The sequence below is a fragment of the Rattus norvegicus genome, chromosome 9 (genome assembly GCF_036323735.1).
Source record: "Rattus norvegicus strain BN/NHsdMcwi chromosome 9, GRCr8, whole genome shotgun sequence".
NCBI classification, from domain to species: Eukaryota; Metazoa; Chordata; class Mammalia; order Rodentia; family Muridae; genus Rattus; species Rattus norvegicus.
The window spans coordinates 91,550,745-91,694,923 of NC_086027.1; the positions used below are offsets into that span (position 1 = coordinate 91,550,745).

Below are 144,179 nucleotides of genomic sequence, written 5' to 3' on the forward strand. Positions count from 1 at the left end.
GAAAACCCTTTGGGACAGGAACTGCATCTGGTGACTCCTTCCATTCCCCGACACGGCATCGGACTTTGTACACTGAGTCCCGCAGATAACACGTTAAATGAATGACCCATTAGACATCACGTCTCCGCCCGCTATTTGCTCTGCCCCCTGAGTGCGTCCATCTGGAGTGTGAGATAATCCTGTTAAGCTGCCCCTGCGGCCCCATCAGCAGCCCCAGGTGAGGAATGGCAAAGGCCAGTTCCAGATCAACCCCCTAAGCTGATGTCGCAATCTCCCCTCAGCAAACACGCGTCAGCATTTCTGCTTCCGCATCTCTCTCTCCCCGCATCTGCAGAATACAGAGTCCTTAAGAGAACGGCTGCTTATGGAAATGGAGGACTGTTGCTAAAGGCACAGCGTGGTCTTTCTTTTCGTGGTCTTTCTTTCCTCTCTCTTCTGTTGTAAAACCCACCAACGAGTGCTTTCACAACTAGAAATGAAGGAGAGAAAAAACAAAAGGATTACATCACCTAGTCCTGCCCTCTTTTGTAGGGATCACTGCCAGACAGATAAATGACACTATCTCGAACCTTAAAGCAATGGCTGGAAGTGATTCTCAAGGAGGAGAAGGACCCAAATCAGAGTCCTTTACAGCGTTTGCTAAGAATGAAGCCACAGGGGTGAGTTTTAGAGAGGTATCTTCTTTGCATGGATTGTCAAAAGTAAACATATGTTATACCTACAAGCTTGACAACTTACAACTTCACGACTAACCTAACAACACCACTGCGATTCCCAGTGGCGCCCACACCCGCCCCAGAATTGCCGATGGACGTGAACTTCCTAGATTTTCAAAATTCACTTTACATCTCCGTCACAGCCTCCCTCCCTTCTCTCTTTCCAGTGCCACCCTTACAAATCCCTCCTCCACTGCCCTCCCTCCCTCAGAGAAGAGAAATCCCCCCTTGGGTACCACCTCACCTTGGGACATCTAGTCAGAGGATGTATTAGGCACAACCTCTGAGGTTCAACCAGGCAGTCTAGGTAGGGGAAGGAGATTGAATGGAAGGGAACAGAGAAGGCCCCTGCTCCACTTGTTAGGAGACCCACTTGAAGTCCAAGCTGCACATTTGCTACAAAAGCCTAGGGGGTCTAGGTCCAGCTCATGCATGCTTCCTGATTGGTGACCCAGGCTCTGTGGGCTCCCCCACTCCACCCCAGGCCCAGGTTAGTTGACTCTGTGTGTCCTTGACACCTCCAGCTTGCTCAGTTCTATCCCCCACTCTTCCACAAGGCTCCCTGGGATCCACTTGATGTTTGGCTGTGGGTCTCTGCATCGCCCTCCATCTGTTGCTATATTGTTAAAGAAGAAAAATTACATTTAAAAAACCCTGTTTGACCTGTTAATTTATATAAATCCATTCCTCAATTAAAATAATTCTTTTAGCTGAATATTTTCTTTCACGGAATGAGTTAATATTCAAAGGCCTGGCTTTGTGTCTCTCCTCCTTCTCTTTCTGAAGAGTGAACCTAGACAAGATAGTGTCATAGTTGTCTGTAAAACTCTTTGCTCACTGCTTCTTCAGTGGCACCCGAGAGTCATATAAAGGGTATTTTATTGTCAAAGGTGGGCTGCCATTTCTTGAGTCTCACATGGTGTTAGGAGAGAGGCAGAGGGGTGGGAAGGGGGGTGGGGGAGGTCTGTTGAACAGCAGATGGGAGAAGAGTTGCCTGTCTGTATCTGTATTCTGTTTCTACCAATGTAAAGTTTACAATGCCATGTAAATGCCAATTCTCTTTATTATATGGGACTCAAGCATCCAAAAAGTTCATTCATTTCAAACCAGTCCTTGGTGTTTAATATGAGGGGCAGGGTAGAGAAAGCTAAGCAAGAAACACTGACTAGTGAGTTGAACCATGCTTCCTTTGTGCATCTGGAAAAGTAGCTCTTCCTCTGTGTGTTCTGTTCCTTCATCCTCAAATTGACACTGTTGTCACTATCTTGCAAAAACAAAGGAACCAGTCTTGGTGGCACATGCCTATGAGTCCTAGCACGTGAGAAGCTGAGGTGAGAGGATGGTAAGGTTGAGCATTGAACTCAGTATCTGTCCAATCTGGTTATTCAGTAAATGGTACCTTACTGATAAACTGTGGATAGCATTCTGGGATATCAACTACCAAAAACCAGTACATCAATTAGAAAAGTCTGAAGATGGAGCTGGAGATGTAGCACGTGTGACGTAGAACTGGTCTGGCATGCATGAAGCCTGAGGTTTGGTCACAGCACCACAAAAAACCAGACATGGTAGTGCATACCTATTCTCCCAGGACCCGGGCAGTAGAAGCAGGAGGATCAGAAGCTCAAAGCCAGTCTCTGTTACACAGTGACTCTGAAGCCAGCCTGGAAAATATAAGACCCTGTCTTTTAAAAAGATTACCACTGGACTGGAGAGAAGGCTCAGCCATTAAAAGCACTCACTGCTCTTCCAGAGGTCCTGAGTTCAATTCCCAGCAACCACATGGTGGCTCACAACCTCTTCTGGGGGGTCTGAAGACAGTGACAGTGTACTCACATACATGAAATAAATAAAGAAGTTTTTTTTTTAAATCACCACTGGAGAAGCACCATAGAAGACTTAAAATTTGGCGAGAGCCAAATAAATACATTTCGACGTCGAAGCAGTAATAGCTAATATGTTTCATGTCATTTATTTTCTTACTTTTGAATTTTATTTGTTTATTTACGTGTAGGGGTCAGAGGACAACTTATGGGGTAGGTTCTCTCGTGCCTCTCTATGGTTCCCTTGGATCAAACTCAGGTCATCTGGCTTTGGCATCTCTAACCACTAAGCTACCTCAGCAGTCCATGCTCCATTCATTTAACTTTCAGGTGAGTTTAGTATTGTGACTCTATGCTTCTATATACTTTTTTTAAAGATTTATTTATTTTATTTATGTGAGTACACTGTAGTTGGTCTTCATACACTTCAGAAGAAAGCATCCTGTTACAGATGGTTGTGAGCCACCCTGTGGTTGCTGGAAATTGAACTCAGGACCTCTGGAAGAGCAGTCAGTGCTCTTAACCACTGAGCCATCTCTCCAGCCCTCTATATACTTCTAAAACAAGAAGACGGAGGCATACAGTTGACACAACCAACCGAAAGCCCTAATGGATTAGTTCTAACTCAGCCTAAGTGCATAGCCACCACTTAGAATAGGGCAGTTAGGACAAGGTGGATCTGAATGGAGAAGAAGCACTGTGGGACCAGAGAGGATGCTTTAAACCTCCTATTTCCTTTCTTGAGAGGTCGTGGCTTAAAGGGGATGAGGCAGAGTTCAGAGGAAGCCCCACATGATGAAAAAGGTTTGGAGTCAAAGGGCAAGTGGGACAGAATTCTCACAGTCACAGGCCACAGAGAAGCTGCAGAGCCTGGCTTGCTGTCTGGATCCATTAATAATAGTTGTGGACTTCGACGGCAGTGAGGAGTGCTCTGGGTTTTATGAAACCACACCAGCCCTTCAAAGGTGGTCGGAATTTCTCGCCTTGTCTTGAGGCTGTCTAAAACGCCAACGATATCCCCTTCTTTGTCAGCAAAATGCTGCCGCTGCTGCTTCTCTTTAGGCAGAAAAAGCCTCTCTTCTGGTGGGGCCTCTCCTTGGGTCCCTGGCAATTACAGGCATTTCTTAAAAGGTTAGACTCAAGATATTTTTCGGAGTTGAGCAGCAAAAAATGTCATTGTGCGTGCTTAATGAATCATGTCAGAGTCAAGACTGTGAAAAACAACCTTGCAAAGGGTGTTAAAGAAAATAATAAACATTCGTTTAAAATCCCCACAACACCAACGCCACCCAAAAGGCATGTTTTCCTGGCAGGGGCTATAGCTCAGCGAGACAACTCTTGTCTAGGATGCCAGAGCCTCTGTTTATTTTGCCCAAAACAGAGGTGAAAAACAGAGCACATTTTCCTTTAGAAACTCAAAGTATGTTTGTAACGCTATTTTGCGTGTATCCCAAGAGGTCGGCTCTCCGCTTTCAGAGTGCTACGGACACAATTTTAACTGTCCTCAAGCGCCAGGGCTCTGCTTCACGCAATCATGATACCTTCTTGTCCCAGCATTAACAGCAAGACGCAAAGCCGCAGCCCCTCTGCAGTTGGATTTGGCGGTGGTTACTGATTGATAATGAGTTTCACTTAGTGTGACCCCTGCTCCGCTGGCCGAACAGTCTAGACAGCAAGTCTCACTGCTAAGCCCAGCAGGGCCCTGGTGGGGACAGTCCTGGGACAGGGAGCTCCGTGTGAGCCTCCCTGAATGCTGAGGGCTACTGCTAGTGTAAAGTTCGTTTGTATAACAGTGTACATATTTCACATTCCTCTGAGGAATAGTCTCCCAGTTAACGTTAATAACTCCTTGAGAATTAGAAACAGCGAGGGTGTGGCTATGACTCCACAAAATGGTAAACGCCGGGACCTTCAGGACAGCCCTTAAGGCAATGGGGAAGAGCTCTACATACATGAGTTTGAAAATATATAATTTTTCAGCTATGCAAAAATGTAAGGATGCAATATGAGTTATGAGGGGCTTCACGAATCTAAAGGAAGAAAGGCAGCTGCATTAATGAGCCAGCTTGTCAGAAAGATACAAAGGCAGGCAGATTTCTGGGTTCGAGGCCAGCCTGGGACACAGCAAGGTTAGGCCCAGGTGTGGTAGAAATGGTAATTTCAGGATGGTGTCCCACCAGGTAGTTTAGCATTTTTGTGTAACAGAGGCAGGCAGATCTCTGAATTAAAAGAATGTTAAAAGTGTTAATGTTAAATGCAATGTTAAAAAGAAAAGGTTAGAGTTAGGGTTTCTTAAGAATCAAAGGGCTTGGTGGGGGGAGGGGGTGTCACTGGATGCTGGTTCATAGGATAATCAAAGGAAACTTGCAAGAAATAACTGGATTGATACGGAAATCGAAAAAGAAACTGGGCTTTTGGTCTGCATGAGATGAATTAGCTGAAAGTAATAGTAATTCTTCTTTATCGTTTTTTCTCCAGCAGGAGCTGAGCTCTCTGGAGATCTCTGGAGAGCAAAAGCAGCTCTTGAAGAATTTTTTCCTTAACATTATTTTTGACTTAATCAGAAGAACCAATGATTTTTTTTTATAGTGGCCTTTTCTGACTTTAGCTATCCAGATAGCTTATAGAATTACTAGCAGAGGGGTTGGGGATTTAGCTCAGTGGTAGAGCGCTTGCCTAGGAAACGCAAGGCCCTGGGTTCGATCCCCAGTTCCGGAAAAAAAAAAAAAGAATTACTAGCAGACAGAGCTGTCGCAACCAGAGAGTTAGAATAGCAAGAAAAATCTGTCTAGAGCAGAGCAGAACACACACGGAGAGCGAGAGATGTGTGCATGTGAGAGAGAGGGGGCGGAGGGAAATCGAGTAGTTTGGAAAGCCATCTCAGCAGAACCTAGGCTGCCAGCTTGGACCCACAATTTGACTTTGAGTTGTTTGTTTTAGCAGCTCCTAGACACCCCCTCTCTCAGAACTCCTCTCCATCTCTCCATGCCAAGGTTGGTCCTTGGCATCTATCTCACTGTGGCTTTTGGCTCCCAATCACATGACCTCACCTCTGCCTGCAAAAGTGTGCTTTCAGTCATTGAAAGACAGTTAGTATAAGTTATTCAATCATCTAGCTCCTTGCTCTCTTTTCTCCCCTCCCTCACCCATTAATCCGATTCTCATTCCCAATTAGCCCCCTTCTACTTTTTCTCTATGCCTATTTATTTAGTGACCCAGTGGATTTCATTAGGGTTGTTTACAAGGTGTGGGCAGGAGTTCGTTTATAGGAGCGTGTACAACTATCTTTCTCCTTCATCAACAGTTATGTGAACATAAATTCTCAGGGACTGGTGGGACTCCATCAAGCACTTGAATTTTGTATATTTATTTCTGTTTTCTATACTTGTCATCCAATAAAGAGAAACCTGACGTTTCATCAGAGTCCTCCCTCTGCACAACTGTCCTTTCATTAAACGAAGCAAAACGGGGAGTTGAAGAGATGGTTCTCACTGAGAGCACTCAGACCTGGTTCAGTTCCTAGCATCCACATCAGGTGGCTCTCGCAATTGTCTGTAACTCCAGTTCTAGGGGATGCGATGCCTTCTGGTCTTCCTCAGTATCTAACCACACATGGTGCACATACACTTACATAAACACACACATACATAGAAATAAAAATAATAACATCTTTTAAAAAATCCAATATTACAGTTTTATAAAAGAATTACCATACAACTTCCTGCTTATATTTTGTCAGTTTTATTCCTATCAAAATAGAAGGAGGAGGAGGAGGAGGAGGAGGAGGAAGAGGAGGAGGAAGAGGGGAGGAGGAGGAGGAGAACAAGAAGAGCAAGAAGAAGAAGAAGCATGATGACATCTGTGTGTTACATTTGTGTAGGCTGGTCTTATTGTGGGACTCCTAATAGTGGAGCAGGGCCTGACTCTGACTCTGTTGCCTGCTTTTGGGGCCCTTTTCCTCATACTGAGTTGTCTTGGTATGAGCCTTAATTCTTGATATTCTTACTGCAACTTGATATGCCATGTCTGGTTGTTATCCGTAGGAGGTCTGGCCATTTCCGAAGAGAAACAGAAGGAATGGATGGGGGTAGGGCAGAAGGGAGGTAGGGGGAGGGACTGGGAGGAAAGGAGGGAGGGGGAAACTGCTATTAGTATGTAAAAAAGGGGGACATGAAAAAATTCCGGGATGAACTTGGAGGGACCCTCCCCAAGACCCCATCCCTATGTGAGGTACCACTGACATTTTGATGGCTGCTTGGGAAGGGAGTCACTCTTTGGGAGTGTGGCCACTTGTGGTAGGTTGCTCATGCCTTGGTGGATGGCCACATAGGCTGCATCTGGGGAGCACTGTTTGGACTCAAAGGTTATTAGTAACAAAGTGAAAAGACAACATGAAGCCGAGAAGCAGAAGGGATGGGGCACTGGGGTGAATCGGAGTCAGATATAAAGTTTAAAAAATAATAATAATTTTTCAGGTGATTCCTTCTAAGAAGACTCCAGCAAGAATAAGTAGACACCTGAACATGTGGTCCACATTTGCAGATGATAAAGGCAATTGAATGGTTGTATTTCTTCTTATGGTTTAGAATATATCATAGTGAGAAAGGCGGGGGATGGGGGAGCACTCTCCAGAGACAAAGGGAGGAGGGATGGGGTGAAGAGCTCTTGGGGGGGGGGGACAACATTTGGAATGTAAATAACAAGTAAACAGGATGCATCATGTATGAGCTGTGATATTTTCATTTGCATTTCTGTATTTCAGAATACATATATAATAAGTGCAATTGCTATAAAATTTAAATGGGGGAAAGTTTGAGGAAGATCATGAATGGAACAAAGAGAACATTATGTAAAAAGCCAGGTAAACAACATCAAGTTGTTGCTAGAGAGTAATGACATCTACTGCGTGCTCAGGCTTCTGTTTTTCCACTGTGTTCTAACCCCTTTGGAGGTGACGCTCTGACAGCTAGTCATCATTCAATGCAGTACTAACGGCTTAATGTCCCAGCATTATCACATAGAAGCAGCCCCTCTAAGTGCCTAGCCCTGTTTAAGGCACTTAGAATACATTAGAGAAAAAGCAGAAAAGACTCCTCCTGCCTTCTTAGAGTTTACAGTCTCATGGGGCATGGTTAAGACCTCAAACATAATATACAAGAACCATATAGTTATCTAGGAAGTTCTTACATAAAAAGCTGGGTCTGTGGCGTGGGGAGGTAAGAGAAGCCAGACAGCCATTTTAAATAAGGGTCAACTGTAGACAGCCCTGGAGCAAAAATTGAGTTGGGGAGAAGTTATCCAGGCCAGCATCTAGCTAAAGGGAGAGCCAATAGCTAGAAGAAACCAGGGCAGGGGTCTGGTGAGGGGTTGTTGTTGTGGTGGTGGTGGTGGTGTTTTTTTGTTAAAGTGTATGACTCTCTAGTGTGCATGTGTGTCTGTGTCCCATATGCATGTTTGGTGATCACAGATGCCAGAAGATGGCACTGGATTTTCTGGAACAGGAGCTACAGATGGTTGTGAGCAGCCCTCTGGGTGTTGGGAATCAAACCTGAGTTCTCTGGAAGAGCAGTCAGGTCTCTGAACCACTGAGTCATCTCTCCAGGCCCTCCTTAATGCTGTGTAGGAAGAGGCCACAGATACTGAGCACAGGTTAGACATGAGACTTTCCTGAGTGATGTGACAGAATCCTACTTCCATGTTTCAATGGACCCTTCCTGTGCTGGTGTAGGAGGGACAGTGGCAGGGGTCATTGTGGAAAGTAGGGAAACCAAGCTACTTTCTGAAGTCACATCAGAAAACGTTGATGATCCTCCTTGATTTATTCTGCTTTAAACCAAGCTTAAGAGCCCGAGGCTTGGCTTAGTTGCTGCAAGTGTTCAGCAAGCCCGAGGTCCTGAATTCTATCCCTAGCACCATACAAGTCATCCATGATGCTTTTACCTGGAGTCATAGCACTCTGGAGGTAGACGGGGAAGATCAGAAATTCAAGATCATCCAGTGTTAACAAAGAAAGTTTGAGGTTGCCGGGCAGTGGTGGCGCAATCCTTTAAGGTCAGCACTTGGGAGGCATTGGCAGGAAGATCTCTGGGATCTAGGCCTGGTCTACATAGTGAGTTTCAGTGCAGCCAGGGCTACATACAGAAATCCTGTCTTGGAAGAAAAAAAACCCCAAACAAACGAACAAACAAAGAGAAAAAGGGGAAGAAAGAAGTTTGAGGTTAGCCTGGGATACATGAGACACTGTCTTAACAACAAACAATAAACAAACAAACAAACAAACAAACAAACAAATGAACCCTACAGAACTAGGAGAGAGATGACTCACTGGGTACAAGCTGTTGCCTAGAAAACCCTGATGTGGGGCTGGGGATTTAGCTCAGTGGTAGAGCGCTTACCTAGGAAGAGCAAGGCCCTGGGTTCGGTCCCCAGCTCCGAAAAAAAGAACCAAAAAAAAAAAAAAAAAAAAAAAAGAAAACCCTGATGTGATACCCAAGTAAAGGTGGACTCCATAAAGGTATCCTCCTGCCTCCACAGGGCGGCATGCACAAACTTCTTCCCTAAGAATTAAGAACAAAGGAATTATAGGACAAAAAAGTAACCCGACCTCTGACTCATGTTCCCTTGCCTGGAAACACACACACACACACACACACACACACACACACAGAGAAAGCAAGCTGCAGCACGCTTTTTCACTTTGGGAGCTTGAGGGACCTGGATAACCTAGCTGTGTTCCATTAGGAGGGGATCAGCGGTATCTCGGAAGGCAAACCGTGTCAGCGATCACTGAGGCAAACACAAGGCTGGACTGCTGAGCGACACAAAGAATAGAATCAGGAATGTCAGCCAGCAGGATCTGCACATCCTATAATCAATGTTACAGATACATAAAACATAAAGAATACTTGGCAGTTAAAGGAAACAGGCAGAATGATGTACCTTGCTCTGTCGTCTTCTTAAAACAATTCCTTTTGACACAGGGTGTGCGAGTCTGCTTTCTGTTGCCGTAATGAATACAATCATCAAAAACGTGGAAGGAAAGGGTTTTTTGGCTTAGGTTGTGAGTTGTAGTCTAGAAGGGGAAGCCAAGGCAGGAACCTAGAAGCAGAAACTGAAGCAGAGGCCATGAAGGAACACGACTTGTGACTTACGGCCCCTTTCCGCTTGGTAACTCCGCTACCTTTCTTATACAGGACCACCTACCCAAGATGGCACCGACCACAGTGGACCAGGGCATTTGATAACTATCAGCAAACAAAAGAATGTCCCACAGATGTGCTCACTGGCCAAACCTCAGTTCAGGTGCCCTTCCCCCATGCAATCCCCCAGTTAAGGTTTCTTCTTCCTAGGTGTGTCAAGTTGACAACCAAAATTAGTCTTGACACAGGCTCTCACTATGTAAGTTGGACTGACCTGAACTTGCTAGGTAGACCAGTCTGGCCCAAGACTCATAGAGATCTATGTGCTTCTACCTCCCAAGAGCTGGGCTTTAAGGTATGCACCACCATATGCCGATCTAATTTTTGCCTCTAAACCAGTGGTTCTCAACTTTTCTAATGCTGTGACCCTTGAATACAGTTCCTTATGTTGTGGGGTCACCCCAACAACAAAATTATTTCGTTGCTACTTTACAACTGTAATTTTGCTATTGCAATGAATCGTAATGCAAATATCTGATATGCAAAACATCTGATATGTGGCCCTTTGTGAGAGTTGTGACCCACAGGCTGAGAACTGCTGCTCTAAATGGTTTTGATAACTATCAGAGTTTGCCAAAAGTCAGATTTGAAGAATACAGGAGAGAAGGAGGAGGAGGAGGAGGAGGAGGAGGAGGAGAGAGAGAGAGAGAGAGAGAGAGAGAGAGAGAGAGAGAAGAGAGGAAAGAGGAGAGAGAGAGAGGTAGTTACAGAAATGAAGAGTATGAGCATTTACTGGTATGTAAGAGGGGCTCCGAAAAACTAAGACAGAAGGTCTAAGACCTATAATAAGACCAAATCTGAAACTTCGGAAGAGCAGTTGTCCTCGCCTTTGTCAGACTAAGTACCACTTCAATAACGGTGTTCCACGTGGCCACAGATGTCAGAGCACAGCTATTCAAAGAAATCCTAGGAGAGATTGCTGCCCTAGAAAGAGTAGGCCTCACCTGCACCACGGAAAGCCAGCAGAAGTTTAAATAGAACTACAGAGATCCAGTCATGTGAGGAGAGTCAAGGTCGGAGGATCCTTTAGGCAACCAAGGGCAAGGCTCCCAGACACCTGTATCATCTGCAGCAATCTGCGAGTTAGGAATGGCACAGGGGTGAACAGAGATGATTTACAGGCCATGGAGGCAGGACAGGTGAGCCCAGGCAGCATACTTAACATTCCTCTTGGCTTTGTACCTCTCTGCATTAGAAAACCACAAAATGAGGTACTGCTTCAATTTTTAAAAGGGCAGAATAGAACAAGATATAACCCCACTCCAGAGATATGCAGGTTGCTATTTAAGTTTTCCCAGCTTGGTCAAGAGTGCAGGTACATCATGCTACAGGAACCCTCAGCAGAGTCCTTACTGTGGCAAGAGTGGGGACGGTGGACTGACTTCCTCCTTATCCTAATCATAGGTGAAGTCATTGAATTGTTTTAGCAACTTCATATGGTGAGATCTCCACACTCACTTTTCAGGTAAGGAAACCGAGGCACGGAAAAGTCCTAAACAAAACACTGAAGGTCCAAAGTGAGACATTTAAGGCTGCAACTGAGTCTACACTAAACTCCCTCATTGCTGTCCTGTCTGCAGAAGGACAGGAACACGAAGGAGATTCGGGGCCAGTTCAGGATGGACACCATTACTCCACTTTCCCCCTCTAATTAAACATTAACAATGGACATGCTGTGGTTAGCAGCGTGGGGGGCATTTCATCTGACAAGAGGACTGAAGTGAATCTCATCAGATATTTACTCCGAACAAATAAAAACTTGTATGGACCGAGTAAAACAGAGCCCTCAATGCAGGCCACTGACTGACTTTCAGGCCACCTAGACTGACTGCAGTGATTCTAGCCAATCCAAGTGTAGTTCTCAAGGATTAGCACGAGAGGATTCTCACTTATAGAAGCTTCTGGAATTCAAAGCTGAACTGCAGCTGTGTGATGTGCGATGGCCTTGAGGTGACACACACTAAATGGAGGAGGAGTTAGGTACCTTTCAAACCCAAGGAACGCAGGTAGTGATGGTCACCCAGGTACAGGTGCTGCACTGTGTATTTTCTCACCTAAGCTATCACTTTCTGGATCATTGGTAGCCTTGCGGCTGGGATACTGAGTCATCCTTCACTGTATAATTATTGACAGTAAAAATGGCTGCAGGAATGATCCTGTACACTTGCTCTAGGATCTCCTTATTTCCGTACCTGTTTCACTCTAATCTCTAAGCACAGTACCAATGACAGACCTGAATGGGAGCAATTATCAGAGTGGATGTGCAGAGCATTTTCCCCTCCTGGGGACTGAGAGCGTGCATGCGTGTGTGCGTGCGTGCGCATGCGTGTGTGTGCGCGTGCGTGCACGCACTCGTCTCTCTCTCTCTCTCTCTCTCTCTCTCTCTCTCTCTCTCTGTGTGTGTGTGTGTGTGTGTGTGTGTGTGTGTGTGTGTGTGTGTGTGTATTCCAGGTGATTTCCCTGATTTAAATAACTTTTCAAGGGAAGAGCTTTCTGGCTAGCAGTTGAGGGTTGCAGAGGGGGCAGCAGCATTCTCCCAGAGGCAGGCTTCAGGTCAAATCAACCTGTTAAGTCTTGTCCCAGATTGACCTGGGAAGAGGGACGCTTTCTTACCTTTGGATCTTTGCCACCATCCTGTTCCTGGTCTGACACGGAACAGGGTTGGATTCCCAAGAAAGAGGCAGACTGCAGAATTATTTTTCTCGTGGCCCTATCAAAGTACCTGGCAAAAGCAGCTTTAAGGGAGGGTTGATTTTAGCTGTTGTTTGAAAGTATGGCCCACCACAGTGTAGGTGGTAGGCTGCCGGACACAGTGAGTTACCTTGTATCCATAATTAGGAAGCAAAGAGAGAGACACGCTTGGGTTCAGATCACTTGTCTCTTTTTGCTCTGTCTGGGATCTCAGCCCACAGAATGGTGCTGCTGCCCATGTTTGGGTGGATATTACCACACCAATTATCACGATTTAGAAAATACCTCATAGGCACGCCCCGAGGCTTGTCCCTAAGGCGATTTTAGATCCTGCTAGATGGAATATCTGGTTAAATCATGGTCTTCAAAGAAGAACCAACTTCCCTTCCTTCTAACTGGAGTTCCACCACAGCTTTGCAGCTATAAGAACAGGGTCATGTCATCTGTAGTCTTAGTTCTTATGTGTAAAGTGGTCATAACAACACAATCTACCTGCAAAGGCTGCTGTAAGGACTTAGTCCTTACAGACAAGGGGAGAGTCTAGCGTTTATTTGGGGGCATGGGAAGGAGGATTGAGAAGCACGTAGAGGCAGAAAAAGAGGAGAGAGAGAGAGAGAGAGAGAGAGAGAGAGAGAGAGAGAAAGAGAGGAAGAAGAGGAAGAGGAGGAAGAGGAGGAGGAGGAAGAAGAGGAGGAGGAAGAGGAGGAGGAGAGGAGAGGAGAGGAGAGGAGAGGAGAGGAGAGGAGAGGAGAGGAGAGGAGAGGAGAGGAGAGGAGGAGACCGGCCAGAACACATGGAGAGAGACAGGGGAGGGGAAAGGGGAGAGAGGGAGAAAGGGGTCAGAGAAAGAAGAGAGTTGGAGTCAGAGAGAGAGAAGAGAAGAGAGATAGAACAGTCCTGAATATAGAAAGCTAGGCCTACCTGGCTGTTGCTAGGTAACTGTTGGGCAGAGCATAGAAGGAATGCCAACAGCTGGGGCAGCAACAGCCACCAGAGCCCTCTTGGGGCTCTCGAATTTATGCCCTCTCAAGAGTCCCCAGAATTCCAAACATAAACTATCTGCAGTTGGCAGAAATTACATTCTCCTAGAGCACGAGACAAATCATAGTTAGTGGCTGTAACTGTAAATCTGAAGCGGCACCATATCTCACACCTGGGATTGAAACAAAAACATAACCACAGTGTTGGGGATTTAGCTCAGCGGTAGAGGGCTTGCCTAGCGAGCGCAAGGCCCTGGGTTCGGTCCCCAGCTCCGAAAAAAAGAAAAAAGAAAGAAAAAAAAAACATAACCACATAACATAACTGGGTTTTTAAGAAACCAAAAATATACAATGAGTGTTTTAGAAAGCTACTTTTACAACACCTCTATTATTGCTTCTCGGTCACGTGCAAAGTACCTTAATCTGGGACAGCAATTGCTTCTCACCAAGCTTGGACAAGATGAGTTTGAGCCCTGCGTTGCACATAGTAGAAAGAGAGAAGTCATTCCTGATCTCCACCTGGTTTCATAGCGCACTTATGCGCATGCACAAGCACGTGCATGCACACACACAGACACACACACACACAGACACACACGTATACATAACCTGTAATAATAACATATCACTCTACATGCTCCCTTCAAATGGAGGAGAAACAGAAAGGGTCCATTTGCCTTTTTTCTGTGGGGCCAGAAAGCCCTGTGGGGGTTTCCTTCTGATCACTAGAGCAGGTTTTTTGCCCACAGGGGCCTCTTTCTTTCCCCTGAACCAGAAGGGAAGCTCCCCTTTCTCTTTTCAGTCACGGGCAAGAACAACGTTCCATTGACAGTGTGAATGGAGCGTTTCTTACCCCAGACTCTTCCTGTTGCAGAGGCAGGGGCTTTTTCTCTTTCCCTTGGCTGCCAAAGATTGTGATTCAAGTTCTGTACTGGCCAACAGGGCAGCCTGGGAGTCTTGATTCTGGCACAGACTGACAGAGGAGGAAGGCGGCTTGGTGCAGCGTCTCCAGGCTGGGTCATGTTGTATGTCATTTCTCAGATATGTGAGTCTGAGGCTCGTCCCTCTTTCACCTACTCAGGACCATGTGAGCAACCTGTAGAATCTGCTCCTTTCACTGTGCACTCCATCACCCTGCTTCCTCTGGCCTCTGAGTCATCTGGCCTATTATAGTATAGATGAGACACAAACCCTCCTAGATGAGACACTGTGTCTGGTGCCCTGTCTGGCAGAGAGCCTCTGCTCAGTCCATAGATGCTGACAGAAGCCTGGAAGCTACGGCTGGTTTCCCTTGAAGGTTTAGGAACTGCTTTTCGGGTAAGTGAATGATGAAGGCCGAGGAGATTGCTTTGGGTTTCTGGAATGACCTTAGATGGGCTCCATTAACCAATGGGAGTACTTTGTATGGCCCAGCAAAGCCAGAAACATAAGGGTTATAATCAGGTCCGGGAACTCTCTGAGCACAGTCAATTCAGCTGGAGAGGGAAAGTTTTAAATGGGTACAGAAAAGAGAATTCAAGTAGAAGCAACAAAGCAGGTCTTCACGAGCAGGGACGGCCAGCTCTTAGTGTTCAGGCTTTGCAGGGAGACAGACACCCGTGACGGGGAGACAGCAGCCAGGTGACCACCTGTCAGCTTTGGTGGTGAGGAACTCATATCTTTTGGGTGTCTGGTTTTGACACTCTGGGTGCTGTCTGCCCGATACTCAGAAAGCACCCTATTTCCAGGAAGTGCATACCGACTGCTGGTTCTGAGGAATCTCTACCCTGCCCGCCTTCCTAGCTCACTGCTTTTCGAAAATTGAAAAAGTAAGCCAGGAAGCAATGTTAAAAAAATTAGCAAACCACAGCTGAAAGAAGGTACTATCGGAAGACGAGGAAGGGAAAATATCATGTGGATTTTTCTTCTATGTGATCACCCACCATGTGAAACCTGTGGGGGCCTGGAGGCATTTGTAGGGCCAACATTAACTTTTCCTTTGCACGATTTAAATGGGCAATAAAAATTAGTATTGACTCCTTGGCCAGAAGCTGAAAGGTCATACCACGAACATTCATGACGGAAGAATGTTCATCAAAAGGGAAAACACACAACCCTGGTCTCCCTATGCTCTAAATTCTTCTTGCCGTCAGTTAACCCCTCCCTTTCTGGAGAGTTAGTCCCAGAGGAGCCTGGGATGGAGGAAACAACTGAAGACGACTAGGAATGGAGACAGAAGCACTCCATCATCCAGCCCAAATGGATTGCTTGGGAAAAGATTTGGAGGCCTTTATGAGATTCCAGGCTATACATTTTGGGGCCAGGCAAGACAATTAGGTCTTGGGAAGAAGGTAGGTAACCACAGAGAGAACTCATGCTTCTTTTAACTTCTTTACGGTTCTAAAAAAAAAAAAAATAAGAGGCAAAACAATCATCACAATAGAGATATCTTCCAAAGGGAGTTAAACTGTTCTGGTGTGACTCCTGACAGGCTCGTGCTTTCGAATACTTTGTGCTCAGGAGGTAGCATATTTATTGATTGGCTTACTTTTTTGTGTATTGGTGTATTGGTTACTTTTCTGTTTCTGTGATGAAACACCATACCCAAGGCAACAGAGCGAAGACAGGGTTTATTTGGGCTTACGGTTCCGAGGGGTAAGAGTCTATGGTGGCAGTGAGACAGGGCAGCAAGCCGCAGGCATAGAGGCAGAAGCAGGATGCTGGGAGTTCACAACCCTCACTGCAAGCAAGAAGCAGAGAAAGCCAACAGGAAGTGTGGTGAGTCTATGAACTCGAAAACTCCACCCCTAGTCACACATTTCCTCCAGTAAGGCTCCACCTCCCAAAATTCCCACCAACTCCCAAATAGCTGTCATTCAAACCAACACACTATGGTGGAATCTAGGACTTTGAGTGCGTTAGGCAAGTACAAACACTCTTATCATTTTCCTGGCCACTAAAACGGACAAGGAAACAAACAGCAACAAAACCAAAACAAGACTCTGAGATCAGTTCTCACTGAGTTGCCAACGTAGGCTTTGAACTTGCCATCCTCCTGTCTCTGCTTGCTGAGTGGTTGGGACTACAAGCCTGGCAGGATCATGTTAACCATCTCTGTACCATTCCAGATTCAGCAGAGGTCCTCTAGAAACAAGCACCCATGGCCTTATGTTGAAGGCTCTGGAGTCCTTTCATGGGGTGGCCGTGGGATGTGGTGGGTGGGAGTTGGTCTCTAGTGGGTAAGCATCTGAATATCTGACTCTGTTGTCAGCCCGCTGTCCTTTGCTTGCTGATTTGGGCCATGTGAGCAAGCCTCTACTACATACTCCTGGTCCCATGAGTGCAGCCCTGCCTTCCTTGCCATGGTACTTTGAAATGTCCCCACAGCCATGAGCCTTACAAAATAAACCCTTCTCCCTTTGAGTCATTTCTGTCCACGATATATATGGTCACAGCAATGCAAAACTCAGTAACATAAAACTTAGACCTTTCACACACCAGAAAGCAAAATAAGGCAACCCCACTCACTATTCACTACCTAAATCCAAGCTACTAAGAAATAGGAGCTCAGAATACATTGCAGTAGCAAGGAGGCCAAGGGAACAGGCTCCTGTCTGGCAATGGATCTCTGTGACTCCGTGGAACCAGATAGTGTCAGAAGTCTGACACATGGTCCTTCATGAAGGGGAAGCACTCTCCGTTCCACTCAAAAGCTCCCAGGACTGAAACCTCCACCAGACAAGCCGGGAGGTTTGCAATTGCTTATCCTGCTTCTGCCTCTGGGCCTGGCCTACAGCGTGGAGGGTGGGGCCCCTGTGGATGAGCTGGCATCTGGCATCTGACTCCATGGGGCCTCTCAAACACTAGGGTTTGTTCAGGACATTTTCTCTGACTCACCCCTGGTGATAAGACAGGCAAGGACCTTGAAGCAATCTAGTCAACATTCAAGGAGGTTTTAGGCTGTTTTTTTTTTCTTTTAATCAAACCATTAGGGGGTTTGATTTCAGAATTTGCAAGTTCCTTAATAAAACCACTATAGTTTTGGCAGAACTGTCCCCATTCTGGGAGCCCAAACAGCAAACAGAATGCTGAGCCCTGCTGCCTCAGACCAAGGACAGCTTCCCTATTTGACTGTCTGTTGCTGTATTTTATTTATTCACTCAACTAATATTTACTGAGCCCTTTCTAAGTGCCAAAGCCATGTTAGGTGCTGGAGCAATAATGCGGTTCTGGGCCCTGGTACCCGGTTCTGCCTAAATAAAGCCTGTAGAGGAGTGTGTGTGTGTGTGTGTGTGTGTGTGTGTGTGTGTGTGTGTGTGTGTGTAGTGGGAAGTGTCTCAAAAACAAAACAAGATCTGAGCTGGGCATGATGGATGTGATGAGAGAAGCCACTTTCAGTTTAAAACCATGCTATGTGGAAAGGCCATCGGGAGGAGAGTGTGCATATAAAGGTAGAAGTAGGGATGGGGAGCCATAGTAGAGACTTAAGGTGGCACCCAAAGCAGGTGGGGGCTGTGCCAGGGAGGCGTAATTTGGTAGACAAGGAGCCTCTTTGGGCCCAGGGTTGTAGCTCAGTTGTTAGTATGGTGCTTCTCTTGCCAGCAGAAGGCACTGGATTCAATCCGCAGTACAGCATAAAACTGAGAACGTGACACAAACTTGTAATCCTACCCTGGGCAGGTGGAGGTGGGGGGACCAGCAATTCAAGGACATCCTAGGCTACTCGGTGAGTTTCAGGTCAGTCTGGGCTGCAGAAAAGAAGCCCCCTGGGTTTTCAGCTTAAAAGTAACATGAAATCACTGGAAGGCTTAACAGGGGCTTGGGGGAGCTTTCTGTGGGGAATGTCTGAATTGCATTTGCATTTTGAAAAGATTGTTCTGGGCGCAGAGCTAACATCTTTTAAGGTGATTTCTGCTCAGCAAATCCAATAAACACACCACGGAGGTACCAGTGGAAGCAGCTTGAGTTTGAGTCTTGGCTACATGCCTCACTGCTCCCGGGGCCTCAGACAAAAAGACAGCCTTCCAAAGCTTCAGTTTCCTTGTCTATAAAGTGGGATAATTACCTCTCTCATGTTCTTGAGAGGGCTAAAGGAATGAAAATAAACACAGCCTTCCTACATCAACCATATTCTCTGATGTTTTAAAAGGAGAAATTGACGTTGATCTTATGTATGGTAAGAAAGCTAACATTCTGTTGGCCAGTTTTTCTCAGACAAAACACCTTGGACTTCACAGGAACTTCAGTTGGCTCTACACCCATCATTTGGAAATCATCACTTCTGCCTCTTCAATGGTGAACACACAGAAGATACAACCAGCCATTTAACTAGCTGTAGAAGCTGCTGCTACCCGCCCTTCCTAGTCTGGCATTTACGAGATGATAGACCACAGGAGAGATGAATGACCAGAATGCAGGCAAATGATAAGTGAGCCAGGCAAAAATAGAAGCCCAGGGCTGTGGGGGAAGAGGTGTGGGAGGTGTTTGCTGGGAACCTGTAAGAGACTGTGGTGTTGTCCTCTCCTCAGAGTGGGGCCGGCAGTTTTGTTCTGTTCTGAGAGGTCTGTATTTTGCATGCCTTCCACTCTTGGTTGGCCTGGGACCTTGACAGAACGTGGCTCAATGGATTTTAAGTCTAGGCTTTGTTAAAACACACTAGAGCTTACTCAGTCTCCCATTGGCCCTTGGTGAGATGATGTCAGCAGTGACATCACTGTCTTATAATGACACTTAAAAAAATACCTGTAATTGCTATGGGAAGATGAAATGTGACCAATAAATCAAATATTTAGCTTGTCTTTCTGATGTGTACTTAGGAAATGTGGGTATGTTCTTCTAATTGATTGATTGATTGATGTCACATCTTACCATGTAGTCCAGCCTGGCTTGGAACTTGCTGTGTAGACTGGGCTGGTCTTGACCTCACAGAGACCTACCTGCTTCTGCCTCCTGAGTGCTAGTATTACAGGGGTCATGTCAGACTTTGTCCTTTTGTCTATTTTAATGGAAATATTTCAGCTAAAATAATGAAGAATTGGGCACGACAGAATCAGAATATCATCATTTTGTAACTGTTGATGACTGTCGGCATTGGTTGTCCCTGACTGCTAACATCACGACGGCATCCCCATTATGTGCCTCCCAGTGGAAAAGCATGCTCTTGGCTCAAACTGAACCAGATACAAATAAACTAGACTTAACCTCATATTTGTAGAAAACAGAGAGGATGGGGATATGTTAAATAACATGGTGAGACACTATAGGAAAAAGAGAGGTCCTAAAGGCCGAAGAAGCTCTGGGGTCCAAGAGAATGGGGCTGACAATGAGGCAGGCTGAAGTCTCACATAACAGCAGACTTTATACTGTGAGAGTTAGGAGGAGTCACTCGAGTTAAGCGTCCAATCGCAGGGCAGGCAGCACATGATGGATGAGCTGGAGAGGTGAAAACATGTTTCCCCATGGAGGCATATGCACAGATAACAATAGCCAGTGGTAAATGGGTCATCTGAAGTAAACTCCATCCGCCTCACCTGGGAGGAGAACGAAGGAAAATGCATCCCAAGGATAAGTTTTCGTGTTTGGAGAAACCAAGGTTGCAGCACTTGCCTTGGTTTCTTGGAGTTTTCTCTCAAGCACTCGGAAACCTCCTCACAGGATCCCATTCTTGGGCTGTGTTCTGTCCATACCTAACTGCAACTGTACACTAACTAGTCAAGGGAAAGTTTTAAACTAAAAAAATACTGATCTGAGTACTAAGTTCAATACTGGTAGGACATTTGATGATTGTCAAAGTATTCCTAACTTTCTTTGTGTGCTGGTTGTACTGTAGTTACATCAGGGTGGGGTGGGGTAGGAGGGGAGGAAGGAGGGGAAAGAAAAAGAAAAAGGAGGAGAGGGGGAGGGGAGGAGGGCTAGGGATCAAACCAGGGCCTGTGTATACATGGTAACCACCCTGCCGCTGAGCTGCAGTCCCAGTCCTGAAATTATTTTCAGTAATAAGTGGATTAAAAAAAAAAGATGTGATAGTGACAGTTTACTTTAAATTGGAAAAGGAGACAGAGAGATGGGGTAAGGGTATCAATAAAGTGAGGAGAGAGGCATGAACTGATAGTTGCTGAGGGTGAACTCGGGATACTAGGAATAGTTGAATTTCTCATGTAGGAAACAGTTCAGAAACACACTAGCCATCCTATCTGTCCCCCGCTTTTAATAACATCATTTACTATTATAATAATGTTGACCTGATGGTTCCCAGGCTGACTCAGCATTTCCAGAATTCCAGCTAAGAAACTTGAATTCTCCTCTTGTGAAAACTACTCCATTTGTGGTGGAGGCTGGGACAGTATTCTGTAAGCCAGCTCTCGAATCTCCCCATACTCCTCTGAGAAATGAGGGTACAGATGGTTTCTCATACCTCACGGCAGTGTCTCTCAACCTTCCTAACGCTGTTGGGACCCTTAAAATACAGTTTTTCATGTCGTGGTGACCTCCAGTCACAAAATGATTTCCATTACTATTTCGTGACTATAATTTTGCTAGTGTTATGCATAGTCATGTGAATAACTGTGTTTCCCTGAAGGTCTTAGGTGACCCCTCTGAAAGTGGTGTTGTTTGCCCCCGGGGTTGAGAACCACTGCCCTAGGGGCCAGCATTGATTTTCCTGCAGCAACAAAAGGTGGGTGTTGCAGTCGGACTAAGTTGGAACTCTGACTTCGGCTGGTAAATACCGTAGTAAATTTATCCCAGTGCACCATATTCCCAATTGGTGGCACGCAAATACCAATCATGCTTAGCTCACGAAGACAGTCACACGTCATGCATGCATTCCACCAACTAGGAGCTCCGAGCTTAGAGTTCTGGAAAGTTAATGAATGGAAGAGCAGTGAAGAAAATTCAAGGTGCAGGCCATGTGAAACCTGAAGGGAGAGTCCAGAGCAGGTGGGAAGCAGTACTTCAATTAACTGTGGCTATGAAGGAGCTATGAAGGAGCTATGAAATAACGTAGTAACTGGGGAGAGAGAGAGAGAGAGAGAGAGAGAGAGAGAGAGAGAGAGAGAGAGAGAGAGAGAGAGAGAGCAGCTCCCAGAGAGGTGAGCTGTAATCGCAGGGATCGATCTGGGGCAGTGTGGCTCGTTGAAAACCTCATGTGACTAAAGTGAAATAGCTTGCCAGAGGGTGATCTGGCCTTGCCCAAGCAGGAGTCATTCCAGCTACTCTCAACCTCACTGGACCTCTGGCAATGTGTGAGGACTTTTGGTTGCTGTACCTTGGAAAGAGAGGGGCCGCGTGGTCACAGCATTTAGTGCACAGAGGGCAGGCATACCTCCCCCCAAACTACGCCTTGCCTAGGACAGCCCCGACGCCAAAATTCAACTCTTCCAAAATGTCAGGAGTGGTGAAGTTGGTGGATCTTGCTTGCTACTTAGAGAACGGCAAGGGCAGGAATGAGAAAGAAGTCAGTTGTGCTGGGGAGAACAAATCTAAGTCTAGAGTGGCTAAGCGAATGGGAATGACGTGGAAGAAGACGACTAGGCTAGATTCTGCTAGTGAGGAATTCGGTGTTTCCTCTAAAGCAGCGGGAAGCTGCCGGGAACATTTCTGGCTGGAGGAAGATAGCCTGCTTACACGAAGCGCTTTAGCACGTACAGGAACCCAGCGGATAAGGTCTGTTATTTATTGTCACCATTGTGTCTTCCCTACTCCGCCCAGCTCCGACCCCTGCCGCAGCGTGGCCGCAGTGACTCCTCCCGGCCAGTAGAGGGCGCCAGCCCGCACTTGGCCGCTGGCCGCCCGAGGCGGGCCTCCTCTTGCCGCTCACCCCCCCACCTCTTCTTTCCCCCTTAGGAGAAGTCGGGAAGGTGGCAGCGGCGGCGGTGGCGGTTGTCCCGCCCGGCCGGTTGGTGTGACCGGTCGGCGCGTGCTGCGCAGCTTCCGAGCCTCGTCCAGCCGGGAGGAACCGAGCAGAGACCGAGACCGGAGTCCGCGCGGGCGGAGGGCGGAGGCGGCGGCGGCGGCGGCCAGGGCGGCCCGTGGGAGGGAGCGCGGGGCCCCGGCAGCGCCGCCGGCTCCCGGCCCTGCCGGCCTCCTCGGTCGGAGCCGCGGCCATGGCGGCCAGCGCGAAGCGGAAGCAGGAGGAGAAGCACCTGAAGATGCTGCGGGACATGACGGGGCTGCCGCACAACCGCAAGTGCTTCGACTGCGACCAGCGCGGCCCCACCTACGTGAACATGACGGTCGGCTCGTTCGTGTGCACCTCTTGCTCCGGCAGCCTGTGAGTGCGGACGGGGTCGGGGGTACCGGGCCGTGGCGGCGGGGCTCGTTGGGGATGCGGCTGGCCTAGGCCTTGGGGGCCGGGGATGCTCTTGCGCTTTGGCCGGGCGAGGGTCCAGTCTTGGGGTGGCCGGCGTGGGTGGGGCGTGGGTGGGGTCGGGGTCAACGAGCGGCCGGCCCGGCGGGGCATCCTGGCTTCCCGCCGCCCAGCGGGCGTGGCCGGGCCTCGGGGGGCGCAGGCCCTGAGCAGCCCCGGGAGAGCCGTGCGGGGCCTTTGTGCGACCCGCAGCTCCGCGGTTGGGAGCCCGGCATCTGCTCGGTGCCTCGGAACCGGTGGGAAGGGAGAGAGCAGGAACGCAGAAGCTGGGTATCTTCCTCTGGCCCACAGCACTCAGGTAACTGGGGCGGGCGGGCGGGGGGCGTTAAAACATCTTGGTGGCTGAGATGTGAATCCCAGGAGAAAAGTTCTCCCTGGAGGATTAATTACGCGAGGCCCGGAGGCAACAAAAAGCAAGAGGGTTGTGGCTGCTTGGCTCCAAGTGTCCTGAGTTGGGGAAAGTTTTACTGGAAATGGGTTATCAGGAGATGTGCGGTTCAAAATAAGGATGGAGCCTGGTGAGATTTCTGGATCAATACCCAAGTGTCCTAACTGTATGGAGAAATGGGGACAGGGAAGATAATATTGAAAAAGGAGATAGAGGTGGCCGCCTGAAATTACTCAGATGGCATATGTCTAGGCATCTCTGTTGTGGTGGGAATTTCCGTTCCTGTGAAATTTCATTTGGAAAGGTTGCAGGTGATTCTGGATCCGATTAGATGGTATTATGCGATAGTTATCTTGAACTCAATACATTTTTAATGAACTGGTAGTTAAATGTTCCTTGGGTCTTTAAAAACTATTACCGCATGTGTTGAAGTGTGGGGACACACGTGCATGATTTGTATATCTGGGTTCACTTTTATAGGCTGAGCCTTTTCGTCGGTCCTCCCAAAATTTTTATTATAGTATTAATAACAATATATGTAAAACACGTGGGAAATCTTCTAAAAGGTTGGAAGATGTTGACGTGGCTAATAATTCCCCCATACCCCCACCCCGTTTTAAATCTGGGCGAGGAGGCATGTATGGTTTTTCATGAATATAACATTTGGGGTGGTTCCTATTAAGTTTTTGGATGAAGTTTTAGGGTGTGGTGATAAATAAATGCTTTGTCTCAGCATTAACATTCTAATGGAGACAGCAGAAATGCCTAAGTGAGTAAGGAAAGTGTCAGAGTGCTGTGCTCAACTTGGGAGTAGTGCAGTAAGAGCGTCCTAGAGGTTACTTTCAGGTTTATAGTTAGGAAACAATCACAGTTTGCCACAGCTGTATGTGTGGTTCATTTGTAAGTGGAAACAAAATTAGGAAATTAAAGTCACTTATATTAGGTAACTTTGGTTAAACAAATAGTCCAATTTATTTAAAGTGTACTTTTTCTTTTTAAGATTTATTTATTTATTTCATGTATGTGAGTACACTGTAGCTGTCTTCAGACACACCAGAAGAAGGCATCAGATCCCATTACAGATGGTTGTGAGCCACCATGTGGTTGCTGGGAATTGAACTCAGGACCTCTGGAATAGCAGTCAGTGCTCTTAACCTCTGAGCCATCTCTCCAGCCCCCATGTACACTTTTAATATGTGCTTAAGAAGTGTGTCCTGCTTTTGGAAAGCATGAGGTTCTTTGATGAATTTGAGTCTTAGGGTTGGTATACATATATATTTACGTATGTATAATTTATTGCTTTAGAATTGACATGGCTTAGAGCTTTTAAGTATATAAAGTGCTTCCCTTGCAGCAAGTACGTAATAAGAAAATATTTTCAGTGTTTTAGAAACATTAGGTATATAGGAACTTTCAGTGTGATTTTTGTTTGTTTTTCTATAGGGTCTCTCTGTGTAGCCCTGGCTGTCCTGGAACTCCCTCTATAGACCAGGCTGGCCCTGAACTCACAGAGCTCTCTGCCTGCCTCTGCCTCCTGAGTGCTGGAAATTAAAGAAGTGTACCACCATCCCTGCCTCAGATCCATAGTTATTACCCTCCACCAAACTCAACTCCAAATGGATCAAGGACATGAACATAAGGCCAGACACACAGCACTGCCCAGCTCTTCTGTGCACTTGTGTATCCAAAGGCATAACCATTACACTGCAGAGCAGGGGTTGTAGGAGGCAGCACTCTTCTTTCACCTGCAGATCTTCTCTCATCCTGGAGATTGAACTAGGTCACTAGGCTTGGTGGCAAGTGCTTTTACTGCACTGAGCTGTCTCTCTGGACTGCCACTATAATGTTTTATTTTAAGTTTTTTTTTTTTTTTTTCTTGAGTAGGCTATCCTTGGAACAAGTGAAGGTTCATATGGAGATGTCACAGAGGAGTTGATGTCTGAGGAAAGGTCATCAAAGAGAAGTCCCAAGTAGCAGCAACTTTGTGTGGTAGAAGATTGGGGTGCTTAGCGAGGTGACCAACCCTGCTTTTTCTTTTGCCTCTAAAAGCCGTGGGATTAATACTGAAAATAGCAGTTTTCTCTCTCAAGTATGAAATAGAATAAAAGCTTCTGATGCAGATTTGTTTTCCATACAAGAGACAGGGCTTCATACAATGTCAGACACACTGTAGGTGCACAGTGGGTGTTACTAACAAGAGGGAGAAGGGAATAAAAGACACTGTGAGAAGCACCTCGATCAGAGTCCATCAGATCCTTTCAGGCTGTGACCTCAATCCTGACTCAAATGGACTCAAAAGATGGAGGCCATTTGCTGAAAGGGTTTAAATGATATTTTTATTTTCCTCATATTAGAAAAGATGGTTGCCTAAATGGAGTCTCAAGCTGTACTTGAGTATAGCTGTGTTAGTCAGTCACTGTCCAGTGTTCTCACTGCATGCTGTCCTCACACGAGCACAAGGATCCTTAGAGTTATAAAGAAAGCATGGATGCTGCAGTGTGGCCCTGAAGTGTCTGCTGGAGCATTTGGAGAGACTGTAGCTCCTGAGGATTTGTGTCTCTGGAAAGCCATAATGCTAGAAGACAACTTAGGAAGAGTGATTGCGTATTTCTTATGTAGACAGCATGGTGTAATGGAAAGAGTACGTTATGTACATGCTGGCATGCATTCATCCTCTTGGCTTACGATTTAAATTGGTGATGACAACATTGTGTGCTCATGGATGTTAAGTGGGAGTGACACATGGGCTGTCTTAACTTTTTGAATACACCGTATTTGAGGAAGGGGCAATCAGTGTAGGTACAAGGATGCAGTAAGGTTGCCATTGCCTGACTTCTCTAGAGGGGTCACTGTATCGGTAAACAATGCCTGTCATGAGTTCCATACTTTAAGATGATAGATATAATAACATACTTTATCCCTCAGTAATGACTTGGTTTAGATGAAGCCACCTTTTTTTTAAAATTTATTTTTATTGGATATTTTATGTATTTACATTTCAAATGTTATTCTCTCCCCCCTTCCCCCTCCCCATTTTTCCCTTTTTGTTGGGACTACTAGATTCAAAGCTAATCCTATTTTTTTCCTTTCCAGATTTCTGTCTTCTATACTCAAATGGTGCTCATTCAGAGCACGATTCTGAAACTTTTAAAGAGACTCGCAATGTAGATGTAGTTCAGTGTTTGTTAGGGAAACCAGGCATGTTGTGACTTTCTGGTTTGTTTCTCTCTTTTATAGAATACTTAAGTTATGGACAGGTAATCAAATCATATAAATTACAGACAGTAAAAATTTGTCTTTATGGGACTGGATTATAAACTCCTAGGCTGGAGGCCCTGGGTGGTTTAATCTCTAGAATTGAGACTAGGGTTGGTTGTAATTACCTTTTGTTGTTGGAGACAAGATTTCCTGTAACCCAGGTTGCCCTCAAACTCACTGTAGTGTAATGGATGGCTTTGAACTCCTGATCCTGCTAGCACTGCTTCCCAAGTGCTGGGTTCACAGGCGCGTACTGCCATGCCTGGCTTATGCTGCACTGGGAACAAATAAATACTCTTATCTCCTGAGCTGCAGCCTACTTTTTGTTTTTGTTATTTTGAGACAGGGTCTTTTGTGTAGCCCGCACTGGCTGTAAACCAGAGGTAGTCCTCCTGCCTCAGTCTCCTGAGTTTGGGATTATTGGTAAGGACTAGTTTGGGATGAAATTGCTTTGTGGAGACTGTAAAGAGTAGAATCAGAAAGTAACACAGGATTGCTTTTTTTCTTAAACATGTATGTATTTGTTATATGTAAGTACATTGTAGCTGTCTTCAGGCACACCAGGAAAACATCGGATCCCATTACAGATGGTTGGGAGCCACCATGTGGTTGCTGGGAATTGAACTCAGGACCTCTGGAAGAGCAGTCAGTGCTCTTAACCACTGAGCCACCTCTCCAGACTATGGGATTGCTTTATTTTGAATTGTTCAGTGAAGGCTTAGGCAAAATAAAAAGAACATCTGAGAGACAGTTTGCTTCTCTACCCGAGTGAGCGCACTCTTCCTCAGCCCCCCTCCTCATCCCTCAGTGGTCCACCATACAGCTAGGATGGCTTTCAAGTTACCATATTTAGTTCTTAGCCTCTGAGATTACAATATTTGCTGCCATGTCTGGTTCCAGGCAACTTTACTTAATACAGGATTTAACTGGATGGAGGGCTCATCTTGAATGCCCGTTTTAGACATTGCATGGAGCTTTTCCAAAGGGAAGTCAAAACAAGGATTCATGCAGTATGTGGCTTAAGGGACAAGCACATCTGGACTGGTCTTTCTGAGTGACACATGATCCTCATATGTATGAGACACTGGTAAAGAAAGCTTTGGGACTGGGCATCTTACCCCTTGCAGTAGCTTGCCGTTGGGCACTTCCCATTTCAGATGGCTGAAATGCAGTGAGGTTCTCTAAAGTGTTCGTGGAACGATGAGTCATTCCTAAGAAGATGTATTACTTTATATTGGTGATAGGGAACTTTGAATTGTTTAAAATACAGGGAATGATGTCTATTTCAAAAGGTTGAAGGTGCCGGGTGGTGGTGGTGGTGGTGGTGGTGGTGGTGGTGGTGGTACTTGCCTTTAATCCCAATATTCGGGATTAAAAGGGAGGCGGGTGGATCTCTTGAGTTCTAGACCAGCCTGGTCTGTAGGTGGAGTTCCAGGGCAGCAAGCATTACACCGAGAAATCCTGTCACAGAAAAACAAAAACAAACAAATGAACAAAAAAGGAGTCTGAGGGTAATTTGTTAAGACTTCTTAGTAAAATATTAATCCTTTTGATTAGTTATACCCTTCTGTTAGGGGGTGGTCTTTTCAGAGGTTCCTGAACAAACCTGAGCATGCATTAAGTGAGGTGGAGATAGTAGAGACCCCAAGAATAGGAATGTTGTTACCTTGCAGAAGAAAAGGCTTGGGGAGGGTGGGAATACTGTACACATGGTAACTGTCTGGGTAATTCAGGCCTGTTGTAAAAGGAGTAATGGATTTCTTCTGTTACTCTAGGAAATATGGCATCACTAGAAAGGAAAGGAAAGGAAGTTTTCTTAGAATTGTCATGTCTAAGCTTTTCCTCTTTTCTCGACTTTCTTTTAAAGTTTGCAGGCCTTTTGGTGGAATTAGAATTCAAATTAGTGGGGCTAGTGATGTAGGACATGTGCAGACCTTATATCCATTTTCTTTCCAAGCTTTTAATCAGATGGTTCTACCTTGGAACACTTGTTTTTTAAGATTGATTGATTGATTGATTGATTGATTGATTATAAGTATACTGTAGCTGTCTTCAGACACACAGAAAAGGGCATCAGATTTCATTACAGATGGTTGTGAGCCCACCATGTGGTTGCAGGGATTTGAACTCAGGACTTCTGGAAGAGCAGTCAGTGCTCTTAACCTCTGAGTCATCTCTCCAGCCCTCAAGTGTTTCCTTAAATGTAGTTACTGTACAGTCAAGATTCTTGGAATTCTTCAAGCTTATAAAGGTCTAAGTTTTATGGGAATGTTTTCCCCACCAGGTAAGAAAATCCATAAGTATATGCTACTTAAGTTTTAATTTGAAAAGTAATTTAAGTTCATTTTATGTTATTTTTTTCAGAATTTACTCTTACTTTAAAACCAGCACATAAACTTTTTAAAAGTGAAGGCTGTGAACAATGGTCCTGGCAAGAGCTACAAGAGCCCCTAACCACTGAGCCATCTCTGACCCTGACCCCAATTTCTGACGACCACAGAAAGACTTTGAGCCTTGGGCCCTTTCCATTTATTGTTTATACCTAACACAATATTCCTATTCTCTTGTCCCTCGGTTTGACCTCCCCACCCTTTCACTACAGGAGGAAGAAGACAGGATGGGTCCTCCTGCTCTCACCACCCTCCTACATAGAACCTGATCGTTTTTTCCCTCAGGTTCTATTGGTCTACTTCTCTTCATTTGTTTTGCTTTAGTGTATGGATAATTACTCGGCTTTTAGATATTATCTGTGGCTGAGGTATAACATTTCGGTGTGATAAGACAGACACACTATTAGTGGGTGGGTGTGTGGTCTTTGTGTGGTGTGTATGTGAGTGTGGTATCTAGAGGCCGTAGGACAGCGGGATGCCTGCTCTGCCACTCTTCTGAATTTCTTTGACACATGCTCTCATTGAACATAGAGCCAGGCTAGCAACCACCAGCCTGGGGTTATAGGCCTGTGTTAGCACAGCCAGCATTGAAGTGACTTCTAGGGAATTGGACTGGGGCTTGTGCATCAAGTGGCCCTACTCTCTAGCCATCTTCCCCAGCCCGCTTACTGTTTTCTGATTAGTCATTCTGGGTAACTGTGCTTTGGTAGTGTTACCTTCTAGGTCCCTGTGCAGCTGCTGTCTAGAGATGCTTCTTCTAGTTTGATTTGTGACTTCCCAATAGCTGTGGACTCTCTTTCTGGCCCCTCCACTCTAGTATTTTGGTTAAAGATGACTGGGGAGTCACTTTCACGCGTGAGGTGGCTCTTTGCCGTCTGCTCTGAGGCTTCAGAGTGGCACAGGATACCATTCTTGTTACTGATTCGTGTGCTGTGCTTTCTGTTCTTTTGGAGAGTATTTTTGTTTTTAATCTCCGCCACTCTGAACAGCGTTGTGAAATGTTGACTATTTTGGTGTAGGCTTTGCATTCATTTGTGTTAGGCCCTTTTCTTCCCTTTCTTTGTAAATGTAAGATGGCGAGGTGGCTCAGTGAGTAAATGCGCTTGCTATGAGGGCTGACAGGTCCCCTGTGGTGTCTTCTGCCAGCACACGATAAATAGATACAGTAGAAATATTACTGCTGATCAGTGTGCATAACCATTATTTAAGTAAACTACACTATTAGGTAGCATTCTAATACATACTGTAAAGTTATCCTTCTGAACTATTAATCCACATACAGAAAAATTGAAGCCTACATGTAAAGAATGAGTTGGTAAAGGAAAAGCAAGCTGATAAATTAATTTATTGTAGGATGCTGAGCCGTCTATGTCAGCAGTTCTAACTTCCCAACGTCTCCAACCATATGATTGCATTCTCATGAGCAGTATTAGATATTTCTTGAATTACAGCCTTTTTTATTGTTTTAGATTTATTTATTTTATGTATATGAGTACACTGTAGCTGTCTTCAGACACACCAGAAGAGGATGTGAGATCCCATTACAGATGACTGTGAGCCACCATGTGGTTGCTGGGACTTGAACTCAGTACCTCTGGAAGAGCAAAGCAGTCAGTGCTCTTAACCACTGAGACATCTCTCCAGTCTGAATCACAAATTTTAATACACAGATTTCAACTTTGCCTAAAGGAATATCTCACGTGCCCATTTAAACCTCATTTAAACAACAGCCTAAATGAAGATTTGTCTGGTTTCCTTCTTTGCTGGCAAGTTGATAATGATAACTGTATGCAAATACTGCGTTTGTGAGATGATAGAAAAATGAATCTGGTGTGGCTGCTTTTAAACTATCTCACCCAAGCTTTAAGAATCATCCAATACCAAAGGCATTGCCTTAGAAAAAAATTAACTCAACAAAGCTGACTTTGTTTGAAACATAGGGAATCAGGGTCCCTTTTTGGCACTCAATCTCATTAATAAAAAAATTCAAGAATAGACTCAAATGGAAGCTCAAAGAAAATTTTATTAGGGTTTGAAAGAAAAACTTCCAGGGCAGGCAAGCTGTGGAGGAAGAGAGAAGAAAATCTTGTCATTTATCTGGCATGGAGTCAGACACAGGGCAGACAAGCAGTTACACAGTGGGGAGGAGGACTTAAGAGGAGCTAGGAAGCCCAAAGTGTTGGGAAAACCTGATGTTGGAAACCTGGTGTTAGGAAATGCATGCTTACAGGAGGGAAAGAAGTAAAGGAGAAGTCATGCAGTTTCTAAAGGATTCAGAAAAGTAGGCAGGCTTAGGAAGCTGCATGGCTATAGTCTACTAAAATGCTGCACAGAATTCTGGGAAAGAACATTCCCTAATTAAAGGACTAATTATTCCACCTATCTCTTTAGCAGAGGTGAGCCTGCCTTCCTAGGGCAGGTCCCTTGGCCCAGGTAAGCGACTGAGCCCAATGGGAATGTTAGGCCTCCACTTAGGCAAGAGATTTTATTCTCTGAGGCAGAGGCATTTCCCTTAATGGGATTTTATGGCACTTTCTTAGGTTTCTCAGAATGATGAATTCTGATGGATGTGGGTTATGAGCCACTGTTTTTGCTTTGGTGAAGTATTTTAAATTTTTAAGTGGACAGGGATAGGGGAGTGGGGGTGGAGTGGGGAGTTCCCAGTGCTGCTTGAGGCTAGAGACGGCAGACCCGGGAGCTGGAGTTACCAGGCAGTGCAGCCACTTGACATGGCAGCTAGGAATCAAAGTTGGTCCTCTACAAGAACAGTATGTTCTCTTAACTGTTTAGACTTACTTGCTGACCCATCTGTTAAGCCCCCTGTTTATCTGTTTAGTTAGTGTTTTAGGCACAGTCTCATATAACCCTGTTGTTTTGGAACTTGCTGTGTAGGCTACACTGGTCTCTAGCTCATAGAGCTCCACCTGTCTTTCACTTCCTGGTACTGGGATCAAAGGCATGTGGCACTGTTAGTCTGGTGACTGTTATAATTATATGAGTACCCTGTAGCTGTCTTCAGACACACCGGAAGAGGACATAGGATCTCATCACAGATGGTTGTGAACCACCATGTGGTTTCTGGGATTTGAACTCAGGACTTCTGGAAGAGCAGTCAGTGCTCTTAACCACTGAGACATCTCTCCAGCCCCTACTTATACAAGTATTTTATGTATCCAGACAGACAAACTACCAGAATGACTCTTCTGCATACCAGTTATAAGTAAGTTGTTCTGTTTGAGTAGTGACTGGGAGACTCCCCAGCATGTACAAATACTGTTCAATACAGGGACCATACATCATGGTATCAAATACTTGATTTTGTTAAGGAAAGCAACTCTAGAAAGCTTTCATTTCAGTTACTCTCAACTGGTGTTCTTGATGCAAAACAAACAAAAAAAGAAAGAAATCTCAACAGCCGTCAGTACTTTCAGAATTAACATACCACCCTTAATATGTAGAGTGTAGTTATTATTTTGCAGTACAAATTAATTCAAAACTAAGACCCAGATCTCACACGTGCACACACGTGTGTGCTTGAACACACACACACACACACACACACACACACACACACACACACACACACATGTCAGAAAACAGTGGCATCAATTATTGAGCTACATCTCCATACAGGAGTGCCCAGCTAGTCTCTTGTCATAAAAAGCAGTTACAGTCTGAGACTATTTATCTCCGCCTCTTCTGCCAGCACCTGCCACCCCATCTGAATGCTTTCATTTCATCCATTCCTGTCTGTGACCTGTTGTTTCTTCAGTGGGAGACTTTTGCTGAAACCTCTTGGTTTGTTAGGAGGAAGGACATGACTGCTTCTAAGTATACTGGAAATATTGTGCTTTTATTGTAGATAAAAGGGAGGGCATAGCCTGAGAGTCCAGAGTGAGCATGACCCCGAACCTGGCCATGTAAGGAAAGAGGCGAGGGCAGAAGGGAGAGACAGGAGACCCAGAGTCCAGGAGAGTAAAATGTAGACATTAATGGCTGGATTATATGGGGAGGACAGCCCAGCCCAGCCCAGCCCAGCCCTTGGGCTGAAGACATTTAGAGTATGGGGTAGAGTCTGCCAGCCCTGACCTGTAACAAGTAGGGACTGAGGGATTCTTAGAGAACCGGGCAGCCCAGGGCCACTTTGATACTAAGTGGGTACCTCAGGTATCTGTTTGTCCCGGGTCAGCTAGTCATCCAGCCTCACTATCACATAAAGATCTTTTTGTAGTTTTCCTTTCCCATAGTTTGAGAATTGATTAATTAATTAATTAACTCTCAATCTTAGGTTTTCTTTGGCTTTCCAAGTCCTGTCAGAATGTAGATCCTGCTTTTTAAAGGAAGTGCCTTGCTTGCCTTTCCACAATCCAGTGAGTGCTGACCCAGTGCGTTCTTCAGGCTCTGCCTCTTCAGCTGTTCATTTTCATTCTGTTTCTCATCTTTTGCATTGTGGATTTACTAAGCCCATAGCCTAACCAATGGGCTTGAGTCCACTGCTAAAAGTGCTTTGGGCCAAGGATCCTGCAATCTGTCTATTGAGCTGAAAATGTTTTAATTAAAATTTTTAATACTTATGAATTGCTTTCTTTTTTAACAATAATTCTTATTTTTAAAATTAACTTTAGGGATATTTGCTATCATCTTTTTGAAAAGAAAAGGCCTGACTTCCACTACTCTGGAGTCAAGTGGAGGGAGTAACACCGAGGAGCACGTAACCTGTCATTACCTGATACTCAGTTCATAGCATGGAAGCTAACACAAACCACCAGCTATGCTGTTTCATACAACTTTTCCTCAGACTTTGCTCAGGGCCTGGTGAGGGGGTAGGCTGGCGGCTGTTGAGGAACCGTGGTGAGTTTTGCCCCTAGCTGTATTCATTCTCTCAGTGGATCTTGCCATGGGTCCTGTAGTGAGAATCGAGTCTCTTCTTGGCTTCTCCCGTCCTGCAGGAGCTCTGCCCTGACTTACTCCCCAGTCAGTACTGCTGGCTTATTGGTGTTTGTCTCTTCTTCATATAAGACAGAACACTGTTCCAGCTGGGTCTTGAACAGCTGGCCTCAGTCGGTCTTCCTACCTTAGAGGCTGGAATGATAGGCCCTGGCTTGGTATGTTTAGTTTTTTCTTCTTCCGAAGAACTGTATTGAGTTTAGGGGCTCCTCTTTTTTTTTTTTTTTTTCCTTCATTCCCTTGTTTGTTGTGGGCTAATCTTTTCCTCTTTTGCAGTCCTGTCAGTGGGATACTAAAGATGTAGTGAACACACTGTTGTGAGCTTTGTTCGTCGCCGTTACTAGTGTCTGTCAGTTCATTGCTTGAGTGTTGCTTTTTAGTGGTTGCCCTGAGTATTATAAGGACCTTGGAGTTGTGGCTAAGGAATTATTGTGCCTTACATTTACACACACACACACACACACACACACACACACACACACACACTGAACCTTTGAACTCTGGGTGGATTAATATTTTGAACAATCTATAAGTATGTAGCCAACAGTTTGGAGAATCTTAACCTACTAAAAGCATCATCTTCTGTTTTAGATTTTTTTTATAATATGAAGTGTATGATTTTTTTTCTTTTAGTAAATTACTAGTATCAGGATAGACCTAATGTCAAATTAACTTTATTATTTTCTGACATAAAATATTTTGAACAGCTTCTCCCTCAGTAGGAGAAAAACAATTAATAAAATCAGCCAACTGAGCTTTCTTCCTCATCTAGCACAGATTGGTTTTTGAGTTGAACAAATGACTGTTTGCAGGATTGAGGCCTCGTTAGGAGCGTACTGGCAGACATGTGTGAGTCACACCATCTGGTTACAGTCGTACCTGGGTGGTGGTCATTAAAACAAAACTCCTGGGGATCTGTATATGACTTAATTACACTGCAGAAACATATTGGGCTGAATTGGCAGGTTACTTTGGAACTTAAAGCCAATAAACTGGCATACAAGCTTTCAGAACATAAATACTCCAGTTACTAAATCAGTCAAAAAATGTTGGCACAAATTTGGAGACTCATAGTGTGTATTTTTGGAGTCCAGGGTGGACAGTGCTTTAGTATTGGCTCTGAAAGAAATGATGTGATTTCTTTGCCCAATACTTTCATCCAATAGATAGCATGACTTGTATCATTATAATGAGCTGTATTCATGTGAAAAGCAGACTAGCATGAGGAGACATGACATCAGTGTGTAAGAGTACATGCTAAGAATATGTCAGTTTTGATCCATTAAGGATTCTGTTTATTTAAGAGATTACATTTGATTGATGGAGAACACAGTTTTTGCCAGCTGGGCATGGTGGTGCACACCTGGAATCCCAGCTCTTGGGAAGTGGAGGCGGAAGGATCAGGAGCTTAAGGCACCTACAGCAGTCTACAGAATGAGTTGTGCTTTGTGTGTCTTGGTCTCAGGAGGAAAAAAAAAACAACCCACAACAATTTAACTTCAGACGTAACAGTTCTACGAATTGATCTGTCTGACCCCCCTTCTCTTACACACACACACACACACACACACACACACACACACACACACACACACAGTTGTTTTTTTTTTTTTTTTTTTTTCCCCCTGGTAACTACCACCTCAGAGTGGAGGTGTTCCATCACTTTGTAAAACTGTTAGTCTTTTTTCTATCCCTGACTGGGATCTGAGATTCTCCACACTGCGGTCTTTGCCTTTCTGGGCATGTGGATGGAACCAGCTTTTCCATTTGCTCACTGTTACTCACCATACCTGTAAGATTAATCCAGACTTGCTGCTTGCAGTAGCTTGCCCCTTTTAATTCTTTATTTCACCATATTTCATCGCCTTAAAAAAAATAAAACAAAACAAAACCCAAAGCAGTTCCTCGTACTTTTTCTAATTTCTGTTGTATGTGAATAAAGAAGGTATAAACAGGAGTAGACACAACATAGGAGACAAATATATATTTATATTTCACTTGTGACTTTTACTACAAGGTTTATATACTACAAGGTGTATGTATTTTGACTTTATTAAAAAATTAACGGCTTGTTCTGATTTTCCCTTTTTACTGGCTTTGGAAACTGTAAATACCACACTTGTTAGTCACTGTTGAAACTATGTTATTCACACTAACAATCTGGGATTAATACATTTAAATTTGATAATATATAGCTGTTGAAAATACAAAATGCTTTCTCAAGTATATTTATTGCTAAAGACGTATTCTCTTTTTACTGTTACAAGTTGACATTGTATGTTTAGATTTGCCTCTGTTTGCTGGGGTCTCTGTTCTTTTGTATCTCAAGAACTTTTTTGCATAGTTTTGTTTTTTAAAGTGTGTATGATGTAGATTTCTCTCCTAAAGTCTCCTGGGTAACGTTTTTATTCTTTTAAGTCTGAAACTGCTGGCATTTTCTCATTTTATCATGTTCTTCAGTAATGGCTTTTCCTGGGTTACAGCAGTTATTTCCTTTACCACATGAAGGTGATAGTCTCATTTCCACTGAAAAATGTGTGTAATTATTCTAAAGTCTTTGAAGTTTGGACAGAATGTTTCTAAATGTAGTTTTTATTTTCCACAGTTTTGTTGTTAACTTTTGTTGAATCTGAAAAAAAAAATTGTCAGCCATTCAGATATGTCTTCATTCTTTGAGTTCTGTAGCTGTACAGCTGGCTGTAGGTGTCTGTTAGGCTTCCTAGTTATAGCCAGCCAGCCTGCCTCCCTCCCTCTCTCCCTCCCTCCCTCCCTCCCTCCCTCCCTCCCTCCCTCCCTCCCTCCCGTCTTTATGTTATCTTCCGGCTTCTTTATCTGTTTTCTGTCTTCCAGTTCATTAGTTTTCTATTTAGAAATGTTTGTTTTGATTGGTTGGTTGACTGAGTGGGAGTGGGAAAGAGCAGAGTCTCATTATGTAGCCCTGGCTGTATTAGAACTATGTAGACCAGGCTGGTCTCAAACTCACAGAAATCCGCTTCTGCCTCCTGAGCTCTGGTTTAAAGGCATGCACTACCATGCATGGTCTTTGTTTAACCTGCTTTTTAACTGGTTTGCTGAAAATTTCACTTACACATTACAGGGTTTCATTTCAGAAAATTGGGATTTGAAAAATGTCCCATCCCCCCTAAGCCTACCCTCCGAACACACTCTTCCTCCTCTTCCTGGAGAGATGGCTTGGCAGTTGTCAGCCTGTACTTCACCTACTGAGTGTCTGCGTTTAGATCCCAGCACTCACACAGCCCCCTCACTCTGGCCTAACTCAGCTCTGGGGATTCCTATGCCTTCTTCTGGCCTCCCAGACACCTGCACTGGGATCTACAGACCACCCACCATACATACAGGCATATTATTACAAAGAGAATTAAGCAACAAAGCCAAAAGACTACCTTGTCTGGTATCTGTTACAATTAAATTGAGATTAAATATGCTAATTGCCTATGTAGGTGCTTTGTATGTTTTCTTTCTTTCTTTCTTTAAACATTATGAACTTATGTTTTTCTGGCCAGTTGCATTGAAAGATATAGTTCATTCTTGGTTATTTGCTGCTGATGCTGTTTTTTATTCTTTAAATGCTTTAACATTTATTTTGTGTGTACGTGTAGGTCTGGGTGTGCTACAAGTGCATATATGGAGGTCAGAACTGCTGGTGGGAGTCAGCTGTTCCCTCCATATGAATTCTAGGAGGTGAGCTCTGACCACCAGTGCCCTTCCCTGCCAAGTCAGCTTGTCAGCCGCATTTTAACCTTTAAAAACTTTTTGTTCATTTAATGTATGTACATGTGCTTGTGTGAGTTCATGTGTGCAGGAGCCTTGGAGGCCAGAAGAGACTGTCAGCTCCCCTGGGATTGAATTACAGGCAGTGGTGAGTCTCTGTGTTGGTGCTGGCAATAGGCCCTGGGTCCTCCATGAGGACAGTAGTAAGTACTCTTAACTGCCAGGCCTTCTCCCTAGCCCATTGCTTTAGTCATTTAAATTTGTGTGTGTGTGTGTGTGTGTGTGCATGCACACATGCACCTTATACTTGTATATTTATTTACAGTTTTAGAAAGATTTAGGTATTTTACTCACTGTTCTGTATATAAAATTATGGAAACTTAATTGAATACGGAGTGAAAGTAGAGTGTTTGGAGATTATGAACACCGTAAATTTATACCTGAATATAGAGCCGGAAGCATTCTTTTAGTCTCTCTAGCTGATAATCAATATACTTGTTGTATTTAGAGCAGTGGTTTTAATAATCAGGAATGAATTTGATTGTTCCTACTCATTGGGAAGTATTACATTTAGTGAAACTAGGGACACTAGAGTGCCCAGCCTCCCACAGTAAAGTTAGGCAGGATCAATGTCAGTAGCACCTAGATTAAGAAACTGGTTTAGTGAAGTGAGCGTTCAGTGCTGATGCTGGTAGGCAGGTGTCCCAGTGTTTGGGAGGAAAGATGTCAGGTTTCAGGAAAATGCCAAGAAGGCCATAGGATCTCATAAGTCACCTTAGTTACATCCAGAAAGCCATGATTAAAGTCCAAAAGCTTTTACTACCATTACTAATCAGGCAGATTTGCTATTATTTCTTGCATTTTTTTTAGATATATAAATGGGATTTTTGTTATGGAAAACTTGGAGTAGAAAGTTAAATATAGAAAAAAATTGCCATTAATGGCTCAGTGGAGAAGCAGTTGTTTCATGAAAGCCGTATGTGCTGTGTCTACCATCCTGTCATTTCTATGGCAAGGTGGAGTAGAAACAGCAGAAGTAGAGACTGCCTGAAGGTGAGGGCTGACTGCACACATAAGTTGTCCTGCATACATACATTTAAAAAATGTGCAGATAGAAAATTTAATCCTATCTTCTTTGTATGAAAGACTCTTAACATGAAATCTTTTTTTTTTTTGTGAAGATTATTTTAAAATAGCATCCTGAAAATATTGTGTAATTTTAGTCTGGAAGCACAATCATAAATATGTATACTATAAATGGCTTTAATTTTAGCCACATGCTTTCTGTGCTTTTTTTTAAAGAAATTGAAGTATTTCTAATGTTTTCCTATTGTGAATAATGTGTAATGACTATCTCATACATAATTATTTAGTTACATTGTTGATAATCTCTTTTAGAATAGCTCCCTAGACAGGCCCCATGGCATGAAAAAGCTGATTGATACAAACTGATGAATTGATCCCACCCTTAGTGCATCATGAGTAAAACTGAATAGAAAAGAAGAGTTAGAGGAAGCAGTAGGAGTGTATGTGGAATTTCCTTGACCTGACTGACTTTGTAGTAAATATGGCCTTAGTAAATTGAGTCTTACTAGTTACGTGTCTTGGGAGAACTTACATTTTAACTCCTCGGTCTCTCTAAATGGGAAAAAATAATCTGTGTAATTTAGTTGAGTCCATTGTGGCTGTGTTTATTTTTATAAGTTCATCTTTTGTTCATTTTGATAACATGATTGTCTTTGTCCTATGATATGGTATTTGTCTCAGTCAACATTTTAATGCTGTAAGAGACACCACGACCAAGACACCTCTTACCAAAGAATGCATTTAGTTGTGGGCTCGCTTACAGTTTGAGAGTTGTTTATCGTGGTGAGGAGCTTGACTGCAGGCAGGCAGGCAGGGTGCTGAAAGGTAGCTGAGAGCTTTATATCCTGATCCACAGGCTGGTTGGCAGAGAGAGGGGTAGGGAGGGAAGGAGGGGGGGAGGGAGGGGGAGAGGGAGAGAGGAAGAAGAAAGAGAAAGAAAGAAAAGAAAGGAAAAGAAAAGAAAAGAAAAATACACACACACTGAATTGACTTCAGGCCCAGGTCCAGTGACCCCTCCAACAAGGCTATAACTTCTAATCCTTTCCAAATAGTTATCAACATGAACCCGTGATGGGGCGTCCTCATTCATACTGCTGCAATAGTCCTTTGATTTACATTGATTTTTTACAAAATTTTTTATTTAAAACTGTGTATATTGTGGGTGGGTGCATCTGCTTGCAGCACGTGTAGAAGTCAGGACAGTTTGCAGTAGTCCGTTCTCTGCCGAAGCATAGATTGGGTTCTAGGAATTGAACTCAGGTTATCAGCCCAGCAGCAAGCATTTATGCATCGTTGTATCTTGCTGGCCCAGACATTTTCTTTTTTCTTTAAGAGTGTTCACAAGGAAGATAGAAAGTAAAAGCTTTACTGGACTAAGCAGAGGCAAACTGCAAGTGAGAGGAAGTAGGCATTGGAGAGGGAATTCTGTAAAGGTCAGGGTGCAGGTGTGTGTCAGGAGTTAATAATAACTCCCTAGTGGTGAATTTTCCTTGTAGTAGAGGTGAGTTGGGAACAAATGTCATGATTTTGGTGCAAATAGAGACTTTCTGCCTTTAGAGGTTGAGAAGTAACGTTAACAGGTGGCTGCAAAGGCCTTGGAAGTTCCATTGTAGTTGTACAGCTCAGTTGTGGAAGCCGCCTAGTGCAGTCGTTGTGCAGTGGCTAGTGTTAGTTTGTTCTCTGCCCACTGCTTATTTCCATACTCACGTTCTCAGGAAGTGGGTGGGAACCGTACATTGGTTTAAAGTTGAAGTAAAGCAGAACCAACCACAAAGCCCAGGTTAATTTTTCTCCCGCCTAGACTGTGAAAGAGGTTAAAACGTGACTGGCCTTCATTCTCTCCTGGGAACCCTGAAAGATGCTGTCAATGAGTTTCCAGATCTTTTTTTTCCTGGAGCTGGGGACCGAACCCAGGGCCTTGCGCTTGCTCGGCAAGTGCTCTACCACTGAGCTAAATCCCCAGCCCCAAGTTTCTAGATTGTTATACACAGAAATGTTTTTGGAATTTTGAATGACTTTTGGATCACTTATATCATTGTTAAATCTCATTTTTAATGTTTATAACAAGCTTTATAAACATAATTTTGGAAACTGGACTCAAAATAAAGGTCTTAAAGAATTTGATGGAACTTTGCTTGGATTGTTTAACCTTGATTTGGTTGGTAGATAAGCCACTTGGTGCTTTTAGGTGCAAAATTCTCAGTACATTTTTGTTCAGTTTTTTTTGAAGCTATCCATATAGAGGAGGACTGGATTATAAATCTTAATTGTAGAATTACCTATACAATTTAACTTTAAGTGTAGATTTCTGGATCTAGCTGTGAGTCTGTTCTCTATGATCCCCAAGGTTGCTGCTGCTTGCTGGTTTTTCATTTGTTTGTTTCTCTGTGTAACAGTTTTTGCTGTACTGGGACCTTTTAGACCAGGCACCAGGCTGGCCTTGAACTCACAAGACGTCTGCCCACCTCTGCCTTCCAAGTTCTGGGGTTAAAGCACACCTGTCTGGGCTTGCTTTTGAACATTCACTGCTGATTGAGATGATTTAAAATGGTCTTTCTGCATCCTTATAGGGATTGGGAAGTGTTACTATTTTGGTTGGTAGAGTGAATCTGGGAGAGAAGAATCTAAAAGTCAGGTGAACTAAGTCTCATGCAATAGACAGTTTCATTCAGAGCATCAAACAATTTATGTTCCGAGGGCATTCTGAGGATTAAACAAGGTCGTGCGAGCAAAGTTCACTTGAGTTCAAGTTGTATACAGTTGGAAAGGCAAGGTCACATGAGTCTAGGCTAGTCACAAAATACATCTCATGTTTGGAAACAGCCTTTGGAATAATAATGGGTAAGATGACGGGTAATTTAAAGTAAACCCACTCCTATTATTACATCTGGGCGGGGTATGAAAGCACATTCCAAGAACAAATCCCTACTTTGGAGGAATAGAAGTTAGAAGATTCTTGGTTTGTTTACTGGAGTTTCCTTACCAGGTCATAATCACATACCTTTGCTCATGGATCATGTGCCAACAGACAGGGAGATGGGACTTTATTCAAGCTGATGACTCACCTCAGATTTCCCTTGTCACTTTCTGTATGGTGTTCGTTTCCCAGGTCTGAGCACATCACTAGCTCTTTCTTAGGGAGCTGTGAGAATATGTAAGTTGTTACAAAGTTCTTTACCATAGTACTCTTCCACAGAGTCCTCTGTCTACACAGGTGCATTATGGTAATACTTTTCCAGAAGCTGGTGTGTTAGAGGCACTACTTGTTCCTCCTGGGTAGTTGAAGAATGCTAGTACTCTGGATTCTAACTATATTTGTTGTATCTGTATAATAAGCAATAGTTTAATATTTAACACTCTATTTGTGGAATGAAAATACTTGTAAGTTTTTGAATAAGAATAATTTAAAAATATAGAGTAGTAAAATTTGTAAAATATTTTATCTTTTAGGAGAGGGTTAAATCCACCTCACAGGGTGAAGTCTATCTCCATGACAACATTTACACAACAGGAAATTGAATTCTTGCAAAAACATGGAAATGAAGTAAGTATTTTGCAATTTTCAAATTTGTTGTAATCATTTTAATGTGATTTAATAAGTTGCTTAAAATGGTGAGTTTCTTGTCTCAGTGTTAATTCTTGAAATATTTATAGATATTTCAGAAAGTTCTTATTTGGGATTGATGCCTAAGTGATTTACTGTAAACCTGAAGTAAAACATAGATTGGTACTGAAAACGTAGCAGTGTTGGCTGTGGAAGGCATATTTGGGGGGTGTCCTGTATCTCGAGGGAGGAAGAGGAGCCAGTTCTGTAATACGGTGCTAAGCTTCTGAGCATGCTGTGTGATGAGCTGTCACTTGAGGCCATCTCGTTACGTGTATATGATGCTTAATGCTTGGCAGGTGCTTGGCAGGGAGACGATCCCTAGTTCTAGGGGCAGCAGAGAGAGCTAGGAAAGGATTTGGAGGGGAACCTCTCTTGGGCTCCCAGGAATCTGGGCTGTTTGGTTATTTATTTTTAGATTTAAATTTTGCTGCTAATAAAAGTAGTGATCTATTGTTTTAAAAATGGGTAAATTAATAAAAGAGTGTAGGATTGCTTTTTCTGTTTTGTTTTAGGGGGAAGATTTTGAGACAGGGTTTCACTATATAGCCTGGGCTGTCCTAGAACTACTGTGCAGACCAGGTTGGCCTCTAACTCAGAGATTCACCTACTTCTGTCTCTGGGATCAAAGGCATGCACCACTGTGTCCTGTGGGGATGCTTTTTAAATCTTGGTAAGGTTGAGTGGGTCAGCTCAGCTCAGTTGATGGCTTTCATAGGAAGCCTAAGAAGGCAGCAGGACGTTGGTGTACTGTTGGCTGCACATCTGTGATAACTTTACACACAGAAGAGGCTGAGTGTTAAGTGGTTTTAGTCACCTCTTACTTAATTATTAGAAAATGTTTACAGGTTTATTATAGTCTTTCCTCCCAATGCTTCAGAATCATTATATACAATAATTTGCCTAACCCGTTGCTGTACTCAGAGGTAGAGGCCAGAGATCAAGGTTATATCGTTGGTTACAGAGCAAGTTCTGGGCCGCCCTGGGCTGCATGAAAATCATGAGGCACAGTGTTCTTCAGCATATTGCTTTAAATTAATATTTCTGCTATCCTCCTCAGCCCCAACAGCCACCATTCTCTTTTAGGTATCTCACATAAGTGAGATCATATAATTTTGTCTTTCTTAGGCAAATTGTTTTAGTTGTTTGTTCTCAAGGTTCATCTTTGTCACATATGACAGATTTTTTGAAGAGAAGTGGCAAGATTATATTTTAGAGAAGTGGCAAGATTAACTTAGAGGATATAATCCTCTTTTTTTCCTCGAGACTGGATTGCTCTGTGTAGCCCTGGCTGTCTTGGAACTTGCTTGGTAGATCAGGTTGGTCTCATACCTACAGACACTGCCTGCCTCTGCCTCCCCAAGTGCTGGGATTAAAGGTTTTCATGACCATTGCCTGTCTTGTAAATACATTCTCGTGATGCCTGATTTATCTACTAGATGGAAGCAGTACATAAGCAGTAAGGGTGATTGCGGTGGGCTCTTGTCTTCACAGCTCTCTTTTCCTTTCATTGATGTTTTTGAGACAGTCTCACTATACAGCCTAGACTTAACTAATTTCTGTTTAGCCCAGGCTTGCCTCAAAAACCACATATGATTCTCCTGTTTCAGCTTTTTTTTTTTTTTTTTTTTTTTTTTTTTTTTTTAATAACCAGAACCCTATTTGAAAAAAAGAGTAGTTAAAGGTTCCACAATGGGACTAGGAAAAAAAAATCAGCAGTTTTCATTTCGTTACCAGTGATTTATGAACCTTGTGATTGTAAGCAAACCATTTTTCTCTCTTGAGTTTCGTTTCCCTTTGTAACATATATGACATTCTGTATTATTTACTGCCTGAGGCTTAAAGAACAGTATCTTAAAAATTGATATATTATGTTGATGTAAGCTGACACTTATGTGGGAAGATACTTTTCTGATTAATTTCGAAGTTTAGAAAATAATTATCACAAAGGAACATGCTGTGCCTTGAATAGAATTTAGTGTACAGAGAGTTTTGTAGCACTGTTTCACTTAAGGCAAGGAGGCATTACTCTAACGCTGTCTTTTACAGTTGCCCTGTTTATCCGCCACGACAGCACTCTGCAGTAATGGCTGTTGCCTCCAGTGGAAGACTTCCTTCCTTTTATAGCATCATTTCCTGTGTACTTCTCAATGCCTTCATCTAAAATAGGCTTTAGTTCTTCTCTTTAAATATTAGTCTTGGATGCTTGGGGGATGTCATTGTTATTCCATGTTTACACAGATGTTTCCTATGAAGCATGAAATGTAAATATCTTAAGAAAAATCTTTGTTGGAACTGATCAATACACATATTGTAGTCTAAACTAGTCAGATCCTAGGTGAGCAAGTGGCTTTTTGCTGACCTGTACTTGATATATATTTAGAATTTAGATCATTGAATTTATTCTGTCTAAATAAGTTGGGGACTAAATGTTCTAGGTCAGCGTACATATTTTAGGTGGAACAAAGGGGAAATGCATTTCATTCTGCAGATGCTTCAGGGAGGTAGAAATATGCTTTTGCTCAAGCCTGCTCTGTTTGAAGGTGGAAAGGGGAATAACACATTAGACAGGAGGTTCGTGCGTCATGAAATGTATACCTTAAAAACGGACACAAAGTTAGCAATGACTCCTATGGTGTGTGTCTGGGGTTCGCTGAATCATTTCCTCTTTGGATTGTCTGGAGGACTTGTTGGAGGAGAGCACTACCAGATACCTTTGAAGAGTTTGGGCTTGATTGGTCAGGATAAGCACATTGAGGCTTCTTTCAAGGAAGTCATTATAAGGCAGGGAATTCTGTGGTCCTAAGTATCCTATTGTCTCACATGGTTTTATGGCTAGGTTGTAGACCTGTGTCTGTCTGCTGACAGACAAGCTTCTGGCTATTTTCACTCAACTGTATATGCTTTCATTCTTGATAGCACATTAGAAAAAACAAAATGTTAAAAATGGAATATAGGGCTGGAGAGAGAGCTCAGTGGTTAAGAGTGCTGATTGCGGGGTTGGGGATTTAGCTCAGTGGTAGAGCGCTTGCCTAGGAAGTGCAAGGCCCTGGGTTCGGTCCCCAGCTCCGAAAAAAAGAACCCAAAAAAAAAAAAAAAAAAAAAAAAAAAAGAGTGCTGATTGCTCTTGCAGAGGTCCTGAGTTCAATTTTCCAGCAACCACATGGTGGCTCACAACCATCTGTAAAGGAATCTGATGCCCTCTTCTGGTGTGTCTGATGACAGCTACAGTGTACTCATATAAACAAACAAAAAATGAACAAATCTTAAAAGCATTAAGAAAGATAGAATATAATGGTTTTTAAATGTATATAAATATAGAACTGTTAATTTCTTTTGCATGAGGCATGTGGATAATGGTTTTTATCTCTGCAAGCATAGTTCAGTTTATCTATCATTTAGATAACTCTTATCACTGAGATAGATGTATGTATCAGCTGGTGGTCTAGAAATACTAGCATAGTCATGTGAATGAAGCTTACTGCATGTAGACTTGTTTATGTTGTATTTGCTTTGCTATTGTGTTACTTGAGCCATGACATTTGTTTGAAATATTTTTTTCATTATAGACTCTCTGTTTTTTGTTGTTATTTTGTTTTGTTTTGAGACAGTGTTTCTATTTAGTCCTACCTGGCCTGGAATTTGCTATGTAGACTAGGCTGGCTTCAAACGTAGAGGATCCACCTGCCTCAGCCTTCCAAGTCATGGAGTTAAAGCCGTGTGCCACCACATCCAGTTGAGCAGTTCGTAGGCAAAATAGTGTGTTGGGCTGGAATGTAACTCAGAGGTAGAAAGCTTGCACCTAAGTTTGATTTCCCAGTACCTCAGCCAGCAGGATGAAGGTTAGCAACAGAACTGGGTATGGTGTACTGTACCATACTGTAATGTCAGGCTGAGACAGGAGGATTGGGAGTTTGAGGCCAACCTGGGCTATGTACATAGCAAGACTGTGTCTCCCTGAAAGTAAGTAAATAGAAAGTAAAAAGTCAGCAATAGACTTTTGTATACATTTGTCTTAACTATTTAAAGCAGTTCTATTAATATTATAACATTTATTCTGTAATTAGTACTTTTTACTGTTCAGTTTTCATTTTTGCTCCTATTTTTAAAAAGCAGTAATCAGGTACTTAGTCATTAAATTTTCATTTATTTAACTCTGTTTTTGTGTTTTATGGGAAATATTAGTAAATGTTTTATTATGTCTAACCATCATGAGTCAGTGCTCCATCTCCATCTAGGAGACAACAGACCAAAAAGAAATTTTGAGAAGTTCTGTATAGAGATGGATTATTGAGAAAAGGTGCTCCAGCTCCATCCTCCTGCTCTTCTTACTCTCAGCTAGAAGTGAGCAGAGTCGTGCTATGTCGTTTATACTTCCCATCCTTTTATGCACAGTAGAGCTTGTCAGCAAAGGGGACGTGCGTGCTGGCATTTCTACTCCACCTTGTGAGGATGGTAAAGCAGGGATAAGTGACCCCTGCTCTGACCTCATCTCTTTCTCAAGCTTATGAAACTTTTCTTGTCTTCCCTTTTTAATACCAGTGATTGGTTATGATATGCAGCTTTCCTTCTTTGGGTCTGTTAACTTGTTAGCACACACGTGTTTGTGTGTGTGTGCCACAACTGCTCAACTCTATCTGGCAAGCCTGTCTGGACAAGTGGAACCCCTTGTCTTTTGGCCTCTGGTTGGGTTGGCCAGCCCTTTCAGGTTTAGGTGGTCGAATCCTTGGGAGCTCACAGCTCCCGTAAGGCTCTCTAGCTTTTAGATTTTGCTGAATGTTTTATTGCGGTGGCTGGAGGGTGCTGCCATTACTCAGCCTGGAGCACTGTGCTCTAACTTGAGGTTTCCTTACAGCCAGACTGTGCTTTGCAGTAGTCTCTTGGTTAACTTCCAGTTTTCCACATTAACTGTCCATTTGCCAGCGAATTCTTGACTGATAAAAGTGTACATTAAAGGGGAGAGGGGAAAGGGGTAACATTTGAAATGTAAATACATAAAATATCCAATAAAATTTTTAAAAAGAAAAGATCACAATATGAAAAAAATACATTGTTATTGGTGATCATGATGCCAATTCTAAAATTACTCAGCACTAAAGTGAAGGAAAAAAAACTCAACAGCTTTATGAATTTATTTGTTGCCTAGTGTCAGTTCATTTGTTCTTTATTTTATTTTTTAATTCTTTCCTAAGATGGATTTTGAGTCATTTTGTTCATTGAACATTTATGGCTCAACTTAAAAGTATACCCACCGTGGCAGATTTCTCAGAATAGCACACAAAACGACCAGTATACCAAAGCTACATAGTTCCCTGTCACAGTAATGCAGCCTGTGCCTCGGGGTGGGGTGTCCTCACTCACTGAACCTGCCTGGTATCCCGAGCTAGGAGGTTCCTTCATTGTTTGCATTTTCATGAGAAGATAGGACCTAGCAAGGGCTGACTGCTGGTTCAGACTCTCAAAGCACCACAGCCACGTTACGCTATAGTTAGGATGATTTCCCACTCCCTTTCCCCAGAAATCATCAAAACTAATCCTATTACGTATTGAGCCCTTACAAATGATGGCTTCCAGGGGTCATTATTATTCCTCACTACTATTTTTAGCCCACACCCCAGATTCCCATGTTAATAGATGCTATACTTCCTGTGCCTTCTTGTCACCATAGTTCATTTTAGATTTTAGCTCTTTACCCTTTTCTTGCTGTTTCTAAACTGCAGCCAGTGTTCACAAGGATCATTCACATCCACTGACCCTTTCTTCTCAGTTCTTCCACTGTGAAGCTTAGCTACGCTCACCAACTACCAGGACCTTCACTCTGCCAAGTTGCTTTGTCTTTATCTTTCTCTCTCGGCCTAGCTTGGAGTTTATGGTCTGTTATTATAACCGACCCCTTCACCTGTTATCCTATTGTACTTGGCAAACATCAGCTACCTGCAGTTGTTGACTTTTTCTCTTCATTCTCTAACCTAAAGGACACCCCCCTCCCCCATGTGCCCTGTTAAATTATTAGCAAAGGCTTATAGATGGTAGTTTTAATAAGATAGTAGGAAGAAAACTCAACACTTCAGGGACCAGATGAGTTCATCTCCAGGAGGCAAAAGGCCTTTCTTCTTTTTTTGTGATTGGGGATATCCTGGGAAAGTTCAGGCTTTGATATGAGTCTTGCTTAGCGACAAGTTTACTGACTAAATTTAAGAAACCCTTTTTTGGGGGCTGGGGATTTAGCTCAGTGGTAGAGCGCTTACCTAGGAAGCGCAAGGCCCTGGGTTCGGTCCCCAGCCCTGGAAAAAAAAAGAACCAAAAAAAAAAAAAAAAAAAAAAAGAAACCCTTTTTTGTTTATTTGTTTGGTAAAAAGAGTACTACATAGAGGTGTGTGATATCACTTGTCAATTGTACAAAGGAATGGAGGTCTTTTTATAACATTAGAATTTGTATGTATATGCACAGCCCTCCTCCCATGGTATTCACCTGGAGGTCAGAGGGCACCTTTCAGGCGTCTTCTCTCCTTCCACTGTGGGTTCTAGGGATTGACTTAAGTTGCCCACAGGTATTTTTACCTATGGGTTGTGTTGCCTGTTTTATGTTTGGTTTCATTTTTCCTAGTCAGCATAGTTGACTTGAAGTTTTGTCTTAGTCAGGGTTTCTGTTCCTGTGAAGAGACACCATAACCACGGCAACTCTTATAAAGGAGAACATTTAATTGGGGCTGGTGCACAGTTCCGAGAGTTAGTCTGTTACTGTCGTGGTGGGAACCATGGCAGCATGCAGACATGGTACTGAAGGAGGAGCTAAAAAAGCTCCACGTTTGGATTGGCAGGCAGCAGGGCAGGAAGCTTCAAAGCCCATCCCCAGTGACAGACTTCCTCCAAGAAGGCCACATCTCCAATAATGCCTTCCCCAATGACCTACATGTCATTTTCATTGAGACTACCACAAGTTATGTCCCACCACATTGCTCCGTTTACTTGCTGCATAGTATTTTTCTTGGTCTGTGCTATAATTTGTTTGTCCATCACCTCTTACATGCAGTTGGTTGCATTCTTTCCAGTTTGGCCTTACCAGTCAAGCTGCTGTGATGAGCTGGACACAGTCCTGTGTGCAGACACGTGCTTTCACACTGTTTGGGCAGGTAGCTCCAGAGTGACCTGGTCAGGGAGTAGGCATACTTAGTGTTTAAGAAACGGCCCGACTGTTTTCTTTAGGTGTCGTACCATTTACAGTTTGGAGAGTTTCAGTTGCTCCATACTCAGCATCAAAAGATATGGTCAGTAAATTACTCTTAATTTCATAGTAAGACTAGGAGACTATGGGTCTGTATCCTGTGTTTCTGCTTGTTGGGGTTTGAGTGGCATATGGTGATACTTAACTTGCAGTGTGTATGTCTTTGTTGAAGTGATTGTTTATATACCCTTCCCCCTAATTTACTTTTAACAATTTTATTCTTGCTTCTTATAATGTAGGCTCGAGAACTTTCAAATTCTTAAATATTTTATTAGTGGTTCTTGTCTTTTTAAAGTATCTTTTCCTTTGTTTTTGAGCCTTGTTTGAATTTCATTTCTCTTAATTCTTCAGAAGAGTTAAATGTCTTAGACACTCATAAGGATAGTATTTGTGTTACGATACTTCACAATTCTGGTATTTTTGTGGGTTTTTTTTTTTTGTGGGGGGCTTGCTTTTAGCTTACTAAAGGGCGCCTACATTGCCCTTGGTCCAGTTTGTTTTATCAGTAAAGGAATTGAGGTTCCCACAGATGATTTGACTGCTTTGACATGATGATTGACAGCTCATGATCACGCTGAGACCAAAAGAGCCCAGTGCTCCCAAGTCTCCGTTCAACACTTGTCTCTATGAGCTTGGTGCTAAGATCTCACTGTCTTGCAGCGTCTACCAGTAAGTTCAGTCCTGAGTTCATGACTATGGTGAATATCCTCATTGCAACAGCATTGTAAATGACTTTCTCAGAGAAACAGTTTTATCTTGGAATTTTATTAAATTAAGACAGTGAATTTTTTAACTACTTTTTCTCAATTATTTTCAAAGGTCTGCAAACAGATTTGGCTAGGATTATTTGATGATAGATCTTCAGCAATTCCAGACTTCAGGGATCCACAAAAAGTGAAAGAGTTTCTACAAGAGAAATATGAAAAGAAAAGATGGTGAGTGAATAATTGGTTTAGTTAAAGCTCCTAGGTCGTGAGTGTGGTAAGACTTAGTTGACAGATAAGGCAGCCTGGCAGGAGTGGGGATCTGATGGTTGGTAGATACAGCCACAACACCCTTTGACTTTTCATTACATTGTGGTTTCCAGAAAACTTTCATTACCATGTCAAGACTCATGACAAGGAAAGTCCTAATCCTTCCTGTTCGTTTCCTTAGATGTGTTTAGTCTGTAATTCATCTTTCCTTACACCCTTTATTTCTTTAGTATTTTTTAAGTAGTATCTTTTAGGCACTATGTTAAAGTTCTTATGTAGTAAGTCTGTTTACTTGATTGTGTCCTGCTAGAGATCTGTGCTCTAAATATCCCTGATTTCCCACCTAAGAGATTAACTTGCGGTTTTTACAGGGTCCTATACAGGACACTAAAGCCAGGGTATCCCTTCAGCAGAGCATGGGGGCTATAATGATAGCACTAGTTTCCAGTTCCTCAGCTCTCAGCTTTAGCTGTATGAAAGAATTAAATGTGCATGATGAATTGACTGTGATCTGCCTGCTCTTTATAGCAGTCAGTACTAAACAGAAAGAGTTGAGGATAGAGGGAGTAGATAATTGGGGAATAAGCTGCCTCTTGTTTCCTGAGGAAACAGTATTTTGACCCAGGGAGCAATGTACTCAGAGGAGGTATTGGTTGGAGGGAGTTTCCTGTGGATTATGGGGAAGATCCCCTTGAATAGTGAGCACATTTGCTCTGAGTTAGACATTCCGTCTAGTCTAGGTCTTAACATTGTTATCTAAATAGACTACTTCTAAGAAGATTAATTTATCTAGGGACACTCTTCTTATGCACTAGATACATTAGGTATGCATATAGATGAAAATGTACTAGTGAAATTTTAGTTTAAGAACAGAAAAAATATTTGAAGGTCTGGGGTGATAGTTAAATATCTTATATAAATGATTTAAACAAAAACCATCCTCCTTTTTTCATTTTTGTTATTAATTTTCTAAATTTTCCAGCCTATAGATAGAATAAAACTGTTCTCTTTAAGTGACCCAGCATAACTGCTTATGCAGCAGGAGTAATTTTTAACAATTCAGAAAGTGAGTTTGCTGTTAGTGGTTAGCTGGCTTGGGTTTGAGTGATATTAGTTCTAGCTGTAAGGAGGCAGGGATGTGGGACAGAATGTGAGCATCACTAGGAGACTCAGTTCCTCTCCTGCATTTAGAATAGGAACCCTGAAAATCTCAAGTAATAGTTTATCTTACTTTGTGCCCTTAAGCACAGTATTACTCAGAGTAGTACAGACACAAAATTTCTAGCAGTGACGACAGAGGCAGAGTCTGCATCTGCTGCCTCATCACACTCTGACATGATTAGAGAGAAGGGTAGGGTCTGAGGGTAGGTTTCACATGGTCTGAGTGGCAGTCATTGGACATCCCCCCACCCCCAAGAACGTTGTTGTAGGGGCAGTGCAGCAGTGATGGTGTTGTGCTGAGTTTGGTTGTCGAGTTGGTTCTTTTCACTTACATACACAGTCTTTAAGTGTGGTGAATCATTATAGACATAAACTTGTTATCTGTCTGATCCTGTGATCAGAATTAACCACACCCAAGAATTCATGTTGTCAGTGCAATGCTAAAGTATTGGAGAACATAAGTGTTTGGTTCTTAGATCTCATCATACTTGTATTCTCCTAATGGGGATAGTTGTATTGTTTGAGAGTTATTCCATGGTCTGTTAATAGCTAACAAATTGGCAGCTAATTATGACCACACTACAAACATGAATTTGTTTAAATCCCACAGCATAGGCAAAAAAAGAGAAAGCATTGAGATGAAATGATTTGCCCAAAGTTTCATAGTTGTTGAGTGGTGGAGCTGAGGTTTGAACACTGTCTCTGAAATAGTGTTTTAGTTTCCTTAATACTTTATCTTTCCCTCCCTAATTGATACGGTAAATAAGGATGAGGGTAGGAATGCACCTAAAGTGATAGACAGCAAAAGTTGACAGCAGTCCCTTCCCTGAGATGAACACTACTGATATTTGGGCAGTATATTCCTGCAGCCTTTCTTCCTTCCTTTCTTCCTTTTCCTTCCTTCCTTCCTTCCTTCCCTCCCTCCCTCCCTCCCTCCCTCCCTCCCTCCCTCCCTGCCTCCCCTACATTTTTTCTTTTTTGTGACGGTCAGACCTGAAGGACTTGTTGAGTCACGTAGTCATCTATCTGTACATGCCAAAGAAGGGTAGTGCCTATGCAGAATTGTATACATTTTAGCATGATGTATATAAATAGTTTTCTATTGACAGGTATTTGTTACCTTGTTCCCTAGTTTTTAAACATTAATATTGCAGGGGTAATGTAATGTGTATCTTTTATATTTATCTAGTTACTTGCTAATGCTGTTTCTAGAGTAATACTTGTGAACATAGAGCATACCTGTATGTGTGTGATCATTAGATAGCAACTAAACTCAGTTCACATAGATCAGAGGTGAACAATGTGTTAGTTTATATTTTATTTGCTTTCAGCTTTCATATTCTTTATGACTTGTTTTTGTCCATTTTCAAGTGTTCTCATTTTTAATGGTTTATTTGTTTTAGGCCATTAATTATGTTTCCTCACTGTTTCATTTATCTCCAGATGTTTATGATCTTAAGAGTCCCTTGCATGATTAACTACAGATCTTCTGTTTTCCAACAGCAGGTGTTTGATGTATTATCTCGGGAAAGCCAAGAGAAAATAATTGAAATAATTTATGACCAATACTTAGTTTTCTTTAAACAATTTTGGACAATTAATAGCCATAAGCTGTCAATTTTAAGTTCTAACTGTAAGAGTTGCTGTTGTAAGAGTGCTGTATAAAATTTAGATTTAATAATTTAAATATGAATTCCTTAGCCATGTGGAGGTGGTGCATGCCTTTAATCCCAACACTTGGGAGGCAGAAGCTGGCAGATCTCTGAGTTCTAGGCCAGCTTCGTCTACAGAGCAAGTTCCAGGAGAGCCAGGGCTACACAGAGAAACCCTATACTGAAAACCAAAAAGAAAAAGATATGGATTCCTCAAAGTTTTCTTAGCAGTCTGTTTTGATTTTGCATTGCAGGTATGTTCCTCCAGAGCAAGCCAAAGTGGTGGCATCGGTTCACGCTTCTATTTCAGGGTCCTCTGCCAGCAGCACAAGCAGCACCCCTGAGGTCAAACCCCTGAAATCTCTGTTGGGAGAGTCTGCACCAGCACTGCACTTAAATAAGGGCACACCTACTCAGGTGAGGGGCTGGTAACTCCTAAAGACGTCTGGAAGGTTGAGTGCTAAGAACCTTTATCAGTATGTCTGTGTGACTTGTAAAATACATTAAAAGATTGTTCAGTATGTGGTAGGAATGTGTGTTTTTATTGGCTTTGGCTTTGGCATCACTCTGTAAAGATCCTCTGTGATGCCCTAGCAGAAAACAGTAGGATTTGCACCCTGCCTGACTATGTACGTAACATGCTTACTATCACTGAAACGCAGTGGTCTTAAGTGTGCCTCACAGTGAGCACGGACACCATTCGTGCCCTCAGTATTTACTGTAGTTATGATGTTAGAACTGTTTCTGTGTGGCACTGCTATTCTATACTCTACTTGAATCAGATCAAATCCTATCCTACCCTGCGGCAGTGTATTCTAGAGCCTCTGAGTAAATGGTTCTCTCTCCACAAGGCTTAAAGTAGAAAATGAGGAGAGGAGTGTCAAGTGAGGAGACTGTAACTCTTCCTGTGTATAAATACATTTTTAGTGCAGTGAATTGGAGATAGCCTTAGCAAATCTGACTGAAAAATCTTTATAGTTAATGTATAAGTCTGTATTTTAGAAACACCACGAGTGAATACTGTGCTTGCAGTCACCAGTTGTAGGTCGCTCTCAGGGGCAGCAGCAGGAGAAGAAGCAGTTTGACCTTTTGAGTGACCTTGGCTCAGACATCTTTGCTGCTCCAGCGCCTCAGTCGACAGCTACAGCCAACTTTGCTAACTTTGCACACTTTAACAGTCATGCAGGTATGTCTTTTCCTGATAGCTATTGCCTAGGATATGTGTAAAACACCAAGAAACATTGATCATTTGTTATACTTACGTAACAGCAAGCAAAGCCCACTGAGGAGTATTGGTCACCCATGAACATTGTCCATAGAGACATAGACCCATGAACTTTAGGGGAATAGCTTAGATAGCATCTTACGTAGCCCAGGCTGCTTGACCCTGGACTTGCTCTGTACTAAGAGTGACCGTGAGCTCCTTATCCCCCCACTGCCACCCGGGTGCTGAAATTACTAAATGTAATTTCACAGCTAAGGCACACACACAACTGTGCTCTCTTCTAATGTGTATTTACTTTTGAGACAGGGTTTCTCTGTGTAGCCCTGGCTGTCCTGGAACTCATTCTGTAGACCAGGCTGGCCTTGAACTCAGAACTTTATCCCAAATGGGATTAAAGTATGTGCCACCATGGCCTGGCTGTATATTAAAATGTACCACAGTACATTTCACTTTTTAATCACCAAAGAAATGTATAACACAGGATATGATTTATTTTCATGAAAAAAAATATAGAATTAAATTAAAAAAAATTTTTTTTATACTTTATGGTGTGTGTGTGTGTGTGTGTGTGTGTGTGTGTGTGTGTGTGTGTGTGTGCATACACTCCATGGTGAACGTGTGGAGGTCAGAAGACAGTTTGTAGGGTTTTCCATGTGGGTTCTGGGGATTAAACTCAGGTGTGCAGGCTTGGTGGTAGGTGCCCTTACCCACTGAGCCATGGCCTGAGACAAGACATCAATGTGTGTATAGCTACTACCTTTATATTATGGAAAGTGACCAAATGCAAATATGTAATGTAACTTAAGTATTAATCTCATGTGCCTAGTACTGTTTTCTTTGTCATTCCACTCATCTGATGTTGAAACAAATTTTAGACATAAATACTTTATTTCTGTGCACCCCACTCCAGGGTGTGCTTTGTCCTTGCATATCTGCATAGTACCCTTGGGTCAGCATCAGGTGTCGTCTTGTTAACTACTTAATTTTAACACAGGGTCTCACTGAATTTGAAGTTAACCGGTTGGCTAGCCTAGCTGGCCAGTGAGCTCCAGGAATTTTGCTTCTGGTACCATTTCTGACCGCCCCAAGCAATGGTATTACTAAATGGCAGCCATGCATTACTAAACCCAGCTTTTTTGCATTCAGAGAGGAGATCTAAATGCAGGTCCTCTTGCTTACACACTAGTTAACTTTGCTGAGTCAGAGTCTTTGCCCCAGACTCTAGAATTTTCATTGGTAAATATCACAGTAAGTGATAGACTCATTCTAAATAATGGTAATAGTTTATTAGTCAGTATTCGAATTTTCATTCCAGTTCAAGTTTGTGTTTCTATATATACTGTGTAATATGATAGATATAAGCACATACACTTTCTCTCACACACAGTATGTATATGGTTTGTTAGAGTCAGGTTTTTTTAAAAAAATATATTCTTAGCAACTGAAGTAGCTAAGGCTGCAGGCCGAGATGCTGAGGTTAGACGTTTGCAAGTTTCAATTGCTGAGGTATGTGGTAGGGTTCTTTCTCCCGTGTTAACCGACCAATGAAAATCTCCCAAATAAGGAGATTTAGCCTATATAACAAAGTACTTTGACCAAACAAGCAACTAAGGTCTTATTTCCTGTTACTTCCCTCCTCCTTGTTAATATTTATTTTTAGTGTACTGGTATTTTGCCTGCATGCATGTCCATGTATCATGTGTATAGTCCCTGTGGAGGGCCTAAGAGGACGTTGAACACTAGACAGGAGTTACAGACAGTTAGGAATCACTGTGTTGGTGCTGGGAACCGAACCTGGGTCTTTGCAAGAACAAAAAGTGCTCTCAACTATCTCTAGCCCTATGCATTTATTATGGCTTTATGAGAATATTTCAGTTTTATCTCCATTTTCAAAATGCTTTTGAATTATTTTATTATTGCATTTAAAGTTTAGAGGCTTAGTATTTTGATCTTAAGCTTTTGTCATCGTTGTAGTTGCCTTTATCTTCAGGCCATTTGTGTAATTGTGTTCATATACATTTTCTCCACTTCTGTGTACTCATGATATATTTATGAATGTTAGATAGACCAGACAGCTGGACATGATAGCACACACCCATAATCCCGGCTCTGGAGAAGCTAAGGCATGAGTTCATGAGGGAGAGATCAGCCCAGGCTACATAATGAGACCCTATTTCTTAAAACTAAAAACAAAAGCAAAAATCAAAAAAGTGTTTTGTTACTGTGATACAGAAACCTTTGTATCATTATTTTAGGTATTTAAATTACTCCAGATTCCCCAGGCTCATTGTCATGTTAAAGTGGGCTACTGGCCTGGGGAAGTGGCCAAGTAAAATGCTTGCTGTGTGAGCATAATGACCTCAATTTAGTCAGCACACACATGCAAGTTGGATACAGAGGTGTGTGTATATATCTCAAGCATTGGGACAGAGACTGGTGATTTGTGTCACTCAGTATCTAGCAGTGGAAATGGGGAGCACAGGCTCGCTCAGTGAGTAACCCTACCTCAAAAGAACAAGGAGAGCAACCAGGGAAGACACTTGAATCAGCTTCTGCCCTCTGTTGATCTATACACAAATAAATACAATTAAAAATTTAAAAATTAAGGCTAGCCTGGTCTACAGAGCAAGTTCCAGGACAGCCAAGGCCACACAGAGAAACAGTCTCAAAAAAAAAAAAAAAAAAAGAATTCCACAGTTTTGATTACTGAAAGGAATATTTTTAGCTCTGAATTAGCTTTCTTTTGTTACTGGAGTCATTTTAGAACAGTGCTGTAACTAAGGCAATTCAAGGGCATTGTGAAGAGATTATTCCTTTACAAAGTACTTTTGCATATTTCTGGATACTGTTTAGTATATATTTCTAATTGGGTTAATTCCGGTAGCATTTAAGATGTGATTTTTAGATGAATTCTCTGTAAAGTGAGTTGGACTGCATTGACATTTTCATAAAGTTGTGACGTTCATTTGTCATGTCTTTTCAGTTGTAGTTTTCATATTCATTAACATATGTTGTCCTTGCCATTTACAGCGCAGAATTCTGCAAATGCAGAGTTTGCAAACTTTGATGCATTTGGACAGTCTAGTGGTTCGAGTAATTTTGGAGGTTTCCCCACAGCAAGTCACTCTCCTTTTCAGCCCCAAACTACAGGTAGAGCCTCTCCAGCATTGCGCTTAAATGTTTACTTAAAAAAACAAAATTCTCCACATGTAGTTTTAAAAAACAAAATTCTCTTAGTGACCTAATTTTAAAGTAGCTCTATTTACAAAGCTCTGGGGAAACCTGAAGTCTGTTTTTCTGAACTCTTTTGTCTGCTGTACATCCTCTCCTGTCCTCCTTTTCCTGCACATGCTCTCCTGCAAGTCTCCATCAACCCAGGTCTGAAGGGAACACCGTGACTAAGGCTCATGTTGGGTCTTAGGCTAAAGGAAGCTAGTTGATGACTTCCATAGAAATCAAAATTTTTTTGGGGGGTCAGCAAATTGTTAAATTGTTTAGTCAGGTATAAATTATTAATGGCCACTTTAATCAAATGTGGAAATAGTTCTGTGCAGGAATTGGTTCTCAAACATTGAAAATTCTTCTGTAAAAGTGTACTGTTTTCAAAAATTCATTGAACCTTTATTTAGCTTTTTGGCTGACTGTTTTTTTTTTCAACTTTTAACTCTGTATGTGTTGTCTTAAAGACTTTTCTTTCAATTTTCTCCCCATTCCTTAACCTTCATCATTTACATAATTTCTGGCTGTCCAGCATTTAGAGTACTTTCATCTAGCTGCAGTTTTGGGGAATTTACTTCAGCTTTTCCTCTCCAGGCTACCCACAGTAAGTTCTGTTGTCCAGTAGGCGTCTTTTATTAATATACATGTTTTTGTGTTATTTCATGTTTCTTAGTTACAGATCATCATCATTTTTAATGATTAGCCTTCATAAATTACCTTTATTCTCCCTTTTATTAAATTCAAGAAGGGTATATGGGTAAACTCATTATAGTAGTTATCAATGAAAGTTGTGTGGCTTAATAATTTGAAATAAAAATTTTCATAAAAATCTTACAAATTTAGTATTTAGTTTATTTGCTAGCTGCTCATACCAGGTCACTGTCTTTAACATACATATCTCTTCATGTTAGTTTTAACATACATATCTCTTCATGTTAGTTTTAGCTGATCTTTTTTTCTTTGAAAATTAACTTTTAAAACGGAGACTTGCTGACCAGGTTGCTGTTGAGCAGGCAGTCTTCCTGCTTCAGCCTTCTGAATAAGTCAGATTGTAGGCATGTGTCACTATGCCCAATTTCTTAGTTTTCATTGGAACACTTAGAATTTAATACTTGAAAAGATTTATTTTTTAGACTGTCAAAGAATTGGTTGATGAAAGGTATTTCCTGCCTTAAAAAATTCTTTGAACTTTGCTGTCTGTCACCTTAATATGTGGTAAGATTTTGGCAGTTTAGGAAAAAGAGAACTAGCACCTGTGTAGCATTCAAAGCATGCAGTGAAGTGCACGGCCTGTAGTCTTTGGTGAGGGCATCAAAACAGTCTGAGGTGGAGAACACATTCACAGATTTGGCAATGTGCCTTCTAGTTGTGCTTTATGATGGCAACAGTCATTGTCAGATACTTTAATTTTATACTTCGAGATACATGGTGGGACTTAGTTTTGCTGTGAGCATTAAATTTGTTAAATACACATTGAGTGCTGTAGAGTTAAGTAATGGCTCTTCAAGTGAAAAAAGGCAAGGACTGGAACAGCGTATCGTCAGAACATCTTACACACCGTGCAGTCTGGTAGTTCCCCCAGGATAGATGTTGTCTTACATTTTGTCATATTTTATAAAAGTCATGTGTAGATAGATGGGTGTCATTTAGCAGTCCCTGATTTTTAGGAATATACATGATTATGAATGTGTATGTGTATATATATTATTTGTGTATATATGTGTATATATATACATATAATATATATACACACTACCTCAGGCAGAAATGTTCAGATAAATCTACCAGAGAATATTGAGAAAAGCATAGAAATTTCATGTTTTGTTTATTCTGTTACAGGTGGAAGTGCTGGATCAGTAAATGCTAATTTTGCTCATTTTGATAACTTCCCCAAATCCTCCAGTGCTGATTTTGGATCCTTCAGTACATCCCAGAGTCATCAGACAGCATCAACTGTTAGTAAAGTTTCAACAAACAAAGCTGGTTTACAGACAGCAGACAAATATGCGGCACTTGCTAATTTAGACAATATCTTCAGTGCTGGGCAAGGTATCAATGTGTAAACAAAACAGATACTAATTTGTCTAAATTACATACGTTGAAATCTGAGGAGATAATGCGTTTCTCACTTGTATAGAAAGTGTGTGTTCATTGAAGGTGTTAAGTAAAAGGTTCTTGGCATTTTTGCACAAAAAAAATCAACTATAAAACTGAAGACCCGGAAATTAATTTAAAAGCAATTTAGAAAGGAAGGTAGTTTAAGATAATTGTATTTTTGTCTTCACAAAAATGCTCTACTATCCAGTGGCCACAGAGGGCCAACACTTTTCATGGACATAGCTGATTAGAGTGTTATTTTAATCATGCTTCTTTTGAGCTGCTAGTTATTAACACTTTGGCATTTGACCCCTTATTTTTCTAGTATATTTTTGTAGTAAGTTTCCCTGTAGCAGTGTATGTTATGGGGGACAGTGGGAACATGTTCTGCACTGGAGCAGTGTATGTTATGGAGGGCAGTGGGAACATGTTCTGCACTGGAGCAGTGTATGTTATGGAGGCAGTGGGAATATGTACTGCACTGGAGCAGTGTATGTTATGGAGGCAGTGGGAATATGTGCTGCACTGGAGCAGTGTGTGTTATGGAGGCAGTGGGAATATGTGCTGCACTGGAGCAGTGTGTGTTATGGAGGCAGTGGGAATATGTGCTGCACTGGAGCAGTGTATGTTATGGAGGGCAGTGGGAACATGTTCTGCACTGGAGCAGTGTATGTTATGGAGGCAGTGGGAATATGTACTGCACTGGAGCAGTGTATGTTATGGAGGCAGTGGGAATATGTGCTGCACTGGAGCAGTGTGTGTTATGGAGGCAGTGGGAATATGTGCTGCACTGGAGCAGTGTGTGTTATGGAGGCAGTGGGAACATGTGCTGCACTGGAGCAGTGTATGTTATGGAGGCAGTGGGAACATGTGCTGCACTGGAGCAGTGTGTGTTATGGAGGCAGTGGGAACATGTGCTGCACTGGAGCAGTGTGTGTTATGGAGGGCAGTGGGAACATGTGCTGCACTGGAGCAGTGTGTGTTATGGAGGCAGTGGGAATATGTGCTGCACTGGAGCAGTGTGTGTTATGGAGGCAGTGGGAATATGTGCTGCACTGGAGCAGTGTGTGTTATGGAGGCAGTGGGAACATGTGCTGCACTGGAGCAGTGTGTGTTATGGAGGCAGTGGGAACATGTGCTGCACTGGAGCAGTGTATGTTATGGAGGCAGTGGGAACATGTGCTGCACTGGAGCAGTGTGTGTTATGGAGGCAGTGGGAACATGTGCTGCACTGGAGCAGTGTGTGTTATGGAGGCAGTGGGAACATGTGCTGCACTGGAGCAGTGTGTGTTATGGAGGCAGTGGGAACATGTTCTGCACTGGAGCAGTGTGTGTTATGGAGGGCAGTGGGAATATGTTCTGCACTGGAGCAGTGTGTGTTATGGAGGCAGTGGGAACATGTGCTGCACTGGAGCAGTGTGTGTTATGGAGGCAGTGGGAATATGTGCTGCACTGGAGCAGTGTGTGTTATGGGGGGCAGTGGGAATATGTGCTGCACTGGAGCAGTGTGTGTTATGGAGGCAGTGGGAACATGTGCTGCACTGGAGCAGTGTATGTTATGGAGGCAGTGGGAATATGTGCTGCACTGGAGCAGTGTGTGTTATGGAGGGCAGTGGGAATATGTGCTGCACTGGAGCAGTGTGTGTTATGGAGGCAGTGGGAATATGTGCTGCACTGGAGCAGTGTGTGTTATGGGGGGCAGTGGGAACATGTGCTGCACTGGAGCAGTGTGTGTTATGGAGGCAGTGGGAACATGTGCTGCACTGGAGCAGTGTGTGTTATGGAGGCAGTGGGAATATGTGCTGCACTGGAGCAGTGTGTGTTATGGAGGCAGTGGGAATATGTGCTGCACTGGAGCAGTGCGTGTTATGGAGGCAGTGGGAATATGTGCTGCACTGGAGCAGTGTGTGTTATGGAGGCAGTGGGAATATGTGCTGCACTGGAGCAGTGCGTGTTATGGAGGCAGTGGGAATATGTGCTGCACTGGAGCAGTGTGTGTTATGGAGGCAGTGGGAATATGTGCTGCACTGGATTCTCACCCTGATCCTTGACATTGCTTTTCTCCTCTGCAACCTGGGAGGGGTCATAGAATTGAAGTATTGGACTTAGATTTTGTGAATTATTATATGTGAGGCATTGAGAGCAGTGCCTAGCACAGGAAGCACCTTAAATACTTCCTATATATGTATTTCTTCCATAATTATCTTTTTTTCATGGAAAACCCCAGGAGATTGGTAATATTAATAGATTGTGTACATTAGATCCATCATATAGTCTTCTGTGTTTGTTTGAGTGAAACCATCTGTCTTAGAGTTCTTTGAATCCTGTCCATTTAAAATTTAGATCCAGTCAGTTTTGGGTTTACCTGTGTTTCATGGCAAATATGATTGATAAACTGACAATATGATATTAAAGTTTTGGTGTAACTTTTTTGTTTGTTTGCCTCTAGGAGGTGATCAAGGGAGTGGTTTTGGGACCACCGGTAAAGCTCCTGTTGGTTCTGTGGTTTCAGTTCCCAGTCATTCAAGTGCATCTTCTGACAAGTATGCAGCCCTGGCAGAGTTAGACAGCGTGTTCAGTTCTGCAGCCACCTCCAATAATGCGTACACATCCACCAGTAATGCTAGCAGGTACCCTCCCTATCTCAGTCAGCACTCCTGTCTGTAACGTTCTGATTTTTTTTCCACATCTGAATAACATAGTTAAAATATATGACTGTCGTGGGGTTGTAATTTAAAAATAATTGAATATTTTTAAGTCTGAGGAAATTGAGTATAATTTGTTATTTAAAATATAATTCTTGTATCTGCCACTATTCTTTTATCAAATCTTAGAAATCTAACCCCCTTTCCCTCTTGGACGCTAACTGTACTTCAAGCAACACACATAATTAGATGACAATTACATATGGATTGTACTCAGCAGAGAGTTTGTTTAGCAGTCGGACTGCCTGTCAGGGCACAGTTTTCAGTCAGTTGGCACCAAACCTCATTGTCCGTTCTCTAGCTTGTCATTGTCTGTGTGTTTAAAACATAAGCCTTGTGTTAAATAAGGCTGGTTGTGATCTCATGGTCCCTAGGTCTGTCTTTAGAGTGCTTGCTTGCAGGCGTGCAATACCAAACCTGGAAGAGCCTTAGACTTTCAACAAGCTTTTTAAATTTATTGAGAATATGCAACATTCTAGTTATTCCTTTTGTTCATTTCTATAGATTATATCTACTGTATTACTATTTATTTCTGTAGATTATATCTACTGTATTACTATTTATTTCTGTAGATTATATCTACTGTATTACTATTTATTTTATTTCTCTTTGACACCTTTTCTAAAGAGAAATTCTAACTACTTGAGATGGGACAAATTGAAGCCAAATAAGAAATTATTTGTCATATTGTAATAATATATCTTAATAATAGTAACAAGGTGGCCTTTAAGGCCTAGAAACACAGGTGAATTCCATGGGATAAATGGACTATTGATATTGCATTGTGATTCATTAGTGAGTGTGTACAAGTGTGATTTATGGAATGCTGGAGTTCCTTAAGCCTCTTTCTCAGGGTCTGTGAGGTCAGACCTCTTTTTCATAATAATTCTGAGAAGTTAATTTGACTTTTCAGTGATTGACATTTGCATTTGTGGTACACAAAACAAGGCAGGAAAACCTTGCTGGAATCTTGAGCAAAAATCAAGGTAGTATCATCAGATTGTATCACAGTAGACATTGTGTTTCTCATGAATACTGTTTTATTTCTGATTCAAAAAAAAAAAAAAAATGTGGTCTCCTTTGTGGCCTGCACTTAGGGTTTCCATTGCTGTGAAAGAGACACTATGGCCATGACAACTCTCATATAGGAAAATATTTTATTGTGGTTGGCGTAGAGTTTCAGATTTAGTTCATTATCATCATGGCAGTGTCCAGACAGACATGGTCTCGGATAAAGAGCTGAGAGTTGGGTTCTACATTGTTATCTGCAGGATGCAGAGGGAGACTGTGCCACACTTGAGTGTGCTTGAGCACGGCCTTACGGCTGTCTCTCTCTACAGTGACACACTTCTCTAACAAGTGTGGCCACACTTCCTAATAGTGCCCCTCCCCAGGGGCCTAGTACTCAAACACATAGTCTATGGGGCCATTCCTATTCAAACCAGCAGACCTCGTGCTTGAGTCCTGGGTTTACGTGTGCTCTCAAGTTGCATGTGCCACCATTTCCCTCTTTACCATACAACTCATGGCGTTGAGTTTTCTAACTAATATTCTTGGTAAAAATTCCATCCATTTTCAACTTTATTAAATGTGTTCCATTAAATGTACTTTCTGCATGTTAGTGTTATGTGTGTATCAACTAGTAAAAAAACATACGGTCTGCTTGAAAGAAGTGTATGGTTCTTGAGTTTTGGGGTAGACCAGCTACTCATTTTATGGTGGTTTGGATTTGAGCTGTAAAGACTGCATCTCCTTCTAGAGGCAGAGCTCAGGTGGGAGTGTTTACCAAGCATGTGCCAAGCTGTGGATCTAATCCCAGCACCATAAATGGGGTATTACCAGCACCTGGAGGTAGAGGCAGAACGATTGGAAGTTCAAGAACACCATGTGTAACAGAGTCCAGGCTAGCCCTTGCTGTATGAAACCTTGTCTCAAAGCTTTCAAGCAAGCGTTAGAATTTGGGGAAATTTGTGTATATACCATAAATGATAGTTTTCTAATTCTCTGATGAAATGATTGATATAAATGAAAGTGAATTTTAAATTTTGCATATGGAAATATGTCAGCATTTGGAAGATTGACACAGCTCATTGAATAAGTATTTTCATTTTGTTAAATAGCCACCATGAAAGAAAATTGTTGGGCTGGAGAGATGGCTCAGTGGTTAAGAGCACTGACTGCTCTTCCAGAGACCCTGAGTTCAATTCCCAGCAACCACATGGTGGCTCATAACCATCTGTAACGGGATCTGATGCCCTCTTCTGATGTGTCTGAAGACAGCTACAGTGTACTTACATATAATAAATAAATAAATCTTTAAAAAAAAAAAGAAAGAAAGAAAGACAGAAAATTGTTCAGAGTCACTGAAAGTCAGTAAAACTTTCGCTTTGTGGGGTGGAAAAAGTTCATGAATAGGTTTCAGTTTCTCTATCAGTTAACTTTAGGAAACTGCCCATTTTGGTGTCTTCTCAAAGAAAATGAAGAGGTACTCATTTGTGTTCAGTGTGTATATAAAGCTGCATATTCATCCCACACGCCAAACAGATGTTTAATATACATTTGTTTTCTGTTTAGTCAGCCGTTATGTGGAGTAGTAGAAATATAAAATAAAACAAGTTCTTTTTGCTTTGAAATACAGTTCTTATTAAAAATGCTTGTGCTGTCAGATAATGGAATCCAATCTTAGATACATATTTTTAAACAGAATTTCTATATACTACTGATTACCAACGATAGCATATATAAATAATTTATCACTGGAATTTCAGTTTTCGGAATGTAAACTCATCAGGATTATCTGTAGTGCAAACTGCAGTGATATGAGAATGGTTGGTTCTTATGCGTGTACATGTGTAAGCACTGTGTAGGTAGATGACCTTGTCTCTGTTACATACTGACCTGATGTTCTTTCTCACCAGCAGTGTCTTTGGAACAGTGCCTGTGGGTGCCTCTCCTCAGACACAGCCTGCTTCAAGTGGGCCTGCTCCATTTGGAGGTATGTGCTTTCACACAGAACCTGAACGTGCTGTAACCGGGTGTTCTTTTAGAGGTGCTGGAGGGCAGGAAGAGAGCACTGTTTTGTTGTCAAAAGGTTCACATTTCTGTCTTCAAAAATAATAGTGAAGAAATTTTTTAAAAATCTTGAATATAAAATATTAGGATTTTATAGCATATTTTATACTTTTTTAAAAGCTACGCCTTCTACGAATCCATTTGTTGCTGCTACTGGTCCGTCTGCAGCGTCATCTACAAATCCATTTCAGACCAATGCCAGAGGAGCAACAGGTAAGACAAAAAGCTAGAACAAGGGGTTATAACCTGGGGAAAGGAGCTTACTGTAAAGACCCGAACACGAGGCCTCTTTTCTTGCCAAGCAGTTTTGTAAGAGACAGGGTGGGTGACTTTATCAGACACGTACTCTGAGCAGCTGGGAGTGGTGGTGTGTGCCTCTCTTCCTGGTACTTGGAAGACAGAGGCAGAAGGATAAAGGTGTGTGAGGCGGCCTGAGGCACCTTGTCTAAAGAACAGAGAGACGAATGCTACTGCAAATGCGTCTGGTTTAGGAATTTAACATACTGGAGCTGAGAAATTATGCTTCAGTCCTCTTGATGGAAATGCTGGTTTTTTAGGTAGGGAATTTCAAATATGGGTAGAAGAATGTGATTGACAACAGTAGTTCAGTATACTCAGTGTCAGAATGGCTATTACGTTCATAGTAACTAAATATTTCCTCAAGGCCCTGTGAGATTACATCAGACAAATGAACTGTGAACTATTATTTTATTATTTGTTATAATACTTTATTATTATATATAAATACAATTCTAATTAAATATCTCTTAGTGCTTCTTTTTTTAGTGTTCCTGTATTTTGTTGTTGTTTTTTTTTTTTTTTCTTTGTTTTTAATGAGCTGAGGATCAAACTCTGGGTCCTCCTGCATCCTAGGCACGCACTGTACCAACTAAACTATATGCCCACTTATTTTGGAGTTTAGTACTTGATTCATTTTATCTTTCAATACTTTTTCCTCATTAATTCTGTTTATCCTCCCTCTTTTTTTCTATACTTGTTTCATACCCAAGCCAGTCACATTATTCTCATTGGATTTCTTCCAGTTCTGTCTTACTGCCATTGCCTGGCATTGCCTGGCGTGTCAGCAGTTGCAGGTGTGGCCAACTGTCTGGTCAGTCTAGACGTCGCAGCTTTGTCTCTGTGTTTCAGAGTTACATTGGAACAAGAGCTTCAACTAAGTGAAACAAGTGCTGATGTGAAGTTTCAGGAGTCAATCATTGTAGGCTGGGCTGTGGCACACGCCTTACATTCCCAGTACTCGGAGGCAGAGGCAGGAATGTCTTGTGAGTTGGAGGCCAGCCTGGTCTACAGAGTGAGTTCCAGGACAGCAAAGGCTACTGAGAGAAATCTATGCCCCAGATCTCCACCCTTCCAATAAGAGTATATTATTATAATATACTTAAATTATTAAGAATTAGTAGTTATGATAAATGCCTTTATTATTGGCAAGACTAAGGATATGATAGTAGAGCTTCCATGGTGGGTATTTGTCTGTAAACCCAACTGTGAGGGAGAGGCAGAGGATCAGGAGTTGGAGGCCAGTTTAGACTACCACTGCAGGGAGAACCTATTTAAACAGAGAAATAAGAATTAAACATTGTTTTATCACAAGTCTGAATAAGAAGTATTGTTTTCCTTTTATACAAATACTTAGTCATAATTTAAGTATTTGAAATACCTATCAGATTTAGTTAAAAAAATGATTTGTGTAGGGGCTGGTAAGGTAGCTAGGCATATAAAAGTACTTCTTGCTAATCCCTCATGGACAGGGACTCAGAAGAAAAAGAGAACCATTTGTCCCAATGTGTGCTTGCTGTGTTAAAGTTATCACGGCACATTGTTCAGTTTATAGAGATAACCAAAAGAAGAGAAGCTCAAGTTACACCTTGCCTGAGAGTGTACCAACTTAGCTCGAGTTAAATCTGTGCTTATCTCTCTGGTGTGAGCAGTGCTCCATGGGCAGGCAGGCTGTTTGAGGTTAGTGGCTTTAAGTCACCCTGTGTGTTTGTGTTCAACTGTGTACATCAGAGTTAGGGGATTCCCTCACCACCTTTTTACTTTTTTCTGTTTTTAAATAAGAAAGTTTTTGTTTTTTAAGATTTATTTATTTGTTTTATGTAAGTCTTCAGGTACACCAGAAAGGGGGGGCGGTCATCAGATTCCATTACAGATGGTTATAAGCTACCGTGTGGCTGCTGGGAATTGAACTCAGGACCTCTGGAAGACCAGTCAGTGTTCTTAACCACTAAGCCATCTCTAGTGGCCAATATGAAAGTATATTAAGTGCTAAGATTCTACATAGACTATAATACTATACATAAAATCTATAGCTTATATAAGCAGTACTTAATTTTAAAGTTTATCAGAAAATACTATCTCTACAAATTTTTATTTCAATGTAATTTTTTTGTTTGTCTGAAATAAAATTTCTTTGTGGAACCCTAGCTGTCTTGGAACTTGGTATAGTGACCAGGTTGTCCTTGAACTCTCAGAAATCTATATGCCTCTGCCTTCTGAATGCTGGTAATAAAGGCATATGCTGCTAGACCTGGCTATTTTAGAGTAGTTTTTGCATTATACGGTGTTTCCTTATGTCATCGGACTCTTTCTTGAGTTACTATTGAATTAAGTTGACACAAATGTTGACACTGCGGTTCTACGCAGCTCTGACACAGGTGCGATCCTCAGCATCTAGTTCTCGGCAGCACTTGGATTTCTCCAGGGCTCGCTCTTCTCAAAAAGGTTAACCCTGTAAAAAACTCCATCAGATAGCTTTGGAGGAACAGTGTGACAGTTCTGTGCTCTTGAAGATTGAAAAATAAATATCAACCTAGGATGTCCGCTCAGTGTCTGACTAAAGTATGGTAGTGGTTAATACTGACTGACTGTCACTGTTCACTGAGAAGTTTAGAGAAACTGGAATGAAGGTGGGAGACGATGGATGTTCTGTAGCACTTGTAGATCAGAAAACTGCTTTTGGGATTAGTTCTATTGTGAGATCCAGGGATTGAACCCAGGCTTCCAGCTTGTGCAGCAGACACTTTTATCTGCTGATCCATATTGCCAGCCTTGAGAAGATTTTAAATCATCATTCAATAGAGAGAGTTCTGTGCCTCAGTAAGGGTATAGGAAATAATGAGATAGTACAGCTTAGCAAGCATTAGTGATGCAGGAGTAGTTGAAGCCTTTGGCTTTCTAAGAAGAGAGTAAAATACATTGACTAAACTTTATCACAGAACTCTTCCTTGTCAGCTGAGAGAGAGAATGCATGCTCACATAGGTATCTTCGTAAAGTGAGAGGACAGTACCGTCTACTTCTTCTGAGACAGTCTCTCATTGGCCTGGAGTTCACCAGTTAGGCTACACTTGCTGACCTATAAGCCATAGGGATTCTTGTGCCTCTGCTTCCGCAGTCTGGAATTAGAGGCCTGTTTTACCACCACTGACATTTATTTTCACGTGGATTTTCACACTAGATTTTAGTCAAAAGACAGAGAAGTGGTTACATGGGTTCTGGTATTGAACTTAGGTCTTTGTGCTTGTAGGAACTTTGTGAACCATCTGTACAGTCCCTTCTCAATATTTTGCTGAATGTACATCGCAGTATAAAATCTGTTTAAATTGGCAAGAAAAATATTTCTTGCTTTCTATATAATACATTAACTCTTTGTTACACTTAATTTTTATAGCAGCTTTGTGTAAATATGTAGGTCCTATTATCTCTGTACCCTTCCATCTTCCCCTTTGCAATAAGGAAATTGAAAGACGTAGAAAGTACCAGAACTAAGACTTAGACTTTTCTATCACTGTGTGCCTCATTTAAATATCCTAGTGTAAAGTGCATAGAAATGACTATAATTCAAACAACACCAGTTTTAGAATTTAGTAAGCCGTGTTTTTTTCTGTTTTATATATGCATGTAATTCTATCCTCTAGTACAGCAGGTGAGTGTTCTTCGGACGCTTTTCTCCATTTGATTGGCCATTGTGCTTTAAATAGTCTAGCATTTGTATGTTTGAGTTTTCTCCTCATAATAATCCTTAGTTCATTTAAGTTATTTTTAGATATTTCTAATTAATGTTTTAATTTGTATAGAAAACATTCTGGTATTATTCAGGGGCTCTGTATAAGACTTGGAGTTTCAGGTGATAAACTTTTTGGATTTGTTTCATGATGCCTACTCTGTACGGCCTTGTGTGTGTATGTGTGTGTGTGTGTGTGTGTGTGTGTGTGTGTGTGTGTGTGTGCCTGTGTGTGTGTCTGTGTCTGTGTGTGTGCCTGTTTGTGTGTGTGTGTGCCTGTTTGTGTGCCTGTTTGTGTGTCTGTGTGTGCCTGTTTGTGTGTGTGTGTGTGTGTGTGTGTGCCTGTTTGTGTGTGTCAGAGAGAGAGAAGGGAGGGGAGGGTAGGTGTTTCATGTAGTCAAGGCTGGCCTTGAATTTACTTTGTAGCTGAGGCTGGTCTCGAACTACTGATCTTTCTGCCTCTACATCTAAACTGTTAAAAGCATTTCATGTATATGCCCCATGCTTTGGTTCTTACTGTATCATTTTTAGGGTTATAATCATATCTTCAAATGATAAAGCTAAAAATTATTTCTGTTTTGAGACAGTGTGAGTCTGCAGGCCTGCTTGGTCTGCTGTTTGCTGCATAGATAAGATAAGGCTGGCCTCGTTCACAGATAATCCTCCTCCCAGGCTGGAATTAAGTATGTAGTTGCTGTGACCAGCTACAAAGGATTTTTAAGAATGGATTTCATCAGCATTTTTCCATTTGACCTTTATTGTTCTAAACTGTTAAAAGTGACATAATGTCATGAATGTAATTGAAACATGAAGTCTGATTTTGGGGTGTGTTTCTACTGTACATTCCTGTGACACCCAGTGGGCAACAGTGTGTTCTAACTCTAGAGATCTTTAATGAAACCAGCTAACTTTTACTTTAACAGTAGCTGTATATAACTTAATTGACCTTGGTCTCTTTATGGCTTCCCATAAGGCCTTTCTGGAGCAATGCATTCTCAAGTGTTTCCTCACGCTCATTTTGGTAGGTGGCCACAACTAGATTTGTGTGGCAATACGTCTAGCTGCTTGTGGAAGCTTCTGCTGGTGTTCTGGATCCTTGCATGTGGAATTAAGTTGTTTCCATGTTTTAATATGGAGTGGGCATGGATGTGTGGCACTAAGGTCACATTGTATTTAAAGTAACATGAGTATCCTATGTGATGATTTGTGCTTTAATACTGAAAAACGTTGCTTCCCTCCATGGTCACAGTAGAATGTTAATAGCTATTTTGATCATTTCCCTTACGTTTAAATTCATAGTACTTTTAAGTGATACCTTTTTGATGTCCCAAATCACTTTCTGCTTTATTTCATCTGGAGTTTGGTTTGCCTAAGTGTCCAAGCTTTGCCGTGAGTGCTTTAATCGGTGACTTGTCAGTTGCATTAGTGCATTTTGTCTGCAGTGAAGCCCTCCTGTCTCCCTTGCGATGTGCTCAGACTTTTCTTTTGTTCACCTGCTTCCCAATAGCCTGTTCTTTTCTCCCCACCCTGACCCCCATAGTAAAAAAATTAAACAAAACCCTTTTATACTCTAAGTTCCTTGAACAAATTTGCATTGCCACAAACATTAGGATTACTGTGGGTAACTTATGCGATACTTTTCAGTTTGTTTTTAGGTAAAACATTTTGTGGAGTTTTTTTAATATTTAATTTCTTTGCCTTGAATCAGTCATCGGTTTGATAAAGTTTTGAAATCAGAAATTCAACAGATTGATGGGCGTTTATAGTATCTCCCCATCATCTTACTTTACTGAGTCCCTTCCTAGGTAAGCATATGGTTGGAAGGTGCTACGTATTTCCTACCAACAGCTGACACAGCATCCTATTATTACATATCTGTAAGAAGAGAATCTGTTCATACTTGTGATTGTTTATTATATAAAAGGGGGGTGGCATAGACATATCACATAAACATGGGTGATTTCCACATGGATTACCAGTTAGTGAACTACCCATCAAGCACAGTAATCCCCGGAGGCTCTGCTAACATTGAACACGGGACCCATGGACCTGACAGTCTTTATCTCTTGTAAAAATGGTCTTCCCACTTACTTTCCAGTTGTGCACTGACACCAACTTCTGTAGCTCACTAATCCCAGATATCTTCCATTCCCTTGCAGTTGTGAAATGGGGGTGTATGAGTTTATATGTGTGTGTCGTGTGTATAAATATATATTTTTGTTTATATATTGTGTGTATATATACATATGTGAAATATGTATATATACACACATAATTAGTAAATACATTCTTATAATTGTATTGATGTTTTAAGTAGACTTTTTCTTTCTTTGTCTTTGACTGTAGTTATAGAAATATATTTTTGAATGTCCTGCCTTTCACCCTAGTTATCTTATAAATTCTATAATTTTTAGTGAGCTCTTTTGAAGAGGTCTTAAAATTTTTTTCTTTAGAAAAATGAACCTTACATGATCTCAGAAACTTAGTAATTAAAGTTTGCTTGTTTTTTTTTAATTGAATATAGGAAAACAACCTTGAACCCAGGATGTATAGAATGCTGTCCACAGGACAGTATGACTGGCTTCTGAAAGCAGGCTTTTGTATGACTTTATGTAATTGCTTATGGAAGTTTTCTTGGGATTTCAAATGACAGGGTTAGTAGTTTCTCTGCCTGGTCATCGCATTTCGGAAGAAATCTCGCTAGGTTACCATAGACAGTGGTGAACTGTCTTTACTGTCATTGTCAGGATTTGGAGGTTTCAAATGCCCTTAATACGTGTCTTAGCGTTTTCAAGGTAAGTGCTGTAGTCCACATTGTAGACTGTTTGCAGTGTCTCTGACCAACCCTTTTTCCCTCTGTCAGCGGCAACCTTTGGCACTGCATCTATGAGTATGCCAGCAGGATTTGGCACTCCTGCTCAGTACAGTCTCCCCACCAGCTTTAGCGGCAGTTTCCAGCAGCCTCCCTTCCCAGCCCAAGCAGCTTTCCCTCAGCAGACAGCCTTTTCTCAGCAGCCCAATGGTAAGCTCCAACGGTTGGCTAGTGCATGACTTCAGTACTTGTTACACGGGATACCCAGTGCCGGGACAGAGACTATGCTAAGACCGCAGTCGCTTATGTGCTAACTGCTGACTACCTACACTAGAGGAGAGCCTTTGCCAGTGTGGGCTTAAGGAAAGTGTGATTTTATAAATTTCCTTGATGTTAAGAGACATCAGTGACTGTAAATCTCTTCTTAGAATCACCAATGTCTTTGTCTTACAAGTCCATCTTGTGTGTTCTCGTGTGTTTCTTGACTTGAAGTGCAAATTGTACAGTCCTGAAGACCTAGAGTGTTAGTTTTGTTTTTCTTCTCCATGGCAAATGGTTGCTGGTGTGCTTTTGGGATGGGCGTGTGTATTTTGGTTAATACTCTAAATAGGTGACAGCGGCACACTCGCAGGATAGGTGACACGGCACACTTACTTATAAAAGTCTAGAAGAGTCACTCAGCCTTTCTTTTTACCTTGGTTTTTAATTGCTGAACTTTGAAATCCATACATTTCAAAAATGTTTATAGATCTCCATACATTCAGTAGCTAGGAAATACAGTGCATAGAGTTGTGATAAATGATGACGTTTCCTAAAAAATGCTGTGGTGTTGTGTAGAATCCATTTATTGTCTGCATTGACCCTTCCCAAACAACACGGTCACCAGCACAGTCCTTGACGGCACAGTTAGATTATTTCAGAGCCACGAGGCTCTTAGACACATGCTATAGGAAGTTTGTCTCTGGTGTCTAAAGAGACACCAGATCTAATGTGTTAATCTTTGTGGCTTTCTTTTCTTTTCTATCTGTTAACAATTTTTATGAAGCTTCTAATACTGAGATAGGCTCTTGGTAGCGTGTATAATTGGTGGTTCTCTCTCTTTTTTTTTTTTTTTTTTTAAACAAAAAAACCAAGGTGCAGGTTTCGCCACATTTGGACAAACAAAACCAGTGGTAACACCTTTTGGTCAAGTAGCAGCTGCTGGAGTGTCTAGTAATCCTTTTATGGTGAGTGAATTTTAGAACCTTAAAAAAATGAGATGTGTCTTACTTTTAAACTGGGGAAACCAGATTGTGGCTCTAATGTGACTTAGTGTGCACACAACTTCCTGTTCTGTTAATGTGATGATAAAGAGTGTGCCGGCCTTACAAGGCCTCTTAGAAGTAGTTGCAGATCAAAGTGCTCATTAGCAGATTAGTTATTTCATCTTACGGGACGCACGCACTCTTGTCAACATGCTGGAGGAGAAACTGCTAGATTTACGGTAAAGGAGTCGTAAAAATGAAATTTTTTATTTGAACTTACAAGTTCTTTAAGTGCTAGATTCCCCTTTAGGCAGTATTCAAGCTGTGCGTGTACGTGAAAGGCGTGTATAGTCTGTAACAAGTAGTAAGCAGATCTCTAGTTTGTTGACAGCAATGGTGAATAAATGTTGTCAACAAATTCTTAATAAAATGTTGATGTTAGGATTAAGTACAATTCAGTGCTCTCATCTCATACAGATGTCACTTCTATTTGCTTATTTTGCCCTTGTGTTTCTTTCTGACAGACTGGTGCACCAACAGGACAATTTCCAACAGGAAGCTCATCAACCAATCCTTTCTTATAGCCTTATATAGACACTGTACTGGAACGAACTTTTATGTCATCATATTACATCTCCTCGCCTCTTGCACTGTTGTCTTGTTTCACTGACCTTAGCTTTAAACATGAGAGAAGTCTTTAAAATGCCTGCATTGTGTATTAAACACCAGGTAATATGTGCAAAACAGAGGGCTCAGCAACAACTTTTCACTTGTGAATTGGCAGGAAAAGGTAGCGGCATCATGTAAGTTAAAAATTGGCTAACGTTAAGTTATTGCAGATCCCACATTCATTATGCTGCAGCACTGTACATATTTTTCTTAGAAATTAGCTATTTGTGCATATCAGTATTTGTAACTTTAACACATTGTTATGTGAGAAATGTTACTGGGGAAATAGATCAGCCACTTTTAAGGTGCTGTCATCTAGCTTGAAATGAATGATTAAAATCATTTGAAACATTGCTTCTGGAAAATTCAGATTGGAAGGTTCTATTCGTTCTTGAATTTTTCCTTCTGAAGAGCTCTTCTATTCGTACATGGCTAAGTTCTTTAAGGATGTGGAGGACACCTGTCTGCGGCTAAAGCTGATCATGTTTTGCTACAGTTTGCAGGTGAACAAAATAAATACTAGAAAATATGCTATTGTTTTTTGTGTTCTTGCTGCAATGCCTTTACCAAAGTGGCCTTAAATAATGAGTAGTGAGTTGAGAACATCTTGAACTCTTAAAGACTTCTAGTGACTAACTTTTTTAAAAAGGCCATGTAGAAAATTTATTAAAACTACTAGGACTGCTATATTCAGGAATGTGACAGTGGAAAAGCATTTAAATGTAGCTTGTCAGATTCACCATGCTACTTCTAATTTCTCTGCAACTTCTTAATTTTGTGAAATTTGTAAATATGGAGAGAATTTGCATGTATGTGTATTTACAAATATTTTTAAAAGATCTTGAATTCTCAGACTGCAAAATGCCTACTTTAACTCTTTTCCCTTCTGTGTGCATTGTCTCTGAATGTACTGGAATCAGACGTGCACTGACCGTGACCGTGACGTGGTCGCACCAGAGGTCCCCTCACTTTCTGGACAGACTAATACTGTCTGTCAAACGTTTGTTTGTGTTTGTTTTGGGGATAAAGGAAAAGGAACCCGATGTTACCTTAAAGTGATGAAATACTGTGTAAAATGGTAGCCATACTAATATTAGTTTATCTTTTTGTTAATATTCAAATGAACTTGTTTAAATATTTATATGTAGTAATGCCTCATTCATCCCGGGATAATCTGGCCCTTTCATCAAAACCAAATACAACTAAGAATTGAAATGATTAAAAAAAATCTTTGAACAATACCCCTAAGTTATGAATTCTGTATGTAGAGCATATGTTTCTTTGAATGTGTTTAATTGTTTGATAATTTGATTTATATTGGTCCATAGCATATTAGTGTTGATGAACGGAGGGGATCCACAAATCGGAGGAAGAAAGAGCATGGATGGCCAGGCCCCCTAGGGACAGCCAGCTCAGGCGAGAGGTGGTGACTCTGCCGTCAAAAGCTGGAACTGCACACACAATGCCGGTTAGAAAGTGACTTGAAATGTTTAAGGGTTGGTTTGAAGTGATACAAGCACCACTTTCCTCACACATTTTATTCATTTTGGATGTATTTTTGCAGTGATGGCTGTTATCATACTCTAAAGTCTGGGTGTTTACTTGAAGCACTGTGGTCGGGTGCCCTCCCATCGGGAAGTTGTGCTTTATGTGTACTTGACAGGTGGTGTGCCCAAGCCTGAGGACCCGTTAGTGCTGCTCAGCTGGCCTGAACTCTGGGCAGTCTCGAACTCTCTGTACAGTTTGGGGATCTCATCTGTTTTCGTGGAGGGAAAATTTAAATGTCTCTAAACTTTTGTTTGGGATTGTATTAGATCAAATCAATTCACATGTACAAGTTAAACTATATAATTATAGGCCGTTACCCAAATACCCCAGCAGCCTTTCCACCTAGTAAGTAAATTAAACAGTTGTTATTCAAAGTAACTTTAAAGACTATTTTTTCTAGTAGTTCTTGAGATGTGTAATTAAATGGGGTGTTGTTTTGACTTTCAGTGAGTGCCTATAGCACAAACACAAGTACCGAGGTTCAGAACAGTTCAGTGTTAAAGCGGGTTTTCTCAGGCTTGTGTTTGGGTTTCTTCTCATTTTCGGCACTGAGTGAGCACTGGGAGGACGGTGCTCAGTGGCAGCTGGGGGTCGCACACTTTGGGCTCGTGATTGCTCACAACAGGCCTCCTCCCTCTGTCTCCGATGAGCATGACGTTCTGTATTAATAAGTTCAAAAACATCTTGATCCATCTTGTTTTTATGACTTAAGGAGTATTTTATTTTAGACTTTTTAAATAGGTTGTCATCTTCCATAAAATCATTTGTTCTGTAAAAACACCCGTTATATGGGAGGTACTTGGTACCTCTTCCTGTCAGTTGCAAAGTCGAGAGAGTAACTGTCTGCTTACAGTCACTGTGCCAGCATTTATGAAACATACTGTTTTACAGTCACAGTTTTTATAACTGTCGATGATCCTCCAAAGAGCTTTTGTTTACAAAACTTGACTCTTTCATAGGTTAGTATATTATAGATAAGTACAGAGGGATTTCTAAAGCATGCCTTCTTTTAGATATGACTGCAATAGTCCGACTACTTGTTACCCTTGTCAGACTCTCTTGTAGCCTGGCAGGGAGGCACTGGAAACTGCTATGTATACCTGTGGGTTCCAGATGGGGAAAAAGGCACAAACCACCTTAGAATTAATAGGAAAGCAGCCAGACCTGGCGCAGGTATTCAGGGTCCCCAGATAACATTGAAAACACAGCACTTTAAGTTTTTATGTTCCTGATCCATGTACCTCTGTCTGGGGAAACCTTGCTCCTTCTGAATTTAAGGGGTTGTTTCCTTTGATGAAATTCCAGTTGAAATCAATGTTAAATATTTTAATGTACTAATGGTGATGGTGTGTGTGTGGTGGTTTTTACGCCCTAAGTGGTTTCTTCTCTCTGCTCATGTGTTAGAATCTACAAGGCATAGAACAGGTAAGCGAGAGTAACCGTTTCTATTCTTGGAGAAAGTGCTATTGGGTTAAATTGTGCTTTCACATTTAGGTGTGCGTAGAGCTTGTCTCGTTACCAAGTTACTTTGTATTCTCAAAAACCTTAAATCATTTAACCTGAGTTCTTTGATACTTTGATGAGATAAGTGCTGTTTGCTCTATAGAGTCCAGTTTGCTTCTTTTAAATGCAGGGTCTCTACACAGCCCTGACTGTCCTGGAACTCACTCTGTAGGCCAGGGTACCTCAGACTCACAGGGATTGTCCGCCTATGCACCACACCCACCTAGCCCGCTGAGTCTTAGTAACCTGTAGAGTAGAGGGCTGAGGGATAGGACAGCTTTCTTTGCATCTCAGGTTGGGACAGCTTACCTTTAGTTATGTAGTCTATTCCCCTACAGTTTTAAATTTGCTCTTTAAAAGGTTATTAAAACTGTGTATAAGTTAGCTTATTGTATTGAATTTATCACTCTGTTGAACTTTGTGTATTTTAAAGCAGTGTCATTACCTTGCTTTTGTATGGTTGTATTTGAACAAATGGAGATGGACTGTGACCAGGACTGTGCTGGTGAGTGCTTGCCAGCCGTCTCTGAAGAGAAGATGAGGCAACCTGCCTTGTAGTGGGCTGGGGTCGTGAAATACCGTTTGAAAGGAGCACGAGTGGATGTGCTGAGCCTGAGTTAGACAGCTCTGGTACAGCACTCATGTGCAGCCCACAACTCACTGGATTTACTGCTCCTCTGATGATTAGTCCAGGCTTTGAAAACCTTTGTTTTATATTTTTACTGATTCATTCTGTAAGCATATAGGTGCTAGTTTATTTCTGAAAGTCCACTATAATTTGGAAATGTCCAAGTGCTGTGCAAGATTGGAAAAGACGATCTAGTCTTTCCTGGTGTAGGGCTGTCCAGGCGATTGCTGTCTGCTGACGTGCCACCGTAGTACTTCTTAGAACTTGGAGCGAGCCTGTACTCGGCAAAGGTTCCCTATCCCCACATCTCACTGCTTCCCTGGCCTTGCAGTGACCAGATCCCGGACAGGGTGGAAGGTGAGAGAGCTTTCCTCTGGCACCTTTTCCTTTCAGTTTAGTCTTTCCAGTGAAGACTTCTGCCAAGAAGGTGTATCTAATGTCCTATCCATTCTGCATGTTTATTCCTACAGTTAGAATCCATTGAATCTACACTTGTCCAGTACCTAGGTCTGTGGAAACAATGTTTTGATTCAGAATTTTATAAAAAAAAAATCCCAGACAGAATATTTTAATTGCTGATAGACGTGCCCATTGGATTAATTTTTAAAATTGGTTTGTTCTCCAGAGTCTTGACCACTTGTTGTCTGAGTCACAATCTTAAAAAAGGAGCCTTGTGATTAGGACACTTGGCAGCAAAGTGTAAATGAATGTTACATAGTGTCCTAGAGTGTGGTGAATAGAACCAGATCTTTAAAGACGTAGAAGTCTTTATATGTTCTAAATAACATGCTTAGGGTTTTTGCAATTATGAAGTGTACACAGGGTATAAGGTAAATGTTTCCCTCTGCAACTTGATTTTTGCACTTCAGGGGAATACTTAGTGTTCCTTGTATTCTTTGTAGTTTTCAGGAATGCTGACTGTTTTGTCTACATATCTGTGCATGCCTTTCATGGTTCTGCCTTTTAAAAATAGAGAGTTTTGCAACCTTTTCCTTTGGTTTAACTTGGACACGTTTCCATTTTGCCACATGCAGCACTGTCCCATTGTGTGAATGGCATCAAAATCCAGGAGTGGATGTCCTTTACAGGAACATTTTTGTATGTATATGCATACATAACGTATACATGTATACATGTACACATGTATATACACACATATACATATACATATATATGTACATGTGTATGTTTATATGAAAATTCTTGATTTTGTCTGATAGGGAACTTTCAACAAAACAGAAAATTCTATTTTGAGGCTCACCAGCTATTTATATACAATATTTTATTTCCACCTGAGAAAATTTTAAGGTCTCTCAAATAGTTGTAAAATCCAGCATTTAAATTAAACCAGGAGGGCATTCAGTTTACTCACTGAGACTATGGAATCTTATGTCGTATTCTATACCTTGCTCTCGCTGTCACCCCTACCTGTGACCCCTAAGGTTTGTAAGAGTGGCTTGAAGCCTCGAGTATTGTGTATCTCCACAGCCTCCGTGATTGGAGTGAAGTTTATATTTATGAAAGAAAGTACAAGTCTATTTTTTCACAATTAGTGTCTTCAGAATTAACTTTTGCTTTGGAAAACATTTCGGGAACAACTCATAAAAGTTTTGATTTTGGCATCTTTTAGTATTAGTTATGCATAGAGTTTGCTTCCTAGAGAAGTGTTTTTCATGGAGAACACTTACCTAATCACTGACTTGAGAACGCCTCTACATGTGGAGGGTACAAGTTCAGCGTGACGGAGTTCAAAGGGCAGCAGTCAGGGGCCAGCCCTCTGTGGGCTGTATTTGGAAAACGTTAACATGCTAAGGTTTTCGAGGCTCAGTCTTGGTGCAGGAAGTGGTTTTAGGTAGACACTGATTTTGATAATTGTTTCTTTTCTCCTTTGGAGATGCTGAGGATTGGACCCTCAGTCTTGCACATGCTAGGCAATGCTCTACAACTAAGTCCAGCTAATTTCTTGTTCATTGTAAAATATTGTTGAAATAATTTTTTAAAAATAAAGACATGAATTTGTGTACCATTTGGGATGGCCTCTTCAATTGTGTTATAATATAGCAAGATATCTGGGGGATTGAAAGATGCTCCTCTGTCCGTGCCTGCTTCCAACAGAGTGTCTTTTTCTTTGCTTAGTTTCACCAAACTTCTGGATATGGAATATTTGCTGATGGAATCTGGTTTCTTCATTGAATATTTCTTTTTTAAAAAAGCAAAACAAAACAACCTCCTCCTCCAAAAGCAAACACAGTTGTTTCTGGTCAGGGCACAGTGCAGTGAGGAATACAAGAATCCTCAGGAGACAGGAGCTGATGGAGGCTGAGGGGCCATGGATACGAAGTGGGGCCTCAGCTGAAGTAGAGCACTGGCAGGTGCCATCTATAGAAAGAAATACCCAGCTGAGAGTTGAAGTCAAGGAGGAAGGATGTAGTTCAAAGTCAGGAGCAGCACAGGTATGGAGGTCAGGTTAGTGCAGGAGAAAATGAAGGCTGCAGGCAAAATTATGAGGCCAGGCTGAACTGGTTGAAGACAGACTTATTAGGTCATGCAAATAAGGGTGAATATAGCCTGACTGGCAATTTTGATATATGGCTGGCTGAAGGAGGGTGGGGAGGGGGTGTTAAGAAACACAGGCAAGAAGTTGGAAGGCTGTGTTAACTTTGTGAAATGTCTCAGTTTCTTGAGTCTGTAATTTAGAGGCCATCAAGCACCTCGAAGTCATGCTGAAAACCAAGCAAATGAAAAGAAAGGTTAATGCAAAACCTCATCTCCGACATCAGAAGCAGACAGAAGCACTGTGCCTACGGATTTCTGGAGCCAGAGCTTGTAAGCGATAGAGGGAAACCGTCCAATAAATAAAATAGCATTCATTCTCTGTCTCCTGCAAACACCATTTGGGAACACAGACAGATTCACTCAGATAAGTGAAGGCAAAAAATGTGTTACCTCCAAACATTCGCTATTCTAAAAATTGAAGGCTAACATAAAACAGATCTTTGGGAAGGAATTTTTAGAGTCCAGAACGGTTAACGTAAGAAAGAATCTTTTCTGGGCCTTAAAGGAGTAGGTGTATGAAAGTGAGTAGGTCGGCAATGGGATGTTTGAGAACATTGAGTTACAGGTGGCTGGAGGGTTGGTATGAAAATTATCAACTTGATACAGAACTTAGAAGAAAACTTTTGAAGATGGAAGAAGGTGCAGTCAACTTTCACCCATTCTGGGGTGTGGTGGTTGGAATGGAAATGCCCCCCATAGGTCCATAAGAGCACTATTAGGAGATGTTGCCTTGGAGGAAGTGTGTCACTCAGGGCAGCCTCAAAACCAGGCTCAGGTCACTACTGCCTTCCTGCTGCCTACAAATCTCAGCTGCCTCTTGAGCACCTTGTCTGCTGTGTGCTACCATGCTTCCTGCTGTGTTGAACCCTGGAGTAAACCTCTGAACTGTAAGAGATCCTTTGTAAGAGTTGCTGTGGTCTTAGTATGAAAATTACATCTCATTACATTTACGTATTACTTGTGTGGGGTGAGTGAATGCACTTGCCATGGTGCACACATGGGAAGGTCAGTGCAGCCTGTAGGAGTGGATTACTTCCTGTGACCATGTAGAGCAAATCAAGCTTGGCAGCAGACACTGAACCATCTCTGACTCACTTTTAAATGCAAAAGTAAAGTATATGTGATTAGAATGCCCCGATATTTACTCTCCCATACTGAAGCATGCAGACTTCACTTGAATCTCTGATGTAAGGTCAGTGCACACCAAATAGTAGGCACTCTTTAATATGTATTTTTAAGCAACCCAACAAGAGAATGGCTGAGAAGTGAACTGCAAACCTAACATTTCTTTGACTCATTTCCTGGGATAATGAGATTAGGGAAACTGGGTCACTGTGACTCAGTTCCCAGTTGTGATGTTCTGCCGGCCTTGCCAATGGTCCTTCTGTTTCCCATCACAAGGGCTTTTTCTGCCAGCCACTTGCCCATCATAACCCATGTATATACATAATGAGATGGACAGCTCAGCCATCAGCGATTGCATTCCAGCACTTGGCTGGTGAACTTTGCAATTTCATATAGGAAGTGTCTATGATAACGTGGATCAAATAAGCTGCATGGGACTTTGTATTGTCATAATGATAGAAACTAACCATCTTTTCCATGTTGGGTGTGAATACGAGAAGGAAGCAATAATATAAATGGCGGTAACGATAAAGGGGGCAGGTAACTATCCAAAGTGAACTATCCATCTGTAAAGACATTCTATTCCAGCTTAGGAAGAACCTGATAACCTGAACATCTTTACTACTATTTGATTGAATGATCTGACCCTACTCAGGGTTTAGTTGTCCTCAGTGTATTTCCTAAGGATGTTATTCCTTGACCAGAAAAGAGTGAGCAGGTTTGGTTACTCTGTTAAAATACATGATCACCTCAGTTAACAGGACCGACTGCTTTCATGGTTCTGTGGGGATTTGTGGTACAGTGACTAATGTTGACTGTTGAACCCTTAAATATGGATTCAAATCCCAGCTGTGCACCTCAGGAAGCTCAGGTCTTTGATGCCTTATGTAAGTTACCAGTTATACATTTTTCTCTTTGTAAGATGTGGATCATGATACTAACTTTTTATTGCCATCAGAATTAATTTAGATGGATAGATGTCCTCCACCAGGGATAACTGCAATGTATGAACTGCTATTTGGCCACTTAACTAGTTTAAATGACTGACATGGGTTTTATCTTCAAGGTTTCCTCAGGAAGAATAGTCTGGAATCCATTTTAAGAGTAAGGTTTGAGCCTGTATGTTCTTATTCACTTTTAGAATTCTAGCATCCTCTGCTGGACTGTTGATGAGGGAACTAGATTTCACTGAAATCACACATCTCTTCATCAAGTTAGGGAAAACACAACCTTCAAACCAAGTGAAAACCCACTTCTGTTCTTTTACAAACTGATAATCCCCTTAATGAATGTACATTAGGGACCACATATTTTTATTCAAATGGGTGGTTCTGTGGCTCACTGAACTCACTTAGCAATCTAAAAGCTAAGTGGGATCTCTCTTTGGAAAAAAAAAATCTGACCTCTAGTGTTGCCAAGGGAAGACTCAGGCTTATGGGGCTCTGAGGACCACTGACCAGACATCTATATACTGTTCTCACCATATCTTTAGGAACTGTCCTCTGCCCCCATTAAAGAGTCCTTCCAAGGTACCAGTGTTGAAAAGATGAGGAATGAGGTGGGTCCCTTATCCCAGGGTCTTTGTGTCATCCCTGCAGTGCTCTGTGCCTTTTCTAGTGCACCACCCCCTGTGACAGTCTCCCTACTCACTCTGGACTGTTCACCTGATAACACTCAGCCTGTTGGGTTACCTCGGGTTCAAAGGGCTTCTTAGCGCTTCCAGTGGTAATTAGAGTCTCCCACACAGTATTCCCACAGTCTTATGAACAATTACCAACTGGTTATTTCTGGATAAAAGTGTCCTCTGACTCTTGTGGAGATTGATGAAGATTTTGGTCCTACCTGCTGTGTTAGCATGCTCCCTAGACACCTATTTTATGTTTTCTTCAATGGTTTTTAGTTTTTAGTTCTTTATTCTGTTCTCTGTCAGAGTGACCCAAAGAGAAAAGAATATACCATTAGCATCTTCCTTGAAGAAAAAAAAAAAACCATTTGAAGCCAGGTTTCTGAAAACTGGTATGTCTCTTGGTTCTTGCTTTGGTCCCTCCTTAGCATCAAGAGTCTGGTGGTTCAGCCGAACAAAGATGGCTTTGGGGTTAGTGCAGTTGAATGGCCTGAGGATGCATTACCATCTACTGTCTACATACATGCTGGCCGAGAGCAAGTTTCCCAGGCGGCTGAGTATGTGGCCTGCAGAAACTAGTTGAAACAGATGGGGAGTGACAAAGCACCCATGTTGATTGGCATTTTAGACTTTCGCTGAAATTCTTTTCCCATTTCCCAACTTATTCATCTGGTTTTTGACATTGGAGGTGTATGTGTGTTGCATAGCTCAGTTTTCTGCCGACCGCCCGCCCGCCCATCCATCCATCCATCCATCCATCCACCCACCCACCCACCCACCCATCCATCCATCCACCCACCCACCCATCCATCCATCCATCCATCCATCCATCCATCCATCCATCCATCCATCCATCCACCTACCTACCTACCTACCTACCTAACAATAAAAGTTGCAGTAACAGAAGAAACTGATGAAACTGGAGGGTCACAGTTAGTGTTTGAGGGCAGCAGGGTAGAGGCTGGAGAAACAGCTCAGCTGTAAAGAAATGCTTGATGCTCTTACAAAGAACCCATATTGAATTACCAGCCCCACATTGAGTGGCTCACAACTGCCTACATCTGCAGTTCCAGGGTCTCTGACACAATTTTCCAGAGTGCAGGCACCTGCACTCACAGGGTACACATAAAACACACACACACACACACACACACACACACACACACACACACACACACGATTCTGTAAACAAAACAAAACTCACCCATGTGACATCACACTGTCAGGAAACAAAAACATTTTCAAGAGGTCTTTGTTCTTCAAATTTTTATCACTTACTCTGCTGACCTCTGGGAGACTTGGTGGCCCAGAGGACATGTGGCTGGCCATTCCTTCCTTTGGACATAGTTTCATTCTGAATGAAATTTATTGCATCATTTCATGAGACTCTGTTTTCTCAGACAGTGCTTCTTACAAATAGTTTGGATTCTAGGTATTTTTTTTTTTTTTGGTTCTTTTTTTCGGAGCTGGGGACCGAACCCAGGGCCTTGCGCTTCCTAGGTAAGCGCTCTACCACTGAGCTAAATCCCCAGCCCCGATTCTAGGTATTTTTAGAAGTTATGACTTGTCGCTTTGCTGCTTGTGCGAGTGTCTTATATAGAATGTCTTCTGTGGCCTAGGGACACAACTGAGCCATGTACTTAATGAGGTCTTCTGTGTCTGACCCAAGTGCACCACTTAAGACTCTCAGTACACATCACCACTGGCATTGTAAGTGGCTTTAAGTGGATTCTTGATGACAGCAACCAGTTGGTGTCATTCCGTAGAAAGTGGATGAAGTCATTTACTCATTAAATCTTAATGGATGCCATTTACTGTGAAGGGGGCTGGGAATTTGAGACTGCCCATGGTGGTTCCTTGATTGAGCACTTCAAGGTCTTGGAATCAAGAATTACATTGGGATTGTTTAAGAAAAGATGCCAGCCCAGGGGAAGGACAATTGACTATGGAGGATGAAAAAGAGAGTTGGTGAGAAACTTCTCAGACTTGCTTGCCCTGTATTCATCCTGTAGGTTATCTGCAGAACACTCAGAGATCTTCAGGCACCAGGAAGTTGGGTAATAAAGGAAGAACAGCGCCTCAGAAAGAGACAAATACAGAGTGTGCACATTATGTATCTTAAGGTCAATTTCGGATGAGATGGACAGGAAAGCCGACTGAGACAATGACAGGTCATTTTATGTTGTCAAGTGAAGCAGGAGCCAGTTTTGCAAAGGACTGAGAAAATCAGAGGAAGTAGTTTGGGGAACAATATTAAAGACGGCACAAGATTTATGCATTTGAAGAGTGCAAGGAAGGCAAGAGTGGGTGGCAGGGCACTCTGTGCCGAGTGGGTGGAACCGGGAGCTTTTGGCTGAAATGACTTACAGTAAATGCAAAATGTAAAGGGATCACTGTGGGTGTGATGTGATGTGGCCCAGCCCTCAGCTGTTGATGAGAGCGAGAGGGAGGGCAGTGGAGAGGGCACCACCAAGTGCTTAGCAGACATAGAGGGTGGTGTCAGAAACTGATGGTAGTAGGAGAGAAGGATACACTTGCGAAAGAGGAATTCAAACCTGCACATGCAGATGACAGCACTAAGTACAGGAGCGTCATAGAGCTGACAGCGAGCCAGTGGGGCGGGCTAAGAGCTGGCAGGATGACTTGGGTGTCTGTCTTCTACATGCTGGATTATGAACACCGCTTTAAGTTTTTCTAAATTTATTTCTTTCAAACTTTTAATTTTGATACATTATAGATTTATGTGTAGTTTAAAAACTATTTTTACTTTTGTGTTTATGTAGTATGTATGGTACATGTGTGAGGGAATATGCATGGGGAAAACTGTTAATTAAGGTTGAAGCCCACGATGACTGGGTTGTCTCTGGCCTCTGTGCAATATCTATGTCTCTAGCAGAGACAGAGACTCCTCTGACCTTCTCTTGGGAGGGGATTCTAAGCCCTCCTACATACCTCACCTGAGGAACGCCACATGGCCTCAATTAGATTACAGGATCAATTTCCTTTCTTCTGATAAAACCTGTTCAGCTAGCACCCGAGATTCTTAAAACGCTTTCCAATGCAAATGAGGCATTTTGGTGCTCTAAGCCCTCATCTAATGACCTTTGCCTGTCCTGAATGTTCCTACCCTTAGTCTTCCAAAACGTTATAAGCCTTGAATCACCCTAAGTAAAGTTCTCTGCCTCCTGATAGCTAGCTGGCCCTGGTGTCATTCACTGCAAGTACTCACAGGACTTCTGAGTCACCACTGCCCCACCCGCTGCTGTCTCTGCTCCTACTGCCTTCTTGGACCTTCAGGTCCATAATCCATGAGAGCCGAGAGACATGCGCACAGAGGTGTACATACCTGTGTGCCCACCAATGCTCGCATGGAGGCAAAGGAGGATATTGAATGCCCTGTTCTACTATGCTCTACCTCATCCTTTGAGACAATCCTCTGAGTCTGGAGGGGTCTTCGTGTGTTTTGTCTTTTGTTTTTTTCTTTTGAGCTAGACTGGCAGGCCCTGTGATTCTTCGGTCTTTAATCCCACTCTCCTCTGCCGCGGTTATAGGTGCACATGGGATGCTCAGCTTTTTGTGGGTGCTGGAGATGTGAATTCAAGTCCTCATTCCCACATGCATGCTCCTACTTGGCACATATGTCCCCAGCCTAGTCACTATTATTTTCAAGCAATAGCAACTCAAACTGCGTTCATGCTCTTTCACTGCTACGCAAAAGTGGATGTCAGGTGTAGACATTTTGGAATGAGTAATGACATTTTTGTAGTTATAGAAATGAGTGTCCCAAACTATGAGGCAAGGGACATTGAACTTGGATGAGCAAGGCTATTTCCAGACTTGTTCCTACATGTGAGCAGTATTTCTGCCCATAGTGTATCTCTGCATGCTTTTGGTCACAAAAGAAGCAAATCTGACCATAGCGGGAATTCTTCCCAACAAGGACTCTGTAATTACTGTGGATGAATATATAGACTACAAAGAGTTGTTTCAGCAAGATAGTAGATAAAAACACAAAAGAGATGCTTGGAAATATACAGGAATGGTTACAGGAAAGGGTTCTTGAAGCACTTAGCAGGGACCATGATTCCATTACTATCCATTGAAAATGTTATTTGCCTCATTGTTCAGAAACACCCCCACCAATATTATTATTAATCTACAATACTATAGCAGTTGAATGCATGGGAATGACCTCTGGGTCATGGGAAGAAAGTAGGAAAACATGGAGAAAGGCTGACCAACCAACAGGGCAAGGACATCCTAGCAAAGACACCAGAGACCACAGCCACGATAGCAGCAGCATTCCTTCTGACAGCAGCCTCACTTCTGCTGACAACAGCCCTTCCCACAGCCACAGGAGCCACAGCCACAGGTGCGGCAGCAGGTGCAGCAGCAGACCACCATAGGCTTGCAACAGCCACAACAGCCACAGCTGCTACAGCAGCTGCAGCCATCACAGCTGCCACCACAGCCACCACTACAGATGCAACAACCACTACAGCTGTCATAGCCAGAGCCAACCATGGTAGTAGAGTGGACTCAGGTGAAGTGAGGAGAGAGACTGAAGAGAGAAGGGGGTCTGAATGTTTGGCTTAGCATAAGGCTTACAGTCACTTCCTTGATGATGCTTTGGTCTCCGTGATGAACACTTATTTGCTCTTGGCTACTTCCTCACCTCACAAGGGCACACAGCTTCATTTGAACTGCAGTTTTAGGTAGATTCAACTTCCTTTTCAACAATGGAATGTGAACTGTCTGAAATATTTAATAAACATGTTGTTCTGTCTGCTTGAGAATGAGATTTCTTTCACTTCAGCTGGAGATGAACATTTTCCTCATCCTTGCCAGTCAGGACTGGCACCCCAGAGGAAGATGTCATGCCTTAGTTTTATGTTCACATATTAATGGTAAGAAGTTTTGGAGAGGAAAGAGCCTTAAAGTCAATATTCATCAATTAAGATAGCCTATATATTAAATAGAAAGTTTTATTTTAAAAAGAAGCCATTCAAGGATAGAAAGATGGATCAATGTTTGGATCCCTCTCACCCACGAAAAGCAGTGGGTGGGGTGGAACACTACAGTCCTAGCACATAAGAGGATATAGAAGATCCCCTAAGCAAGCTGCCTATCTAGACTAACTGAATTGGCCAGATCTGGGCTTAAATGAGAGACTCTACATTGATATATATATATATATATATATATATATATATATATATATATATATATATATATATATATGGTGGAGAGCGACTAAGGAAGATCAGATGGACTGGCTAGTTTTTATGTAAACCTGACACAAGCTGGGGTCTGGGCTTAAATGAGAGACTCTACATTGATATATATATATATATATATATATATATATATATATATATATATATATATATATATATATGGTGGAGAGCGACTAAGGAAGATCAGATGGACTGGCTAGTTTTTATGTAAACCTGACACAAGCTGGGGTCATCTGAGAAGAAATGCAACTGAGAAAATGCCCCTGCCAAATTAGCTTGTGGGTGAGGCCATGGTGCATTTTCTTGATTGATGATTGATATAGGAGGGTCCAGCTCCCTGTGGGCAGTACCACCCCTGCGCTGGTGGGCCTGGGTACTCCTAAGAAAGCAGAGTAGACAAACCATTGAGAAACAAACCAATAAGTAGAGTTCTCTAATGCCCTTTGCATCAGTTCCTGCCTTGAATTCCCACCCTTACTTCACTGATTGATGGATTTCAAGTTGTAAGATGAAATAAACTCTTTCCTCTCCAAGCTGCTTCTGGTCGCAGTGTCTCATGACAGCAGTAGAAACCATAAGACAGATGGCAACCTCTGGTCTCCACATGAGCCTACACACCATGTGCACACACACACATGCAGATACATATACACCTCCACACATATAACCCTTACACATAAACTGGGGAGGGGGGAGCTATTCAAGACAGGGAAAAATAACATAAAAAATCAAAATTCTTGGCTAGATACATATGGAGAAGACTATATTGAAAGGCATGCAAGAAATAAGTCACGGAATGCACTAATTCCAAGGACAATTCTATTAACACTGGGAAATATATTTTCCTTTCTTTCCTTCATTCCTTCTATTATTTCTTGTTTTCATTTTTCATGACAAGGTTTCTCTGTGTAGCCATGGCTGTTGTGGAACTCTCTCTGTAGACCAGGTTGTCCTGGAACTCAGAGGTCTGCCTGACTCTGACATGGGATTAAAGGCATTCACCACCACCACTGGGCTATATCTTCTTTCTTTTAAAGACACAGCAACTGTTTCTAAAATGCTAATGTCTGAAAACATCCTCCTGTTTTCCTCCAGTGGATTCAGTTTCAAGTCTTAGCTTTGAGACTTTAGTAAATTCACATACCTTCCTTTGTAACTGGTGAGAAGAGGGTTCTGATTCACTTTCTCATATGTGGGTGGCAAGTTTCTTTAGTGTAGACAACATTTCTACTACACATAACCACACCTGTTTTTGCTAATTGCCTTTCTCCACGTTCATGCTTCCTAATGTAACCCCTATTTTCTAATTGTCACCATTCTCATTTCTGCCATCTAGAGTAAACACCTTTCGTCTCTCCCTCCCCTCCCTCTTTTGTCCCTCCTTCTCCTCCAACCCCCTTCCCTTCCCTTCCTTCTTTCTTCCTCTCTCTGTCTCTGTCTCTCTCTCTGTCTCTCTCTCTCTCTCTCTCTCTCTCTCTCTCTCTCTCTCTCTCTCTCTCTCTCTCTCTGACAATGCCTGATGACATTGTGACTGATAAAGGCAGTTGCTGGTGGGGGCTGAACTAAAGGCAGGAGAAATGGCATTTTAAAAGGCTTTGTTGCGGGTGAAAATCTAGAAAGAGGGAGGAATTTGTGGGCCTGCTTATAGCATCTAGAGTGGTCGGGATCTGGGGAATAGGGAAGGAAAGAAGATGCCAGGTGAAAGACTTAAAAGGCCTTCAGAAGTAGCTTCGAGAACACAGGTAGAGGGACCAGCGTTCCATGGCAGGAGCAGAGAGACGTTGCTGTCTAATGAATGGCAAAGAGGAGAAAAGGCAGGCTGTTTTACAGACCTCATGGTAACAAGAGAGCATGTCAGAGTTTTCAGGTAGCAGACACTTTGTAATCTTCCCAGAATTGGGGATTCTGTAAATGAGAAAGAAGGTTATGGGCATGGGAAGGGTAGGACAGAAGGTACATAGGTTTGTGCGTCTTCAGGTAAAGAAAGCCATATGTGTTCTTAGCTGGGAAACCATCACTCCAGCACCTTTAATTTTACCCCTCACTACAGCAAACAGCTATAGGTGTAAGCTATAAGCCGAGTATTCTTTGAGGTCTCCGGTGTTCTTCAAGGTCACAGACTCTGAAGCTGGATTGTCTGAGGATAGCTTTTCTTTTTCTTTCTTCTTTTTTTATTATTAACTTGAGTATTTCTTATTTACATTTTGAGTGTTATTCCCTTTCCCAGTTTCCGGGCAAACATCCCCCTAATCCCTCCCCCTCCCCTTCTTTATGGGTGTTCCCCTTCCCATCCTCCCCCCATTGCCGCCCTCCCCCCAACAATCTAGTTCACTGGGGTTCAGTCTTAGCAGGACCCAGGGCTTCCCCTTCCACTGGTGCTCTTACTAGGATATTCATTGCTACCTATGAGGTCAGAGTCCAGGGTCAGTCCATGTATAGTCTTTAGGTAGTGGCTTAGTCCCTGGAAGCTCTGGTTGCTTGACATTGTTGTTCATAAGGGGTCTCGAGCCCCTTCGAGCTCTTCCAGTTCTTTCTCTGGTTCCTTCAATGGGGTCCTATTCTCAGTTCAGTGGTTTGCTGCTGGCATTCGCCTCTGTATTTGCTGTATTCTGGCTGTGTCTCTCAGGAGAGATCTACAGAGGATAGCTTTTCTATAGCCTCTCTGCTCGGTGGTCACCATGCAAAATGCCTTTCTAAATCCATTTTCAAAATCCGATTGTGAGGCCACCCTAAGAGAAAAAACAGTGCTCTAGACCGAAGGCAGGTCCAGAAGTCGCACAGTCTGGGCACAGAGCATCCCCTACCATTTCTCCTCAGACAATGAACACATGACAAATGAGAACGTCTAAACCCAGAGTCAGAAAAACTGTGTGGCTTCATTGGAATGAGGTATTTCTTAAGCATATGGGCTCTTTCTGTGTACAATGCTCACCATCCTGTGTGGCTAGTATTCTGTCATCCAAACTCTGGGAGGCCTAAGAGTGATTACCCACTTTCTGCAGGCAGAGAGCTTTGTTTGGTTGTTTGGTTGGTTGTTTTCTGCTTTTGCTTTAAACAGAAGGCTTCCTGGGCCCTCTGAGACCCCACTCCACCTCCATATTTGCTGTGGTATCTGATGAGACAGGACCTAGAAGCATCAGCCCCATGAGGAGAATGAGTTTTGAGGAGGAAGATGGGTTTTGAGGATGGTGGATCTCTCCTCTGAGGGTGACTTAATAATTTCCCTGATGAGTTCAGAGCATCCTCTTAGATAGATGACACAGCCACTAACCTAGAAACCTAGGGTCCCTTTCAACTGAGATTCAGACCAATGGTGGCCACAGCAGATGGTGGAAGCTACATCCTTAGGACAGGTTCTGCCAGATTTGGCCACAAGGAGCCTTCCCTTACAGGTGTCATGAGAAATAGAAGGGAGGAAAATGTCTATGGGCAGATACACCTCCATAGTATGCCTATTCCAGGACCGGCTGCTCTTAGAGACAGGTATCGGTTCTTCCAAATATACAGTGAGAGGGATGGACAAACTGAAAAACAACTGACTTAATGACTAGGCTTTCTGACAGGGGAATATACAGGAGGAATTCAAGGTTTTCCTGTAGAAACTAATAAACAACAACAAGGAAAGGAGTCATGTGCTCCCCTTGGCTCTCCTCAGCATTGGTACTTAAGGGGCTCCCCCTGCAGGAGGAGCATCACATCTCCCTGTCCTCTCCTAAGTCTCTCTCCTCACTGCACCTGAGTCCTCTCTACTGACACCATGGGTTGCTGTGGTTGTGGAGGTTGTGGTGGCTGTGGTGGCTGCGGTGGCTGCGGTGGCTGTGGTGGCTGTGGCAGCTGTGGCGGCTGTGGCGGCTGCGGTGGCTGTGGCGGGTGTGGCGGCTGCGGTGGCTGCTGCGGTGGCTGCTGTGGTGGCTGCTGTGGCTGTTGCAGGCCTGTGGTCGTCTGCTGCTGCCGCCGCTGCTGCTGCAGCTCCTGCGGCTGTGGCTCCTGTGGCTGTGGCTGTGGCTGTGGGAAGGGATGTTGTTGCCAGCAGAAGTGTGGCTGCTGCCAGCAGAAGTGTGGCTGCAAGAAGCAGTGCTGCTGCTAGAGTCAGCTGCTCTGCTTCTGCCCAGGAGAATAGGGGGCCATACTGTGACCTGCTGCATTTCCCCCGTCTTCCCTTCATCCATCTATCACCGTCTTATCTCCTTGTGCCTTGTGAACCTCAAGCTTTGTCTAGCTCTGCATGCGTCTACCCAGACCACAGGAGACAGATGCACAACCAAAGACCCGATCAGGTGAGCTAATTGGATGTAGCCAGAGCCAGCTAGGAACCCTGACCTTACATAGGGCAGGCTCTGTAAGTCTTTAATCTTTTCTAAGTATTCAGACTTATATTTAGTCGCTTTAATGTTTTCTGACTGTACTTGGTGCTTTTCACATTCATGCCTTAAATTCCCTAATAAAATAACTTGACACGCCTCAAAACTCTCTTCCCGTGTGATGCTTTCATCCGCCGCATTGCCAACTCTCTGTCCCCTGCATTGCCAGTCTCATTCTGATGCCCTCACTCCTGCCTCCTCTTCACACTGGCCCCCGACCACCAACATGCGTCTCTGCTGGTTAGACAAGAGCAGCCCGTGTGCTGCCGCCCAGGATAACATTTCCCCAGTGGTCTCTGTGGCCAAGGGTTGTCCCCTACATCTTTCTTAAATAAACAATGAAGAGTGGGGCTGAAAGGAAGGGGGATGTGTGCAGCTTTGACCCAGTAGCATTTGGCAGGGAGTGGGGAGGGGGGTGGGTGGATGATGGGTGGGGGTGTCACGTGACTCTGATCTCAGTTGGTGTCTGTGGATCACCTCTCTCATCTGCTGAGTTCACAGGCAAACCTCATAGGCGAATCTCATGAGAGACCTGTATCTCTTCCCAACCCACCAACTCTCTATGGTCCTCCAGAAGGTGGAAGCCCGCTTTGATGTCTAAATCCCATGTCGAGCCCAACTCACCAACCATGCAATGCACAGGCCCCTCTTCCCTTTTGCATCCTGACTCTGTACAGTTCAGAAAGGAGGAGAAGGAGTGAAGTTTCCCTGGGCCCTTCTTTCTCCACACAAGTATCTGTTCTTCCAACAAACCTAAAGAGGCAGGCAGTGGCAGGCAGTGGTGGTACACTCTTTAATTTCAGCACTCGGGATACCAATCTGAGTTTGAGGCCAGTCTGACCTATAGAGCAAGTTCCAGGACAGCCAGGGCTACCTAGATTGACCCTGTCTTGAAAAACAAAACAAAACAAAACAACAAAAAGGAGGCTGAGGCTGGAGCAATAAAGAAACTGAAAGAATTAGTGAAGTCAGTCTGTTGGAACCCCGGGTTTCTCTTCCTCCAAGCTCTGCCCACGCTGCTTCCTACACCATTAAGCATTTGAGTTCGGAACTGTTCCAACTTCTTACTTCCTCCTCCCCATTTCCCGCCCTCCCAAGTTTCATGCATGCGTGTGCTGTCATGTTGCCCTTCCCTACCCAACCACGTGTCCTTTGGGTCTCTCCCCGTAGTAGAAGCCACACTGTAACTACTTCCTCCTCATCTCAGAAGAAGTTCGGGGCTCACACGAGTGCACTACTGCTTTTGACTTAGCAGGGTGGGTGGTATGGGGTGGGGACAGCTGTTATCGGTACCTCACAGGTGCATGCTTAATCTAGAAGAATAGATTCTTTTGTTTTCCTTTTGAGACAGACTTTCATGTAGCCCGGGCTGGCCCCTAACTCCCTGTATGAATGAACCTGGACTCCTGATCCTCTTGCCATTACTTCCCAAGTACTAGGATGACAGGGATGCACCACCACGTCCCAAGAGTCATCTTTTCCTTTCAAAATAATGGCCCTAGGCATATGCTCTGCCGCTGAGCTACATCGACAGCCGTAAGAGTTTCCTTCAACTTGCTCTTCCAGATTCCAAGGTAGATGCGTAGGAGACATTCTTGAGATGGTGTGACTGTAGCTAGATTTCAAAGGCATGGCCCTTCTGTCTCCTATACCAAAGGCCGTTTAGGGGTGTCGTGATTTTAGCCGGCATCCCATCTTCCTTCCCCTTAAAACCTCCTCTACTTTGGTCTACCCCAGGGAAGTGATCTCTCTCTTGGTTTCCTTAGTAACAAGTTGTCCCAGTTTTATTCTTGTTGCTGTGATAAAATATAACAAAAAGCAACTCAGAAGGTTACTTTGGCTCACAATTCTAGGTGATAACCTGTTTGAGGGTTTCTCTTGCTGTGGAGAGACACCATGACCCCGGCAACTCTTAGAGGGGAAATGGTTCATTGGGGCTGGCTTACAGTTCAGAGGCTATCACGTTGCCATCGTGGTGGGAAGCATGGCCGCACACAGGCAGCCAGACAGTGGTGGAGGGGGAGCTGAGAGTTCGACATCCTGTTTGGCAGGTAGCAGGAAGTTCGAATGAGCTCCTAGGCCTGGCTTGAGTTTCTGAAACCTCAAAGGCAACCCTCAGTGACACACTTCCTCCAACAAGGCCACATCTCCTAATAGTGTCACTTCTTATGAGCTGATGGGTACCATTTTCATTGAAACCACCACACAAGCTATCATTGCAGGGGAGTCAAAGTGAAAGGAACTTTGCAACAGTCACATCACACCCACAGTCAAGAGTGCGAGAGGTGATGCACTCGGACCTACTACTCAGTTCATCTTCTCCTGTGCAATCAGGACAGTCCTCTAACAGACAGGTCCACTGGCCAATCTGATCTTGATGATTGTTTCCCAGGTGATGATTCTAGAGAAAACTAATTGTCACCACCACTCGAGGTAATATATTGACTTTTATTACTGTTTCTTATGCACAAGAAGTGATACGTGGTTTATAGATACTTTGCACACACGAAAATATATGTATATATAAGATATGGGTATGGCTATGGACACACACACATATACATATCTATGTATACATATGTGTGTGTGTCCGATATTTTTCCCTGTTCTCTCCCAGTGATGTGTTTATCTGTTCAGGGTCTATAATGAGTCTCGAGCCCTTGTGCTCTCTCTGAGCTGAGCACTGAGGGTAGAAGATGGTAAGTGTTGGCTCCTGGCCCTGCCAGGTTCACAACTTGCTGGGAAGACAAGCAAGTGTAAAGTATTGTGAACAAAATTTTCAGTAAGACTTAATGTGTTTGAGCATTGAGAATGGCTATGAAATTCCACTCCCATACCCATTTAGATGTGCCATCTTTGAGTTCTTAGTTTATCCACAGGTCGTGTCAGATATATAGCATTCCTACCGCAATGTATAATTTACTTGCAGAAGAAGCATCAACAATTCAACAACCTAAACGTTGAATTGACTTTTGTTTCCAGCTTGACTCTCTACTTGCTTTATCGAATCAAACTTGATGCTGTAGGCAAACTGTTTTCTTTATGAGATCTACTTGGAAATACTAACGATGGCTAAGTTAAGTGGTTATACCTGCTGTTTTGTATATCAACTTGACACAAGCTAGAGTCATCAGAGAGAAAGGAGCATTTCCATTGAGGAAATGCCTTCATGAGATCCAGATGTAAGACATTTTCAAATGTGAGGGGGGAGGGCACACTGTGCCATTGCTGGGCTGGTAGTTCTGGGTTCTATAGGAAAGCAGGCTGAGCAAGGCAGGGGAAGCAAACCAGAAAGCAGCACCCTCAATGCTTCTGCACCCACTCCTGCCTCCGGGTTCCTACTCTGTGAGAGTTTCTGTTCTGACTTCCTTTGGTGATGAATGACAGTGTGAAAGTGTAAGCAGAATAAACCTTTTCCTCCCCAACATGCTCTTTTGATCATGGTGTTTCGTCACAACAATGGTAACTCTAGCTAAGACATGGTCTCCCCAGCCCTGTTATGGGTGTTTTAGAAGTGTTATTTCCTGAGCGTTTTACAGTGACTCTTTGAAGCATGTATTATCATTTCTGTCAGAAAATTAAGGTCTAGGAAGATTGAGGCATAGGTGACCAGAGCGGGGAAAGCCAATTCATGCAGGACAATCTTAGACGTTGTCAAAGACCCTTGGCTCCTAATTCCTTTTCACTTCCTCATGCCCTGCTTTCCTTTCAAGACACAGTCAAAGCTCTTCTTCAAAAAACGTTCCAGGGGCTGGAGAGATGGCTCAGTGGTTAAGAGCACTTGCTGCTCTTCCTAGAGGTCCTGAGTTCAAATCCTGGCAACCACATGATGGCTCAACCATCCATAATGGGATCTGATGCCCTCTTCTGGTGTGTCTGAAGATGGCTACAGTGTACTTATATAGAATAAATAAATCTTAAAAAAAAAAAAAGCCTCCCAGGGCCAGGTGCAGTGGGCACACAGCTTTAAATACTGGTATTGGAAAGGCAGACACAGGCAGATCTCTGTGAGTTCTAGGCCAGCCAGGGCTGCACAGCGAGTCCCTGCTCCCTGGAAAGACTCTCCCCTCTTATTATGTAATTGGAGGGAATTTGTCAATTTAAGTCTTAATATTCATCAGTAATTTCACCTTGAGGCAACTTCTGCCTTAATTAAAGTCCACGTCTTTCCTTCCTTCTTTTTCTCTATTTCTTTTTATTTTTCCTATCAGATTAGAGTAATTGAATGCACATTTCTTGCACTATCCGTACTATCTTTCACCGAATGAAGGTTTGACAAATCTTTTTGATTGGCCCTGGTGCTTCCCAAGTGGCTATCTTTCAAAATAGAACTGAAACAGGAAGTTGATTGGCAGGTGCCCAAAATAGCACCCCTAATGTATGCAGAGTAGCGACACCTGACCGCCTTCAGCCGGCATGCTGCCGGGTTTGAACCATGATTTATATAGATGTTTACCCTACTAACAAATAGGTTGCATGTTTAGATAACCAATGGCATCCGGTGACCTTGGTATTATGGGTTGTCTGACTGGAGGTTGAGATTTTGGTCTATGGTCATCCTGAGATGAATTGATTGCTCACAGGCAGATAAATCTGGGCGCAGACACATTTGAATGGACTCTGGTCATCGTCTAATGTGATTTTTTTTTAATTAACTTGAGTATTTCTTATTTACATTTCGAATGTTGTTCCCTTTCCCAGTTTCCGGGCAAACATCCCCCTAATCCCCCTTCTCTTCTTTATGGGTGTTCCCCTCCCCACCCTTCCCCCATTGCCGCCCTCCCCGCAACAATCAAGTTCACTGGGGGTTCAGTCTTAGCAGGACCCAGGGCTTCCCCTTCCACTGGTGCTCTTACTAGGATATTCATTGCTACCTATGAGGTCAGAGTCCAGGGTCAGTCCATGTATAGTCTTTAGGTAGTGGCTTAGTCCCTGGAAGCTCTGGTTGCTTGACATTGTTGTACTTTTGGGGTCTAGAGCCCCTTCAAGCTCTTCCAGTTCTTTCTCTGATTCCTTCAACGGAGGACCTATTCTCAGTTCAGTGGTTTGCTGCTGGCATGTGATTTTTAAAGATGCCTTTGGATAATAAAGATTGAGAGCTGGGGACATAATTCAGTTGGCAGAGTGCTAGCTCAGCATTCCTGAAGCCTTCAGTGTGATCCTCAGAGATGCGTTCACACCCAGGCATGGTGGTTCACACTTGTATCCCCGCACGCAGGAGACAGGGGAACACGTTCAACCTCATTCCCAGCTATAAAGTGAATTTGAGGCCAGTCTTGTCTGGGCTGTGTGAGACCCTGTCTTAAAAAAAAAGCAAAATAAAATTAATAGAATCAAAGTTCTTTTTAAGTGCAATTTATGTGGTAGTCTGGTTTCATACACTGAATAATTATAGGGACACCTACACCGTCCTACGAGGGAAGGCATTGTTATTAGGATTAAGCATCAAAGTTTCAGATCTCTGGGCAGCCTCTGAGTGTACTGCATCTTGATTTCTGTAATTTCTGTCTGTCTTTTATTGGCTTTCTATTACCTGTCAGCTCTGTGAAATGACTCTAACACACATCCTCATGTCACGTTCATTGAGATCTGTCCTCTTCTGCTCTTTTTGGAGGGGGTGGATATCGTATTGGCATACAGGACCCTCTGTTCTTTCCCATCAGAGAGGCAGAAGAGGAACACCTTTTTTTTTTTTTAATGAAAGAGCTTTTTCAGCCATTCACTTCTAAAACACAGAAAAAACACAGAGTTACTAACGGAGGATAAAAATTGTAATTCCATTTCCCTGTGAGTCTAATCAAAAGCAGAATCTGGGAATGGCAGCTTCACCACTATCCAGGTACTTGCAACTGACAGAGAAGACATGGAGGCAGGGGAGCTAGTTGATATAATTCTCTATACTTTTTTTAACTTGACTTTTGTACAAATATATTTGGAACATGCATATGACCCATAGAAATGCACGTTTCCAACTAATTGCATGGGAGATTGGCACAGAAAGAGAGGCAGTAAGTCATGCACAAAGGAGGACGTGTAAGGTTGGCTCACTTGTTAAAATTGGAAGAGGGAGCAGGAGCCACAGACTTTATCCCTTCTTCTATGACATCATTTGCATGGAATGACCCACCTTGAGGTCTGCTGATCTGGGGACTGTCTGATGTCCGATTAGATTTAGAGACATAGCAAAGTGGGTGTGTCAGGATTTCTTGGGATCAAGACTAGGGAACCCTGGCAAGGTCGATGGTTCAGTGGGTAAAAGAGCTAACTGAACCAGCATAACGACCAGGGTTGGAAGCCTGTGGGCATGAGTTTGATCCCATGATCCCCAGGTGCCTTAGCACACATCTATAAGCTCAGTACTTCTATACTGAGATGGAAAGCAGAGGTTGAAGAACTTTTTGGAAGCCCATGGGCCACCAAGCCTGTACACTCCACAACAGCAGAAACAAGAGAGACTGCTTCAGCGAGATATAAGGTGAGAACTAGCTCTTAAAAGTTGTCTTCTGACCTGTGGCTTGAATGGGAGTGGCCGCCATAGACTCGTCTTTGAGTGGCCGCCATAGACTCGTCTTTTTGAATGCTTGGCCCACAGGGAGTGACATTATTAGGAGCTGTGGCCTTGTTGGAGAAAGTGTGTCACTGTGGGGATGGACTCTGAGGTTTTACATGCTCAAGCTATGCCCAGTATGGTACACAGTCTACCGCTGCCTGCAGGTCAAGATGTAGAACTCTCGGCTCTTTTTCCAGCACCATGTCTGCCTACACACCACCATGCTTCCCACCATGACAGCAAAGGACTAGACCTCTGGAACCGTAAGCCAGTCCTGGTTGAATGTTTTCCTTTATAAGAGTAGCCCTGGTCATTGTGTCTCTTCACAGCAACAGAACACTGACTAAGACACCTCAATGTGTACTTTGGCATGAGCTTGTTAGCACTCACAACATCACGACGTGTCACCCACACGCGTGCGCGCGCGCACACACACACACACACACACACTTTTAAAAAAATTAGAGGGGTTGGGGATTTAGCTCAGTGGTAGAGCGCTTGCCTAGGAAGCGCAACTCCCTGGGTTCGGTCTCCAGCTCCGAAAAAAAGAACCAAAAAAAAAAAAAATTAGAGACTAAGGGACCTCCTCATACAAATGAAACAAAAATCAATGAAGTCCCTTTCAGGTAAAGGAGTCAAACACTGGTGCTTATGAGAATGTCCCACTTCTTAGAGATATTCTGAGCAATGTACATGCTCTCGTGAAGATATAAATAGCATACGCTATGCTATCAAGTTGGAGCCTACAATTATAACCCATTGTAGACTTGTGTCTAATGCATGCAAAGTCCCAAAACAAACAACTAAATCAAATAAAAGTAAATAAATTCCAAGGTAGTATTTTGAGACAGAGACAAGTTTGGGACAGTGACATATTTCCAGGGAGAGGACAGATAGTGTTTCCATGTGAGTAGAGTGATGTCAGGGTAGAATGCCATTGACACAGACTTGGCCAGGAGTGTTACAAATGGCAGCAGACACAATGCAGTGTGGTGGCTGGGGACTGAGGTGGCCTCCGGGGCTACAGATATTTGGCATGGGACCTCCAGGCAGTACCTGCAGGAGCTGTCCTCTGTCTGGTGCCTCTGCTTCCTCCCTCTCACTCCCTCACTTAAGAAGGGTCAAGAGCAGCCAGTTAGAGAGATGAATGAACAGAGTGGTGGAGAGTGCTGTGTTTGCAGACATTCGGATCCCTCTGCACACTCCCAGAACGCTGATTCATAGGGCGGGAAGACTTTGAGGAAGGTGAGAGAAGGCACACAGCACACAGACAACCTAAATCCATCAACTGTTGAAGAACATATTTGCCTACTCAGGCTTGGACTGTTCCAGGCCAAAACATAGCCCCTTCCTTCAACAAACAAACAAACAAACAAACAAACAAACAAACAAACCCAATTCTTATTTGGTGTTTCATATCCCAAGTCCTGGTTCTCCTGTCAACCGTCTTTCCGAAACACCAGTTTTCACTGACTTCCAAACTTCTCATACTTCTTCAGCATGGTACCCAAGGATTTGTACCTTCCTAGTGTCCCTGTATTCCTAAGAGTGGGCTTTGTGTTCTCTCCAAGCTGGATGGTATGGGGCTGTCCGCCTCTCACCTTTTCCTGTCTCCAGCGGTACTATAGCACTGACGTGGAGGGTTTGACAGTCCCCATCATGATTTTGTCCTTTTGTCCATAAAAACTCAAGACTGGCTATCTCCCCATTCTGTTAGCAGCATCCACCCAGTTGCTTATGGAGGTTCCTCTCTCACCTCTTCCTATCTTTATACTTACCTCTTGCCAGACCAAGAGCCTATGGGTTTGTCATGCTGTTCTCACAGTGTACCACAGAGCCACTTCCTGCCATGAGAAAGATGATTCAAGACCTACTGATTACGTGGAACACTTCCCCCAAGTTTGCACAATGGGGAACTATTGAGGAACATTAAAGTAGATGTCTGTGTGACTTTACAAAATGAAAATAGACAAACCCTGGAGTTGGAAACAGATGCACATCAGGAGAAGGAATGGCACATTCATCCTGTGATTCCTGACGCAGTTACTCAAGCACTTTAATCACAGTGTCTTTACCATGAAATAAGGATAAAAACCTATCAAAGAGTCAAAGGAAATGATGATCTCCCCAAATACAAGTGAATCACCACCAACCGGAAGTCATCTGGTTGTTATGCACAGGGGCTCATCGACAAGACAGAGTGACTAAAACCAGGCAAATGTAGGTGGTCTCTGCCACGGTAGCGGGACTGACCCTCTTTGTTATCTTTGTGGTTTGGAGAGTAATTTTTAGCAGTCACTTCTGACAGATGTCTTTGCCCCCTCTTGTCTCCTTCCTCCTCCTCCCCTTCCTCTTCTCCCTCCTCCTGTTTTTTCTTTTCTTTAGCTCCAGGACAATTTTATTAGCATTTCTCTGATGTTGCAAATCTCTGCAGCCATGAGGAGGAAGGAGCTGGAGACAGGAGAGAAAGCCTCATTCTTGAGTTGGGTTTGGAGATCAACAAGTAGCTCATGGCTGATAAGTGCCTTGAGGCGAGGTGAGCGCCTTTCAGGCACCAGGGAAAACATGAGCGAACTCTGTAAGTCCCGGAATGAAAGAATAATGAAATGAAAAGAGGGAAGCAAAAAAGAGACTACACTTTTCTGAACTAGGACCTAGAAAAGTGGGTAGCAGCATGGCAGAGACTCCACTGCTGCTTGAAAATCTGAGATAAGGTTGTATTCGTCAACCCAGGCTGACGGAGACATTACTGTGTACCTCAGGCTGGCCTAGAACCCGTTTGGTGATCCTTCTGAGTTAGGCCTCTGAACGTGGTGATTACAGATGTGAGCTAATACATCTAAGTCACAGCAGTCATCTTTAAGACTTCTCTCAGAATAAAAATTTGCTCAAAGAATGCCCAGTGTGATGGTTTGTATGTGCTTGGCCCGAGGAGGGGCACTATTTGGAGGTGTGGCCTTGTTGGAGTAGGTGTGGCCTTGTTGGAGTAGGTGTGGCCTTGTTGGAGTAGGTGTGGCCTTGTTGGAGTAGGTGTGGCCTTGTTGGAGTAGGTGTGGCCTTGTTGGAGTAGGTGTGGCCTTGTTGGAGTAGGTGTGGCCTGGTTGGAGTAGATGTGGCCTGGTTGGAGTAAGTGTATCACTGTGAGCACATGGGCTTTGAGACCCTCATCTTAGCTGCCTAGAAGCCAGTCTTCTCCTAGTAGCCTTCAGATGAAGATGTAGAACTCTCCTGCACCATGCCTGCCTGGACGATGCCATGTTCCCATCTTGATGATAATGGACCAAAACTCTGAGTCTGTAAGCCACGTTGTCCTAATAAGAGTTGCCTTGGTCATGGTGTCTGTTCACATCAGTAAAACCCCAAGACACACAGTGCTACTGACCCAGATCATACCTTTATTCTAATAGCTAGGCAGGGTTCTCCAGAGAAACAGAATTAACAGGATGTCCAAATGCAAAGGGAGGTTTGTTAAGGGAATTGGGTAACATAATATAGAGGCCAACATGTTCATGTGGCTTTTTCAAGCTGTAGAACCAGAGAAGATGGTGATAGGGTTGCATTTTATTAAAAACATGGGAGCCAATGGTATAAGAAACACAGGAGCCAATGGTATAAGAAACATGGGAGCCAATGGTATAAAAGTTCCATCATTCAAAGGCCTGAGGGTCAGTCATGACAACATCCAAGGGCAGAAGAAGATATATATCCCAGTTCAAAAGGAGGAGAATTAGCTACTAGTCCTTTTGTTCTATTCTTGTCTTGAATAGATTGGATGGCGTCCTGCCTTAGTCCGTCATGCTATAACAGAACTATAACAGAACGCCTGAGATGTAAGACTAGGTGACTTATAAAAAAAACAACAAAGATTTATTCCATCATAGTCCTTGAGTCTGAGGGAGTCCAAATAGTCAACTGTCATCTGTGAGAGACTCTGCCTCGCATGCAGAAACCAGAAGGGCGAGAAGAGACAGAGCAGACCCCCTACATGACAGAAAGAGCAAACAGGTCCACAGCCCTCTTCATCACAGCATCAGTTCATGCCGAGCAGGCACCTCTTTGTCAAGAATCACCCCGGCTGCAGGAACCTGGTAGAACGCATCATGCCTTCGCGGTGGTCCTCGTGGCCCACGCTGAGGGCAGCAGAGGCCTCCGGAATCCAGATTCACATCGCAGGAGTAAGAAATATCCCAAGCCGAGTGGGGTGTAGTCACATTGTACACAAGCATTTCCACCCTTTCAAGTTACCGCGTGTTCTAGCCTATAGATAGAAATATCTCAGATCACTGACTGGTGTCTGTGTACGGCACCCCGTACAGCTATGACAGGGAAGGAAAAAATATCTGGGAGGAGCCTAGTTCCATCCCGTCCTTTACAACAATAAGGGTTACCCGCAATGGAGGGAGAGAGCAGGAGAGAGAGGAGACTCAATGGCTGTTTGCTGGTTTATATTAATAATGGCTCTTAAAAGAAAATAAAGGCTAAACATAGCAAATCCTTTCGAGTCAGAAGGTTCCTTGAAGGAAGTACACAAGGGTCCACGTGAGGCTTCTGCTGAGGAAGTGGGACTGATGCCAGGTTTACTTCCTCTCCAGACTGCGTACATAAGGGGCTCCCCCTGCAGGAGGAGCATCACATCTCCCTCTCCTCTCCTGAGTCTCTCTTCTCACTGCACCTGAGTCCTCTCTAACTGACAACATGGGTTGCTGTGGTTGTGGAGGTTGTGGTGGCTGTGGCAGCTGTGGTGGCTGCGGTGGCTGCGGTGGCTGCGGTGGCTGTGGCGGCTGTGGTGGCTGTGGTGGCTGCGGTGGCTGTGGTGGCTGTGGCGGCTGTGGCAGCTGTGGTGGCTGTGGTGGCTGTGGTGGCTGCTGTGGTGGCTGCTGTGGCTGCTGTGGCTGTTGCAGGCCTGTGGTTGTCTGCTGCTGCCGTCGCACCTGCTGCAGCTCCTGCGGCTGCGGCTCCTGCGGCTGCGGCTGCGGCTGTGGGAAGGGCTGTTGTTGCCAGCAGAAATGCTGCTGCCAGCAGAAGTGTGGCTGCAAGAAGTGCTGCTGCTAGGCTTACCACAACCCTCTGGCTCTCTCCTGCTCACCCCCTCCTCCCATCTCTGGCCCTGTCCCACAGGTAACTGCACAGGTGGGTTGTGTCACTCCATCTGCTCCCATTTGTCTGTAGGCTACAATTGTGACCTGAGTCTATCCACTTTGTAATAATTGTACAAGTTAACAAATATGCAGCCTTCTCCGTAAGTAATTCGACACATTCTAATCACAACTGTGACAGAATGCAGTCAAAATAGTTAGTGATGTACCTTCTTAAATCACCCATTTTTATATTGTGTTTACCTCTACAAAGCTTATCTGTGTACACAAAGCAACTCTGTCTTAATAAATTACACTAAACCAACCTCAAAGATTCATCTCTTTTGTACCCCACCCCCTATCTTTCCACTCTCTAAACTTCCCTAGACACAAGAGTTTTATCTCAGCAGATAAGGTCAATCAATCCCTTGAAAGGGCTGCAGAGACTCCAAGGTGAGGTAAATGTATAGATAATTGGCCCTTGTGGATTTGAAAAGAGGGGGATGTGGGGTGGGGCACTTTGTCACTCTGGTATTTCAATGTTATCAATGAGAATGCGCCACAAACCTCTCACTTGACGTGGACCAAAGTCTGATGCAAATATTAGATCGCCTTCTAAGTGCTCATGTGCAAGGCCTGACTGATCTTGAGGATCCTCGTTTTTGAAGGCTGCTTTCTGCCTACTCCTATGGCATGTTGATCTTACTGTTCCTGGCCTCACTGAAGAGCTCACTGCAAGGGCTCTTTGGGTCTTGTTGCCTTTCTTGTCCATGGTCTCAGTATTCATTACATACTTCTCATGGGCCATCACACATTACAAAGTCTCTCTATCATCTGACTCATCTATCCAAGGTCTGAATGATGAAGTTGGGGGATAACTAGGTCAGGTACCATGGAACTCCTAGGTGCCACTCTGAACCACAGGTCAATGTCAGTTATGATGTAAAATCAACAGAAGAATAGAGAACCTCAAATCACATGCAGAGGGTGTCAACACACACGAGGCAATATGCCCCTCAAATGCTTCCATATTGAATCTCCCCTCAGGTCCCACTATCTCCATGGACTCCAGATTCCAGCTCTTTGGGGATTCTTATGACAATAGAAAGAGAATGAATGGAGTTGGTTGGAGGTCCCAGCAAGCACTAGGTGGTAAGGCTTAATGAACCAAGGCAAGCTCCTTCAGTATATTTCCCAGGAGGACGTTCTCCCAACCTCTCAAGATCTACTTAGAGTGCCTTCTTGTAATTCTAAGCAGAGCCTAGGCCAGAGTAGAGACTTACGTGGGATATGGCTCACAGAATGAACAGAACCAAAGGAAAGAAGAGCTTAATGAACCAATGCTCCAAGACTCAAGAGGTGCTTGTGGAAAGCTAGCTGCCATTTCCAGGGGCTGTCAGGGGGGTGCTGATGGTGTGGGTGAGCCTCTGGACAGTAAGGAGACAGTATGGGTTGGGTATCACCTTTGCCTGTCTGTCTCTGATGCCTTGTCCATTGATTCACAGGATCTCTGAGCCCCTGATGGCTTCGGATTAGCCAGAACACTTTAGTTACTGTTACCCTGTAGGATTCATTCTTGGACCCTTTGTCTGACTCATCCTTTCCCCCTGTATCTCCTCTTGGAATTGTCTCTTCTCACGGAGCCTGCCATGAGGAGAGAAGAGGGGGCGGGGAGGAGGGAGAAAGGGACTGAGGCAAGGAGAGAGATAGGGGAGGGATCGGGGAGGAGAGAGGGAGAGGAGAGGGAGGAAGGGAGGGAGGGGAGAGGGAGGAGGAGGAGAGAGGGAGGGAAGGAGGAAGGGAGAGAGGGAGAGAGAGATCACGCTCATTCATCTGACTCCAAGGCCACTGTCTCTCATGTGGGACCTTGAGCCAGTCTTTTGCACAGCAATGCTGATCAGAACTCTGGGGCACACACATCCTTTTCTAGGACCTAAAACCCATTTCCTTCTAGATGTTTGCTTTTCTTGTCCCATCCCCTGGAAATGAGTTTGCTTGTGTGACCCATGGAAGTAGAAGAGGTCCACTGTTGGGGGTGTGGGGTGGGGTGGGGTGGGAGGTGTTTCATCACTAAGGGTTAGCATAGATTTCTCAAGGACACACGGACTATTTTATTCTTAAATCAGATCTCAGATGTGATCAGGAGAAGAGACAGAATAAAAGCTCAGGGAAACAAAGTTTCTTATATTCCTAGGTCCCTGAGAGATGAGGCAATGCTTGCAGAGATGGGGATCATATGGGAGTGAGTTGCAAGGGAGAAAAGCCAGTCACTCATGTGAGGAGCAGAGTGAGGGAGGACTTCTGGGCTCTCTCCTGGCTGTTCCAGTGAAGACTATAACCAAAGGTGGCAGCAGATTTCATCGGTGCCTCTAAGTCATACTAGGTCTCCTCCAGGGGTGGACAGGAAAAGGAACTTGTGACCAGGAATTACCTTATTGTCTTAAGGTACCTGACTTGATTACCTATCAGGGATGCTCAAAATTTACAAGACAGTGTAGCACTGCCATTTGGTGGACATCTTTTCAGGCATGGTGTTGGCACAGGAACATCAGGACACAATTCTTTCTGTGCAGTAGGTAACCATTGGCTGTGGAAAATAGGATGTGCATGAATCTACGATGACTGCCAGGGGGTGGGGGTGGGACAATATACACAAGCAACGTTTGAGTGGGTGCATGGCACCAGCAAGTTGACCTGAGTGAAGTACAGCACAGGTAGAAAGTCCCTGGGGGGAGGGTGTTTGTAAATGTGCTCCCTCTGACTTATCTACTGAAATCCTCATTCCCAACACCTCAGAAAGTGTCAGTACCGGGGCTAGAATATTTAGCTGAGTCTACGACTTGTCAAGTTTACAAGTAGGAATAATGATCATGGTCTCGTGGCACAAAATCTTTGGCTTCCTATTTCTTACAGCATTGGCATTGTCTTGCTCTCCCTGTCATACTCAGTGCCAGTGGACCTGTGGTACCAGTGGACACGTTGTGCCAATGGACACGTGGTGCAGGCAGAGCTGAGGTGCGAGGAAGTTTAGGCTAAAGACTGCAGAGGGGTCTCCTGACTGCAAGGTTGACTGTCAGCTAAGGTTGCTGTGCAAACTTTGTGTTCCTTCTGTGCTCACAAGTTCTTCCCTCAATCTATGGCCACACCTATTCACTCACAGGATTGGGACCTACCTTTATGACCTAATTTTAATGTTATAATTTTAAACTTCCTCTGAAAACAGGCAGTGGGATTTCAAGGCTTTTCAGGAAACTGACATTGTAGCCAGAGGCAGGTGAAGAACTGGAGAAAGGATGATTCTCTGTATCAAGAAGGGAGAGCAGGGATGACCTCCACAGAGAGGTTCCCCGAGGTGTGGATGCAGTGACATTTTGCCGGGGAGACTTAGCTGTGTTCATACTGGAGAGGTCTGGACTCACCTGTACTCTAAGGGCAAAGTCTTTAGCATCAGAAATTTGAGACCATGCTTCATACATTGTACGATTTTAAATGGCCACAGAGTGTGCGCTGAGCTGGCGAATTCAGCATTCTGACAATACTGAATAAGAGAGGTGACTCTAGATTCCCCTGAAGGCTGGCTGAGCAGTTGATGATCTAAAGCCACGTTTGTGATCTTCTCTGGCCAGTATTACCTGAAAAACAAAACAAAACAAAACAAAACAAAGCAAAACAAAAGGATTTTGAGCAGCAATTATAGAAAGAGCAGTGCCCCCCTCCCACACCAACACATCTACCCTAACATTCCTGCTGAGCAGATTTTGGAAACTAATATGTAGTTAGAAAGCTAGGGAAGTTAGAGGAACAATGTCAAAATTTTAAGTGCACATCTAGCTGAAGTTACAGAAATCAAAACAGCACACACACACACACACACACACACACACACACACACACACACACACACTAAAAGAAAACCAAGCCTATTGTCTGTCCTCCAGGCCAATGGTAAATGTCCTCAATAGATAGAAATAGAAACAAAATTGAATAACCTGTATTTCAGTAATCAGTGATTTTGATTTGTGTGTGTGTGTGTGTGTGTGTGTGTGTGTGTGTGTGTGTGTAAAACAAGGAGGTTTGGGATGTATTCGTGGAACTTGACTTTCACAATCTGGAGCTGAGATGTCTTCTAGAGACTCAGGTGGTGAGGGTTGGTCCCAATCCAGCTGACATGGGCTTTGTCTGAGGAGTCTGACTTCATCAATGGGTTAATCCACTATCAACAATGGGCCATGGAGAATTGGCGGAAACTTTGAGTTGGACCTAGTTGAACATGTGAGTCCTTGTTCCCAGCTCCTTCCCCTGCTGTGTATTCTTTCTTTATACCCAATTGCTGTGAGCTGTGTATCTTTACTCCATTATGGTTCCAGAGGTACTATTTTGCCTCAATACAAGTATTCTGGGATGGGGTTGAGCAAGCATTAGCTGAGAACTCTGAAACAGTGAACTTACATGTGCCTACTCTCCTTTAAGTTGCCCTACTGGGAGCTAAAATGTATCTTCCCTCCTTTAAGTTGACCTACTGGGAGCTTAAATGTATCTTCTCACCTTTAAGTTGACCTACTGGGAGCTTAAATGTATCTTCTCACCTTGAAGTTGACTGATTTAAGTATTTTTGTCACAATGACAGAAGGCTAAATGACACATTGTCTATAACTTGTACTACTTGGAAAGGAGAAGCAGATCCTTGAGGAGTACCAGTATGTTGACGCTAGGAATGTTGGTGACCACAGAGGAAAGAGAACTGGCCTCAAGTTTGTTGACCTACTCTGCCACCACTGGTGTCCACCAAAGTCTTTTTTCTTTTAAAGGATTTAGAGAGTTTTTAGGGTTGGGGATGTGGTCACACCAAAGAAGAGACAACAGAAACTTTCAGTGGTAATTTGTATTTTATTGGAAAGCAAAATAATATTGGATAAGTACAAATAAAGAAAAGGTATAGACAGGAAACGAACAGGGAAGAAACAGTCCTTTACCAGGTAGAAACATCAGGAAGTACTTGATTCCACATTTGGAAGGAGCACAGTGGAATGACTTCTGCAGGGCTTGGCTATTTGTTACTGGAGAGCCAACACCTCAGAGAGGAATGTTAGAAATACCCAAGTAGAAAAGAAAGGAACCCAGAATCCAGAAGCAAAGCCACAGGCCAGGAGTCATACCAGGACAGGTAGAGGACAGTAAAGCTGGCATGAAGTTTGAGGAAAGGCTCTGGTTTCCTGGTGCCTATGACTCAGAAAGAGACCTGGTGGTCATGCTAGCAGCAGCACTGTTTCTTGCAGCCACACTTCTGCTGGCAGCAGCATTTCTGCTGACAACAGCCCTTTCCACAGCCACAGCCACAGCCACAGGAGCCACAGCCACAGGAGCGGTGGCAGCAGCTGCGGCGGCAGCAGACCACCACAGGCCTGCAACAGCCACAGCAACCACAGCAGCCACCACAGCAGCCACCGCAGCAGCCGACCCGGTAGCACCTGCAGGAGGTGCAGCTGCTACAGCCGCCGCAGCCTCCACAGCCACCACAACCACCACAGCCACCACAGCCACCACAGCCACCACAGCCACCACAGCCACCACAACCACCACAACCACCACAGCCGCCACAGCTGCCACAGCCACCACAGCCACCGCAGCCTCCACAGCCTCCACAGCCACCACAGCCACCACAGCCGCCACAGCCGCCACAGCTGCCACAGCCGCCACAGCCACCACAGCCACAGCAACCCATGTTGTCAGTAGAGAGGACTCAGGTGCAGTGAGGAGAGAGACTCGGGAGAGGAGAGGGAGATGTGATGCTCCTCCTGCAGGGGGAGCCCCTTAAGTACCATCTTGGGAAGAGGGAAGGGAAGGATGGAGGACACATGACCTGAGGCCACTTCCTTGTGGAGCAGCTGCTGTTTTCCCAACAGGGTCACCCAAAGTTCTCCCTTGTTTACACCCCATGCACTTCACATGACCTCACACACTGTCCTTCAGTGACTTTTCCTTTGTAAAGCTGAGTCACAGGCAAGTCAGAAGGTGCCGATGTGGAGGAGGGGCCATCATCTTCGCAGCAGCCTACCACATGTTCCAGATTTGCAGGGAGGTGGACATCTATTTGAAAGCAGCCTTTCCTTGGTCCTCTTCAATGCGTCTCTATCCATTACTTGCTTGAAACCTCCCCACTTCAATAGGAAGTCTCAAAGGAACATGCAAATCAGGAATATCCACATGGAATTCCTCCTGCCCCCAAAGTGGTTATATCTCCATTACTGTCATTCTCCCATTAACTGCCCAGTTAGTGACTTGTGAGTTTTCCCACTCCCTACTTAATTAAAAAAGAGAGAAAGAGACTACAGAAAATGTCACGATTCTCCTCTTTCTTAACTCATTAAACTGTGTGTTAGTTAAGTTCTGGCACAATCTTCCCTCCTTTCCTTCTTATCCCTGGACTCACCCCCTTCCTGGTCCAACTCATTGGCCTGGATTTAATTTCCATATAACATTCTCCTGTAGGTTCTCAGTGTAAATCAGTTCACACTCGACTCTGACAACACAATCCATCTGTATTCTGCTCTTGACTCCATCTTCTTGCCCTGGGACCTCTGAGGCACATTTCGTGTCCCACTCTCACACTTACATCGACACAGATGCTCCAACACAACTTATTCGCCCATGCTCAAAAATCCTGTTTAAAATCTTCCTTCCTTTTACTTCAAAGTCTCCTCTCCTACTAGATTCATCAATAGCTTTAAATCTGACCACATGTCTAGTTAGTTCTACTCAGACAAAGCCCTTATGAACCATCCAAGGACAAGGCGTCACAAATGAAGAGTCAATTAGCTCATGAAACTTCCAACCTCAGATCCTAACAAAACAGCTTCGCCAGGTTCAGGAAACAGGCTCCGGCCAGTGAGCCTTCATCACACAGGATGTGAAGGAGACTTCCGGGATCCCACTAACCCTTTCTGCTGTGCTTGAGCTCCCAGTGGCCACCAGCAAAGCCTTTTCTGTGTTTTTCTGGAGAACAGTCTTCACTTGTGTTTCTGGTGCTTTGGTATATTGTTTCGCTTACACTCACCTCGCTGGTGCCAACTCGCAAACCCACCAGAACCTACTGGAATGCCCTTCATCTCTTATCAGTAAATACCTTCCGTTCCTACACTAGCCTCGACCAGCTCTCCTCTGATCCTGCTGTACCTACACTATGTCCAACCGGCTGACCCATGCACAATTTCTTTCAAAAGCAAATCAGCAAGAACAAGGTCTCAGGCAGATGAGCCCATGTGAGGGTATTGGTTTCTTTCCTTGAAAATTATTATCCAGACAGGAAGAAACTTTTTCCTTCCCCAAATCAAGCCATACAAACGTTGCATAATTGAGATGCATATTCCAGAACAACTTTGCCTTGTTAAGAAAATTGTCACTAAGGACCAAGTGCCCATTAGATAAATCGCACAGTAATGCCTCATCTTTACTTATGAACGTCAAAGAAGCCCAAAGGCCTTGTGGCCCAGGGGCTCCCTGAAGAAACCTGTGGCCTGTAAGCCCTGCCCACAGCTCCACAGAACGACAGACATGCTTTCAACACAGTGAGGGAAGATGGAAGACCACCCATTGCTTGCACAGGCTTCTTGGGTCCCTGGAGCCCAGAATTCGTCCCAGAAGTGGTAGGCTTTTTGGATTCGCACTGGAGTGTAGTTTTAGGAAGAGCAAACACGACTGAGATATGCAGAAGTCAAGGCAGTCTGAGAAGAGAGGTAAATAACAGCTGGTGAGATTCTCACGTGTACAGCAAGTCACGTGACAGTAAGGAAGTGGTCACCTGTTCCCTTCTAGACTCTTCCGCATTGGTATATAAGGGGCTCCCCCTGCAGGAGGAGCACCACATCTCCCTCTCCTCTCCCGAGTCTCTCTCCTCACTGCACCTGAGTCCTCTCTACTGACACCATGGGTTGCTGTGGTTGTGGAGGTTGTGGTGGCTGCGGTGGCTGTGGTGGCTGCGGTGGCTGCGGTGGCTGTGGTGGCTGTGGCGGCTGTGGCGGCTGTGGCGGGTGTGGCGGCTGCGGTGGCTGTGGCAGCTGTGGCGGCTGTGGTGGCTGTGGTGGCTGCTGTGGTGGCTGCTGTGGCTGCTGTGGCTGTTGCAGGCCTGTGGTCGTCTGCTGCTGCCGCCGCTGCTGCTGCAGCTCCTGCGGCTGTGGCTCCTGTGGCTGTGGCTGTGGCTGTGGGAAGGGATGTTGTTGCCAGCAGAAATGTTGCTGCTGCCAGCAGAAGTGTGGCTGCAAGAAGTGCTGCTGCTAGCGTGGCTGCTGGCCTCTGGCCTTCTGCTGTAGGTAACTGATAGAGGTAAGTCTGCCCCTCTGCCTGCCTGCCTGTCTGTCTATCTGCTCCTGTCAGTGAGTCACCAGCATGAACCGAGACTATTACCATTGTAGTCTGGCATTTCTATAGTTGATATCCTGCCCGCCCTTGATAGGCACCAAGCAAATGATTGAATCCCAGGCCTTCTGTGTCACTTACTATTCAGTCACAGCTGTGGCAGATGTAGTCTGGCTGGGTTATGCTGTGACATCCTATGGTGCCTGTAACTCTCACCAATGACCTGTGTTCCCATTGCATGGGCATATCTGTAATCACAAAGCTCCTCTTGATTAATAAACTTCAGCAAACCGCTCTCAAACTCTTGACTCCTGTGTCTCATTTGCTTTCCAGTCTCTAAACTGTCTCTCCATGGGGGCAATAAGATCCATCTCAACAGACAGGACACTCTGGATGGGAAAGTAGCAGAGGACTAGAACCCAGATGGATTGTGGGTACACAGACAGGCAGTGATGGCTGATCCTAGGGCTGATCTTCTGGATGTTGGGAGGCACAGGTCCTTGCAGTGAGTCGTGGTCCCCAGCTCAGAATCCTCCTTTTCTTCCCTCATACTGGCCATGATCTGAGCAGCTTTGCTCTTTGAGGAGATCCCTGCCGGGGCATGCTGCCTCACCATGGCCTGAAGCTGCTGGGCCCCACCACTGTGAAGCTGTTCTCTGGGGTCAGCTTGCCTGCGTGTAGATTGATGTGGATTGGCCTGGGAGATGGATTGGGGAAGCTCTGGATGGGGCTGGGGGGCTGTTTACAGAGAGGATTAACAGGTCAAAGGGCCAACAGACTCACTTTAAGTGTGCATGGTACCTACCCATGGGTTTGGGGCCAAGAGTGGGACAATGAGAAAGCCAGCAGAATGTCCGCCTTTTCCTTCTCTGCTTCCTCGTGTGACAAGGATATCACAGGCAGTCCCGTGTCACATGTTTCTTATTCCGTTATGTTCTGCCCACTTGTGGGTTGAGAACCCACTGGTTCCATCCTCCGACAATGTGCAGCAAAAGAAATATTTTTCTTGAGGTTGTCTGTAGCGAGCATTTTGTCACACAACACGTACCGTAGCTGATGCACCAAGTTTGAGTGAACACTTAGGAAACAGTGAGCCAAAATCAGCCCAAGTTCTTTCTTTTTAAGTAGAATGTCTTGGATTCTTTTCTTCCAGGATGGTGACTCATCCATACCCACCATAGGTTTCCTTGTGCACAGAGCAAAGTGTTTCCAGATCTGTGCTGGTTTCCCACACCGTTCCCTCATCATTCAGTGTAGATTCCAGATTCCATCACAACCGTACTTCAGTTGGCAGCATAGGGAGCAACAAGAGGGCAGGCATTGCAGTGTGGGTTGGGCTTTGAGGCTGGGCCAGTGCATACCAGCTCATTGACTGTGTCTGCCATGGGCCCCCTAGGTTTGTCTTTGTTGTTGTTCTAAGCAGAGCAAGGCACAGGGCAGGGGCACAAAGAGGTATATCTGATTTCTTGAAATGATTTGTCCAGAGGAATCATTCATTGTTCATGAGTTCAGATAGAATGAAACTTCAGAAATGAACAAATGCCAAGTTTCCCTCCTCCTGGAAGTCAGGAGTGGTGTTGATGGTGTGTGGATGAGCCTCCAGAAACTAAGCAGTCAGGTTGGTTTGGGTATCAAGAAAAGCAAAATCGAAACAAAAGAAAACAAAACAAACATGGCTCTTTCTGATGCCTTGTCCGTATGTAGTGTCCCTGAGTCCCTGATGGCCACAGGTTACCCAGAGCCTCTTAGTTACAGTCAGCCTCCAGGATTCACTATTAGATCCACTGAGTCATCCCACCCTCCTGTATCAACACTTGGGATTGGCCCTTCCAATGTTACTTTTGTCTGACACTTAGAGAGGAGTGAGGAGAGCTCAGGTTCAGCTATCTGATCTCAAGTCAGTTATTCACTCAGACCCTTGAGCCAGTCCCTTGACCATTACTGCTGGTCAGAAGAACTCTGGGACATCGAACCTATTGTAGACCCTAAGACCCAATTCCTTCTAGGTGTTTGAGCTCCTGGTCTCATGCCCTGGAGATGAGTTTGTTTTGGGTCCATAGCATTATGTAGTACACACATTTGTGAAGAAAAGAACAAAGAAGGGTGCTTGTGAGTTAGTTCAGTCAGAGAAGTGCCTGCTATGCAACTATGAGGACCCCCGGCATCCACATCAAAATCTACACATGGGAGGTGTCTTAGCTAGGATTTCTATCGACGTGGGAAAACACCGTGACTGAAAGCAATGTGTGTGTGTGTGTGTGTGTGTGTGTGTGTGTGTGTGTGTGTGTGTGTGTGTATTTACTTTATCTTACAGCTTGTAATCCATCACCTCAGGAATTCAGGGCAGGACCTCAAGGCAGGAACCTGGAAACAAGAGCTGATGTGGAGGCCATGGAGAAATGCCGCTTACTGGCTAGCTCTTCATGGCTTGCCCAGCAGTGTTTCTTCTAGCAACCAGGATCATCTAACCAGGGACGGCACCACCCAGAATGGTCTGGGCCTTCCTACATAAATCAGTAATCAAGACAATGCACCCATAGGCTTGTCCACTGGTCAGTCTTGTAGAGATATTTTCTCAGCAGTGGTTCCTTCCCAGACAACACTAGCTTGTGTCAAGTTGACATAGAAATAGCCTGAAGACCTAAGTTTAGATTTCCACAGGCCATGTAAGATACATAATAAAAGTTTATGTAATTCCAGCCTGCCTCTCTAAGGAGAGAAGACATAGAGACGGAAAAACTCATGGGCCAGATGACAGGTAAACATACCTGTGATAGATACCTGTCTCAAACAAAGTGGAAGGCACACGCCAGTACCCAAGGTTGTCCTCTGACTTCCATTGTGCACAGTGGCACACATTAATACAACACAAATACAGGAATGCACACACATAGACACACACACATAGACACACACACACACACACACACACACACAGAGAGAGAGAGAGAGAGAGAGAGAGAGAGAGAGAGAGAGAGAGAGAGAGAGAGGAGAGACAGAGAACATAAACAAGAGTGTTCATACGTAACCCTGGACTAGAGGTAATGAAGTAGATGGATTTCTGTTCCAGCTCCAGTGAGAGATCTTGTCTCCAAAAATAGGGTGGAGAGATCGAAGAAGACACTGGACTTCTACCCTTGACCTCCCCATGCATGTGCACACACACACACACACACACACACACACACACACACACACACGAGTGCATGCATTGTTCTATTTATCTTTTAAAATAAACTTTCAATTTATTTTTTGAAAAATTCATACATGTAAACAATATGCTTTAATATGATCCACCCCCAATACTTCCTGAAACTCCCAGGACCCACCAATCTGTCTCCTTCTGACTCATGCCCTCTTTTAAAATTATTCATTGCCTCCTGGATTTAGTTGGTGCTGACCATATGCAAATGAATGCAAGATCATACACGTGGGCAATCTACTAGCATCCACTTCTCCAAAGAAAAGTGACCCTCCATCAGCAGTCATCAACTGTCCCAATAATTCCCCAACTAGGGGTTGGGACTTAGGAACCCCTTCCTATCTATGCTGGAATGCTGACTGGCTTAATTTTGTACAGGTCTTTTGCAGGAAATGAGCTTTGGTGAATTGATGTGTGTGAGTCATGCCATATCTAGAAGGCAACATTTTTCAGTTCTCCTCCCTATCTTCTAGCTCTTACATTCTGCCCACTCTTTCATGAGATTCCCTGAACCTTGAATGGAGAGGTTCCACAACTGAACAACCACAGTCTCTAATTCTCAGCAATTTGACTAGTTATGAATCTCTGCCTTAAACATTACCCACATCGAAAACAACAACAACAAACAAAAACACATTCTGTCCAATAATGGGAGCAGAATAAATTTATGGGTAGAAAAGTAAATTTTAAGAAGGTAATTTGACAACTTGGCATTTAGCTGAACATTGGCAATAGTTTCTCTCCTTGGTCCTATGATCCCCCTGTCATGAGTTTTAACCATGGTATATAGTACTAGTCATGACATTCTTCCTGTGAAGTAGACTTCCAATCAAATCAGAAAGTGGTTGGTGATCTCCTTAACCGTCATGCCACTATTGCAGTGGTGGGAACAGCTTTTCTGACCAGTTGGTGCGTGCAGTCTATCTCAGGTCAAGATCATTGATACTGTTTGGTCCTCATCGGCTTGCTTAGTAACTACAAGCTCTCTGTAAACTAGTCACCATAGAAAGTTTCCTGGTCAGTTTGAGATTGCCTCCTCAGTGGCCTACAAATTAAGGAGGGTGGTGTCTTTAGGAATAAAAGGTATGACACTTGGTTGTGATGGACAACCAAGAGAAAGACAGTAGTTTGCATTATTTTGGGTTCCTAAAGACCCCTCTGGCCAATAAGTAATAGGCAGGTAAGGCCATGGCTAGACTGAGAAATGCTTTAAATAATGGTTGTAGTGCTGTCCAGCACTGGGATACCTTGTATATAACTCCTTGTTCATATTAAATTTTGATTAGCTCACAATCTAGTCCATTTCCCTATGCTGTCTATATTCCCCTTAGTTTCAGTTAACTAACACCTTACCTGCTCTGCCCCATCCACCTATGCTGTTCTATTTTATTTTTTTTGAATAGATGTCAGATATGGGGACAAGAGAAATAGAAACAACTCAAGGAATTTTAAAAATGGGTTTCTTTTACATAGAGATTCGGAAATGATGAAATGCCTGCAGACCAAGATGAGGGACACATCATAGGGAGCAGCAGGAGAGAAAACCCAACCAACAAGGCTGAAGAGAGCTGTTATTTACCTCTCTTCTCAGACTGCCTTGACTTCTGCATATCTCAGTCGTGTTTGCTCTTCCTAAAACTACACTCCAGTGCGAATCCAAAAAGCCTACCACTTCTGGGACGAATTCTGGGCTCCAGGGACCCAAGAAGCCTGTGCAAGCAATGGGTGGTCTTCCATCTTCCCTCACTGTGTTGAAAGCATGTCTGTCGTTCTGTGGAGCTGTGGGCAGGGCTTACAGGCCACAGGTTTCTTCAGGGAGCCCCTGGGCCACAAGGCCTTTGGGCTTCTTTGATGTCCACAAGTAAAGATGAGGTCTAGACTCTGCCTTTGGGGAGCTTGTAAGAGAAAGGAAGTCTGTGGAGTGGAAAGGAGAAAATAGAAACAGAGTCCAAGGTCACTGTTAATTGCCAACACCAATGTCCTCTTTACAAGCACTGGGGTCCACTGGGCTGCAGTCAACATTCCCTCCTCTGCATATGAGGCATTACTGTGCCATTTATCAAATGGTTACTAGGGCCTAAATGATAGGTTTAAATGCAGCCCTCAGTCTTCATAACCAGCCATGTTATAGTGATGTAGCTTTTGCTATCTTTCCCTTTGAACCAGGAACTAACCTTAGTATTTGGTTATGGAGCATATGTTCAGGAGTATAAAACATACCAGTGCTTCCTAGCCTGGCCCAGGTTTCCAGAAGATCAACCTAGAGGGCCTTCGCTAAGCAGCAGGCTTGTTATTGTAACACACCATGGCATGGAGAAGAGTTAAGCGAGGACTTTTTATAAGGGAGGAATGGAATTTACGTGAGGGACGATCAAAATGTGGCTTGGTTCATGGTGAGGCATAGGCATTGTTCACTGACAAAAAGGTCATGAAGAAGGCTCTGCTCTATGCAAATCTCCAGGAGCACCTATCTTGATCTGGGGACGCTCTAGGGAAAACTCAGCTCATGGGTAACGTACCCTCTATTCTTCCCTTAATTAATAACCCAGTACTCAGAACCTGCTTGCTTATTTGGTAACAGTGCTCCTCAAGGATCTGGGCACCTGAAGGGTTGAAAATTCTTATGGTTGATTGGTTCTCTCCATTGCCTAGTCCCACCCACTTGAGGGACATCTAGTCCAGACAAAGCTTTGATAAAGCCTTTTAGGGAGTGGGTAGCTTGAATTATGTGCATATACAAGTGACCTAGAGATGTACAGATAGGTCTGACAGTGTTAATGAGCAAACTGAGTTTGGTGAGGCAGAGGAAACAGGAGTGAGGGAAAGCAAAGGTGTGCGTATATATCTCTCTATCTCTCTAACTCTATCTCTTATCTATCTCTATCTATCTGTCTATCTATCTATCATCTCTCCATCTATCTATCTCTATCATCTATCTATATCTACCTATTTATCTACCTATCTATCCAACTATCATCTATCTATCATCTATTTATCTATCTATATCTATCTATCTATCTATCATCTATCTATCTATATCTATCACCTATCTATCTGTATCTATCATCTATCATCTATATCTATCTATCTATCTATCTATCTATCTATCTATCTATCTATCTATTATCTATCTATCTATATGGCACATTAGGAACATTCACTTGTCTTGGTGCAGGGGAAATTCTAAGTAAGTGTAGGCCATAGGCACTGAAGATGATTCTTAAGATTCAAGGGAAGAAGATGAATAGAGACTTGATTATGGATGGATTACGTGTACAGGGTAATTGTGAGATAGAGACATACATTTGAAGTACATATGGAAATGAAATTCAGGGCAATAAATGGGACCAGGCAAGGAAGGACTCTATCATAAGGAGGTTTGTATCAGAAACTTTTATAGGAAATTTGGTGAGTTACAGAGTGAAATGTGACATTTATGATTAATGATTTTTTAAATATAGCCATCAATATATAAAGTCATAAAAAGGGATTTGCTCTTTTGATGAGAAGAAAGGTAAGATGACGTAGAAGACAGGAGACCTTTCAAAACATGCTGTGTTCTATGTGCATGTCCCTAGTTGTTCTTTCTCTGTGAGAACACTTGTCAAAGCAGGGGAACTTCAAACAGATGATGGAGAAAAGCACTAAAGAGGAATGGAGAATGGCTTCCAGTGACCGAGTCTTCATTCAAAATCTGAAAGACGCAGTGCGCCACTGGGAACATGGTGGCCCCTCCTCCACATCGGCACCTTCTGACTTGCTTGTGACTCAGCTTTACAAAGGAAAAGTCACTGAAAGCCAGTGTGTGAGGTCATGTGAAGTGCATGGGGTGTAAACAAGGGAGAACTTTGGGTGACCCTGTTGGGAAAACAGCAGCTGCTCCACAAGGAAGTGGCCTCAGGTCATGTGTCCTCCATCCTTCCCTTCCCTCTTCCCAAGATGGTACTTAAGGGGCTCCCCTAGCAGGAGGAGCATCACATCTCTCTCTCCTCTCCTGAGTCTCTCTCCTCACTGCACCTGAGTCCTCTCTACTGACACCATGGGTTGCTGTGGTTGTGGAGGTTGTGGTGGCTGCGGCGGCTGCGGTGGCTGCGGTGGCTGTGGTGGCTGCGGTGGCTGCGGTGGCTGCGGTGGCTGCGGTGGCTGTGGTGGCTGCGGTGGCTGCGGTGGCTGCGGTGGCTGTGGCGGCTGTGGCGGCTGCGGTGGCTGCTGTGGCTGCTGTGGCTGCTGTGGCTGTTGCAGGCCTGTGGTCGTCTGCTGCTGCCGCCGCTGCTGCTGCAGCTCCTGCGGCTGTGGCTCCTGTGGCTGTGGCTGTGGCTGTGGGAAGGGATGTTGCCAGCAGAAATGTTGCTGCTGCCAGCAGAAGTGTGGCTGCAAGAAGTGCTGCTGCTAGGAACCTTCCAGAATGTTGGCTTCTGTGTCTAATAGTTGTCACTGTGCCCTTTGCTGTCTATTCTTCTATCTCCCTCCCTCCTGCTTTTGGTGTTTCAAGTCTTTCCATCTGAAGAGTTTCTATCCAAATGGATAGGAGCCTTCGGCGGGGGGAAAACATCTGCTCTGTCTAGGTCCCCTGTAACTCTCCAATCTTTGGCTCCGTAACTGTTTACTGCCTTCAGTTTTCCCTTTAGTCGGTCTTCCTCCTCCCCTTTCTCTGTATCTTTTCCTTTCTCCTTTCATTTATAGTTTTTGTATAATGCTTTCCACATTTTCTAATAAAATAAAACATGCCACAAAGATCTTTCCCCCTGTGTTCTGTTTGACCACATGAACGAATCTCTGTTCATATCTTTTTAAGTTTGAGAGATGTTTGTTGCTGAACAAAGACTTTTGAGACACCCACCATGATGGCACTCCTACAAAGTGTCACATAAGAAGCTGTGATCAGATCCTAGGAGACCAGTGTTTCCACTAACAAAATATCAAATTGTCTTGTCTCATGTTTCCAATGCGTATTACTACCAGCTTGACTTGGTAGGACATGGGGTCCTACCAAGTTCAAAATATAGAATTTAAAGTCATAAGTGACTCTGGGTGTTTGGCCTTTAATGTGACATCGTATTAGTCCCTGCCTCTTTGAGATTTTGGGAAAATCTCAGAAGAGAAAGGGGTGAGAATGCAAGAGGTGACGTTGGGGAGGAGTGTGGTAAAATGCTTTTCCTGGATATGACATAGGTCTTACGCTCATGACACCTCAGCTGTTATGGTGACTCATATAATGTCTTCAGAAGCTCAGAGCATTAGAAATTCCAGTGTAGATGAGGGTCCTGTTGATCTCAGAGGCCCTGATAGCTGCTAGGGAAAGACAGGTGTTCTACTTTGGGTTGTTGTCATTAATAGGGTGCCTCTGCTCATAGGGTGCCCCTGCACTCATGGATGGCCCATGGTCATGCACATATGGGAAACTTTAAATGGACTTAGTGAAGAAGGAGGAGGGGGGAGGAGGGGAGGAGGGGGGATGTGAGGTGGGGGAGTTGGTTGGGGAATGAGGGGGCGGAATAGGATCATATTTCATTTATACACATAAGGAATTAGGTGTATAAAAGAATAGCAAAAACAACAACAAAGAAACAAAATTTCAGATTGATGCAAAACAAATGAACCAATGCCAATGTTAAGTCTATATGGGTTTAGAAAGATTTCTTTTTATGCAATACATTCAAAGGAAGGAACAAGAACATACTGCAATGTCTGTTTGCAATCCTGCAATAAGTGGTTGCAGTCCGGATCCTATAACTGGGTGATACCTGTATTTACCCTTATCTGGTACTTTTTACTTCCACAATGACCTCATTCCCTGAGATGCACACCTAAACATTAATCTCTATATTTATGTCTTTAATGTGGAAAAGGTCATGTATTTATGGAGAAAAAAAAAATCACCATACTTCTGAGTTTGACGGAAATGATACGAAATAGCAAATACATGGATATAGGTGTGCTTAAACTGATGTGAGCTGATGCCAGACAGGGAAAGACCTGAAATCCAACACTACTGGTTTCTTTCTAAGAAGAGGGTAGCTTGGGCATAGACACACAGAGAAGAAAACCCCACACCACAGAAGAAGAGATTGATATACCTATAGGAAAACCAGGATCTCTGGAAGTCATCAAATACAAGGAAAAATAAAACAAAGAAGGGACATCCCTCTGACCCCCAAGAGAAAATGGCCCAGACTTCACTAACACAACAATGAATGTTTTAGACTCCTCTGTCTTTACAATTTGCTATAACAACCTTAGGAAATCGATATAGCACTTGTTCAGGAGATTCACTGGTGATACTTTGTTTCCTCTGTAACTACTTTATGCTATGACCATTATTTTATCCCCAGATTCACTTGTGATTTTGAGTGTAGCCAGATTTGGGGCTAAAGAGATGGCTCAGTAGTTAAGAGTGCAGAGAGTCAAATTTGACCCCCACACAGCTACCTATAATTTAGCTCCAGGAGACATTCTTTTCTGACCTCTGCGGGCCCCTGCACTCACATGCACAGCCCCACCCCATATATAATTTAAAAATATAGCCAGATTACCATCAATTCCAGAAAACCCAAAAGTAATTCAGAAAGTTATTTTTTTCTGTCATATTTTTATTGATTGTTTCACATCATGCACCCTGATCACATTTACTTCCTAGTCTTCTTATGTCTTTTGTCTCCTCCTGACCATTGTGACCTCCTGACTCAAAGAAGGAGGAGGAGGAGGAGGAGGAGGAGGAGGAGGAGGAGGAGGAGGAGGAGGAGGAGACAGAAGGAAAAAGCCCCACGTCCATTTTGTCTTGTTCATATACTCACTGGAGCCTGGTCAAACTCCTAGTGGCCAGCCTAAAAAAAGCAGAATCCTTCTCTATCTGCAATCCCCACCAGAAGCCATCAACTGTGGAGAGCTACACGTCAGCATCCTTATCAAAAACATTAAGAGTTCACTTTGTTGGCTCCCTTTAGGCTGTTACTTTTGGGTGTGGGTTTGGGTGAGTTGTTGTTACAGAAACCTACCTACTATGTTCCTCTTTCTCAGCTGTGTGTCTGCAGTCATCGATACCACAGCAAGAGTAGCTTCCTAGCCTTTTATAGTCAGTGGGAGCATGGATTCTGGGCTTCTACATTGTTTCTGAAAACAGCATGGACCACAGACATCCACATGGTCTCCAGCATCAGTATGTGCCAAGGACCTCTGCTTGGTCTCTGGTGGCAGTACTCCCTGCCCTCTGCTGAAGCACAGCCAAGGACCAGCATGGCCTCCCAGAGAAGTACAGACCATGGCAGTCTTTTGAGGGGGTTCCATACAATAAATGGACCATTCTTCATCGTGAACATCCTGTTCACTGTTCAGAGCCAGGATGTGACTCAGCCGATCGATAGGGGTCTGAGTCCACACAAATTCCAGGTGCTGCACGCCATCCTGCCATCTCTACTGGGATTCCTCCATCAGCCACAGCCTTCCTTCATATCTGTCATAGCTGTTGGGTCCCCATTTCTGCTGCAAATGCACCACTCTGTTCCTTCACATTTTCTGCCTCTCCAGCACATATCCTTTCCTCACAGTGGCACTGGAAGCGGCAGTGTGTCACAAAGTATACCTTTTTACCCAAACAGCTTCACATGCAAATGTTCATTGCAATGAGTCATTGGTCTGGTTCAAGGCCCCTGGCTTCTGCCACACCATCAATACTGGATCCTCTCTGAGCTCCTCTCAGATATCCTGCTGTTGCCCAAAGTCACAGATGCTCAGGCTCTGGTTCTTCAGGGCTGGCCCCTTCACAGGCTCCAGCAGCTCATAGGTGGGGTGGCTGTTGGGGTGGGGTAGGCTAACCCAAAGCCATGGATCTTGGCCTGGGTTGATCAGCCCCACTACCGGACTGCTGCTGCTGCTGACCATAAAACTAGTTTTTAAGATTCTATTCCTCTAACTATGATTCTACCAAACCTATACTGGTCAAGGGTCAACTTATAAGAGATACAAGTTTTAAAGGATTCTTTATCATAATTTATATCATTATGGGGGCTGGAAAATCAATTCAAAATTTATAGAACAAGCCATAAGAATGCATATATATTGTTGTGTAGTATGTAATATGAACATATATTTGTGTAGTCTAAATATATATAATTCATCTATTTATACAGTATAAGTAAGTGTAAGTATATGAGAAAAACTGAGGTCTTTTCTGGGGCACGTCAGCCTAATACACCCAGTAGTCATCTAGACGAAGTTGCTAACAGAGCAGCCGAGGACCGAGGTTCAGCTTTCAGTAGCTACACTTGAGATGTTAATATCTCAGCTAAATAAAGCATAAGAATGGGAGTAGGCTGCCCCGGGAGAAGAAGGATCTGCAGAGGATATAGAAGATAGTGAAAGTTAAGGCATGAGTTACCATTCTTTGTCATCATTGTGCAAATATAGAGACTGTAGGATGATGCCATCAAACAATATATAGAGAAGAGAGTATCAGGGCTTTCTAAGGTTAAAATGTTCCAAAAGGAGAGGCCAGCAGAGGCGATAGAATGGAGCAGTAATGATGGAGAGAAGTCGGTTTGCTTGGGGCCCTAGAAGTCATTAAGGAGCTCTTCTAGGTAACCGGATCATGGCTACAATGTTACCAACTGTAGCGTAACCACAGCAACAATGTTACCAACTGGTGCAATAAGATGGACACTGATAACCAAACACTGCTTAGCCAGGGCGATGCTGTTGGTGGGCAGGCAGAGAACTGCAAAACCAGACAGGAATGGATTGGGGGGAAACTGGGAAGCAAGATGAGGCGGGTGGCCCAGCAGCGGGGTGTTTAACATGCACTGCCATGTGAGTGGAGGGTTGAGAAAGGGCAAGGCTACCCAGAAAACTTTTAAAAGAATTTCTTCCTTAAAAGAGAAGGATGAAGTGTTTGTCTCTTATAAATACAATGGTTAACTAGTAATAAGCATGAAGATGTCCACCACATATGTGTCCTGGTCATTTGTTGATTTGTCATAGAGGCATGAACTGAGGTCCCCTGGGAAGAGGAGACCTCACCTGAGAAAATACTTCCATAACATGGTCCTAAGGGCCTGGTCCGGGGAGGGGGGCATTTTTCATATGATATATTCTTTTTTAATTAGGATTTTACTTTTATTTTATGTACATCGATGTTTTGTCTGCATGTATGTCCATGTCAGATCCCCTGAAACTGAAGTTACGGACAGTTGTGTGCTGCCATGTGTGTGCTGGGAATTAAGCCTGTCTCCTCTGGAAGATCAGCCAGTGCTGTTAGTTACTGAGCCAGCTCACCAGCCCAGGGAGCATTTTCTCGATGAATTATTGATGTGGGAGGGCCCAGACCAGCATGGGTGGTATTACCCCTGGGCAGGTGATCTTGAGTTGCAGGTCATGTAAGCCATGAGGAGGGAGCCAGTTTGCAACATTCATTCATTCATTCATTCATTCTGTCTCAAAAGTTATTTTGTCTAATAGCAGAAGGTCTGGTTTTCAACTTCAGCTGTGTTTTGAAACAAAACACTAAAATAGCTATGAAGTGGTGGCGTCTGACAGACCACACCCACCTGTGTATTTACCATGAGATGGGCTTGCTCAAGCTATCCAGTCTTTCCAGCATCACAGGCTACATGCACACTGAAGAAACTATTTTGAGAGAAGGACGGTAGAGGATACAGAAAGGATGCTAATGCAGAGCGGAGGGGGTCATATGGCGCAGGAGGACAACTGCCATTGACAACATGCTTCAAATCACTGGGGAAGAACTCAAAGGATTCCAGTGTGCTGACATGATAACAACCGAGAAGCTAGAACTGCGAATGATTTGGTTATTATACATCACGGACACCCATCAGATAGCAATAGAGGATACAGTGTTTTCCTTTTGTCCAGTGTTAGTAACCGAACCCAGAGCCTCTTGTATGTTAGGATAGACTGAGCTTTGTACCTCATTTTAAAGAGCAAATATCAATTAAAAATAGAATGATGGATATCAATCCTGGGCAGATGAGATAGCTGGCTCAATAGATAACAGTGCTAGGTGGAACACACATCAAAAGTTGAATGCAGGGCTGTGCATATATGATCTCAGTACTTACAGGGGAGGCAGGCTGGCCGGCCTTGAGTAGTTACACAGCAGAAACAATAGAGACCCTGTCTCAGACAGGATGGGATGGGAAAATCTACAACTGAAAGTTGTCTTTTGACCTCCACATGAACCCATGCTTATACACACACACACACACACACACACACACACACACACACACAGATAATAACTAAATCAAAATGAAATTTCAATGTCTATGTACAGGAGTCTGCCCAAATCCTAAACAAATCCCCATTTCATGCACCCAAAATAATCACATTCCTCTTTTGCTCAAACAGACTGCCCCTTACTAAGCTCTGTGGAATTACAACTAAGACTCCCATTTTCATGATTCCTAGTTTTTATCGAATTAAAAGAAGACTAATGCAGCAGTGATCCTAGTCAGATAATCTAATGGAGGGTGCATTCAGGCTCCATCAACTGGTTCCAGGGCAGCTGAGACCAGGGTCTGTCTGCCTCAGCCTGAGGGTGCTGAGACAGAGCTAAGGGTTTTGTGAGGTGAAGGCGCCACCAAGCACAGCTGAGCCTGCCTTGTCTACTTCATGTGACCTTCCCACTGTTCCTCTTTTTACCCTTCAAGGTCCCCCAGGGAGGAGAATTGAAGGCAATGAGATTACCGAATAGGGGAGGGGCCTGATCAACAACTGATGTCTCATCTGTCCCCTCCTCCCAAGGGTCTCTCTGCCAACTGGGTTTGGAACTGCAGTAAAAGATGGACAAAGCTAACGGCCAGTGTCTCCTAGTCGAGTTTTTCAAAATGAAGACAGTGGGGTCTTACAGCCCTCATTTACCTAAATAAAGGGTCCTTTTAAACAGCAAACCTATCTCCAAGGCGTGTGACTGTTTGCCTGCAAGCCCCCCCCCCCTTACTCTCCTTGACTCCGGAGTGTGAATTCCATCTGCTTATAGAAATTAAGATCTCCATAGAAAATGTTTGTCAGCAGTATAGCAGTAATTCACAGCACTTCCCAGGCCTTCTTTAAAGACACCGTACAGTTACCTTGCCTTGTATAGAGACAGTGCATCGTGGTTACTATGCCTTCTGTAAAGATAGTACACAGTTATTGTGCGTTGTGGAAGGAACTGTGCGTGTAAATATAATTTCTAAATGACTCCTCAGCTTTTCCTAGGTGGTATAAAACTTAATCCTTTTAGCTTGTACCAAAAACGTCTTCCCTAATTTTTCAGTTATCTGTGACATGCTTTGAGTCTCTCTATCAAAGCAACTTACCCATCTTTAAATTGGGAGATCCACCAAGAGCCAATGTTATAATGGTGTTTTGAGAAATGCTGAGAAAATGATTGAATTATTTCATGCAGCATTCTCTTTGACAAATCTCTGTGTTGCTTGAAATTGTTGGTTCAATTAATATTCTCCATTAAAAAACAGATTCTAATCTTCTGAAGCGTCACTTGTTATCATAGTCACAGGAGTTAATAAGGATTTTTTTCTGTTATGTCTTTTGGACTATTTCTATTTGCTTGCTTCCTTACCCTCCTTTGGTCTTGTTGCAGGAGCTGATGTTTAAAATACTTTTCACCAAAAGAACTTAATTAAAAGCAGTCATAAAGCTGAAGATATCAGAAGCCATTAGAAGACAGAGTAGAAAGATAAAGGATTTGAGCAGAGAGCTTTACGTTTGAAGGGTAAAACTTCTGGGAAATACAAAAGTAAAACTTGAATCTCCTTACTTGTTTGACATCAGCCTTTATTTGGTAAAAGATCAAGAGGTATGAATTTGTCATAAAAAGACATTTAAACTAGGTCGTATAGAATCGTGTGGAAAGGATAGCCGGCCTCCTAGTAAAGCTTTTTGTTGCTGTGATAAAATACCTTGACAAAAATGTCTCGATGGAGAAAGGAAGTATTACGAACTCCTAGTTACAGAGTACAGTGTACCATGGTGAAGAAAGTCAGGACAGCAGGAGCCCGAAGCAGCGGGTCATATCGCATCCATATTCGGAAGGCAGAGAGCACAGATGATGGCTATATTCATCTCACTTTTTTCATTTCATACAATGCAGGATTTCAGCCTAAGGAATGGTACTACCCACAGTAGGCTGGACTTCTTACCTCAGTTAACCTAATTAAGATAATCTCCTATAGCTATGACCATCTCCTAAGTCATTTTATATCCCATCAACTCAACAACAGTAGCCATTACAGATTGATGCCCCAGTTTCATTTCTAGACTTCGAACTAACCTAACCAAGACTCTTGTCTCTCTTATTCATAGGAAGTCACATATTTCTAATTAAAATACGACAGGTTTGCAGGAAGTACAAGAGCTATCTGGAAATGATTAACATAAAAGTCCTAAGAAAATGCAAATCACACTGACCATTATATATTTTGTATAGACACTATTTATTTGCGATACAGAAAGATACATCCACATGTTGAGGACGCTGTAGGTCAGGAATGGTTTTTAGTTTTCCTTTCACTTTTAAGAAACTGTCTTGCCAAGTAGATAAAGCTGGCTGAACTGGAACTTACCATACACACCCGGCTGGCCTTGAACTTCTGGTGCTGCTCCTCTTCTATCTCCTACGCGTTGGGATTACAGGCATTACCACCCGCCACACAGGAATGGTGTGTTTTAGAAAGCAGCATCTAAGCTATCTAGGACCTCAGGAAGCAGGTTGTGTATGATTGTTGCATTAATAAGAGAACTGACCCCACTAACAACAATTTTTGCTTCAATATAACCTAGGGACAGGGGTGAATAATTTAATTTTGGAAGCAAATGGGACAAGATTGGCCATATCATTCTAATCTAAAGTTAGAGCTTGTAACAAGAGGCTTTATCACACTGTTCTCTCTAACATTTTATGCATTTCAAATTTATCAAAAATGAAAAGTTTCTAAAATGTCCATCAATAAACATCCAGACTAAAAACCAAATTTTGCTCATTTCAACAGTCTTCCTGTGGAATTTACAAAATAAAAATTTGTGAAAAACAAGAGGGTAGTTTGGAATACAAAAAACATATTTTGAGTTTAATTTCATCTTAGAAAATAGCAATTTAATACTCCCAAAATGTGCTGAATCTATGTGAATATCAGTGTTAACATATCTGATACATATATATATATATTATGTATTAAGACCCTCTATATATTAGAGACAGGGTCTTAATACATAGTCCATATTGACCTTAAACTTAGGCGTCTCTTGTCTTATCTTTTCAGGCACTGAGATTATAAGTGTACCCCACTATGCCTGGCAATTTTAACATTTATTAAATAAATATATCTTTTCATGAATCAACCTAGTATAATGATAAAACAGATTTAAGAAGAAGTATCTAGGGCTGGAGAGATGGCTCGGTGGTTAAGAGCACTGACTGCTCTTCTAGAGGTCCTGAGTTCAAATCTCAGCAACCACATGGTGGCTCACAACCATCTGTATTGGGATCTGATGCCCCCTTCTGGTGTGTCTGAAGATAGCGACAGTGTACTTATATAGAATAAATCTTTTTTTAAAAAGGAGTATATAAAAATATCTCAATATTCCAAGGGTTTTCATTAAACATTTACAGAGATAGGTTAACACTAGCTGTTTGTAAGTCTGAGGCAGACATGTGAGGTAGAACATTAGCTACTGCTAAGGAGAGACTTCAGCTGGAGACAATGAGAAACACGTCATTGGGGATGACCACAGGCTCTGTCTTACAGCATTCACTCCTGTATGAAAACATTTATACGAAACCGAAAACACTTAATTACACATTATTCATATTTCTCAATACAGCATTATCTCATTGAAGACATTATGCTAACTGAGAGAGACCAGAAATGAAGAGCTGTACAGTATGATTCTATTTGTATGGTCTTCTAAAACAACAAGCTAAAGGAATATAAAACCAACCAATGGCTGCGATGGACCGGGTGGGGAGAGAAGGTTGATGGGAAAGAGGTGCCAGCATCGTTTAAGGTGGAAGGGCTGTTTCTGAGCTACCTTGAAGTCTTGGTTATACAGACAAGCTATGTCACCACATTCTGAAGTTGGCTATAGAAAGGGTGAATATCCTGCCTGTAAGTTATCTCTCAACAAACTTGATTTCAGAAATATGTTTGTGTACATACAAATACAGTATATGTTACAATAGAATACACATCACACAAACAGACCTATGTGTATTATGTGCCGTTTTGAGCGGAGACATCTGTGAAGGCACAGAGGCCTTGTACTCAACTGGGTGTTGACCATATTTGCATGTGCCATGCTGTCTTTGTACCCCTAGTATGAAACCGACTTGGTCATCGTTTCTGTGTGTGTGCCTCATTGAGTTCAGTTTGCAGGTATTTTATTGACAATTTTTATGACTATTAATCAGAGAAATTGGGCTTTCCTGGTGTGTCCTCATCTGGTTTGGTATTGGAGTAACACTGGCCTCACAGAGTCAGCTTGGAATCGCTGCTTTCCTTTCTGTTTTAAGGACCAGCTTGAGGAATGGTGGAGCCAATCCCGGACAAATCTGGCAGAATTCAGCAGGGAATCCATCTGGTCCTGGGCCTTCTTTCGTAGGGAGGCTCTTTGTTAATCGCCCATCTTCTTGCTCATTATAGATCTGTTGAAGCTGCTTACAGCTCTCCCTTTGATTTTGCAGCTAGGATTTTATCTGTTCCATCTACATTTTCTAGTTGTACCATGTTCTGTCCATTCCCGCAGACAAGGAAAACTGGGTGCGAAACTAAATGCAGTCAAAATTAGAGTCACATATTATCATGTTAGGTTGTTAAGTGAGACAACGTGAAAGCTCCCAAAAAAGCATTGGTGATTAATTGTGAGCATCTCGTTTCTTCCAACCCCACCCCAGAGTAATCTTAACCAAGTCCTGAGAAAGTGGATGAAAGCAGAGATACAGTTTGATCGTCTCCGGCAGCCATTGTTGAACACAATGCAACAAAACACTCTTCAGAAGGATAGAAAGGGTAAAGAAGAATGTTTTCTTGCTTCAGATTTAGCTAATGAAAACGGAACAATAAATCTTTATACTTCTGCTACGGCGCATGCAATTTTACTTGAATATCAAAAGGCCAGCAGAAAACATCTAAATATTTATTGAAAAATACAGGAAAAGTGGAGGACCCCATATATGTGGTGGAGAAGCTCTCCAAGTCTATTCTAGAATATTCCAGTTGACAATCACATAACCCAACATGAAGGCTGCCATAGCCACCCTGGGAAAACAGGACTTAACATTAGTCTATCTTGTTACACCATATAGCAAATAGTCTTCAAATTTGCTAACATCCAGGCTCTGATATAAAAGAACAGTGGTGCAGGCCAGAGAGATGCCTTATCAGTTAAGAACAGTGACTCACTGAATCTTTTTCTTTGGTCTGTTATTGCAGTGTTTGGCTAGGCTGGATCAAACTTGTAATCCTCCTGCCTTAACTTCCTGAGAGTTGGGCTTATAGCTTTGCTCCAGCACCCTAAATTTACCATACTTGATCCAGCTCTGGACAGTGTGCATATCTTTTCCTTTTTTAGCTTGAAACAGACCAACAGTATTTGGTGTCTCTAAATCCACAGGCTGGAAAGGGGCTAAGGAAGCACCTCTCTCTCTCTCTCTCTCTCTCTCTCTCTCTCTCTCTCTCTCTCTCTGTTCCTTCCCTTTGCAGATGGCAAAACTCAGGCTCAAAAATCTGGTGTCAAATAAAAGGAAATATGGATTTAGGGAGAGGCTTTATTTGAAAGATAGACTGTTGGAATAGGAAAAAGACATCAGAGAAATCGACAAGTATTTCAAAATCAAAGAGAAACAGGATTTTCTTTTGTGGGACGAAGGAGGGGCAAGCTGAGATAAGCAGAATCAGCAGAGGAAGCTGGACAATGGAGGGGAAAAGCTTGCTGAGGATGGACAGGAAGCTATTCCACTGTGGCAGCTGGTTGCCAGAAAGAGCTGATAAGGTTACATTCCACAACTGTGTGCTGGCTCAGAGTCTCGACCTCAGAGCTTGAGGGCAAAGAGGAAATAAATGTCCTGTGAAGGTTTGGACAACTCCAAACAGGGAGTATGAATGGGAACCATGAATACTTGCTGTCCCTGTGTCACACCAGCAATCTTCAGGCTAGAATATCCTGATCTGTAGTCTTCTCTCGTTCTGATGGCGACCTAGTCTTGTGCCAGTTCTGAAGGTTTAGCAAAGATGGCGTCCCTCCCTTTGTCTCTTGTGTTTGCTTTCGTCTCTGTGCCGTCATTGTATGAGATGCCTTCAAGGACCCTGAAAGGACTGCTCTCAAGAACTCAATCTGCACACGTCGTTATTGTGTATTAGGCCGTTCTCTGTATTCATGTATTCAGGGATTTCAGCTTTTTTTTCTTTCTTTTTTTTTTTTTCTTTCTGGAGCTGGGGACTGAACCCAGGGCCTTACGCTTGCTAGGCAAACGCTCTACCACTGAGCTAAATCCCCAACCCCCGAATTTCAGCTTTTTAATGGGACAGTATGTTGGTAAACTTTACAGTCCCAAATCTACTTGCCTTAGATGGTAATGCTGGTATATATGACTGTAATCCCCGAACTTTGGGAGGCTGAAACAGGGCAGTCATGGGTTCAAGGACAGTTAGGGCTATGGCAAAGACCGTCTCAGAAACTAAGAGAACTCGTAAGATAGCTCACTGTGTAAAAGCACTTGCCATACATCACAAATGACCTAAGCTTGATCCCCAGGAAGAGTGCTATAATCCCAGCATTTTTACAGTGAGGTGAGAGGCAGGCAGAGGCAGGAAAATCACTTTCAAGTTTTTACCAGCTAATATGCAGTGAAGTGTGATTGCAGAGTGGCAGGTCTCCATGAGTCAATAAAGTGGGAGGCAGGAAATGTCTCTCTAATGAGGTCCCTCTGACTTTTCCGTGTATGCTGTTCCTCTCTGTCTCTGTCTCTGTCTCTGTCTCTGTCTCTGTCTCTGTCTCTCTCTGTCTCTGTCTCTCTCTCTCTCTTCCTCTCTCTCTCTCTCACACACACACACAGGACCACTACCACCATCAATAATAATAATAATAATAATAATAATAATAATAATAATAATAGTAACAATAACAATGACAGAAAGAACAACAATTGTAAAACAGCAAACAAACAAAAAACCCATTTATCTTGGTGGGGGAAATTTTGATAAATTGATTTATAGTTTTACTATCATAAGAATTACTTAAAAACAATCTTTAATCTCAGTCTAACCCTAACTTTAATATCATGATTCTCAATCAGGGTTTCTTGTTTCTTTGTTCTTTTCTTTTCTGCCAATATCTGAAGACACAATCGTCATGACCAGGCACATGCCGGCCTCTAGTGGTTTTAGTGACAGACCGTACGGTTCTTCATCTCTTAGGAGAGTAAACGGCCCTCACAACAAAGCCTTCTCCAGTCTGAATGCGTATGTGACAGTTTCAGTTCTGATCTGACTGGGCACATGTATGGTAAAACCTGTAGCTATTGGACACATCCCTAGGACAACCTCATTTTATGATGTACTCCGTAGATTTACTAATAATGTACTCCTTGCTCTGAGCTGGGCAGGCAATTCCCAGCTTTCCTATATTTCGGGCTTTATTTCTTAAAAAAAAAATGTAGAATAATGTAGTAGGCCTGAAGTCAGCAGCAGATCTATTTGGTTTTGCCTAAAAAATTGACACTAACCAGGGTCCTTTGGTATTAAAGGAGACTAAAGACTATTTGAACCAGAGGTTTTAACTAGCTGCTACTTTTCTGAAAAGTCCACCTTTACAGCATATTCCCCGGAGATGAGCCAGTGCTTACAATGCTAACAACAAACGGAACCCTAAAATGGGATTCCAGGAGTCAAGTGGTTCAGAAAGGAAAATCAGAACACCAACGCAACAATGGGCCCTGGCAATGTCAATACCTAGAGGGGTGTGGGACAACTCAGCGTTAAAATAAATAACTTCAAAGTTTCATTTGATGTCAGGAAAACGCGTGCATGGCTGGGGTAGCTTCAAAGGTGGTTCCCAGCTCTGCCCTCTCTTCCTTTAGAGCAAGATGTGTACCAGATTACATTAGTGTTTCTGTGCCCGCATCACCGTCCTCCTACCTCAGACTCCTTGGAAAAGTGTCTCAAAGATGACAAAACGTATTCTTGGGAATAGAAAGACTGTTTGGGTAAGTATGCAAACTCACCTTCCTGACCATGGCTCTTTTGATGGACGTTTAATTAAACTGAACCCAGGAGGGGCTTGAAGAGTGAACCCAGCAGCTAGCTGGAAACCCTGAGTCCCGAGAGAGCTTCTCAAGGCCACCATAGGTCACTCTTTGTCTCCACTTGTTTCCTGTGAGATAAAATGAGTATCAGTTATCCGGCTGTAAGGAACTGAGGATAAAACGGTCACCAGCCGACTCCAGGGAAAATGGCAAACATTCCGATGCGCAGACATCCGTGTTTATGGCCTGTCTGCGCCACCCTCTCATGTGGGACCTCTCCGCGCCCCTGTACGCCTTTGCAACCATCAGCAGGATAACTAAAGATGGCTGATTAATAGAAAGAATGGGTTGCATGCCATAAAGCATGCATTTCCTTTTTCACCTGCCTTTTGTCTTTCAGTCATAAAATGAAAAAAAAAAAAAAAAACCCTTGAAACACTGACAGTACATCCCCGTCAGCATGCAGGAACTTGAGCCCTTAGCTCTGGACTTCTTCACCCAGGAAAGTAACGATGACTTGGAAACATGATAGTGGGGATTAGGTCTCATCTCCACTCTGTGTTCAAGTGTGGGAGCAAGAGAGCTAGAGAGGAGAGGGGGAAGACAGAGGGAGGAAGGGATGAAGAAGGGAGGCACGAGGGAGGGAGGTAGCTAGGTAGGGAGGCAGGGGGAGAGATGGAACGAGAGAGGGAAGGGAGGATAGAAAATAACACTTAAATATGGCCGAGGTAAGTCAATCAAATCCTATTTTATTCTTTTAGAGTTAGGAGAGAAAAACAAACCCAAAAAGGGATGTGTCCTGATGAGGAGGTCTTAGCACAGGGCAATGCTTTGGAGACTTAAACAGGGTATGGAAGCATCAACAGACACATTGCCAAGGAAGCTTGGGCTCTGTGCTGCTGGCAGGAGCTCGTTCACATCGTGTTGTCGTTGATGACACAGAAACTGATTTTAACGAGTATATAATAAACGAGTATGTAAATAAAAAGCTTTGGGTGTGCGTGTGAAGATTTACAGAGCAGATAGACCCCTTAGTCATTTTTATTTATTTATTTATTTACTTATTTATTTACAATCCAGCCATGGCTCCACCTTCCAGGTCCCCCCTCCCCTACAGCTCCTCATCCCATTCCTCCTCCCCTCTGACATGGTGCTCCAGTACCACCAGGCCTCCCCCCTCCCTGGGGCCTCAAGTTCACCTTCTCCCACTGAGCCAGACCAGGCAGTCCTCTGCTATACATGTGTCAGGGGTGGGGTGGGGTGGGGTTGGCCCAGCAAGTGTATGCTGTCTGGTTGGTGGCTCAGTGTCTGGGGGCTCCCAGGGGTCCAGGTTCATTCTTAAACATTATAGTAGTAGCAAACATTGGCCCATCACCAGGAACCGAAATTAATTTAATTATCACCTCCCTAGGCGTGCCTATTTGATTTTAACACATCCCCCCCCCCTTTTTTTTTTCTGAAAGAGAACTGCTCAACATCTGAAGAAGCTTGAATCTTTTTAGGGAGTTAGAGGGATGGCTCAGGGATTAAGAGTGCTTCTTGCTTCCACAGAAGACCTAAGTTCGGATCCCAGCTCCTATGTCAAGTGGCTCACAGCCATCAGTAACTCCAGATCCAGGTGATCTAACTCTCTCTCTGGCCTCTGAAGGCACTTGTATCACACACACACACACACACACACACACACACACACACACACACACACACACAAATGTATGCAAGCATCTACATAAACACACAAATAATATTTTTAGAAGTGGTTTTCTAACTTGCTGCTTATCTCTTATGCCCGTTTCTTCTCTTCTCTGCTAGTCCTGAGAAGTGAGAGGTTATAGCGGCAGGCCTCAGGCTGACTTAATGGAGGACAGTGACTCTCCACAGAAAGGCCACAGTTCCAGGAGAAGTGTCACGCACTCGATCCTTGACTACTTCCTTCCTGGAGCCTCCCTGTTCCATTCCAGCTCCTCCCACTCCCGATGTTCTCACTATTTCCTGTAAGATCTTACTGCAAGGCACTCTAGCCAGTGAGTCAGACCCAAAGCCATTCTGCCACAGACACACGGACACATCGGCAGCTGTCTGACTCTCTTTTTACCCGATTCTTCATCTGTAAAAACAGAGATGATAACACGCTACGAAGGCTACATATGTTAACGTATCCCCGAATGACACACTCTACACCATCATCAATAAGCAGAACTGTACTTTGAATGCTTTTGGAAGGCACTGATATGTCAGTATGCATATCTTGATGTGAGTTGAAAAGCTTCTTAAAAGCAGGGACAAAGTTTGTCCCCCCTCCCTTTCCCCCAGGAATAGCAGTGTTTGACTCATCAAATGTATCCCAGAGGCATAGACAGGATATCTATCATCTTTGTTCCTTTCCTTCTTTCTTTCCTTCCTTCCCTCCTCCTGTGGTGGTTTGAATAGAAACGGCACACATAGAATCACATGTTTGAATGAGTGGCCATAGGGAGTGGCCCTGTTTGAAGGTGTGGCCTTATTGGAGGAAGTGTGTCACTGTGGGGATGGGCTTTGAGTCTCTCATTCTCAAGCAATCCCCAGTGCAGCACATGTATGAAGATGTAGAATTCTCCACTCCTTCTCCAGCATGCGTCCCACCATGATGATAGTGGACTAAATCTCTGACTGTAATTACATGTTTTTTCCTTTATAAGAACTGCTGGGGCTGGAGAGATGGCTCAGCGGTTAAGAGCACTGTGTGCTCTTCCAGGGGTCCTGAGTTCAATTCCCAGAAACCATGTGGTAGCTCACAACCATCTGTAATGAGATCTGGTGCCCTCTTCTTGTATGCTTTACCATAATAAATAAATCTTTAAAAAAAAGAAGAATTGCCATGGTCATGGTGTTGTTTCACAGCAATAGAAACCCTAAGTCTGACAGCCCCCTTTCCTTTCTGTTCGTGTGGTATATGTATGTGGTATATGTACTTTTTAATATACACGCATGGGTGCAGAGGATGAGGACAATGTCAGGTACTTCCTCAAGCACTGTTCGCATTAAACAGAAGTTCACTTTCTAAGCTAGATTGGCCACTTACCAAAGCCAAATGTCTTTGGGGGGCAATCTTGTCCATGGTATTTCTGAACTCTTTCCTGTAAGATCTTAGAAGAATGGGCTAGTCCCTTCATTAACTGTCAAAAGACAGCATGGACTCATTTTATTGGTCAGGGTTCTGCCTATGGGCACAGACTCTCTGAACTAGTTTCAAAGTTTCAAATCTATGGAAAATTAATGACTCTAGGAAGATGCACAAAACATGATATTCTTGAGCATAAAAGATCCAAACAATCCTTTGTCAAGGCTGTTTCAAATCCTTAGGCCTTTCCTGCTTTTTAAAAAAGTTAATGGGAGAATTATAAAAGTGGAAAAATTCAGTGAATGTTCAACCTCAGGCTTGAATTATCGTACTTCGAACAGGTATCAGATTTTAATTAATTTTAAACTTATTCCTACAAAAGTCATTGGGACTGTAGATAAAATACCACCATAACCAAATGCTGTGATTGTTTTCTTAATTAGATTAATACTGTAAATTCTTAATCTTGAGGAAAAAGCTGGGTGCACGAAAAACAGTGGCCCAGGGCCCACCTATCCTAGTACTGCTTTGGGTTGCTGTCCTGTAGTCTGGGACTCTGACTCACAGGCATTCCAGCTAAAAATGTTACTATAATGTGGACCATCAAGGATTTTTTTTCCTGCTGTACTTAATTTTAAAGAACTGATATTTCCCAAATTCCTTAACATGTTTGAGTCTTATTGATCTTACTTACTTTTTTTTTTTTTTTGGTTCTTTTTTTCGGAGCTGGGGACCGAACCCACCTACTTACTTTTTGTGTGGAGTAGATGGGGTTAAAGGGAGAAGACTTGGGGTGCCATCTAATATGAGTAACGCTACGTTTCTGTTTGGAGATACCTTTCTATGATGTGGGCCTGGCCACTCAGGAGTTTACGGGAATGTATGGATTGCTGCTAGAACAAAAATCTTATAATGTCTGACCCAGCTGTGGTATTGTGGTATGTGACATCATGATAAAAATATCTCTTCCATTGTAAGAGCCTGAGACTTTGACTAGACTTCACAGTGTAATGGACTGGATGTACCTTTAAGAGAGCTGGAAGTAGTGTCTGCATTCTAGCCTCTTATGACTCAGTATAAGTAGTATGTTTTGTTCAGATCACTTGAGTCAGCACTTGTTGCAATATTTCCCATTCCCATATGACCCCCCAAGAATGGTCCTCCCCACCCCCCGGCAGTGCTAGTAGTGTCGGGACAGGTCTTCTGGGATTTTAGTTGAATCATCGAGCCTGCTATTTGGATGTCAGGAACAGCAGTTCATTTTAATGGAATGAAACTGTTTGATACCAATTTTGGTAAGAGAGAGCACTGCTGTAACGGGACATAAAACGTGGAGGAGGTTTGGGGATTTGGTAATGGGCAGAAGTCAAAGGTATTTTTGAAACATTGGGTGTTTGTTTGATAATGTTGACAGAAATGTAGATTTTAGTTACAGTTCTGAACAAGGTTTCGAAGGAAGCTAGGAGTCTCATCTGTAATCAATTTAGATAAGAGATCCGGGACTTAGAGCTGGTTTGGACCCACGATTGATGCTGGAACGGGGTGAATACATTTAGTACTAGGGAAGGGGAGGACACGAGCTGTATTTCCAGGCCAGAACAAGTGCTTTAGGAAGCAGAGAGCTGAGCTTGCTTCTTCCTCTTCCTCTTCCTCTTCCTCTTCCTCTTCCTCTTCCTCTTCCTCCTCTTCCTCTTCCTCCTCCTCCTCTTCCTCTTCCTCTTCCTCCTCTTCCTCTTCTTCCTCCTCCTCCTCCTCCTCCTCCTCCTCCTCCTCCTCCTCCTCCTCCTCCTCTTCTTCTTCTTCTTCTTCTTCTTCTTCTTCTTCTTCTTCTTCTTCTTCTTCTTCTTCTTCTTCTTCCTCCTCCTCCTCCTCCTCCTCCTCCTCCTCCTCCTCCTCCTCTTCTTCTTCTTCTTCTTCTTCTTCCTCTTCCTCCTCCTCCTCCTCCTTCTTCTTCCTCTTCCTCTTCCTCTTCCTCTTCTTCTCAAAACCCATATATTTATCCATGGAACAGGTACATTTTCACTACAGAAGTGTTTTTATTCTGTGGACATTGAGTCTATTAAAGGTACTTAAATGAGAGGACTGGGGCTCTCCCTGAGATTATGATAGTATCTAATTCCACCTGGAAAGTCAGTCTGAGAATCTGCCAAATTAGCACCTATTAGCACCAGTCAGAGGCAATTGCATGGTTTTACTGATTTTACTTCAATAAACAAAAACTCAGTCTTTGGTCAGAATGGTTCTGGAAACTCTAACGTAGTGTGGGGATCGTGACACTTGCCTGGAGATACTTCAAGCCCAGTCCAAATGGGTCCCCGCCATGAGAAGAAAACTTCACCCAAGTTCTCTTTGTCATGCTGCACAGTGACAAACATTTGCTTCCTGTCTTGTTAAATGTATATAGAAATCAAATTAGAGGGAATTCAGCAGATTTCTGGGAATTTAATTATACCCTGGAATTGCAAGACTGATGATATATGTGCTTAGACTTCTGTACTGAGTGATTACTTGAATTAACTTCATTCTATACTGAGTTTGCTTTTTCAGCCCACTCTTCCTGTACTTGTGTATAGTACTGGGAGTTGGACCCAAGACCTTGCTCATTCTAGGTAATTGCTGTTTCACTGTGCTATATTCCCACACCCTTTTGTACTTCCTATTTTTAGGACAGGATTTAAGAAATCACTTAGCCTGGCCTTGAACTTGAAATCCTCCTGCCTCGGCTTCCCAGGTAGCTGAGATTAGTGATTGTTTCCAGGCTTGGCTAAAGGGGGGGGGCAAGATGAGTGCCCTTATACAAACACTAGGTCATGGAGAAGAAACAGAGGTAGACACACAGAACGAAAAGACCACCATTTGGAGCCTGATGTAGAGACAGGAGTGACATGTCTAGAAGTCAAAGAACACCAAAGCCTGTCAGGAGACGGAACCAGCAAGCCTCAGTATTCAGAAACCACGTAACTCTGTATCTTTTATGCTTCTTAATCCAACCAACTTTTGGTACTCCTTTATAGCCAGTTAGGGAATGGAATAGATGCAATACCTTGAATTTAAATTTTTAATGATTAATTTCACAAAATATGATTATTTTTACATCAATAAATGGGAACACTGTTCAGTGACAAAAGTGCTTGCCTAGCATGTGTGAGGCCCCATGTTCACTCCTTAGCATGCCCTCCACGATGTCCCAATTTTCCTATTCTTTCATCATTACTGAATAGAAATAGAACAGATGTATCTTTATTTATATATGTGGTGAAAAGTTTCATTTGTTTTTGAGCTACCTATAAATATCCTCAATTAGGCAATGCACGTTGGCTGAACCCCATATGGCTGTTTGAAAGCTTAGATGTTTTCCCAGAAGACTGCAGAACAAGTCTTGATAGCTGCTTATTGTGTAAAAGGCAGAGGGGCTAAGGAGTTGACTGACTCAGGTGTCAAATAAAAACCTGTGAACTTCTTTACAGTCATTGCTCTATTTATACAGAGTTCACACCCGAGATAGCAATACGTAGTGCCAATGCTTTTCCTGATCATTCCCGGGAGTCCCATGTACCCTGAGAATGAAGGCGTCTTTTGTGCGGGCTGCTGATGCTGGACGTCTTTGGCAGGTTTATTCTTTCAGCTACCGGAGGAGCCTGCTCATGGCGTCCTTGGCATCAGAGACTCTTTGGGGAGGGAAGTCTGAGTGAGTGGAAGGGAGAGAGGGGCAGATGGATGGAAGAAGGTGGGCAAGCAGGAAGGAAGGAGGGCAGGTAGGCAGGGAGGAAGGAAGAAAGGAAAGAAGGAAGAAAGAATGGAAAGGACAACGGAAGAAGGGCGGGTAAGCAAGCAGGAAGGAAGGAAAGAAAGAAGGAAGGAAGGAGGGCAAGTAAGCAGGCAGGCAGGAAGGAAGGAAGCAAGGAAGGAAAAATGAAAAGGAAGGATGGGAAGCAGGCAGCTGATGGTTGTGGTGGGCTTTGCTCTGACTCATTCCTGCACTTGTATCCTGTCTCCCTCATCAAGGACAGAAGAACTGTGACATGGCTTGGTCAGAACCAAGATTTTTACTCACAATAATATCCTGCTTGAGTGCTAAATATGAATATGTTGTATGGCGTTTTCCCAATATGAAACCTATCTTTTCTCAAGTGGCATTATGATTATAGAAAGTTTACTTTGAAGAAGAGACAGCTAGGGATGGGAGTTAACTCAGTGGTAAAACTGGTATGAGCCCTGGGTTTAATGTCACAGACTTCTTCCATGGTTCTTAAAGCAGTCCATGTCTGTCACTCAGCATTTTGTCACTGCAGTAGTCACCTGGTAAAGGGTTCATAGTTTGATTGGCATGTTGTCTAGGGTCTGCATTGAGGCAGAACACCATGGTGGACATGCAGAGTGGAACAGAACCACTCACCCAAGGGTGGGAAGTGAAAGAATGAGAGTAAAGATCTCGGTTCTACAGACCCCTTCACGGCTACTCCCTTTAAGACCTCCTACTAGGCCCACACTCTCTTTTAAAAATTAAAAATAATTGAGGAAAAAATTGTGACATTCAGTTCAGGCTGATCTTGAACATGTGATCTCCCTGCCTCACTCTGCTGGTGCCGGGATGAGAGGTACCTACTCCTTTCCTGGGCTAGGCCTCACTTCTACAATCTTCCACCAACAACACAGACTGAAGATGAGGCCTTCTGCACACGAGCTCTTGGGAGACTCTCAAGATCCAAGCTACATCATTAGTTTTCTTCTAGAATCTTCTCTTGGCAAAAACATCGTTCTGGAAGTTTTGTTGGAATAGATATAACTCATGCTGAGTCTGAAATCAAATTACTGAGGTAAGAACTGATGAACAAATGCTAAGAACAGAAATTCACTTTTTTAAAAAACATTTTGCATTCCAACAGGCTATTTCAAACTTATTTTTACTCTACACTGAATATGCCACAAAAATGTCTACCCCCGGTACTTTGTGAAAGACTGAATTATGACTTTGGTTCCTTGCATGGAGGGCATATTTCAACACCAATTGTTGGTCCTGGTCTCAGTTACTAACTCACTGGGACTTGTAGGGAGGGGTGGGAAGCAACAATTCAATTAATTAACTAATTAATTAATTAATTCTCTCATACAGTACATCCCAACTACAGTTTCCTCTCCATTCTAACCAGTTCCCAAGTGGAGTTGTTCCTGTGGCTGCCTGGAGTGCTCGATTTGTAAGCTACTACTTAACAAACAGTAACAGCCAACACTTACTGCTTAATGTTTGGAAGAAGAGGTTTCTGTAGTCAGTTTAGTTTTTTTTTTTTTTTTATCACCTTGGCAATTTCCCTAGAGGGTAACGAGATGATGGTGCGTGCAGTAGATGCTGGCCGGTATCCCATGGAGTCCAGACTCATCTTCTGACTAGTTGTCATGTGTTGTTTCTGCCCATGGAATCTTTGGTTTCATTGGTTTTGCTTATGAATGTTCCACACAGTGTCTTGTAGACAAGACACGTTCTATTGCTAAAAAAGAAGTTTAAAATCTGGTCTCTCACCTGGCTATTTTAAAGTCACATATCAATGAGCTAGAACACTGGGATCTTGGGTCGCCATGGGTCCTCCTTATTCAGAATACTTTGCTTTTTAAAAATCACTGTTTGCAAATGTGTTTTCAGTGGTCTAAATTCTATTAATAGTAAAAGAAAAGGTGCGAGAGCATGTACACTTGGAGACATGGAGTTAAGGTTTTCCAGGCTCCTTTACTAGAATGTTCCTGGGACCCTCGATTATTATTTTGGAGACACTGAGAGGAGGCGGTGGAAAGTAGAGCTGCTGTGGAAGCGACACCTGTCTGGTCCTAATGCTTCACTTTTCCCTAATTCTTTGCTTCCCGGAAGACAAAGTGGCTGATAGAAGCGATAGGACCTGACTCCTGACTGCAAACCATGGTGGCCTCATTGGGTCAAATACTATACCATAGGATCACAAGACGACAAAGGCAAGACGGGTTGACACACACCTTCTTTAGGACCTTGAGTGTAGCTGCTTCACCCGTTGGGATCCTGTTCTTCAGGTCACCACATGCTGTGCCTGACCACGTCTTGTAGATGCTGTTCAGTTGTTGCCTTATCAGTGAGGACTTCCCTTGTCTAAAATGACCCTCTTTTCTCACCTTTTAAAAATCGCCAGTTATATATGTGTCACTGTTAGCGCCTTTCTTCAGCCCTAAAAGAGAATAAAAGAGACGGTCGCTGTGATCATTTCTTTTTTATGTTCCTAGGACTTCATCGGGCTCAGCGAACAGATCAGATGTCTAATGCACACTATGGAAATATAGGACATGAGACTGGTAATTCTAGCAGTCGGTGCTCTCCAGAGAAATATAATCAGCAAGAGACAAACACAGACACATATAAGTAATATTAGAAGCCGGTATCTTTTATGAATGGTTCTAATGGTGCCCTGAGAATCTAAAATTGTATAAATTCATAGAAAACAAAATTTTGAATTTAGAAGCATGGCATCATCTAATTGGGCCTGGTGGTGCACACCCTTAACCCTGCCACTCAGGAGGTGGAGGCAGGTGAATCTCTGTGAATTTGAGGGCTGTCTGGTCTACACAGCAAGCCTCGGGCCATGAAGGGACTCTGTCTCAAAACAGGGGCACAGAAATCTGCTATCATCTAGAAGTTGTTTAAATTTAATGGCATTTTATTTTCATATACCCCAATTGTGCTATATTCTTTTAGTATTTAGGATGCTTGCATTTAAATAATGTTAAATATTTGTCCAGAGGCCTCTCTGAGGAGGAATTTTTGCAGTGGGTTTGACTGTAATTGAGATAATTGCCTTGGAAAACATTGGA

At 43.2% G+C, this 144,179-nt stretch overlaps 3 protein-coding genes across 3 annotated transcripts; 2 read left to right on the forward strand and 1 right to left on the reverse strand.

Annotated features, from left to right (window-relative positions):
- The first annotated feature begins 22,217 nt into the window (after positions 1 to 22,217).
- On the forward strand, positions 22,218 to 79,944 carry Agfg1 (ArfGAP with FG repeats 1). The gene is given in 13 exon segments (NM_001135596.2): positions 22,218 to 22,659; positions 42,007 to 42,100; positions 50,205 to 50,320; positions 53,427 to 53,589; positions 54,205 to 54,358; positions 57,428 to 57,547; positions 59,456 to 59,665; positions 62,163 to 62,343; positions 65,337 to 65,413; positions 65,611 to 65,703; positions 72,376 to 72,534; positions 73,459 to 73,550; positions 74,093 to 79,944. Coding segments are annotated over 13 exon segments (1,686 nt in total). The 5' UTR covers positions 22,218 to 22,492; the 3' UTR covers positions 74,153 to 79,944.
- Positions 79,945 to 88,606: 8,662 nt separating this feature from the next.
- Positions 88,607 to 106,140, forward strand: LOC134480401 (keratin-associated protein 5-2-like). Its single transcript, XM_063267913.1, has one exon. It carries the CDS (start codon positions 104,065 to 104,067, stop codon positions 104,419 to 104,421), a length of 357 nt encoding a protein of 118 aa, XP_063123983.1. The 5' UTR covers positions 88,607 to 104,064; the 3' UTR covers positions 104,422 to 106,140.
- A 3,555-nt stretch (positions 106,141 to 109,695) lies between these two features.
- LOC134480297 (small cysteine and glycine repeat-containing protein 6-like) lies at positions 109,696 to 110,166 on the reverse strand. The gene is made up of 2 exons (XM_063267809.1): positions 110,061 to 110,166; positions 109,696 to 109,946 (listed from the first exon to the last, which is right to left on the reverse strand). Exons 1-2 carry the CDS (start codon positions 110,164 to 110,166, stop codon positions 109,696 to 109,698), a joined length of 357 nt encoding a protein of 118 aa, XP_063123879.1.
- Between the last annotated feature and the right edge of the window lie 34,013 nt (positions 110,167 to 144,179).

Bases quoted from the DNA above. Each gene is read 5' to 3' on its own strand.
- LOC134480401 (XM_063267913.1), top strand. From the start codon at position 104,065: ATGGGTTGCTGTGGTTGTGGAGGTTGTGGTGGCTGTGGCAGCTGTGGT.
- LOC134480297 (XM_063267809.1), bottom strand. From the start codon at position 110,166: ATGGGTTGCTGTGGCTGTGGTGGCTGTGGCGGCTGTGGCAGCTGTGGC. The intron at 109,947-110,060 runs GTGGTGGCTGTG...GTGGCTGTGGAG, and splicing joins CTGTGGAGGCTGCGGTGGCT to GCTGCGGCGGCTGTAGCAGC.